The 144,179-nt window shown below is 40.9% G+C and overlaps 2 protein-coding genes across 5 annotated transcripts; one reads left to right on the forward strand and one right to left on the reverse strand.

Moving 5' to 3' along the window:
- Positions 1 to 36,694: 36,694 nt before the first annotated feature.
- LOC126473656 (26S proteasome non-ATPase regulatory subunit 11) lies at positions 36,695 to 38,254 on the reverse strand. Its single transcript, XM_050100882.1, has one exon. It carries the CDS (start codon positions 38,202 to 38,204, stop codon positions 36,939 to 36,941), a length of 1,266 nt encoding a protein of 421 aa, XP_049956839.1. The 5' UTR covers positions 38,205 to 38,254; the 3' UTR covers positions 36,695 to 36,938.
- A 316-nt stretch (positions 38,255 to 38,570) lies between these two features.
- Positions 38,571 to 100,341, forward strand: LOC126473657 (transformer-2 protein homolog alpha). 4 transcript variants are annotated; one of them, XM_050100883.1, is made up of 8 exons: positions 38,571 to 38,729; positions 39,671 to 39,822; positions 75,790 to 76,009; positions 91,863 to 91,991; positions 97,168 to 97,343; positions 97,618 to 97,665; positions 98,843 to 98,952; positions 99,748 to 100,341. In XM_050100883.1, exons 1-8 carry the CDS (start codon positions 38,715 to 38,717, stop codon positions 99,771 to 99,773), a joined length of 876 nt encoding a protein of 291 aa, XP_049956840.1. In that variant the 5' UTR covers positions 38,571 to 38,714; the 3' UTR covers positions 99,774 to 100,341. The 4 variants fall into 4 exon arrangements, with proteins under 4 accessions (XP_049956840.1, XP_049956842.1, XP_049956843.1 ...); XM_050100885.1 differs by lacking the exon at positions 99,748 to 100,341 and adding an exon at positions 99,090 to 99,549; XM_050100886.1 differs by lacking the exon at positions 97,618 to 97,665.
- The last annotated feature ends 43,838 nt before the right edge of the window (positions 100,342 to 144,179 follow it).

The raw sequence follows: 144,179 nt of genomic DNA on the forward strand, positions 1-144,179 counted from the left end.
CACTGGGGCAGCGATATTTCTTTTCTCTAGTCACAGATTTTATGCCAACACAATATAAATAAAAAGACACTCTGCTGCAAATGAATACTGATAGTTTAAAAACCATTACGAGTGGTGTAAAAAAAGTTTATTGATTTTATAATATATTCTTATTCTTAGAACAGAAGTACAGACAGAAATAATGACAAGAAGGTAGTTCTTAAAAAAAAACAGTTGGCTGTGAATTTACACAAAATGTCATGAAATTGAAGTAGCTATTTACCAAGCAAAACAATGTAATTGCAATTTCTTGTAAATATAATTGGAGACTGCTAACCAAAACATAACTTTATGACCCATCTCATTTTTTGAAAAACAGCCAGAGTATTTGACACGACCTATTGGCCAGCATGTTCAGCAACTGGGTGGTCCAGTTTGTCTTCTGGCCACAATTTGTCAGTGGCCATTCACATGAACAGACAGCCTGCTATTTGTCATGTATAAAGCAGCACGGTGGTTGCAGCTTAATTTGTAGATCACATGAACGCTTTCACGCATAGCCTTGCTGTTGAGCAAGCAGGAGACGCTTTTGACTGGACTGGAGTATATGTTGGTGGGAGGATTATGGAACAGATCTTACATATAGGTCTGTTGCAGGGGTATCAGCCATATGGCAAGAGATTGGGAGCAAGCTGGAGTAGTGACAGAGAAGGACATTGTGTAGGTTTTTTGGGTGGCTAAATACCACTGTGGGATGAGTGGGAAGGATAGTGGCTAAGATATTCCTCATTTCAGGACAGGACAAGAGGTAGATGAAACCCTTATGGAGAATGTGATTCAGTTGCTCCAGTCCTGGGCGATACTGAGTCACAAGGGGAGTTGTCCTTTGTGGCAGGTGGTGGGAATATAGGATGTGACTGGAGAGACAATGGATAGCGAGAATACTGAGTAGGTTTTGTGGGCAGCAGAATACCACTGTGGAAGGGGTGGGAATAATAATGGGTAGGTAATTTTTATTTCAGGGCACGATGAGAGGTAATTGATAAACTGGCAGAGAATTACACCAGTTAACAAAGACCAAAAAAGATTGATTAGTGAGAAAACCATGCAGTTGGCAATTTTTGTGCAGTAGTAGAAGAGAGTGTCATGAAGAACATTCTAAAAATGCAGACCAGTAGGGTGTGAACATGAGGCTGGGAGGTGGGGGCACAATTTTATGTCTTTCATCAGTATCTCAAAAACTGTGGATTCTAGCAGTTTCTCAGTACACAAATAAACTACATTTCCTATAAAAAATGTCCTATTAATTTTTTCTTTACGACTAATAATTTCCATGTTGCAGGGGAGGGAAAATCACATATTATTAAAAAAAGTCTGCATTTTGGATAATACATTCAGCTGTATGACTGGTTTCATGGAATTACAACCACATTTTCAGGTGATAATTCCTGCCTTGACTATATAGGATTTTGCATTCAAAATAGTGTTTTAATAGTGTGAAATTAATGTTTAATGTTAATGAAGTGGCTTAAGAACAAATATTAATTGTGTGCAGTAGAGCCATATTAAGGGATAATTGTGTTCTGGGGGGTGCAACAGGGTGGAGGGGAAGAAGACATTGGAGGGTAGAAGTGTGAGGGAAGGTAGGCTGCTAGATTGTGGTCATGCACTTTCCTCCTCCTTAGTTTTATTTATTTATTTATTTATTTACATGTCAAGATCTGTAGGACCAAATTGAGGAGCAAATCTCCAAGTCATGGAACATGTCAGTACATGAAATTACAACATAAAAGTAATAACAGATAAAAATAAAACGTTTGTGAACCCAAACAAAGTCAGTCCATAAGATTAATTAAACTCAATCAACAATAATCAGCTTAATTTTTCAAGGAACTCCTTGACAGAATAGGAGTGACCCATGAGGAAACTCTTCAGTTTTAATTTGAAAGCATGTGGATTTCTGCAAAGATTTTTTAATGTGAGTGGTAGCTTATTGAAAATGGATGCAGCAGTATACTGCACACCTTTCTGCACAAGAGTTAAGGAAGTCTGATTTTTATATATATATATATATATATATATATATATATATATATATATATATATATATATATATATATATATATATATATATATATATATATATATAAAAAAAAACAAAGATGATGTGACTTACCAAATGAAAGTGCTGGCAGGTCGACAGACACACAAACAAACACAAACATACACACAAAATTCTAGCTTTTGCAACCAACGGTTGCCTCGTCAGGAAAGAGGGAAGGAGAGGGAAAGATGAAAGGATTTGGGTTTTAAGGGAGAGGGTAAGGAGTCATTCCAGTCCCGGGAGCGGAAAGACTTACCTTAGGGGGAAAAAAGGACGGGTATACACTCGCACACACACATATCCATCCACCACATTGGTGGATGGATATGTGTGTGTGTGCGAGTGTATACCCGTCCTTTTTTCCCCCTAAGGTAAGTCTTTCCGCTCCCGGGACTGGAATGACTCCTTACCCTCTCCCTTAAAACCCAAATCCTTTCATCTTTCCCTCTCCTTCCCTCTTTCCTGACGAGGCAACCGTTGGTTGCAAAAGCTAGAATTTTGTGTGTATGTTTGTGTTTGTTTGTGTGTCTGTCGACCTGCCAGCACTTTCATTTGGTAAGTCACATCATCTTTGTTTTTAGATATATATTTCCTACGTGGAATGTTTCCCTCTATTATAACTATATATATATATGGATCTCATTTCAGGGCAGGATTTGAGGAAGTCGTATCCCTGCTGGAGAGCCACATTCAGAGTCTGATCCAGTCCCGGAAAGTATCCTGTCACAAGTGGGGCACTTTTGTGGTTCTTCTGTGGGAGGTTCTGGGTTTGAGGGGATGAGGAAGTGGCTCTGGTTATTTGTTTCTGTACCAGGTCGGGAGGGTAGTTGCAGGATGCGAAAGCTGTTTTCAGGTTGTTTGTGTAATGGTTCAGGGATTCCGGACTGGAGCAGATTCGTTTGCCACGAAGACCTAGGCTGTAGGGAAGGGACCATTTGATGTGGTATGGGTGGCAGCTGTCATAATGGAGGTACTGTTGCTTGTTGGTGGGTTTGATGTGGACAGACGTGTGAAGCTGGCCATTGGACAGATGGAGGTCAACGTCAAGGAAAGTGGCATGGGATTTGGAGTAAGACCAAGTGAATCTGATGGAACCAAAGGAGTTGAGGTCAGAGACGAAATTCTGGAGTTCTTCTTCACTGTGAGTCCAGATCATGAAGATGTCATCAATAAATCTGTACCAAACTTTGGGTTGGCAGGCCTGGGTAACCAAGAAGGCTTCCTCTAAGCGACCCATGAATAGGTTGGCGTACGAGGGGGGCATCCTGGTACCCATGGCTGTTCCCTTTAATTGTTGGTATGTCTGGCCTTCAAAAGTGAAGAGGTTGTGGGTCAGGATGAAGCTGGCTAAGGTAAGGAGGAAAGAGGTTTTAGGTAGGGTGGCAGGTGATCGGCGTGAAAGGAAGTCCTCCATCGCAGCGAGGCCCTGGATGTGCGGAATATTTGTGTATAAGGAAGTGGCATCAATGGTTACAAGGATGGTTTCTGGGGGTAACAGATTGGGTAAGGATTCCAGGCGTTCAAGAAAGTGGTTGGTGTCTTTGATGAAGGATGGGAGACTGCATGTAATGGGTTGAAGGTGTTGATCTACGTAGGCAGAGATACGTTCTGTGGGGGCTTGGGAACCAGCTACAATGGGGCGGCCGGGATGATTGGGTTTGTGAATTTTAGGAAGAAGGTAGAAGGTGGGGGTGCAGGGTGTCAGTGGGGTCAGGAGGTTGATGGAGTCAGGTGAAAGGTTTTGTAGGGGGCCTAAGGTTCTGAGGATTCCTTGAAGCTCCGCCTGGACATCAGGAATGGGATTACCTTGGCAAACTTTGTATGTGGTGTTGTCTGAAAGCTGACGCAGTCCCTCAGCCACATACTCCCGACGATCAAGTACCACGGTCGTGGAACCCTTGTCCGCCGGAAGAATGACGATGGATCGGTCAGCCTTCAGATCATGGATAGCCTGGGCTTCAGCAGTGGTGATGTTGGGAGTAGGATTACGGTTTTTTAAGAAGGATTGAGAGGCAAGGCTGGAAGTCAGAAATTCCTGGAAGGTTTGGAGAGGGTGATTTTGAGGAAGAGGAGGTGGGTCCCACTGTGACGGAGGACAGAACTGTTCCAGGCAGGGTTTAATTTGGATAGTGTCTTGGGGAGTTGGATCATTAGGAGTAGGATTATGATCATTTTTCTTTGTGGCAAAGTGATATTTCCAGCAGAGAGTACGAGTGTAGGACAGTAAATCTTTGACGGGGGCTGTTTGGTTGAACCTGGGAGTAGGGCTGAAGGTGAGGCCTTTGGATAGGACAAAGGTTTCGGATTGGGAGAGAGGTTTGGAGGAAAGGTTAACTACTGAATTAGGGTGTTGAGGTTCCAGATTGTGTTGATTAGAATTTTGAGGTTTTGAGGGGAGTGGAGCTAGAAGTGGGAGATTGAGTAGATGGGAGAGACTGGGTCTGTGTGCAATGAGAGGAGGTTGAGGTTTGCTGGAAAGGTTGTGAAGGGTGAGTGAGTTGCCTTCCCGGAGTTGGAAACCAGGAGATTGGATAGCTTTTTGAGGTGGAGGGTGGCATGCTGTTCTAATTTGCGGTTGGCCTGTAGGAGGATGCTCTGAACAGCCGGTGTGGATGTGGGAGACAAAAGATTGAGGACTTTTATTAAGGATAGGAGTTGATGGGTGTGCTCATTGGCTGAGTTGATGCGTAGGTGAAGGATTAGGTGGGTGAGGGCAATGGATTGTTCAGTTTGGAACTGCTATAGGGACTGATGGAAAGAAGGGTTGCAGCCAGAGATGGGAACTTTAAGTGTGAGGCCTTTGGGGGTAATGCCAAATGTCAGACAAGCCTGAGAAAATAAAATATGCGAGCGTAATCTGGCTAGGGCGTAGGCATGTTTGCAGAGGAAATGTAAATAAAACTTAATGGGGTCGTTGTGGGGGTGTTGTGAGGGTGACATGGTATTAGAAGGTGGAAAGTGTAACATGAGGCTGAAATGAAAATGAAAATAAAAATATATGGGGAGAGATAAAGGTGAACCAGAAAGTCACTGGAGATCTGGTGTGAAAAAAGGCGAAAAAGTGTTGGTTAAAGCTGGGCTATGTTGATCCTGTGGTGAACTTGGGTTGGTAGACAACGATGTGCACAAAGGTTAGGTGGTTGTGTTGCCGCCAAAACACTTTAAAGGGTGGAGAAATTCGGGAAAATTTCGAAAAAACTGCGTGTAAATGTATTAAAAGGAGTGGTTTTGTGGTGGCAGATTATGAAAATGAGGCTAACAATTGTCTGACGAAGAAATAATGACGTTAAAACCTGTGGGAAGCGGCTAAAAATTACCTTAGCCAGCTTCATCCTGACCCACAACTTCTTCACTTTTGAAGGCCAGACATACCAACAATTAAAGGGAACAGCCATGGGTACCAGGATGCCCCCCTCGTACGCCAACCTATTCATGGGTCGCTTAGAGGAAGCCTTCTTGGTTACCCAGGCCTGCCAACCCAAAGTTTGGTACAGATTTATTGATGACATCTTCATGATCTGGACTCACAGTGAAGAAGAACTCCAGAATTTCGTCTCTGACCTCAACTCCTTTGGTTCCATCAGATTCACTTGGTCTTACTCCAAATCCCATGCCACTTTCCTTGACGTTGACCTCCATCTGTCCAATGGCCAGCTTCACACGTCCATCCACATCAAACCCATCAACAAGCAACAGTACCTCCATTATGACAGCTGCCACCCATTCCACATCAAACGGTCCCTTCCCTACAGCCTAGGTCTTCGTGGCAAACGAATCTGCTCCAGTCCGGAATCCCTGAACCATTACACAAACAACCTGAAAACAGTTTTCGCATCCCGCAACTACCCTCCCGACCTGGTACAGAAACAAATAACCAGAGCCACTTCCTCATCTCCTCATACTCAGCATCTCCCACAGAAGAACCCCAAAAGTGCCCCACTTGTGACAGGATACTTTCCGGGACTGGATCAGACTCTGAATGTGGCTCTCCAGCAGGGATACGACTTCCTCAAATCCTGCCCTGAAATGAGATCCATCCTTCATGAAATCCTCTCCACTCCACCAAGTGTTTCTTTCCGCCGTCCACCTAACCTTTGTAACCTCTTAGTTCGTCCCTATGAAATCCTCAAACCACCTTCCCTACCCTCTGGCTCCTACCCTTGTAACCACCCTCGGTGTAAAACCTGTCCCATGCACCCTCCCTCCACCACCTACTCCAGTCCTGTAACACGGAAGGTGTACACGATCAAAGGCAGAGCCACGTGTGAAAGCACCCACGTGATTTACCAACTGACCTGCCTACACTGTGAAGCTTTCTATGTGGGAATGACCAGCAACAAACTGTCCATTCGCATGAATGGACACAGGCAGACAGTGTTTGTTGGTAATGAGGATCACCCTGTGGCTAAACATGCCTTGGTGCATGGCCAGCACATCTTGGCACAGTGTTTCACCGTCTGGGTTATCTGGATACTTCCCACTAACACCAACCTGTCAGAACTCGGGAGATGGGAACTTGCCCTTCAGTATATCCTCTCTTCTAATTATCCGCCAGGCCTCAATCTCTGCTAATATCAAAATACCCAGCGTGAACAGGGGTCAACAAGAAGTTTGTGAACTTACACCACTTGTTGCCTGAACTGCCAGTTTCTGAGCCAAAAATATCCTTTTTCAATGGGCAGAGTTACCCCAAAATATAATACCATATGATATAAGCGAATGAAAATAAGCAAAGTAGACTAATTTTCATGTCAAACAATCACTCACTTCAAATATCTTTCAAATAGTAAAAATGGCAGCTAAAGTCTTTGAAGAAGATCCTGATTGTGGGCTTTCCATGACAGTTTACTATCTATCTGAACACCTAGAAATTTGAACTGTTCAGTTTCACTGATCATATGCTCATTCTGTGAAATTAAAACATCAGGTTTTGTTGAATCATGTGTTAGAAACTGTAAAAACTGAGCCTTACTGTGATTTAGCATTAGTTTATTTTCTATAAGCCATGAACTTAGGTCATGAACCGCACTATTTGAAACCGAGACAATGTTGCACACAACATGCTTTACTAACATGCTAGTGTCATCAGCAAACACATATTTTAGAGTTACCCGTAATACTAGAGGGCATATCATTTATATAAATGAAGAACAAGAGTGGCCCCAACACTGATCCCTGGGGCATTTCCCAGTTGACCATACCCCACTCAGACCCCACATCACAGTCATTCTCAACATTGTGAATAATGACCTTTTGCTGTCTGTTGCTAAAGTAAGAGGTGAACCAATTGTGAGCTACTCCCTGTATTCCATAATGGTCCAACTTCTGGAGCAATATTTTGTAATCAACACAATCAAATGCCTTAGTTAAATCAAAAAATATGCCTAGTGTTTGAAACCTTTTGTTTCACCCATCCAGTACCTCACAGAGAAATGAGAATACAGCATTTTCTGTTGTTGAATGACTTGTACAGCCAAACTGTACATTTGATAGCAAATAGTGCAATATAAAATGATGAAGTATCTTTAAATATACAGCCTTTTCAATAACTTTAGCAAACACTGATGACATAGAAATTGGTCTAAAATTGTCTACATTATCCCTTTCTCCCTTTTTATAAAGTGGCTTTACTTTAATCTTTTAGGAAACTGACCATTCCTAAAGGAAAAATTACAAATATGGCTAAATACAGGGCTAACATGTGCAGCACAGTACTTTAATATTCTGCTTGGTACTCCATCATATCTATAAGAGTCCTTAGTCTTCATTGATTTAATTATTGACTCAATCTCCCTCTTGTCTGTATCACAGAGGAGTATTACAGACATCAATCTCAGAAAGGCATTTGCCAAGGAAGTTATATGATTCCCTGTATTCACTACAGTTTTATTTAATTCATCAGCAAAGCTCAGAAAATGAGTTTTAAAAACTGTACATATATCTGATTTATCTGTAACAGAAATACTTTTACTACAAACTGACTTTATATTGTTGATCCTGTGCTGCTGACCAGACACTTCCTTCACAACTGACCATATGGTTTTAATTTTACCCTGTGAATTAGTTATTCTATTTGCATAACACATACTCTTTGCATTCCTAATGACATTTTTAAGCACCTTCCTGTTTGTAAATGGGTACTGTAGCTTGGTTGTGGCTACTACTAGCTTTTTGATATAGTTGCTGCTTTGTTCTACATGATGTCCTTATCCCACTAGTCAGCCACCCGGGCTGCCTATTACTGCTAGTACCCAGTTTAGAATGTTCTAATGGAAAGCAACTCTCAAAGGGCATGAGAAAAGTGTTAAGGACAGAATTATATTTATCATCTATGTTATTAGTACTATAAACATCCTGCCACTCTTGTTCCTTGATAAGGTTTAAAAAAACACTCTATTGCTGTTGGATTAACTTTTCTACATAGTTTGTAATTATATGTGACATTCGTTTGAGTCTTCATTGGGACTCGTCTGCATCTGGAAGAGAACGCAAGCGATTACCCACCCAATCTACTCCACTGTGTCAGAAGAAGCAACTATAGGGTGCTTCATAAAGTTATACTGATCCTCTGCAGCACAGATTATCAATAACTGGTGACACAGAGTGCAGACATGCCTAGGGCTGTCTGTTTTTCACAAAGAGCATTAACATTACATGGAGTACAGATATGAGTTACTAACACAAGAAACACATGTGGACAGAATCTACCTAAATCTCTGTGGACTATTCTACACTGCTAAAGGGCAGACTGATTCTTAGTCATTTGGTATGGCGGCTGTAGCAGTCTTCCAGGGAAGATAACTTTCCCTACTTTGAGTGCTGCTTGCATTTCATTTTACAGATACACTATATCTCCCCAACATTTCCTGTGCAGTTCTTTTATGTGAACTGACACAAATAACTTCTCTGAGCTCATGTTTATATAGTAGAATTATTTTCAGTTTATTAAATGAATGCTGTTCTGTTATGTAAAAATGTTGAACAGATGTGGCTGTCAACTATCTACCACAATGAAGAGCCGGTCATGAGTGTAACACGCTGTCAATAAGTATTCTACAATGTTAGTTTCATCATCTCCATATCAGTGGCTGGAATAGTTTTCACAGCTTGAGTGGTATCAAATGCATTGCCCCACCCTTAGCTCTCCCAGCATCTGATTGCCCCTCCGCAACACAAGTAGGTCACCAAGTGGTTACTGAACTTAAGATATCTCAACCTAAGTCAATCGATGCATTAAAGTAGATTACTGTTCTAGACTTGAACACAATCAGTCCCATCCCATCAAACACATTCTCAAACACCTAGGAAGATATACTGTGAATGTGTGGTAAGTGGCTCCAATCAGTGCAGCCCACTCAACAAGTGCCAGTAATTTCTGAATGTAAGAGATTTATGCAGTCTATCAGTAACAGAATTAACAGTGAGAGAAGTGCAGTGTCTTTCTTGTCAATCATTAATTCACTACCAAGAGACTATGACACAATTATGTGGCATGACAAGACGCTGTCAATGATAAACAGTAACATGATGTCACATTTACCAATCCATTACCTTTCCTACCAACACTGCAAAGGTCACCGACAATATGACACTTACAAATTACACATTTCTCAGCCTCTGTTTATAGGAATGCATTTAACGTAAAAGCTCAGTTAACAGCTGTAAATAAGTAGTTATGTAATAAACTGAGCACATATAAACATATTCTGCCCGTATGAATTAGTATTATTAGTTTCTCATATCTGTTTTCCATGCAGTATTAAAGCAATTTGTGGAAAATAAGCATCCCCGGGCATGTCTAAGCACTGCATTTCCAGTGACTCGTAAGGCACACTGCGGAGGATCAGTAGTTGATTCTTGCGACATTGTGGGATAGATAGAATGGGGAATAATTTGTTCCTTCTTTACTTTGCAGACTCAGGACAGAGGGAAATGCATGACAACAATCCAGGGAGTTATTTTCTCCCACCTTCTACATTCCACTCCTCCCCCTCCATCCTGTTACACTCCCAGAACACAATTCATCAGTGAAGATGGCTCTACTACACTTAAATGTGGTACACACATTTAATATTTGTTGTTAATTCATTTCATTTAACATTAAATATTAATATTATACAATTAAACTACTATTTTTAAAAAATATGCAGCTTATGCATCCTCTGAAATGCAGAAATTCTTAGTCCTAGAGAAAAAATGAATAGGACCTTTTTTGTAGGAAATGTAATTTAATTTAGTACTGGGAAATATTTTTGCTACAAGCTTTGATTTTGAAGATATCCAAGAGAAACATAAAAAAGTGATCTTTAAATGCACTCTCCTCCCACCTCACCCCACCCCAACACTCACAACTTGATTTCAGTATATAATTCATGACACTCATAAATTTGTGACTACATGAATTTTTGTCCTTTATTGACTGTACTAAATGTGATTCAGTTGCTTCAGTCCATGGTGGTACTGAATCACGAGGGGAGTACTTCTTTGTGGCTGGAAGGTGGGAATGTGGGAGAAAAGGCATGGAAGCTCTGTTTCTGTACAAGATTGAGAGTATAATTTAAGTCTGTGAAGGCTTCAGTGAGACCATTGGCTTATTTGGTAAGAAAGGGCCAGATGAAGCGAATGGGAAGGAGGGTATTGAGGTGCTAGAGGAATGTGGATAGTGTGTCCTCAGCCTTGGTCCAGATCACAAAGATGCATCAATGAACATTTTTACATGTATTATGTACTTTTTATGTGTTTTTATCCTCCACTGTGGATCCTTGCTCTTTCCATCTGCACCAATACAGGAAAGTTTCCCTATCCTTAGGCCGAACCCAGTCCCACGTAATGCCCCTTGGTATTGTGTAGCTCACAGAATTCTCTCAAATGGCCTGACCATCAAATTACTCATCTCCAGGTGCAACCTGTCCATCCACAATGACCTCTATCTCTTCAAACTCTGTCAGTCCATAGTCCTCACCAATCTAGTCCTGAAAAAATACGTAAACCAGTCTCAAACCTCCTTGCAGTACCTCCTCTAAATCCATAAAATTCTCCTGGTTGTCAATCCCAAATTCTTGCATCCCATATCTCATACTGGAACTCTTGCCATCCAGGAACTAGAGCATCATGCACAATTCCAACTCAAAAAACTCTTCAACCTGTTCATCTCCTTCTCCCATGTTGGACTACCATGATCTAACAACTCTACCAGAGTCTCCAAACCTCCCTCATAACTCTTCACATCCACAATACCTCCCACCATCATAAAGAACCGAGAACCTAAACAGATCCAAAACATAGTCATGAACCCTTACTCCAATAGCCTTAGTCCCTTAGTAGTATAAATCCTTTCCACAGGCATTACCTTTTGCTCCTCTCCCAAATTCAGTCATGCTACAATTTTTAAAGACCTTCTCTCATTCTTCTGGTCCCTACAGTGGAAACATTTTTCTTCACCAACCCTACCAATCAGACTGAACTCAAAACCAATACTGTACACTGCCTGACTCAGTTCTCTCCTCTATCCAACTATGCTCCCTCCACCCAAATATTCCAAGTGCATCACTGAGGTATTCACAGACCAAAATTACCCTCCCAATTTTGTACAGAAACAGATCTCCCATGCCTTGCCTTTTCAGTCACCTCCACATATCCACCATCGAGCCACAAAGGAGCACTCCCATCATTACTCAGTATCATCCAAGACTGGAGCAACTAAATCACATTTTCTGTCAGGGTTTTGGGTACGTCTTGTCGCGCCCTGGAATAAGGAATACCCTAACCACTATCCTGCCCACCCCTCCTACAGTGGTATTCAGCCACTCCCAAATCCATGCCGTATCCTTGTCCATTCCTACTGTACTGGTTGGCGCATCCTTGCCTATCATTGGGCATTTAGTAATTGTTGGGCTGAGTGTCATGCGTCACTGGGAGGGCAGTGAGAGCAGCCCATGGTGGTTTTTATGTGGAAGGCCACAGAGTGATAACAACCAAGTGCAGGCTGTGTGTGGGGCAGAACATAACAGAATATTTGCATAACAAGTGGGGCAACAGCAGTCGGTGTTCTATAAATGACGTGGCAGTGATTACTGTGGTTAAGACTGTGGAGGTTTTAAGTCACTGCCTTCAGAGAGGAACAAGCTCTCCAAAGCACAGACATGAAGGTATGTTGCTTTTGACGGAATGTGATAGATGGGAGCAGCTTCTGGCTCTGTAGTACTTATAGGCCAAGTCAAGGGACTGTTATGTGGTAGGCTTTCTGGGTAATTCCATACTGAAGGGAATTTGCTGCTCTGAAATGACATTATTCATTGCTTGTTAAACTGAGTTTTGCTGCAAACTCATGGGCAGTGTAGTTGGTCTTTGCCTTGGGGCACCGTAAGCATTGCAGAACTCAGAAGTTATAGAAGTTATTGGTGATTCGTTGTCTATCAGATTAGTGTGTGTACTGTGATGTGAGTATAAAGTACACAGTTATGGTGATGTGGGAACTGGATTATAGTATCAAATAATTTTCACCTGACTGTCCAGTGCTAAGTGTGTTATTGAACCTCACATGGATTCTTCTGTATCTCACTGGGTAGCAGGAGCTGTATTGTATGGTATCTCTGTTTCAGATTAAACTTAGATATGGTAACTACCAGTTGTCTACATGGATAGTAAATAGAAAGCCCAAACAACTAATGGTGGTTAGATGAGTGGAAGTATACCACACTGGCGACAAAAGATGGAACCCCATGAGCCATTTCACTGATGTTTGTATGTTATGTAAATGTTTGTTTCGTATCTTTATGTCCTAAATTAAAGTGCTTTTAAATTTATTAATTACTGAATTTGGTGGTAATTTCAATTTTAGTGATGCTATTGTTGATTTCAGATTTCGGTAATGCTGTTACTGGTATTACGCGAAAATCTTCAAATAAGAGTGCAGGGGGTCCCTCTGTAGAAAATTATAAATAAAGGTGAGTAGACATGGAATCGTTGGGAGTATACCAAAGGTTCCCACCAAAGTCTGTGTTGGAAGAATTCTGAACTGGGCTCATCTTGGAGCCATAATGTCCTGTTAGTATTAGGGGGTTGTTATTATTGCTATGAAATGTGGGATAATTACAAGTTTGGAAATAAGTGCTAGAGAACACATATGGTGTTGCCTTCAAATTTATGTGGAAGTGAAGCATCATGAACTTTAATGTTTCTGTAATGGCTTGTTGCCTATAAACTGTTCCTCCTCTGTAACCTAATCATATCACGTTTTCTATGAAGGCTTTGTTATGAGGGATTTGGTAATATATCAGATAAATGTAATAATAATGTTTTGATAAATGAAACTTTGTACTCATTTTCTGAGTTCGATTCGAGTAGTTGAAGTTCCAAGGCACAAATGGTAGTAGGCCATAACATCCAGCAAATCAGCACACAGTGACAGAATTCTTAGTTTAATGATTAATTGTAGCTTTACTATTCACTTATTATTGTAATTTTGTGATGTTACAGAATGAAATCAACAACTATAAGGGACCTCACTTATCTAGGGAAAGCGGAGCTAATGTACAAATTGCAGAAATGAGGGGTCCAAATGCAAGAAAATGTCAGTGCATTATAGCAAAGATTGCACCAAAAATGGAATTACCAATGACTGTGATCCTAGAGGGTGTAGAACAGGTGAGTTTGGCTGTCGCTGCTGTTAATATTGTGCTTGCAGAAGTTAATCAGGCAAGGGAGTTGTTTACTGAGTTGATACCAACAGTTCGTAAATTATAAGCTAAATTAGTGTGTTATTCACACAGAGTGGATGATTTGGTAGACTTACCTGCTGAACAGAGAGAGGCATTTCAAAAGCAAATTGCTGAATTGTGGGAATGGAGTAATATGTCAGTATTGGAAGAGGGCGTGAGTGCCGCTAAGGAAACAAGTAAAAAATTATAATACGCATTGGAACCCCATGTAAGTATGTACACTAAATTACCCAATCCTTTAGTGCAGCTCTTAATAGGTTATGAGGTAATATTATGTGACACAGTAGCAGTGCTGCATTTGTTAGTAAAGATTGAGGATCAAATTGAGCGGAGTATCGCCGCAACGTGTGTTGGGGAGCTACCTTAACGTAACTAAGCATAACCTAGTGCAAGGAATTGCCTCCAAGAGTTTTACAGGAATTAACCTATTCTACATATGGTTGCAAAAGGAAGAAACAGGAAAGAGCTCTGATTATGTAGGTAGGATAAAGCAGAGTTTAAGACCTGAAGATCAGCAGATGGCAGTATTTTATATGTCCACAGTAATTTTAGTGATTTAAATAAAATAGTTAGCTACGTGCAAGGAATGATTATTTAACATGGAGGGACACAAAGCAAGAGACATTAATAACCACGGCTCACAATATTATAATACAATAAGAAATATGAATTGCTGTAGATGCAACAGAACGGGAAACATATCGCAAGATCATAATTTATGGAGGCAGGCAAGAACACCAACAGAGGAAGGGGGAAGCAGGGAAATCCAATATTGGGGATGTGGGGGACAAGGTCATATGAAACGAGAATGTCAACTACAGATATAAGGGGGAAAGGAGAAATGATGCCAGGAGAAGGTGGCTGCATTAACAAATCTAAATTGTGGTCCCTTATTTAGAGGTATACATTATGCAGACTGATGAGATGAAATTACCATTTATATGTTGTAGTGTCAATGAAGAACTGGTATGTGCCTTGTTAGATTCAGGTAGTCCAATAACAATAGTTAGTGAACAGTGGGCTTGAAGCATTAGTGGCCATTGTACATAGCCACTGTTAATTCAGGAAGGACAAGTAAGCAGAGCAGCCAACAGTACTTGGATAATAAAGGCTATTTGTGGGTCAAATTTAAAACTGGACCATATACCTAGAAGACGAAGGTCGAGATAACAGCCTGTTTGGCCACTCCACATGTTATTAGCTCAGACTTTATAGCTACAGAGGGTTTGAGCTTGGGTATTATTAAGAACTTCAACCAAAAGGTTGCTCCGCTAAATAATATAAGCTACGAGGCTTGTAAATTTATGTGGGAGGAACCATATCATCAGGTTTTTGAAAATATCATTTGAACAAGCATGGAATACAGCTCCAGTTTTGACAATACAAGATTTTGATAGCCAATTTATTCTTCAGGTAATGCGTCATTGATGCATCCATGCAGGGAGTGGGAGTAGTTTTGCTCAAGGAAAGTGCTGAAAGGAGGCAACCCATAGATTATGCATCAAGGGCACTGAATGAAAAAAAATCCATTTATGAAATTGTAGTGCTGACGGTACTGTATGGATTACTTCAAATACATCTAGAACACACACATTTTCACCTGGAGACAGACAACCAGGTGCTTAGTTGGATGCTGGCCAAACCCCGTAAAAGAAGGTATAAAGCAAATTGGGCAGTAACAATACCTAAATTTTCCTTTGATGTAGTAAATATGAGAGGAAGTAACAACATGATTGTGGATACTTTAAATAGTGTTTGATTCCCAGAACACCTAAGAGAAGCTGCAGATAATTCATTTGGATATTGAAAAATATTGGACACAGGATCAGGAATTGCTGGAAATTGTAAATTAGGTTAAGAGGGGAGAAACTAAGAAGCCATACCATGAGCCACCAGTGGGGGAGGGGGGGAATCAATGGGAGTACACAAAACTCATAGTAAAATCTAGGAAAAATTCATCTGAAAAAATATGGATACCGAATTAAGAAACCATATTGCAGCCCACTGGATTTGCTTGGAGAATACAAAATGGGATCATCTTACATACAGGCTAGTGGACAGGATATTACAAAAGATTTTTGTCGACTTTGTCAGACTTCTCTGGAGAACAAAGGAAGGGAATAAATATAACTTAGTTTGTATTGCGGCATATTCAAGAGTTACCTATTTTATCCTGAAGAAAGGAGCAAACTCATGCACAGTTATCCGTGGATTGAAGGACATTTTTGCAGTGTTTGGTCTGTTCACTACAGTGCTGATTGACTGATAATGCTTCGTCATTATGTCACATGCTTTTAAAAATTTTTGTATGGATTGGAGATTAAGCATATTACCACTACACCTTATTATATTAATCCTTAATATTGTTGTTGTTATGATCTTCAGTCCTGAGACTGGTTTGATGCAGCTCTCCATGCTACTCTATCCTGTGCAAGCTTCTTCATCTCCCAGTACCTACTGCAACCTACATCCTTCTGAATCTGCTTAGTGTACTCATCTCTTGGTCTCCCTCTACGATTCTTACCCTCCACACTGCCCTCCAATACTAAATTGGTGATCCCTTGATGCCTCAGAACATGTCCTACCAACCGATCCCTTCTTCTAGTCAAGTTGTGCCACAAACTCCTCTTCTCCCCAATCCTATTCACTATCTCCTCATTAGTTATGTGATCTACCCATCTAATCTTCAGCATTCTTCTGTAGCACCACATTTCGAAAGCTCTTCTTGTCCAAACTACACTCCTGGAAATGGAAAAAAGAACACATTGACACCGGTGTGTCAGACACACCATACTTGCTCCGGACACTGCGAGAGGGCTGTACAAGCAATGATCACACGCACGGCACAGCGGACACACCAGGAACCGCGGTGTTGGCCGTCGAATGGCGCTAGCTGCGCAGCATTTGTGCACCGCCGCCGTCAGTGTCAGCCAGTTTGCCGTGGCATACGGAGCTCCATCGCAGTCTTTAACACTGGTAGCATGCCGCGACAGCGTGGACGTGAACCGTATGTGCAGTTGACGGACTTTGAGCGAGGGCGTATAGTGGGCATGCGGGAGGCCGGGTGGACGTACCGCCGAATTGCTCAACACATGGGGCGTGAGGTCTCCACAGTACATCGATGTTGTCGCCAGTGGTCGGCGGAAGGTGCACGTGCCCGTCGACCTAGGACCGGACCGCAGCGACGCACGGATGCACGCCAAGACCGTAGGATCCTACGCAGTGCCGTCGGGGACCGCACCGCCACTTCCCAGCAAATTAGGGACACTGTTGCTCCTGGGATATCGGCGAGGACCATTCGCAACCGTCTCCATGAAGCTGGGCTACGGTCCCGCACACCGTTAGGCCGTCTTCCGCTCACGCCCCAACATCGTGCAGCCCGCCTCCAGTGGTGTCGCGACAGGCGTGAATGGAGGGACGAATGGAGACGTGTCGTCTTCAGCGATGAGAGTCGCTTCTGCCTTGGTGCCAATGATGGTCGTATGCGTGTTTGGCGCCGTGCAGGTGAGCGCCACAGTAAGGACTGCATACGACCGAGGCACACGGGGCCAACACCCGGCATCATGGTGTGGGGAGCGACCTCCTACACTGGCCGTACACCACTGGTGATCGTCGAGGGGACACTGAATAGTGCACGGTACATCCAAACCGTCATCGAACCCATCGTTCTACCATTCCTAGACCGGCAAGGGAACTTGCTGTTCCAACAGGACAATGCACGTCCGCATGTATCCCGTGCCACCCAACGTGCTCTAGAAGGTGTAAGTCAACTACCCTGGCCAGCAAGATCTCCGGATCTGTCCCCCATTGAGCATGTTTGGGACTGGATGAAGCGTCGTCTCACGCGGTCTGCACGTCCAGCACGAACGCTGGTCCAACTGAGGCGCCAGGTGGAAATGGCATGGCAAGCCGTTCCACAGGACTACATCCAGCATCTCTACGATCGTCTCCATGGGAGAATAGCAGCCTGCATTGCTGCGAAAGGTGGATATACACTGTACTAGTGCCGACATTGTGCATGCTCTGTTGCCTGTGTCTATGTGCCTGTGGTTCTGTCAGTGTGATCATGTGATGTATCTGACCCCAGGAATGTGTCAATAAAGTTTCCCCTTCCTGGGACAATGAATTCACGGTGTTCTTATTTCAATTTCCAGGAGTGTATTTATCATCCACATTTCACTTCCATGCATGGCTACACTCCATATAAATACTTTCAGAAACGACTTCCTGACAAATCTATTCTCGATGTTAACAAATTACTCTTCTTCCTGTGCAATCTGCACAGCTCCAAGGTTTTGATTTTTGCATTCCATATATGAAGGATTCTGTTTCTGAAGAAGACGAATCCTTCATATATGGAATTCATAAATCAAAACCTTAGAGCTGTGCAGATTGCATACCACAGGAAAGATCAGGACAAGTGAGACTGCTTGTTGTCTTGACTGATGCCAACATTTAATACCACTAAGCACGAGATGCCTGGGTATACTCCTGCGGAATTAATTTTAGGATTCAATGTGGTGACTCCATTGTGCAACCTGTAGTAATTAGATGATCTGTTGCTGGAGAAAATATTGGGTACGCAATTGGTTTCACAATGGAAGAACATTCAGCTAGTGCATGCAATTGAAACTAAAAGATATAATCAGGGCAGCAAGCAAAGCCATACAAGGTGGGGGCTTGGGTCATCAGAAAAAAAAAACCAACACACTGGAGCAAGTAAAGTTGGTGATAAGATATCAAAGAAAGAGTCTTGCCCTGTTTCAAGGAACCATTTCAGGTCATCGATCAGTTAGGTTCTATCAATTTGTTATTTGATGCCTGTGAGGGAAGGAACATGTGTGCTCATCTTTCCCAAGCGACGAGAGGGATCGACCATCGTGGAGAGAGAGTGGGGGAGCAGAAGGGAGGTGTATGTGTCAGTTGGCATATCTTTGCATATAGATAGGTTTGTGGCAATGAATGGGCTGTATGTCATGCATCACTGGGAGGACAGCGGCGGCAACCAGGAAGGTTGTTACATGGTGGACCAAGGAGCAATAACAAGCAAGTGTGGGCTGTATGTGAGGCAGGACATAAAAGAAAATGTGTGTAACAAGTGGGGCAATGGCAGTTGGTGTTCTGTAAATGAAATGGAAGTTTGCGGTGATTGCTGTGGTCAAGACTATGGAGATTTTAAGTTACTGCCTTCAGAGAGGAACAAACTCCATCAAGCACAGACAGGACAGTGTATTGCTTTTGATAGAATGTGGTAGATGGGAGCAGTTTCCTGTTCTGTAGTACTGATAGGCCGAGTCAAGGGGCTGTTATGTGGTAGGCTTTCTGAGTACTTCCATACTGAAGGGAATTAGCTTCTTTAAACTGACATAATTCATTGCTTGTTCAATTTGGTTTTGCCACAAACTCATGGGCAGTATAGTTGGCCTTTGCCTTGGAGTCCCCTAAGCAATATAGAACTCACATAATGGAACAAAAGTTATTGGTGATTGCGTGCCTATCAGATTAGTGTGTATACTGTGATGTGAGTATAAAGTCCGCAGTATGGTGATGTGGTGGTTGGATTAAAGTGCATTTTTAGCATCAAATATTTTTCATCTAACTGTGAAGTGCTAAGTGTGTTATCGGAACTCCCATGGATTTTTCACTACCTTGCTGGGCAGCAGGAGATGTGTTGTACAATATCTCTGTTTCAGATTAACCTTAGGTATGGTAACTACCAGTTATCTATCTGGATAGTAAACAGAAAGGCCTAAACAACTAATGGTGGTTAGATGAGTGGAAATGTAGCATGCTGGTGACAAAAGATGCAACTCCATGGGCCACTTTGGCCATGTTTGTAAGTTATGTCAATGTATGTTTTGTATCTTTATGTCCTGAGTTAAAGTGCTTTTATATTTATTAATAAGTGAATTAGATAGTGTGACGTTCACCTGCTTTATTTCTTCGTTGATAGTCCTCGGTGTCAATGTACTGCATTGTTATACTGGCTGAAAAATGGTGGTGGAAGTTCAACACTGCTACTGTAAATGATGTAGTCCACAGTTGCACAATAGCTTTTCACAGTTCTTTAATTTCACTGTTCACAATCTCCCAATATTACACAATTATATGGCCAGTTCACTATTGGTAAATGTTGATAAGCCTCATTAATATGTTGTAGGCATCATCAGCATACTACTACAATGGTTTGCTGTTGAACATCTATGAGCAGTAGAAACCTAACCGTACAGTTCACAGTTCTTGCAGTACAATGCAGTACATGTGAAAATATTTCTCAAATAAATTGAACAACATTGCCGTTAATTGTTCTAACACATGGCCTATTTGTGTTACACTTATTCCACTGTTAAGTTGATGCATTGTTGTCAATCTAACCAATTCATAATTCCTGTCTTAAAATTGGCCATGGACTCGGGACAAAAAATCGATCCTTTATATATCCTCACAATAATAGGCACTGAACCAATACATTGTTTATGTTTAAGTTACAGAAATTGCAATTAAAACATAACTTGTTCAATTAACTGAATACATCGAAAAATTCCTTCTTTTTAATATTTTCTTCTACCTCAAAGCTTAGGCTGAATTACTTGTGAAAATAATGAAATTAACAGATATAGTTATACAAATACTACTTTTGTCAAACCTGGTAATTATTTTGGAATTAATTAAGGGCTGGCTTTGCTAATATGTTTTTGAATAAAGCCCGATAAATACTTTACGAATCCTAGTAGTTCTTCTTCCAAATGTTTATAATAAGCAAAGAATTTATATTTGTCTATAAGCCAACAATAGAATCTAAGTCACAAAACAATTACTGATTTCGCCATATAATGACATGTAGTAAAAGACATTAACTAGAAATGGTCAAAATGAATTTGGAAATTAATTACAGACACAAAACTAAGTACAAAATTAGTTCTGGTACTATATTCCTTAAGACTGAGGGTCAACCTTTCTCTTCTATGGAAATGCAGATTATACTCATGCATGTTAATGGTAACTAGGCAAAAATGAAAATAAAATGAATTTAAGGAGGCAGATGGCAAAACAAGACATGAAGTAAAGAGATCCCAGTTCGCTTCATCACAATAGTAGTCTGGATTTTAGGAATGCTATTGTTGGATTCAGATTTTAGTAATGCTGTAACCGGTATTAATTGAAAATTTTCAAATAAGAGTGCATGGGGTCCCTCTGTAGAAAATTATAATATAGACATGCATGGACGTAGAATGACTGGGAGTACATGAAAAGTTCACACTAAAATCTGTGTTGGGAGAATTCTGGGCTGGGCTTATTTTGGAGCCGTATATGTCCTGTAAGTATTAGGGGGCTGTTATTACTGCAATGAAATGTGGGGTAACTTATGTGTTTGGAAATAAATGTTAGAGAATCCGTGTGGTGTTGCTCCTGAATTTAAGTGGAGTTGAAGCATCATTGACTTTAATGTTTCTGTAACAGCTTTTTGCCCATAAAATGTTCCTGCTGCAGAACCTAATTGTATTATATTTTCTATGAAGGCTTTGTTATGAGGGTTTCAGTAACATATTAGGTAAATGTAATATTAACGCTTTAATAAATGTCACCCTGTACTCATTTTCTGAATTTGATTTGAGTAGTTGAAGTTCAACAGTGCCCTATTCCAGCCCTGCTCCCAACCCCTTGCCTCATGGCTGATATCCCTGCAACATACCTAGCCGCAAGACCTATCCCAAGCATCCTCCCACCACCGACTACTGCATTTCAGTCACAGGCATCTCCTACCCCATCAAAGGCAGAGCTTCATGCAAAAGCATTCTTGTGACCTACAAACTACGTTTCAACCATTGTGCTACTTTATATATGGGCATGACAACTAACAAGCTGTCTGTCTGCGCAAAATATCTATGAGAAACTGTGGCCAAGAGACTACTGGACTAACCAGTTACTGAACACACTGCCAAATGTAATGTGTTTCTCTTCCATGACTACTTAACAGCATGTGCCAATCTGGATCCTTCCTACCAACACCAGCTTTTATAAATTGCACAGGCGAGAACTTTCCCTGCAATATATTCCACTTTACTGTAAACCCCTGGTCTCAACCTTCACTAGTCTCTGTCCAGTACTTCCCTATCCATTTCCCTGCTTCCACTACAGCACAACACAGCCTTTTATTCCACCAGCACATCCACTAATCTGTTTCCCCTTCTCTACTTGTCACCTTCCCCCTCCCCCCAAACCTTCCGACTGCACCTAACAGCCCTACCCTCTCCCCACCATGTCCCTGTACATTTCCACAAGCAGCACTACACCTTTCCCCACACCACACCACTATTGCCTTCTTCCCTGCTCCACGCCTTCTCATTAGTCCCACCACCCACACCGAATTGTTGGTCCCATCAGGAGCAGTTGTGACTCAGTCCAGCCACAATATCCAGAGATAGATTTGTCAGTTATTTGAGTGTGGCACAGTGGTAATGTAATGCTTTATGACCAACATTTAGTTAGTTGTTATAGTCTAGGTCATTAGAGTGGTTTGGTGGTGGTTGTTTGTATAAAGATTTCTGGATTCAACAAGAACTACGAGCTGTTTGAAATCTGTGAAATAATAATGCATTACAGTGAATTAAAGAGCAATGGAAAGATACTCATTATATCTAAGAGCAATGGTTTCCTAACTGAAAAGTCACACCAATATGAAACACAAAATTTCTGTCATGCATTAGAATAAATGAGAAAAAAATCCAAACAAACACTAAATGAGAGGGAAAATAGAGATAATGTGATAATTAGGCACAAACAAAAACTGTCAAAGATGGGCACAGTATCTTTAAGATATACTGAATATCAACTCAGATATGTATTTACATACACAGAAACAAGAGGAAAATATAACGGCAAGAGAAGAGGTAAGGGAAAAGGAAAAAGATCAGCAATACAAGAAATGAAGCTGGTGATATACTGATTGAAAAATAGTATTGCATTTGGTGGAGATGGCATGTCAGAACTTATAAATTGTGGTGGTCAACCCCTAACGCATGAAACCCGTGCACTAATAAATAATATATTGGAACATTAACAGAATTTCTGTCAGTGCTTGACGATGCATGACAACAATACTGAAGAGAAAACTCTTTCCTAGTATACTGGTAAATATTATTTATTTGCTCGTGAACTGTCTTTCAGATTCTTTGGAAATCATCATGTGGCAACTGACTATTGTAAATCCACCTGAAATGACATCTGCATCTGTGCTCTGAAAACCACTGTCAGATGCACAGCAGGGGGTTTGGTTGGTTGGTTGGTTGGTTGGGTTGGTTGGTTGGTTGGTTGGGGGGGGGAGGGGCCAAACTGCAAGGTCCATCGGTCCCATGTCCCCAGTAAAATAATTACACAAGGGAAAGAAGAAAAGAAAGGAGACATACAGCACAATAACAGGAGAAAGGAAGAAGGACAACTAACACCACAATTGACAAAACAGGAAAAGAAAACCACAGAGAGAAGCAAGAAGCAGTAGAAGGGATAAAAAGAGGAGAGCAGATGACCATGGCTGGCCGACCATGAGAATAAAAAGGAAAGGCCAGCCACTCTGTGACATATTAAAACATCCAGCCTAAAAACATTAGAGTGGAGAACACAAAGGGACAAAGGACATGCGCTAAAACTTATAGAGAATGATAAAACCCACCATCACGTATAAAACGTAAAACTAAATTTGCTGATGAGACGTCAGCTAAAATTAATGGCAATGCGGAGCCGACAAAGAACCACAGAGTCCCTGCGAGAGGCCCACATGGAGGTCTTCCACACATTTATAGTCTCCTTAATGGCACACAGTTTGTTGTGCGTACTGAAGTTATGCCATTCCGTCTCCCAAAGCCGCAAAACCTTGGGACGTAGTACTGAATGCAGGTCAGTTGCAGAGAAGCCAATCTCCATAAGCAGTTTCCGTGTAGCCTGTCTGCAAGTTCGTTGCCTGGGATTCTGAAGTGACCTGGGGTCCAGACAAACACCACTGAACGACTGGACCATTCCAGGGCATAGATGGACTCCTGGATAGTTGTTATCAAAGGATGACAAGGGTAGAACTGGTCGATAGCTTGTAGGCTTTCAAGGAGTCAGTACACAGAAGAAACGACTCCCCAGGGCATGAATGGATGTGCTCAAGAGCACAAGACATGGCCACCAGCTCGCAGTGAAAATACTGCAGCCATCGGGCAGCAACTGCTGTTCAGTATGTCCTCTATGGACATATGCGAAGGCGACATGATCATTAGCCATCAAGCCATCGGTGTAAACCACTTCATGGCCTCAGCACATGTCAAGAATCAAGAGGAAGTGGCAGCGGAGAGCCGCAGGGTTAACTGAGTCCTTAGGGCCATGTGAATGGTCCAGGCGAAGCCACAGCCTAGGTGTACACCGTGGAGGTGTATGTGAATGGACCTCAAGTATAGGTGTTAAAGGCAAGGACTCCACTTCAGAAAGAAGGGATTGGTCACGAATTGCAATTGGAAGCCCTGACCTGGGCCGCCAATGCAGGAGATGAACTGCTGTGGGCGGGAAAAGGAGCCAATAATTCAGATACACAGGAGAACTACTTATGCGTGCAATGTAACTGGCCAGTAGTTGTGCACGGCTAACCTGCAATGGAGGGATTCCGGTCTCCACAAGGACACTGGTCACCAGACTTGTCCTAAAAGCTCCCGTCACTAGGCGAATGCCACAGTGGTGCACTGGGTCGAGTAAATGCAATGCTGAGTGTGCCACCGAACCATAAATGAGACTCCCATAGTCAAGGCAAGATAGAACAAGGGCTCAGTAGATCCGCAGCAGCGTAGAGCGATATGCACCCCAGTTGGTGTTGCTCGGGCAGCGGAGGATATTGAGGTGCTGTCAGCACTTCCGCTTAAGCTGACGAAGGTGAGGAAGCCAAGTCAATCAGGTGTCGAAAACCAGTCCTAAGAATCGATATGTCTCCACTACAGTGAATGGATTGTCATTAATGTTAAGTTCTGGTTCTGGATGAGCGGTACAACGCCAAATGTATAACACACGACTTTGCACCAAAAACTGGAAACCATGGGCTAGAGCCCATGACTGCACCTTGTGGTATCGCTCAGCAACACCAGTACTGGTGGAGCAGTAGAAATGTAACAGTCGTCTGCATAAGAGAAGGTGAGATGGGTGGCCCTACAGCTGCTGCTAGACCATTAAAAATAGAGATACACTCAATACAGAGCCCTGCGGCACTGCATTCTTCTGGATATGGGGGTAACTATGGGAGGCACCAACTTGGACACAGAAAGTACGAAGCAACGGGAAATTTTGGGTAAAATTCAGGAGCGAGCCTCGGAGACTCCACTTAAATAAGGTGGCAAGGATACGATGTTGCCAGGTCGTGTCATACACTTTTCGTAAATCAAAAAAGATGGCAACCAGGTGCTGGCATCTGGAAAAGGCTGTTTGGATGGCAGACTCGAGGGAGTGGTAGAGTGACCCTGGCGGAAGGCGCCCTGACGTGGAGCCAGTAGGCCACGTGACTACAGGACCCAACCCAACTGCCAACACACCATATGCTCCAGCAGCTTACAAAGTACATTGGTGAGGCTGATGGACCAATAGCTATACACATGAAGTGGGATTTTACCGGGTTTGAGCACCGGAATGATGGTGCTCTCCCGCCATTGCAATGGAAAGACACCATTGCACCAAATTCAGTTCAAGATGAAGGAGATGTCGCTTGTAGTCAGATGAGAGATCTGGCCCAGGAGATGTGTCAGGGCAATATGCAAGGGCACTGAGGAGCTCCCACTCTGTAAATGGGGCGTTATAGGACTCACTGTAGCATGTAGTGAACAAGAGGACTTTCCCTTCCAGCCGCTGTTTGAGAATGCGAAAGGCTGGGGGGGGGGGGGGGGGGGGGGTAATTCTCCAATGCAGAGGCTCGAGCATAGTGATCAGCAAAGTGCTCGGCAATCGCATTTGCATTGGTAGACAACACGCCATTTATGTTAACACCGGGAACACCTATTGGGGTCTAGTACCCAAAAACATGTTTGATCTTTGCCCAGACTAGGGAAGATGAAGTATGGCATGCAATGGTCGAGACGTATCTCTCCCAACACTCCTGCTTCTGTCATTTGATAAGTTGGCAAACACGGGCACGGAGCCATTTAAAGGCTACGTGGTGCTCCAGGGAAGAGTGCTGCTAATGCTGCTGTAGAGCTCGCCAACACTCCTTAATTGCTTCAGCGACTTCCGGCGACCACCAAGGGACTGCCTTTCACTGGGAGCATGATAAAGAGCGAGGTATCAAGTTTTCTTCCACAGAAACAATTGTTGTTGTTACTTTCTCAAGCATCACATCGACGTTACCATGTGGGGGAGATTCAACGGTGACAGCAGAGGTGAAAGTTTCCCAGTCCGCCTTGTTTAAAGCCTATCTGGACAGGTGTCCGTGGGCCTGATGCTGGGGCAGCAAGAGGAAGATGGGGAAGTGGTCACTACCACACAGGTCGTTATGTGCTCTCTCCAGTGGATAGATGGGAGAAGTCCTTAGCTGCACATTGATAAATCAATGGCCGAGTAACTACCATGAGCCACACTGAAATGTGTGGCAGCCCCAGTATATAAGAGGCAGAGATCGAACTGAGAGAGTACAGTTTTGACATCTCTGCCTCGGCCAGTCACCATGGTGCCACCCCACAATGGGTTATGGGTGTTAAAATCTCCCAAAAGTAGGAAAGGTTTAGGGAGTTGATCACTCAGTGCAGCTAATACATTCAGGGGTACTGCACCATCTGGAGGAAGATATACATTGCAGACAGTTATTTCCTGCGCCGTCCTTATTCTGACAGCCACAGTTTCATTACAGACTGAATTTAGGATGTAAATGCAAACTCCACCTGATGCTCGATTATAGTCACTACGGTTCCTGTAATATCCCTTATAGCCATGGAGGGCAGGGGTCCGCATTGCCGGGAGCCAGATTTCCTGGAGGGCAATGCAGAAAGCAGATGTAAAGCTTAACAGATGCCATAGCTTAGCCCGGCAGTGGAAAAAACTGGCACAATTCCATTGGAGGATGACGTCATCGTGAGATTGGGAAGGCATGGAACAATCAATGAGGCAGTTTATGCCTCAGGGTCACCTGCTGCCACCAACTTATAGCCTGAGCAGTCCATATCCATTGTGTCTGAGTATCTGGTGAGAGCTAGTTCTGCAGAGGATGCCAGAATCTCCACCTCATCCTCAGATGCAGAGCTTGTAGGTAGCGGTGGTGTGGGTGCCACCACAATTCCCTTGGTCTTGGGGACCTTCGTTTTGGATTTCTCTCAGTGCTCCTTGGGTTTCCCTGGCTGGGAGTACCTTACCGATTCATTCCCCGGGGCTGACGATGAGCACTTTTGGGCTCTTCAGCCACCCAAGCATGTCATCTTTCCCACTAGCAGAAATCTGGGAAGGAAATGACCAAGGGACCCATTCCTAGCAAGAGGAGCTGAAGAAGACTTATGCTTCTCCAGCTCAGTAGTGGGGACTGACATCCCTGATGGTTGGGGGCTCCCCCGGAAAATAGGTGGTGCAGGAGCAACAGGGAGGGAAGTGCTCCCCACCATCAAGGGGGCAGGTGTAGTCTTTCGATTCTGAGAGGCGACAGGTATTCAAGGAACTGATGGGGCGACAACTGTTCTTGTAGTGGCGGTGTAAGAGGGTCATAGCCACAGTATGTAGGTGTTCAAATTTCCTCTTAGCCTCAGTGTAGGTCAATTAGTCCAGGATCTTATATTCCATGATTTTTCTCTCTTTCTGTAAGATCCTGCAGTCTGGCAAGCAAGGTGAATGATGCTCTCCACAGTCGTCTCACCTGGCAGGCAGGGCAAATGGAGTATTGGGATGTGATGGATGTTCACGATCTTGAGATGTGATGCTGGAAGTACACGGGGAAAACACATGGACAAACTTCCAGCACTTAAAGCACCGCATTGGGGGAGGGATATATGGCTTGACGTCACAGTGGTAGACCATCACTTTGACCTTCTCAGGCAATGTGTCACCCTCGAAGGCCAAGATGAAGGCACCGTTGGCAATCTGATTAGCCCTCGGACCCCTACGGACACGCTGGATGAAATGAACACCTCACCACTCTAAATTGGCATGCAGTTCATCGTCAGACTGCAAAAGAAAGTCCCTGTGGAATATAATACCCTGGACCATATTTCAGCTCTTATGGGGCGTGATGGTAACAGGAACACCTCCCCCCCCCCTCCCCACTTGTCACAAGTGAGTAATGCCCATGACTGGGCAGAGGATGCTGTTTTCACCAAGACTGATCCAGAGCGCATTTTGGACAAGCCCCCCCCCCGCCCCCGCCCCCCCAAACTTGTCCCTCAAATGCTCCATGAAAAACTGAGGCTTCATGGACATGAAATATTCCCCATGAACTCTCATACATACAAGGTACTGGGGCGAAGAATAAGCTTCACTGCCATCCTTAGCCTGGCATTCCGCCCATGGTGTGGCCAGGGAGGTAAACGATTTGGGGTTGTATTTCTTAGCATTGAAGTTAGACTTTGCCCGCTTAGATACTGCTGGTGGTGGATCACTAGCAAGAAATGATGTACTACGCTTCATGGCGTGTCATCCGCCCTGATGCCACCCACTCCAACCATGGGCTCTCCCCACAGGCACCACTCAGCTTCAGCAAGGGCCACCTGGCAGGATGGCTATTGCCAAAAGTCCCAACGCCCCAGGGAAATGGGCACCTACTCCATGGCAGAAGTGGGGAGTTAACGGCATAGGGATCAGCGGAGTGATCCCTGTGTTGACAGGGAACTACAACCAACAGGGTACATGGCGGCGCTCCATCACAACGGACTGGCTACTGTGCTGGATATGAGGTGCAAAGAAGTCCATGATCATCATCAGTGCAGAAAGTGACACTGCATAGTGCATGGTGGAAAACGCACCCAGGAAGGTGTCCTCACCCAAAAGATGGAGACTGAGCAGCATGATGCACCATGTAAGGTGCTCTTCCCCAATTGGCTCACTCTTCAAGAAAATTTAGAAAGATGGAGGTCAAACCCAACAGGGGACCATCACATATAGGCCAAAACGCGTGAGACTCCTTTTACTCGCCTCTAACGACAGGCAGGAATACCTCGGGCCTACTCTAACCCCCGGACCCGCAGGGTTCGTCCCATTGTTCCAGTTAATAGGGTTTCTTCCTGTTCCATTCACACATGGAGAGTGGGAAAAATGATTGATTGAATGCCTCTGTTTAGTGCTTATTCTAATCTTATCCTCACAATCCCTATGAGAGGGAGTTGTATAGATATTACTCATACTGGTACAGAAGGTACAAAGAATGATTATATGGTGGTTACAAAGAAAAATATTACATTTATATTTTGTGCAGAAACAGTTATACTTAACTAAAAATGAAACATAAAGATACTCTTTCAATAGATGAAAAATAAAATTTAATTTACAATTGTAATATATTATTTTATAACTAAAATTTAATTTAACAGAGGGAGATAAAGAAAATTGTGATTGGTCATTAAAACTAAGCTGGGATTCTGTGCCACTTGTTTGATGTAAATAAATTAAAATTAAACATGAAAAAAACCAGCTAACGTAGTTTAAAACTGTTGTTGTTGTAGCCTTCAGTCCGAACACTGGTTAAACATAGCTCTCCATGACACTCTTATCATGTGCAAGCCTCATAATCTCCAGATAACTGTTTCAACTTACATACTTATAAATCTGCTCACTGTATTCATCTCTTGGTCTCCGTCTATGATATTTTTCTCCCTGCCATACTCACACACTTACTTCCAATACTAAATTGCTTATCCATTAATGACTCAGAATGCTGTCTATCAACCAATTCCTTCTTCTAGTCTGGTTGTGCCCAAGCTCCTTTTCTCCCTAATTCTATGCTGTGCCTCCTCATTGGTTATGTAATCTACCCACCTAATCTTTGGCATTCTTCTAAACAATCAAAATCAGATAACTTTCAAATAACACACAAAATCATAAACTTAGATAAGCAGATTCTGCAGAATTCCTGGGGATATTTCTAGATAAAAATTTATCTCTCATATAATCCAAACAGTCTTGCATTCGCAATCACAATATGGTCTTATGCAAATGACATGTACACTAAGAAAGTTGTTTACCACAGCAATTTTGAATCTATTGTAAGATATGGAATAATCTTTTGAGGCAATGCAAGTAGTGAAAATAGAATAACATTGCTTAAAAAACTATTATTAGAAATATGTGTCATATTAAACTTAAGAGATTCATGCCAACCTTTATTCAAGGATCTGAAAATTTCAACTACTCCATGTCTTTACATTTATGAACTGTTTATCTTCACCTGTAACAATCCAGAATTATTTATAGAAAAAGCAGTTTCAAGACTTGTATGACACAAGAAACAAAAATAATTTCATGTTACCATCTCATAGGCTAAAACTACTCACAAACTCCTCAACTCATAGCAATGAAAATTTATAATAAATTAAAAGTGAAAAGCTGTCACATTGAGGAATTAGCTTCACTGAAGATAAAATTACATGCTGTCCTAGGACAAAAATATTATTCAGACACAGAATTTGTAAATAATGATTAATTTTTCTTTGTAGAGTAATGAAATAAATTTGTAACGACTTCTGTAAATTAAGATTTTTAAATAAATTTTGTGTGTCTTAGTTACATTATTTATACTGACATGTCCTGAATTTCAAATCAATGATTTATGTATGTACTTAATAAGACAAAAAATTCTGATTTATAGACTTGAAGTATTTCCCATTGGGATCATCTTTCACCCCCCCCCCCCCCCCATAATCTCCATCGTTTGGTTCATTTTTTGTTAAAAGATGTTCCACGAAGGTTGAATCTGTCTTTCTTAGTCTCCAAATTCTCTCATGTCCTGATAATTTAGCTACCACAGGTTTGTCTGACTGACCAATATTATACTACTGAACAATAAATTAGATATCTGTTATTGTTGTAAGACACTGGTCTGTTGCTGCAAGATTTTTAACTTTTTGGCAAATTTATCTGAAGCTTTGTCAACATATTAAATGGTGCACCATTTTTGTAACTACTGACATACACAAGCGATGCAATTTTAAAGATTTTGTTTTTCATAGAATATTATCAGTCAGGGCAGAACTAAAGTGATTACTGGAACTGATAAGTTTGATTGCCTGTAAGTTTCTATAAGAATGTAAATAATTTAGGAGTAAAGGCAACAACTCATCGAGTAGTAGAAGTGCTGAGTCATCGTCAGGCACATGTGTGCATGCCTGTTGACCACTCATTGCTTCTGCTGTGCAGTGAGCATTCTCTTTTACTTCTAAATTATTTACAAGATGGACTGCCTATAATTCAGTTCAAAAGACAGATTCACATAATTCAAACTGTAGAAACTATATAGACATCTCATTATTGAATACCGCCTGAAAGATGTTTACAAAGATTAAAAATAAAAAAGCAAATGTTTTTGAGAATATTAATATGGTTTTTAACAAAATAGTACCATTTCGGACCAGATGTTTGTCATTGGGCAAATAATGAAATCATTTTATGAATATGACAAATCTACACTTTCTGTTTGTTGATTTTAAACATATGTGCATATGGTTATGATACTGCAATTGTGGCAAGAAATATAAAAACCATTACAGAAACATGTGAAGTAATGGAAATAGAAGGCACAAAAACTGCACTATGTAAACCCACTGAACAGAATGAAACTTTTAATAGCCTCATGGATCTTCCTTGAGTCAAAATAACAAAAGCTGAAAACAGAAGTAATAAATTCTGCATTCAAAAGTGCATCAGTGGAAGAATTCAGTAACAGATACAAACAAACTCATGAATGGTGAGTACTGATATCAATGCTTTTGATAATGGAAAGCAATTTAAACTACTGTGAGTGCAGAGGGAAACAGGGACAAAAAAAAGTTTCCTATTAGATTTTTAAATGGGTATGCTGCAGAATTACCCATTTTACCATCTCATATTTATTAGCAAATGGAAACTGTCATGCAGGATGGAAAAAGTACAGGCGACATCTGTCTACAAAAATGGTAAAATAATGGCTGCACATATTAACAAACAAATATCTTCAACATTTGTTTCTTACTTTAACACTGACATTCCTCAATATAAACACATCTCCTCTGAAGGATCAACACTGGTTAAGAAAACAATTCCTATGAAACACAGTTTGGTTTTATTCATGTACGGTATCTTGCAAGTAGCACAGTCTGGTGAATAGGTAGACTCCCCTTCCTAGATGCCTGAAGGATGTCCTTACAGTAGCATGCCATCAGCTAACTGAAATATATGAACTTTCCTCTCAAATATGTGATTAGCTGTAGAATTTGTGACTTAATACAACACATTGCAGTATAGAGGACAGCAAATTTTCACCAGAAACAGATGCACCACCTGGTGTACCTCAAAAAAGTGTAAAAAGGTATTTAATGTTCTCAGAATATACAAACAATTTATCAGATATGGTCACCAGTACACTCATATTGTTTGCTGTTCTCTGGAAAAGAAAAAAAATGTAGGCTACTTGCTTAGTTAATTACCCAAAGCATCGAAACAGATCAAAAACATATTATCCCATCACAGAGATGTTCAGTGTGTTCCCTGGAACCTTCTCGGGTTAAATTCAGCTGAAACAGGCCTATATAACACATATACATTGCTAGAAATGTAAAGTGTTCCATTAAGTTTGAGATGTTCATCACATATTGAGTATCAAATAATTTATCTTTCATTTCATTTGGAACTGAAGTATATTATCAACACCCATATGATGGGTGACCCCACAGGCAGGAATACACTCTTGTAATCATTTTAGCATGGAAGCAAACAGCTTCAAATCATCATCGTCAGGAATTTCTTGTCAGGCCCGAACACCTGCTAGTATGTGTACTTACACCACATCCTAGACATGTTCCATGGGTTACAAACCAGAGGCCCTGGCAAAATAGTCAAGGACCCATACATTCTTCCACGTGTTTGTGGTGTGAGCTACATTGTGAGGTCTTGCATTATTCTACTGGAGTGCACCATTTGGTACCCTGGTCATAAAGAGGATAACAGGGCATAGTATTCTTGCCACATACTGGCAAGCACCCAGTTTCCCAGCAATGCTTACCAAACCAGTTCTGTTTTATTACCCAATACCTACCATTGTTTCAGGAGTGAGTGAGTTAGTTAGGTAGGTATCAAGATTCAGACGTTTCCTGTGTTCTTTTAAAAGAGTGTTTATGGACACATTGGCATTGATCTGGCTACTACATACATAATTGAGACTCTGCACTGAACATAAAAGAATGCCACTTAAATGTCCCAGCTGATTCTGGCTCTACAGTAAACAAGGCCTTGTTGAATGCGCTATGGTGTCAGTGGTAAGCAATGGGTGGCAATTCGACATCTCAACCCAGCATTCATTATACTGTTTCCAGTAGTTCATGATAACAATCTGCCTTAGTCTTTACCCACATTTCAGCTACTGTCATATGCCTAATCATCAGAGCCAACAGAACAATCCTACAATCTTCTCATGGTATAGTCCTGGAGGGATCTGTGCCTACTCTTCTTGTCATAGTGTTGTTCTGAGTCCATCTCCTCACCACCCATTCTACACTCATCAGTGTGACCTGTTGGTAATTTATTCCCATGTCTGCATACCGATGTTTCCACCTTTGAGCATACAATGTCGTGATATACACTTGAAAAATTCCAGTAATATTAGATGCTCCTAACATCCACATGTTCTCATGCCATTCTCATTAGGAATGGTCATGCCATTCATAATTAGGAATGGCATTTTTCCGGAGTGAAAATAAGATCACACCAGGATGAAAATTTAATCGCTGTATCCCAGAGAAATGGAAATAGCTAGAGTAGCAGTTGGTGGCATTCAGTCAGCATGTCCATGGTGTAACACTTTCCATTTCGTGAATGTAGTCACAGTAGGTAGGTCCTTCGCATCTAGGGGGAGAATGACATGCCTCCTTTTCCATTTTTGGCATCCACAGCTTATTATGCTGCTCATACAGTTACACATATTGCTGCTCATACAGTTACACATATTCACATTAGAATGAGAAACATTCTCAACAGTGTGTCCAATGTTACTCTTCAATGTATAAATTATGGTTATACTCACTCTGTTGCCTTTCCTAGATCCTCTTCCAAAGAAACTAAACCACATTTAACATCACTGAGCCCTGCACTTGCCTTAAACTACTAGTTTCCTGGTAATCATCTCCTAAAGAGTTCTGTACCCATTCTGACATTCACTTAGCATATCACTTACCTAGCAATAAATTCTTCATAACATTTCACTTTCTAAACATGCAGCTTACATCCTGTAGTGTCAGGCTACTTCTGAAGTTTTTGAGTTGAGTATACCACTTTGTCATCAAGTTTCAAAAGCAATGCACCTAGTGCACATGTCAAAACTGTGGTTTTCACATTTGCTGCAGCTCTTGGGTCTTTTCACCGATTTGGAAGGTTTGACTGTGATGCAGGCTTCTGTCTTGGCCTTGACATTACTACTACAAACTGGAACCGTTAATTCTGTAACTCTTAATGGCAATGAATACAGAATGATTTAATACTTCCACTAATGACAGCTACCACCAAACACCGGGGAAATAACCCAGTAGTATTCAAATATATCATTAGGAGTACAGTTAAAGAGCTTACTATGTAATTCAACACACAGGCATAACAGTGCTGCATGTGCAATCAGCAACAGGGAATGGGAATGAAAGACAAATTTGTCAAGAGGTTTCTGATAATTGTTGTAGTGCACCTATTAAGGAAGGTGCAGACAAGCCTGGTGCAGGTGAGGGAAGAGAGAGGTAAAAGGAGGGGTCTCAAATTAAGTTCTAGGAAACTACCTTCTACATTTCTCTTGTTAAGTATCTCAAACAATTACTACATACAATATTGAGCATCTCATTTAAGGTGCACATCATTCAGTATAGGAAACGTAGAACAAATTTAATTTTTGAGAAGTCTGATACATCTTACAATCCTTCACTGACCTTACGAAAGCCATTGTTTGCATGAACCACTCTTAATACTCTTAAGTTAGAATGAGGTAGAGTTACCAAGACTGTTTTGACGTCCTCCAGGTATTACAGAGAGAAAGTGGGGGTGGTTGTTACATCCAATACAGCAAAGTATTTCAGAGAATGAAGGACAATTTTGTGAAGTATCATTCTAGACCCAATCCTCGTTTCATATAGTAATTTATCCCTAAATATCAAGAATATTCAAGTAATACACAGGTACTCTGAGTTTGCAACAAACGAACAAATTATCCTGAGTGTTGGTACCTTACATAAATTAGAATGCTTGTTATTGAATAAACTTGGGCATAATGAACACTAGGTTCAGAATTTGTCCTAGTATGACAGATGCTTTGGGAAGTGGGGGTGGAGGGACTATCATCAGCTATCACAGTAACATGATAAAAAATTCACAATGACAATATTGTTCTGTGCTACTTCTAAGGACGCAAGAAAGACAATCTACCATAGTTCCTTTATAGCCTATTGTAATGTAGGGCATCATATTTTGGGGGTAGGCAAATAGCATTAGCAGAATAGTTCTACAAAAAATAATATCAAACACACACACCATCACCAAGCAGACAAGGAAATGCATGTTTTTCTTATCTTTACATTTATCAAATTCTATCACTCGGTATTTACATGCTTATGAGATGATAAAGCTATTTTTAGCGAATATGGAATGAATGTACACAGTGTGTGCGTTTCATCTCTCTGATGTTTTGAATGTATACTTTCTACGAGTCATGTATAATGTTGACTAGTAGTTAAGATTGTATTCAGATTCTGGATGTGGCTCTAAATCACAAAAAGTTGTATGTACGAAATAGTGAAAACATCAAATGGAAAGAGGATGTATTAATTATAACAAACAACACCGAGGAAATATATTTATGAAACTATGACAAAGTGCCAACACTAATTCATAGGCATTTAATTCTTAGCACATTTTTTCCAACAGAAAACATAATATATGATTATAAACTCCACCCTCAACTGCATTTAAGAAACAATAGTCTAAGGAAACATACCATACTACAAAAAACTTAATATACAAACTAGGGCTCAGGAGTATCTAGATCATCACCACTCTATAACCCCTCAGGGAATATCTTGGGATATTTATTGCTAAATACAATAAGAAAATATCATTAACACAAACTAAATGTAAAATCATGAACCAACAATGGAGCTAAATATTCTTCTGCGAGAGATCCTCAGTTCATCCCTACAAAGTGTCAATTTAAAAACTTGGTCCAAGACTGACAAACCACAATACAAGCACAAGGCGCTAATAAAGACTTGACACTTAAACAATACCATCCTGAGGCATCCTGAATATGGAAAATCTAGCATGGAAAATGTATTTAGTAACACCAGCAGGCTTTGTTCCTGCAACATGCTATATTCACAAATACTCTAAAAGAATGCCTTGAGGTGAATGTATGAAAAGCATTTTAAAAACATAACACTAATGATTTTACTATACTTCTCATGGAGTCACAATCACAAATTCTACCTATCAAAAAATTATTCTACCTGTAACCATAACACAGGACAGAAGCACAACAGAATTACTGGTATAAAGTGTAATTAATTTATGATGAGCTGGCAATTATGTCAATTTGCATTTTAATTTGATAACTTGGTGGAAAAAAAAACAAAGCTGGAATTATCTATACTACAATCAAAATGCCTGGCTACTGTAGGAAATATGTCACACAGTACCATATACCCCTGTCTGTATTTTTCACATTATTACTCGAAGAAAATAAGCACAAATATGAAGAGATACAAAAGTTATTTATTGGAAAATTCCCATAGGCAACTGAATTCATGTGATCTTAGAACAGTTAATTTGTTACACTGTAGCAAACAAAGAATGAACAAGACAATGAATGATGTGGTACAATAAAAAATGTAAATGTAACATGCTTAACCAAGAATTAAATTAACATAACTGCGTTCACAAAAACTGATTTTTATTTACATCTGAAGAACTTAATTTACATCTATAGCACATGGAAATTATGACAGTTTCTTTGCTTTCTGGTACAAAGTGTCCACCACCTTTCCCATGCTATGTATTGTTTCTAGAGCTGTTTCATATGTCTTATCCACTGGAGTGTCTTCAAACACAATAAGAACACCTTCACCTTGGTCCAAAATACCATGAAACTTTTTGTCAAGGATCATCTGCGACAATTTCTTCTCCACTTGTTGCATTGGGAGTTTAATAGACTGAGATATGTATTCCACTTGAACTCTGGAATATGGTTCAATAATACGGCAAAGATTTTGTTCTAACATATTGTCATACAATGTTCCTAAATGTGCACGCACAATCACATCATCTTCTAACTCTTTCTTATAGGTTTTAAGAGCATGTTGAAAATCAGCAAGTGACCTCTTGTGACTTGCTTGGGCCACAGACTTCATTGCCTCTATATCCTTGCCTGCATACTTCAACGCCAATTTACCACTTATAATTTGATGTACATCTTCAGGATTGTTCAGCATTATTTTCGAAAGTAACATATACTTGAGAGCTGTCAACGCTTTTGGGCATTCCACACTGTCGTAACCTTCAAATGCTTCATAGAAGTAAGAATATGCTGTCTTGAAGTCCTTTTCATCAGCAGCATGAAGAATCCCAGACTGCAAATCCAATGATGCTTGCAACTTTGGGGGGCAGTAAATAGCATTTGCCGTTGTTCTTGCTGATGTAAGTGCTGCTCGTGCTTTGGGAAGATTACTTAGAGCGTGGTATGTTTTACTTTCCAGAAGCTGGACTTCTACAAGCAAATTTTTATCATCCAGTTTCTTCAACTCCTTTAGCAGAGTAGATCCAAGAGATAAAGCTTCTGAAAACATGCCAGTGTCGAAGTACAGGGCTATGAGCCGAGCTTCCAGCGATTGCCTCAAGAACGTTCTTCTTTCTTCTTTTGCCCATTCTATACACTCTTTACACAATTGCACTTCTATTCCTATGCCAGCTTCTAAATCTAAGAAAAAGTCAACAAGTGATCTCACCAATTTTGCTGCCTTGGCTTTGCTTATATGGCTTAAAAAAGGCCTAGTTGCTTTGATTAGGTCAGCAAGCTCCTTAGCTTTACCTTCCTTCTTGTACAGCTCACCAAGTTGCAAGATGCCTTGCTCCTTAACTCGGATGGTATCTTCGTCATTCTCGGCAATTTCTTGATCCCGCACAATTTTATTCAGCAAATCAATACCTTCTTCTCTATTTGTGCTGGAAACAGCACGAGCCCTCTCGAATAACATTGCACCAGCCATTTTGGCTAGAACCGCTCTGTCATCAGAGAGTACATCGCATGAAAATCTTTGGCAAGGTTGTGTACATCATGGATAATGCCAGTACAATTTTCGTAAAGATTGCATTGTTCCTTGATGATAGCTTCACTAGAGAGTAATATTATCACTAAACGTTATGGAACCAGTACGTTTCTTAATCTTAGCATTATTTTTGTTAAAGCAAAACTGATTCTTTATTGAAAAATTTTATTTGTTATAATATTTATAATATTACAGAGACCTATGTGTGCCTTAAAAATTATCAAATAAATATAATTTAATTTTTGAATTAAGTATGAAATCGTTTTTTCTATAGGTACAACACTGGTTACATCCGGTGGCGATTGTCTTTGGTGAATACTGCCGTTGCTAGTCAACGGAAGGTGCAACTTTTTGGGATTGCGCGCTAGGCATTGAAAGGACGCCATTTTAGTAAATTGTGTTATATGTACGAAGCAAGAATTTTTTGGTACGAGTTAAATCTTCCAAGGCATGAGTGACAGGGAGGTGAGTTAGCTGGCTCATGTACTCAATTTGCGAGATATCTATTTTTGGTTGCATACATTTCAGCGTTGCCCGGCGTTAAGGTAAATCGTGAGTAGCATGCGATCAATATACATATTTGTAAGATAGTTCTGAATTTTGTTTTTGGCTGGTACTATTTACGTAGGTAGAACAATGCTTTAGAAGTAACATTTCGGTATTTGCAGTTACGTTGGAAGTCTTTTATTTAAATGCATTGTAAACTTTTCATTGAATCGGCAGATTCATTGAGTACTTATATTTGCAAGAAAATCAGAGCTGATAGTAATCTTGTTGTTGGATGTCGCAGTACAATTTGAAATCTACCACCGTCGTAATGAATGCAAATAGTTTTTTTGTTGAGGACCCCAATGTGCAGAACGCGCCATTTTCGTGATAGCTTCTCGGCATTGAGTAACTATAAACTGCTCCGCTGATAAAACTGTTTACAAAATTGAGAAATATAAATCTGATTATTTATTGCATTTTCACTCGTTCAACTTCTACAAACTTAGTGATTACTTTTTAAATATCACAGTTTACTGGTTTGTTGTTATAATTTTGTTCATCTAAAGCGTCAACGTGACTGTGAAAGAACTATGTACGTTATGGCTCTTTTAATGTATTCTTGCCTGGCACCATATAACAAGTACACAAGATGAAATGTGCGTTCAAGTATGTCTTGCCAAAATTTGTTCTCTTAGTGATGAATTACTAATCTGAATTGTATAATTTTTTTGAAAGTTGCCCAAGAATTTTTCAGTTTGTATGTGTGTTTGTATTTTGTTTTGTGTAAGTGAAGTGATTTATTTTGTGGCATTGTTTGTTCTAATGTTGATGGGTACAATATTGTATGTTAATGTAAGAATACTTCTTAAGCGTGAAACATTTACAACATTTTCATATTTTCGCAATTTTGTGTGCAGCATAGCCCAAGTCATAGCGGATCTAATCACAGCCCTCCGGCTAATGATAAGACCCCCACACCACCTAATTCTAGAGAACAATCAAGGAGCCGTTCTCGCTCATACAGCCAACACAGATCACATCATAAAGGAAAATCTTATTCTCGCTCAAGGTATGTTGGAGTATTGTATAGCTTCAATCTTGTTTCATGAAAGAAACTATTAGACAAAATACACATAGGAAAATTAAATATGGTGCCTTGGTTATTTAATTTGTAATGAACTTTTCACCATGTGGACAGTGTTGTGCATGCTCCCTGCAATGTACGTTAAATATTTAATTAACAATAAATGAATAATTTCAAAAGGATTTCACTTTGCCTAAAAAAAAAAAGCTTTTAATTTGATGTGATTTTTGAACTGGTAGCAGAGCCATTTACAGTTCATTGTTGTATTTTTACAGTTACAAAGAACAGGTGCTAAGTATATAGAGTGACAGTCCTGTGGAATTTAGAGTTTTATGAAATCATAGGGAATTGTTTTAAACTGAGCATGGGAATTTAATTTTATTGGGTTTTATAAATCAGTTTAAAATAGTTAATACTTCAAAACTTGCAAGTATTTAAATATTAATTCTAATATATTCAGTGACCAAAAACTGTGATTAAACGGTAGCTGAGAAGAGTTATTACTTTGGAATGCTGAACTCCCAACCTGTCACTGTAATTTCTCTGGGATTGTCACACCACCACCTCTCCTTGAAAGATTCCTGGCATGTCTACTATGTACTGCATAGAACATACGTAGTCTTCCTTTATTCAGCTCACTCGAACATATACATTTTTCAGTGTACGAATAAGGAACTGGCATCGTTGAGTTCTGGAAGAGTTGCACTATGTTTAGATTTTAATTTCACATACAGCAACAAATTAAGATGTATGGGAAAAATGCATTTTCTGGCAATATTACAGAATTTTCAACATGAAAGAAACTTTTTTATTGAAGGTAGATGAACACATTATGTGAAGGAAATCTTCTGAGTATATCACACTACCGTCTACTCCAAACTGGAATGTTGTAAGTTTTCTAATACAAGATCATTTTGTCCATGATGGTCCATTGGTGCATCAAGTACGTAAGCAGTTGCCCATGTGGTTTCACTACAGGAAACGGAATTTCCAGGCTAATAGATACACCGGTTATTAGTTTTTCTTATCTACTTATTTATTTCAGACATAACAAAATGAGATTAATGCTGTGAGAAAATAAAATGAACATCTGAGAATGTCAATGACACAATTCTCTAGTGTGCATAGCTAAATCTTTGCACTCCAGTCTTGAGAACCTGGGTCTGATAAATGGCATAAAAATGTTTCCATTTTGTTTGAAAGGTCATCCTCCTTTGTCATGACTCTTTCAGGAAGTGCACCATCTAAATTGTTTTTATTGTTAAACCTGTATAAAGCTCTGCAGTTTCTCTCCCGTATTTCTTCAGGCTACATCTCTCTTATGTGGGCAACACAAATTGCGCCATTTATATTAAAAATCTTGGTAAAACTTCGTCAGCAGAATTAACACAGTTCGGTGTATGCTATAGAGCTCATTTAAAAAAGTTCTCTTGTGAGAAAAACTACAGTTTTATTCATATGAAATTGGAGAATGTTCTTTGCACTTTGTGTGTAGTAGAGAAGTGATGTCTTGAAGTGTTTGTGTGACACCACATGCCATATTTAGTATACAGTGGTGGGAAGGATTTAAAGTGTGATTCCTGTCAAAAGCCTCTACTATAAATTTTATTTTGGCCACAATCAACTGGATGATAATGTCTGTAACCATTTCTGATCTTGCAGTTATTTGAGAAAGTAATAGCAGTTTAAATTGCTGTGAAACTAGCAGCAATGAAATTCTTAATGTTGATTGAAGAAAAAAAAATTGTCTTCTGGCATGCAAGAGGCCACAACAGCCAAAGGTACAGAGTACTGACATGCTTCAGATGGCACTTGGCAGCAAGTAAACAGGCTGTGTCATAACTGCTGTCCATTTCTCACTTGCCTACTTCTGCCAGTGGCAAACAATTTCAGATGAGGATAATTGTCTCTTAAAAACTTTTTTTTTTCTCCCCCTATTCAGGAGGTAGCAAAAGTGCCATGGAAGCCTATGCTTACATTGTCTGTGTTTGAATGCACCACATGCTCGTAACAAGAAGCTCCATGTTTTATCATTTAAACATACTGTTTGCTGCATGTAATCAGCATTATTGTATTAGTATTTTTCTCTCTTTGTGAGCCAAACATACACAGAGAAACACAAAAATACTCTTGTGGATTACCAGTTTTTCCATTTACCCCTGTAATAGTTAATCTAATTTCTGTTGAAGAGAAATTTGTAGGCTTATCTCACTCTGAGGTAGTATTTAATCAGTTTTTATGCACATCTACTTTGTATATTATCTCACCTTTTCTGGGTTTGTATGCTGATATTTTAACAAAAAAAGGAACATAATAAATCGCGTGAAACAGAGGAACTAGTTTCCAAAGATTTACACCTAATGTATCCATAATGAAGTGGTTGTGATACACAATGTGATCAAAGGTATCCGGATATCTGGCTGAAAATGACTTAGTTTGTGGCGCCCTCTATCAGTAACCCTGGAATTCAGTGTGGTGTTTGCCCACCCTTAGCCTTGATGACAGCGTCCACTCTCGCAGGCATACAATCAGGTGCTTGGAAGGGTTCTTGATGAATGGCAGCCCATTCTTCATGGAGTGCTGCACAGAGGAGAGGTATTGGTGTTGGTCAGTGAGGCATGGTAGGAAGTAGGCGTTTCAATACAGTCCAAAGGTGTTCTTTAGGGTTCAGGTTAGGACTCTGTGCAGGCCAGTCCATTACAGGGATGTTATTGTCGTGCAACGACTCCGCCACAGGCCGTGCATTATGAATAGGTTCTCGATCGTGTTGAAAGATGCAATCGCCATCCCTGAATTGCTCTTCAACAGTGGGAAGCAGGAAGGTGCTTAAAACATCAGTGTAGACCTGTGCTGTGGTAGTGCCATGCAAAACAAGGGGTGGAAGCCCCCTCCAGGAAAAACACACCATAACACCTCCGCCTATGAATTTTACTGTGGCACTACACACTGGCAGATGACGTTCACAGGGCAGTCATACCTACACCTTGCCATCGGATCGCCACATTGTGTTCTGTAATTTATCACTCCACACAACATTTTATTTCCACTTTTCAGTTGTGCAATGTTTACGCTCCTTACACCAAGGGAGTTGTCGTCTGGCATTTACCGGCGTGTGATGTATGGCTTATGAGCAGCTGCTCAACCATGAAATACAAGCTTTCTTACCTTCCGCTTAGCTGTTGTAGTACTTGCAGTGGATCCTGATGCAGTTTGGAATTCCTGTGTGATGGTCTCGATAGATGTCTGCCTATTACATGATAAGGCCCACTTCAGCTGTTGGTGTTCTGTCTGTCAACAGACGAGGTCGGTCTGTACGCTTTTGCGCTGTATCTGTCGCTTTAAATTTTCACATTACTAACACATCAAAAACAGTGGACCTAGGGATGTTCAGGAGTGTAGAAATCTCGCGTACAGACATACGACACAAGTGACACCCAATCACCTGACCACATGTTCAAGTCCGTGGGTTCCGCGGAGAGCCCCATTCTGCTCTCTCACGATGTCTTGACTACTGAGATTGCTGATATGGAGTACCTGGCTGTAGGTGGCAGCACAGTGCACCTAAAATGAGTCATACGCATTTGGGGGTGTTTTGACTGGTAAGACCTGATACTCTGACAAAGGATTTTACTGTAACCTGCCACTGCAGAATAATACTGTGGCCATAAAACATAAACAATACAAAAGAAACAAAATAAAAATTAAATTGCAAAAAATGCGCCATTTACAGTGAAGCACAGTGCATGCACAAGTATCTGCCAACAGCAAATCATTTCAAAGGCTTTAGGACGAAGACTGTGAAATTCTTCAATAACAATAAATTGCTTATGGTGAGTGTGATGTCACAACTGTACACAGTAGGTTTGTTTGAACAGTTGCCTGCGGGCTCATACTCATGCGCATGCACATTTCGGTCGCTTGTGAGCAGTACCTGGTCCCAATTTTGGCTACTTGAAGTGTTGCTGTTAGCTGTTATGAGCAGTACAGCAGTAGCAACAAGCAACCAGATGCTACCCGGAACAATTTTTCCGGCACGCCAAACACACCAGATTCACACATGAGCAAAGTCGGAGTTGTAGTGGGGAGGGGATTAGTTCCCATGTGATCAGTTTTTTTTACTTTTAGTGATTTTGCTGTTTCCTCTTCATTCACAGCTCTCAGGTCAAATGAAAACAAAATAGAAGTCTGTGGCTTGGAGCTATCAAGTGAATTAAAATAAATTCAACTAATTATGGAAGCCTCAAATATGTTGTTCGTTAGTTTTCTGATTTTATTTTATTTCTCTGTTTTTGGCAGTCAAGCATTAATCACCTTGCAGAACAATGAAGTTATTTTTGTCAATTTACCAAAGCAATTTTCCTCTTACTAGTCTTTTCTGCAGAGACAGCTAATTTATTTGAAACCTAGAGTTCCATTTTCCATGCCATTGGCTAGTTTAAACTGTTAGTTGAATTTCAAATGCATGTTTTCATCTTCCAGCACATACGACATTATGCTGTAATAACCAAACATGAGATACTACAGTACGGGTACTCAAAGTAAATTTGCATATTGAAATGTTGTTGTTTTTGTCTTCAGTCCTGAGACTGGTTTAATGCAGCTACTCTATCCTGTGCAGGCTTCTTCAACTCCCCGTACTTACAGCAACCTACATCCTTCTGAATCTGCATCGTGTATTCATCTCTTGGTCTCCCTCTGATTTTTACCCTCCATGCTGCCCTCCAATGCTAAATTTGTGGTCCCTTGATGCCTCAGAATGCGTCCTGCCAACTGGTCCCTTCTTCTTGTCAAGTTGTGCCACAAACTCCTCCCCAATCCTATTCAATACCTCCTCATTAGTTATGTGATCTTCAGCATTCTTCTGTAACCCCACATTTCGAAAGCTTCTAATCTCCTCTTGTCCAAACTACTTATCGTCCATGTTTCATTTCCATACATGGCTACACTCCATACAAATACTTTCAGAAACGCCTTCCTGACACTTAAATCAATACTCGATGTTAACAAATTTCTCTTCAGAAACACTTTCCTTGCCATTGCCAGTCTACATTTTGTATCGTCTCTACTTTGACCATCATCAGTTATTTTGCTTCCCAAATAGCAAAACTCCTTTACTACACTCCTGGAAATTGAAATAAGAACACCGTGAATTCATTGTCCCAGGAAGGGGAAACTTTATTGACACATTCCTGGGGTCAGATACATCACATGATCACACTGACAGAACCACAGGCACATAGACACAGGCAACAGAGCATGCACAATGTCGGCACTAGTACAGTGTATATCCACCTTTCGCAGCAATGCAGGCTGCTATTCTCCCATGGAGACGATCGTAGAGATGCTGGATGTAGTCCTGTGGAACGGCTTGCCATGTCATTTCCACCTGGCGCCTCAGTTGGACCAGCGTTCGTGCTGGACGTGCAGACCGCGTGAGACGACGCTTCATCCAGTCCCAAACATGCTCAATGGGGGGCAGATCCGGAGATCTTGCTGGCCAGGGTAGTTGACTTACACCTTCTAGAGCACGTTGGGTGGCACGGGATACAGGCGTACGTGCATTGTCCTGTTGGAACAGCAAGTTCCCTTGCCGGTCTAGGAATGGTAGAACGATGGGTTCGATGACGGTTTGGAAGTACCGTGCACTATTCAGTGTCCCCTCGACGATCACCAGTGGTGTACGGCCAGTGTAGGAGATCGCTCCCCACACCATGATGCCGGGTGTTGGCCCTGTGTGCCTCGGTCGTATGCAGTCCTGATTGTGGCGCTCACCTGCACGGCGCCAAACACGCATACGACCATCATTGGCACCAAGGTAGAAGCGACTCTCATCGCTGAAGACAACACGTCTCCATTCGTCCCTCCATTCACGCCTGTCGCGACACCACTGGAGGCGGGCTGCACGATGTTGGGGCGTGAGCGGAAGACTGCCTAACGGTGTGCGGGACCGTAGCCCAGCTTCATGGAGACGGTTGCGAATGGTCCTCGCCGATACCCCAGGAGCAACAGTGTCCCTAATTTGCTGGGAAGTGGCGGTGCGGTCCCCTACGGCACTGCGTAGGATCCTACGGTCTTGGCGTGCATCCGTGCGTCGCTGCGGTCCGGTCCCCGGTCGACGGGCACGTGCACCTTCCGCCGACCACTGGCGACAACATCGATGTACTGTGGAGACCTCACGCCCCACGTGTTGAGGAATTCGGCGGTACGTCCTCCCGGCCTCCCGCATGCCCACTATACGCCCTCGCTCAAAGTCCGTCAACTGCACATACGGTTCACGTCCACGCTGTCGCGGCATGCTACCAGTGTTAAAGACTGCGATGGAGCTCCGTATGCCACGGCAAACTGGCTGACACTGACGGCGGCGGTGCACAAATGCTGCGCAGCTAGCGCCATTCGACGGCCAACACCGCGGTTCCTGGTGTGTCCGCTGTGCCGTGCGTGTGATCATTGCTTGTACAGCCCTCTCGCAGTGTCCGGAGCAAGTATGGTGGGTCTGACACACCGGTGTCAATGTGTTCTTTTTTCAATTTCCAGGAGTGTATTTTAAGTGTCTCATTTCCTAATCTAATTCCCTCGGCATCACCCGACTTAATTCAACTACATTCCATTATCCTCGTTTTGCTTTTGTTGATGTTCATCTCATATCCTCCCTTCACGACACTGTCCATTCCTTTCAACTGCTCTTCCAACTCCTTGGCTGTCTCCAACAGAATTACAGTGTCATCGGCAAATCTCAAAGTTTTTATTTCTTCTCCATGGATTTTAATACCTACTTCGTTTTTTTTTCTCAATATACAGATTGAATAACATCGGAGAGAGGCTACAACCCTGTCTCGCTCCCTTTCCAACCACTGCTTCCCTTTCATACCGCTCGACTCTTATAACTGCCATCTGCTTCCTGTACAAATTGTAAATAGCCTTTTGCTCCCTGTATTTGACCCCTGCCACATTCAGAATTTGAGAGAGTATTCCAGTCAACATTGTCAAAAGCTTTCTCTAAGTCTACAAATGCTAGAAACGTAGGTTTGCGTTTCTATAATCTATTGTCTAAGGTAAGTCATAAGGTCAGTATTGCCTCACGTGTTCCAACAATTCTACGGAATCCGAACTGATCTTCCCCGAGGTCGGCTTCTACCAGTTTTCCATTCGTCTGTAAGGAATTCGTGTTAGTATTTTGCAGCCATGGCTTATTAAACTGATAGTGCGGTAACTTTCACATCTGTCAACGCCTGCTTTCTTTGGGTTTGTAATTATTATATTCTTCTTGAAGTCTGAGGGTATTACGCCTGTCTCGTACATCTTGCTCACCAGATGGTAGAGTTTTGTCAGGACTGGCTCTCCCAAGGCCGTCAGTAGTTCTAATGGGATGTTGTCTACCCCGGGGTGTTATTTCGACTCAGGTCTTTCAGTGCTCTGTCAAACTCCTCACGCAGTATCATATCTCCCATTTCATCTTCATCTACATCCTCTTCCATTTCCATAATATTGTCCTTAAGTACATCGCCCTTGTATAGACCCTCTATATACTCCATCCACCTTTCTGTTTTCCCTCCTTTGCTTAGGACTGGGTTTCCATCTGAGCTCTTGATATTCATACAAGTGGTTCTCTTTTCTCCAAAGGTCTCTTTAATTTTCCTGTAGGCAGTATCTATCATACCCCTAGTGAAGTAAGCCTCTACATCCTTACATTTGTCCTCTAGCCATCTCTGCTTAGCCATTTTGCATTTCCTGTCACTCATTTTTGAGACGTTTGTATTCCTTTTTGCCTGCTTCATTTACTGCATTTTTATATCTGTTCCTGGAGGTGTTGCCACAACTGTGGAGGCAGTCTGTCACTGAGTTGCTCATCACGGATGGTATGACATTGAACTCAACACAGAACTCAACATGCCTGTATTAGTCAAAATCTGAGTTACGTGGACACGAAAATACAAAAATTTGAAATATTACCTGAAAAACATGGATTTTCGAAGTGTAGTAGCACAAAAGGAACAAGTGGTATCCAAACCAAATTTCACACACTGCATAAGTACACCATAATGATACATATCTCAATTTTCAGCAGGTTATTGCAAGACATTTGTGTACAATGGAAATTGATAGATGTATTTGGTGACGTGGCCATTGTTCCACAACAAAATTTTGTAAAAACATATCGTAAACTGTTCTGCCTCTTCTTATCCTCTCCCGAAACTGTTTAATCACTAAGCAACAACATATAGACAGATTTACACAACCTATCATTAATGTTTACTGCACCATAGCTGCTAAAAACCAGTCGATTGTGCTTTGAACAGAAGTTCTCCCACACTACTGTACTCTATACATTGAGTGGCAAATTGTACTGTCTTCTGACACTGTGGTAGGAACTGGAACTGTCATAAGAATACGAGTGTTGTTTCTTAAGTAAGGGCCGTTCGCGCGTATAGTCCCGTAGTTCGCGCGGAAGCCGCAACAAGCCACTGCGCCACTTGCTGGCATCCTTCCTGTTCACACTGATGCAAGTTGCAGCTCTGTAGCTGACGTGTACGCATCGCTGTGCTACTTTATAATGTTTACGATTATTGAATCGCCCGCTGCGTGAGAGATACGGTCAGTGATACGTTTTTTGACTGCGAGAAGCCTATCAGCTGCAGAAATTCATCGTCAGTTAACAGAAGTTTATGGCTTGAATGCAATGAGTGAAGGTAAAGTGCGTCAATGGGTTAGAGAGTTTAAAAATGGCCGTCAAAACGTCCATGACGAAGAACGCTCAGGCCGGCCCTCTGTGATCACTGATGATTTGGTGGCTGCAGTTGAAACAAAGATTTGTGAGGACAGGAGATTCACAATTTCCACTCTTTCTTTCGAATTTCCACAAGTTTCAAGATCAGTTTTGTACAAAATTGTGTGTGAAAACCTAAACTTTAAGAAACTGTGTTCTCGGTGGGTACCCCTGACTCCTCACAGAGGACCGCAAAGGGAAGAGATTTGCCACTTCATTGGACTTTTTGATTCGTTATGAGGAAGAAGGGGATGACATGTTGAGTCAAATTGTCACTAGAGATCACTCCTGAAAGCAAGCGACAGTCAATGGAATGGCAACACACAACCTCGCCCGTCAAGGTCAAAGCCAAACAGACGCTGTCAAAGCGCAAGATTATGGCAACTGTGTTCTGGGACCGGCGCGGTGTTTTGCTAGTGGACTTTATGCCACGAGGAACGACAATCAACTCAAGATGCCTACTGTGCAACTCTAAAGAAGCTCCGCAGAGCAATTCAAAACAAAAGGCGCGGCATGCTGACAAAAGGAGTTTTGCTCCTGCACGATAACGCTAGGCCTCACACCTCTCAAGACTCGGGATTTGATTGATTCTTTTGGCTGGGAAGTTTTGGACCATGCACCATACAGCCCCGACCTTGCTCCTAGCGATTTTCACCTTTTCCGGTACCTGAAACATCATCTTGGCGGGCAGCGCTTCAATGACGATGATTAAGTGAAAGTGGCCGTGAACTCGAGGCTGTCGGAGCAGGCGTCCGAATTCTTTGAAGAGGGAATTAAAAACTTAGTTGTACGGTATGACAAGTGCTTAAATAAACAAGGCAACTATGTAGAAAAATAGGTAAAAGTGTGTAGAATCGGAAAATAAAAGTTTTTTTACTAAAGTATTTGTATCTTTTTTAAAAAATAAAAACGGCCCTTACTTAAAAAAACAACCCTCGTATGTTCAAAAGGAATCCAACACCTGTCTGCCAAACGTGGCCAATGAAACGATCTTGCTGGTCCTGCTGGTGCCATGAAGTTCAAAAATACATCACCTTCTGCTTCACAGCACTTTGCAACACATCCTAAGTACCATTTGTCATTATAAACAGCAATAACATAGCAACCTGGTTGTATGTTGCTGCTTTTGCTTCTGAATCCTGAGACACACATTGTGAAGACACATGTTGTGTATGAACATAGTTATAACCAGTCAGTCTGCTCATCTGCACATTGTCAGAGTCCGCTGGAGAGAAGTTATGATGGCTCCTTGTGCCTGCAACAGTTTTAATGTGTTCTAATCTGCTTTTTAGCAACTCTTCGACCGATTTCACCTCATCTTTCGAAACTTAGAATGATTGCCAGAGATATTTTTCTGTACCGAGGTAATTGAAGAGGTGTTAGAATGTGACCTTCTGTAGGGTGCTGCAGACTAGCTCATGATGCCATGCACTTAATAGTAGCACCAATACCATCACATACATTTTTACCTTGACTTGTTGTGAAAAAATTCCATTTTGTGTGAATCTAAAAATCATGGTAATGCATGCATATATTTTTGAGATTTTTACAGTTTTTGTGCTGAGTAGCTGCCCCATCACTGAAGTACTTCGCGAAATGTATGTGAGGCAGCTTGTTTTCCACACATGAGATGACAGTGCGAATGTGGGCATGAACTGCAATGGCATCATGAATTAAACAGTCATTAAATTCGCACAGGTTCATGACAGACACATCACCTGATTCACCTCTATAGTAACTTGCAAATGGCTGGAGAGTTGCTTGACTGTTGCCCCAATGATGTCCTTGGATGACATCTTGAACCATAAATGCATAAGTTTTAGGAAGTCTAGTATTACTATAATTTCATCTTATTTCAAGTAATCCTTACAAAACTGTAGATAAGCCGATTGTGCTGTTACTGTGAAGCTGTGTGTGGTCTGTTTGTTTTTTGACAACACATTTCAACAAAATCTTCCACTGTACTTTGCTTTGTTTCAAGACTTGTGCAATCCATGTGTGCCCATTGTTTATTATAAACAAGTTCATCGTCATCCATAAGGAGTTCACCATACAGTTTGTTATTAATGTGTTCTGCAAGATTGGCCTTACCAGGACACTTTTCACACCTGTGTATCATGTACTGGTAGGAACTGATGTCACACACTAGCAGCTTCATTGCACCTTTGTAATCCAGACCAGAATCTTTTATAGCAGCCAACATCAGCTTAGCATTTTGATGGGTCTCACATACACACACATTGTGTGTGCCCCTTGCAGTTACAGGCACAACCCACTTTGGCCAAAGATTGAAAAAAGATGATAAACCTACTTTGGTATTGGTATACTTTTCCTGGAATTCTACATATAGTTCTGATATCTTGCCTGCAACAGTCGTTTTAGCATCTGTACATGTACATTTCCCATTTTCACCGTTACATAGTCCTTTTTTTTCCAGGCATTAATTGGCTGTAGTCATTATTTTCATAAAACTCTGACACGAGCACTTTTATTTCGGAACTCAATTGCTTACCCTGAGCCTGCTGAAGTTGTGGGAGCACTCCTTGGGTTGCTTTTATTTTCCTAGCTTGCTTTACCATATATGTAGAAACATTCAATTCCTTTGCAGTGTAGTCAATCGACCAGCTGGAAGGTGCAGGGGTAAGAATAGCTAATTTTTTTTTTTTTTTTTTTTTTCCTTGTGGCATGTGGACATGGCACATTTTTCTTTCAAATCATGCACAATTTTGTCCAAATCAGAGCATTTCTGGCATGATTTCTGTTCCTGTGGAGCAGATAATTCTTCCTCTCCCACCATTAGTGTGTCAGCTATTTTGTGTTTTGATTCCATTTGAGCTTCTTGTAGTTTTCATCTACCATAGCTAGGCCTGTCTCTTTTTCCCAACTTTTGTGTGTCTTCGTGGGAGACAAACCAAGAGCAGTCACTGAAGTATTAAATTGCTCATCCGCATTGGTTGTAGGTGGCTGATACTCTTCATCACTGTCATGTAAATGATCAGAATATTCTTCCTTTTTTAGAAGTGTAACTCACCTGAAACGTAACTTTTGCCCTGGTTTCATGTTAAGTCCCATGCATTGATTCACTTTCAGTACTGATTTTATATCAGTTTCTCTGAGGCTACACTTCACTGTCTTCTTATGAATCCGAAATGGATCGAAACAACTTCTTTGTAGGAAAGAATACTTATCCAGAAACACTTTCATGTGATGATAACAAACACTAAAGTTTCCTGGAACTGTACTTCTTGTGCCCATAGGGTGTATCCTGTATCTCTATACTAACAAATCTTGGTCTGATTCATCCACAACAGTACTGAACAGTCTGAACTAGAATTTTAAGAACATGAGTAACCTGTAATTGTTGCTTGTTTCCTTTGTTGTTCCTGCCTAACAATGACTCACTCTGTCCCTGAAACCTACCATTGTTTAGCTTTCCGTTGCCTAATGGTTCCCAACAATTGCTGCAGCTTGATCGGAAACAATCTGTCTGCATCAACACTATTACTTGCTAAATCGTGTTAAAAGAAACGTAACCAAATACATCTCCAACATTTATTACCGATCGAGGTGGCACAGTGGTTAGCACACTGGACTCGCATTCGGAAGGACATCGGTTTAATCCTGCGTCCGGCCATCCTGATTTAGGTTTTCCGTGATTTCCCTAAATCTATTCAGGCAAATGCCGGGATGGTTCCTTTGAAAAGGGCATAGCCGACTTCCTTCCCTAATCCGATGAGACCGATGACCTCGAAGTTTCGTCTCCTCCCCCAACACAACCCAACCCTCCAACTTTTATTGTACAGAAATGTCTTGCAATAACAAGTTGAAATTTTGCCACATATTATGGTCTACTTATGCAGTGTTTGAAATTTGGCTTGGATATCACTTGTCCTTTTTGTACTACCACACTTCGAAAATCCATGTTTTTCAAGTAATTTTTCAAATTTTTGTATTTTCGTGTGCATGTAACTCTTGTTGTGTGACTGATATGGACAAGATGAGTTCTGTGTGTGTTTAGGCCACATTAAGCTTACCACAAAGTGCTGGGAAGTTCTTATCTGCGGTATAAAACCTTCACAATTCAAAAATTGACAGGTCTGAGAGAAAGTGAATTGTTACTTTAACACAAATGTACTTTTGTCAAGTGTTTAGTGTAGTTTCATGCGAGAAAGTCAGTTTTTAACCTGGAAATTGGGTTAAATTTTGTGTACTTTTTCCTTGTTTACATATGCATTCTGATTATGATGTATAATTTTGAATTTTTTTTTATTTTTTTTTTTTTAAATTTTTTTTTTATTTATTTATTTTTTTTTTTTGGGGGGGGGGGGGATGTGTGATTTGGTTGTCAGGTGACTTTATGAATTGCTGCCTAGGAGGAGAAAATTCTCGCTCTTACTTTGTAAGCCACTACTTTCAGCATTTCGAATGTTTTGTAGGTTAAGGCTGTGTAAACTTACTGCGTAATGAGCTAAATAAGGTGAGTTTGGCCGGTACAGAGTGGAAGTAGGGGTCAGCACTGACGGGAGGGGTAAAGTATCTCATGCAGGGCTAAAATCATATTTCTCATGCAGAACAGCTAATGTACACTGTCTACCAAAGACTATAAATTACGCTAAAGTCAGCACTGACACTTCTTAATTGAGTGGTGAAGCTAAACGTTGCATGTGGTCAGCAATGTCAATTGTGGATTACGTCAGCTTTTCCTCTCTTGTATCTTCACTCACAGCAATGGCCTTAACTCCACCACAGAGTGAGGTGGTGCAGTGGTTAGACACTGGACTCTCATTCGGGAGGACGACGGTTCAATCCGGCGTCCGGCCATCCTGATTTAGGTTTTCCGTGATTTCCCTAAATCACTCCAGGCAAATGCCGGGATGGTTCCTCTGAAAGGGCATGGCCGACTCCCTTCCCCATCCTTCCCTAATTCGATGAGACCGATGACCACGCTGTCTGGTCTCCTTCCCCACTCAACCAACCAACCTTAACTCCACCACCACCACCCACAATGCGAACCATGTGTGTTTTGTAGCACTTATAACTCCTTCAGTCAAATCAAATGTCAATAGGAAGAAAAGGGAAAAGTCAAATGAGATATAGAGTAAGATTGTAGAATCAAGGTAAACCTTACTAGGAAGAAATGTAAAATCTGGGAATTTCGAGCATTGATCTTAAGAGTTTTTCACAGGGTTTATGAATGTATGGCGTAAGAATCACAGCAAAGTAAAATCTAAATTCCACTGTATTTAGAGGGATCCAATATGCTTTAAGAATTTTTAATAATTTATTGATGCTATGTACATGTAAGTGCAGTAACTTTTTGCTAAATTATCTTCCTCGATTTTTTAGATTTGAATATTTTCTAAAGACAAACTTTCCATACATTTTCAAACATGAAACTGTTTATACTGTGTAGACTAAAAAGCCCAATTACCTGAGGATTTGTAGTTGTGCTACCTTCCCATCTTTATAAACACTGCTGCGGCTTCCTAAACAAAAATCTTCACTATCAAATTGGAAACAGTCATTGGACATTTCTTCCAAATAAGAGCATTGAAGCATTCGTTTGTGTTCTGCATTTTGCCATGCACACGTTTTTCTAGCAATTCTGGTTAGGCAAGTGGTAAAGTTGGTGTAATGGCCTTCACTACCTCAAGGAAAATTCATTTTATTGCTATAAGTGTCCCCACTTTCCTTGCTTTTCAAGAATCTGCACCATTGATTAGATCATAAATCACATTGAGGTGAGTTGCCTACCAGGTAATGAAACCAAATTGCCCATGCTGCTTTCCTCATATTATCCAAGTCCGAGGTTTTTTAACTCTACCACCATAATATACTTGTAGGCTGTAAATTCTATTTTTTCTTAGTTTGTGTGTTTTTTTGTTTTCTTGTTTTTTTCCATCCCAGTATCACCTGTGACAGCTGTTGTCCACTCATCCTCTTCTGAATATGGCCTAATCACTCAAATTTTTTAGTATTGCAGTCTTTTCCATAGACCAGACTTTCAGCTACAATCTTGAAAGTTCTAGTTTCCATCTCCTAAATATTTTATGTATCTTTCTCCATATTTTTGCAAAGACCTATAGAAAAAGTCTTGTACCAGCAGCTTTCATCCCACCTCTGGAGCCTATTTAATTCCTGCTTTGTGTGCTTCTGGCCATTCTGTTTCTTCGTTTAAATCATTATATTTCTTGTGCAAGGAACGTGCAGAATAATATGCAGACATTACCTGCAGTTAATACTTTTCCAGTGTTGACACTGACTGTTGATACCCAATACAATTTTCTTGAATAGCCCTGTGAACTACTATTTTCATGCTCTTTACTTATATCTGCTTTGAGGAGAGCAGTGCTCATTGCAGTAAAATTTAGTGGAGGGCCAGGCATGTTCATCATACCACATAGGTTTCCACCTTTTCTTCCAAGTTGTATACACCTTAATTCATGTGCAAAACTCATATGGCCTATTGCATACTGTTAGGTGTGGATGTCTTCAGTGGTGTCAGCATCACAGTTTTCGTACAAAGTGAATTATCTACAAACCAAACTTTCACTCTTTTCATAATCCCAAAATTCACATTTTCTCCATTGACAGTGTGTTTGCAGGCTTTTCTAAGTACATCTGCTACGAACTCCAGATCTTAAATTCGGAAATCTGTATTTCCTTCAGGATTTGCTTCTCCTGACACAATATCAGTCTAGAGTTCTACTTTAGATGCACTTGGAGACGAGCTAATGTTTGGATCTGAAGGCCTAACTCTAATCCCAACACCATTTTCTCTCCTTATGTTGGTGGTATGGGACTTACTATATTTTCTAAATACTTTACCAGGCCTTAACGTTGTAAGAAGGGATCTATATTGCACAAAGAATGCCACTAACTCAAATTTCACAAAATGGTACAAAACTTGTTTAAGAAGTGCCACAGCCTTTTATAAATCCTGCTCTGGTCACAAAATAGTATGTAAAGCTAAAAAAAAAAAGCGGGCTTCTAAAACTATTATTTTAAGGTTCACTGGCAAAATTGAGCAAAAAAAATGTTTCTATACTGGAAAAGCTAAAAGTGGGTATTGTGCATTACATTTTATGGTTTTTGTACCATTTGTAGTTTAATTTCAAATCAAAAGTATGGGATGATGATCCTGGTTATATGTACTTTCAGATAACCAAATAAAATATTTTGTGATTGACCAATATTATGAAAAGGAAAGTTGTTCCTCGCCACATAGTGGAGATGCTGAGTCGCAGATAGGCATAATAAAGATTGTTCTGCCTACCTGCAACTCAGCATCTCCCCTATGTGGTGGTGAGTAGCAATTTTCCTTTTCATAATATTGTTACATTCCATCCTGGATTTTTCATTGTTTGATTTTTGTCATTTATCATCATTCCTGGCAGTCTCCTCTTAATGTTCCCTTTCCTCATAATTTTTGAACCCTAGAAGAACTGCACCAATTATTTTGACGGGTGCTCTGCTTTAGCATACTTACTTCTTATGAACTGTTTCTTCTAACTTCTTATTTTATGACTTTTAATATATGTTTGTGAGGTTAATGTCTTCAAAGAATCAGGCATGTAGGACCCTGTTTAGGACCCTTCTTAAAAGTGCCTAGAAGCCATCTGTCACTTTGATGGGTATGTATGTATGAACTGAAATTATGCAGTTGGTGAAATGTAATAACTCATGGTCCTGAAGAACAAGGACAAATCGCTTTGCACCTCCTACTCCTGTGAGATCCTTTCATCACAAATTCCTTGCTGTGTTACATTCAAAGTGAAAATATCACTGTGTGTGAGCAAATGTTTCAGTGCAAGGCTACATGCTCTTATTTAATATGAGCACTAAACCAAACAAACTAAGAATAAAGGTTTAGCGTGCAGTTGATCCAAATTCTTTTATTTGATGAATGGGTTTCCTTGCATAGGCACAGATGAGCAGTGCCCTTAGGTGCTCTTCTTGCAGAGCAAGTTGTAATGCATCATATATGTCTGTTTCCGCAGGAAGAAATACTACATGTGACATTTTTTCTCGACCAAATACCTTTTGCAGAAAGTTCGAAACATAAAGTACAAGCATTGTAGGCAGAGGGAATAAATCTAGAAAGAATACTCGCAATCAGCAAAATCTGCTACAGGTTAGAATTTGCCAAGTACATAAACAGTGTGTGCACGATTATGGCACATTTTGCAATTTTTAAGAAATCAACAAAAAACTGTTAATTCCAGAGAATTATTGAGAAGTAATAATGTAATAGCAGATACATACTGCTCATGCATGCAGACTGTTGAAAAAACTTGGTTGTGTTGTCTAAAACTGTTATGAGCATAGTTTTTTTGAAAATAAGTATTAAAATCGAAAAACGGTGTACTGCAACGGATATACAGCATTATTCCACATTGCTCTGTACCCTGCTGTAATAAGGTTGCCGAGAATCCATAACTTGTAAGAAAGGAAATTCTAATGTGAAACAAATTAATATTCGTTGTTATCAGATTACTTCGGTCTTAAAAAGGTAATAGAACATGAGTGTTCTATCAAGCTTAGACACAGATGTGGTACATTAAACTCTGTTGTCACACTGCAGGTTTTTGTAAAAATGGCTGTATTTTGACTCCATATATTAAGCAGATGGCACGTTGAAAACTAACTCAGTGGATCCTGTATCCTTGAAGTCTTCCATCATGGTCAGTTTTGAAGGCGAAGGTCTAAGCAGTGACATGCTTCCATTCTAAAGGAAAACAACTTTAGAAACTTCTTTCTTTTCTCGATCTTAGCGAAGTTCTTGTCACTAAGTAGGAAACTGACTCGAACATAAAAGAATTTCTGTAACATACTCACAGATGGAAGTGAAACATGGACGATAAATAGTTTGGACAAGAAGAGAATAGAAGCTTTCGAAATGTGGTGCTACAGAAGAATGCTGAAGATTAGATGGGTACATCACATAACTAATGAGGAGGTATTGAATAAGATTGGGGAGAAGAGAAATTTGTGGCACAACTTGACTAGAAGGGATCGGTTGGTAGGACATGTTCTGAGGCATCAAGGGATCACCAGTTTAGTATTGGAGGGCAGCGTGGAGGGTAAAAATTGTAGAGGGAGACCAAGAGATGAATACACTAAGCAGATTCAGAAGGATGTAGGTTGCAGTAGTTACTGGGAGACGAAGAAGATTGCACAGGATAGAGTAGCATGGAGAACTGCATCAAACCAGTCTCAGGACTGAAGACGACGATAACAACAACAACAACAACTCGCAGATGATCAGATAGAAATAAGGTCTAAAACTCTTCGGCTATTGTTCTGCCTGACATAGTGGTCAGACCATAAAAATAGTTTGCGTTCCATACGTTCAAGCTTCACAAATTTAATCAGACAGGAAACTGTTTTGGCTCTGGGGAATTCATCCCACAAATTTACTGTTTTTCCAGTATCAACGTCATGAACTGTGAAAGTATGACAACAATGTCTCTGGCAGAATACTATGGAATGCGCCAATGTAGAACAAAGTAAAACCTTTTGTAGGTAAACACATACAACATGTATATTGTTGTTCTTTTTAGCCATTTTCGTATCCTTTTCATATGCTTTGTCTGCTTTTGCAAGACGCAACTGACTCTTAAAAGTTCGATATTGTGCATTTGTAAACAATTGATACATTCTGTAGAGGTTGAGATCAGGGTACAGACGTTCTTTGAGCTTTTGACGATTTATTCCTGTTGTAATGGTTCATCTGCTATGGGAAACTCGTCATTTGATACAGCATGTGGCCCATTGAAATGCTTTTCTGCACCGTCTTTGAGTTGTCATTCCACCTTTCAGTTTACGTTGAAGAGTGTGTATTCATTATTAGCTGATGCAGAATATGTCAAGCAATGTTTTTTGACACCCTTCTTTTGATTGGACTTCACGTGTTTGAAAGTAGCATATTTCTGCGAAGAAGTATTGTCTGTCTTACCTTCCTTTCGTCTGGCTGGCAGGCCCACTTCCATGGAGTTTATCAAGTAAATGGACTGCACATGCATCAGGGTATGACATTCTTCATACATCTTTAACTTAATTTCCATATTTGTGTTCTGAACACAGTTCTGTTTTGTACCAGGTGTAGTAGTACGAAACTGGAATTCAGTTGCAATAATTACACATTTGTTTGAAAGTGATAGACAATATTTTATTCGAAATAATCTCCATTGTTATTTACACATCTCTCCTACCTCTCCGGCAGGCCATGAATGCAAAAAAAACCTTCTTTTAAAGTGAACCAGTAGCAAGCCATTTTCGTACATTTTCATATGAATTGAAATGTTGTTCAGCGAGAGCGCGTTTCAATGATGCAAATAGACGATAATCGGATGGAGCCAAGTCTGGAGAATAAGCTGCATATTTCCCCTAAACACCTCAAGTATCATCTTTATCCAATAAGGCCTGCAATTTGTTGTCTGAACTTTTTCGGTGGTTTCCTGCACTTGTCATTTCTCATGTCTAAATCACCACTTTTGAATTTTTTTGAACCACTTGAAAGTGTTCCCCAAGAGCATGTTTGTCGAAAGCTTAAACAAGAGTTCGATGTGGTTCTACAGCAGTATTCTTCAAATGGTAACAGAAAACCAATGCTATCCGCAAATTGTAGTTCATAGGCACACAACTCGACATGTTTATGGATTTGAAACAGATACCATTATGTGGAACTTGGGTTACTGTGTGTTGACATTTGTCGTCAGCTGTTAACAGGAAAAAGATGGCGCTGCAACTGCAGTGTCACAGGTCCTACACTGGCAGCTAGCACCATCTATAGGAAAATTCCGGTTTGGTACTTCTACATGCGGTCATGATCATGAATCATGCAGTAAATATTGATACCAAATATTCAACTGAATTACAATATTCCACATTATCTTTTAATAATACAGCAGTCAGTATGTGCATTATATTTTTTCGTTGATGGTAACGACAGAACTGTAGACAATTTTATTCATGTTTAAATTTTTGCTGTAATATTTTCAGAAGATGCATATAGTGTATGGTGTTAAAGCCGTATAACCTGCAGGACACATACTGTAGTACAGGACACACATGCTGCTGTATAGACATAAGCATATCTATACAGTCCCATTCCATAAATCAGCCAACCCATTCAGGAATGCATTTCCTCTTGGTGTAGAACTTCACACAAAACTTGACCCTTCATTCTGCCCTCTTTTTAGAAAAATCAGATTTTTTCATGTGAGGGTGTTGAGAAAAATTACGAGAAAATAGTCTTAATTCTGAAAAAGAATAAATTTTTACATTTCTCATTTATGCGAAACTGTTGAAACTTACCAGTCACTCAAGTGCGACATTTTGCACTAGTGCAAGACAGTGTGAAATGTGAATCATTAATAAACATTTGTCAAGTATAAAAAAACAAAGTTTGAAATACCAAATAAACAGCAGTTATGATGGAATTAGCGATGCTTTTGAAAATGGACCAGTATCTCAACAAGTTCATTATCATCCTCCCAAAAGTTACGTCAATTGTGTGTAGTCCCTGTAGTAGTCTCGAGGTTCACTGTCACCATTTGCATGTTCCTAATCATCTACAGTTGTGGTAGAAACTTCATCCAAATCATCAAAATTGAGCCTATCTTCCTAGTCCCAGGGACATTCAAGGGTCATAAGTTCTTCATAAGTCATCACATTACATTGTCTATTTTCGAAATATGAGAGAGGGGCTCCATTACAACATTCAAACTAGCACAAGAACCTAGAAGAAAGCAGAGCCCCCCCCCCCCCCCCCCCCTGGATCTGGGGGTTAGAATAGCTCGGAGGTATTCCTGCCTGTCGTGAGAGGTGACTAAAAGGAGTCTCACACTTTTCGGCCCTAAAAGTTCAGGTCCCATTCTATGGTTTGACTTGTCACTTACAAAATTGTACAGAAGTGTGGGCCAAATGGGGAAGGATGCCTTATGTGCTGCACGAGTTATCCATAGTGCCCTTAGATTCGATCTCCTGAATCTTTTGTCATGGCTTTGCATCTCCACCTGCGATTAAACTATTTTGGTGAGGACACTTTCCAGGGTACGACATCTTCTGTTGTCTTGTGTCCTCTTTTGCCCCCATGACAATGTGCCCAATATTCAGCACAGTAGCCAGTCCTTTGTGGGGCTGTCATTTACCCATTTGCTGGTAGCTCCCTGACGATATGGGGGTTGCACTGCTGATGCCTGAGCTATAAGCTCCCCACATATGCCAAAGCAAAGAGTAGATGCTGGTCTTCCTGGGGCATGGGGACTCCCAGCAATGGCCATCATGCCAGTTGGCCTTTGTTGTGGCTGGGTGGCACTTTTGGAGTGGTGCCCCTGATTGGAGTGGGTGGCATCAGGGCAGATGACCCGCAATGAAGCAGACTGTCATCTCTTGCTGGTGACCATATGGCACCAGCAGTCTCTAAGAAGGACAAGGTCAAATACAATGCCAACAGGTATGACCTTAAATTGTTTCCTTCCCTCGCTACACCGTAGGAGGAATGTAGGGCTACAGAATGGAGAGAGCCATATTCGCTTCGGGTTTTTAGTCTGTAGCAGAACAGATGGGGACTCCTTTCTACCTACAAAGCCTCAGTTTTTTGTTGAACACCTTGATGATGAGTTTGGAGAAGTGAAAGTGCTGTCTAAGATGCTAAATGGTGCAGTCTCGATTCAGACAGCATCCCAAGCTCAATCCCGAGTGTTACTCGCTTGTGAGAAGCTGGGTGATATTCCTGTTTCCGTCACTCGCCATAAAAGCCTCAACAAGGTCCATCAGTTCGTATACCATGGTGATCTCCTCTTGCATTCTGACAAGCTCTGTGCCAATTTAGAATGACGGGGTGTTCATTTCATCTGGCACTTTTGCAGGGGACCCGAAGACAACAGGGTTGCTACCGGTGCCTTCATCTTGGCCTTTAAGGGTGATTCATTCTCTGGAAAGGTCAAGGTGATGGTTTACTGCTGTGATGTTGAACCATACGTCCCTCCCCCCCATGCGGTGCTTTAAATGTTGGAAGTTGGGGCACATATCTTCCCGCTTCCAGCGCCACATGTTGAGACTGCGGACGTCTACTACACCCAGATATTCTGTGTGCCTCCTCCCACTTGCATAAACTGTGGGGAGCACCACTCCCCCTATTCACCATACTGTCCAGTACTCCAAAAGGAGTGGAAAATGGAGTACAAGACCCTGGACCGGTTGACATTTCACAGAGACTAAATGTAAATTCGAAAGATTACACCCCATTCGGTTGACATCGACATATGCTGCAGCTATGTCACCATTGCTGTCCTAAGTGCCAGTGGTTCCTCACTCTGTACCAAAGCATCTACTTTGGAAGCAAGGCCCCCCAAACGCAGGGGACATGGGTCCCCTGCCCCCTGCTGTGGAAGCAACGACCTCCTCTGGATTTCTCTTCTGCGGAATGGGTCCCTTGGGACCCTCTCTCCCAAGGTGTCCACTAGTGCTATGGTGGACACTCGCCAGTGGCTAAAGGGGAGAAAAGCTGCTGGACGAAGAGCTTCATGGTCTTCTTCCGTTCCTGAAGCTGCTTCGGAGAAATCTTCCCAGCAAGCCCTTAAAGAGAAGCGAGAGAGCGAGCAAACTAAGAAATAGTCTGCTAAGGAACAGGACCCTCTGGTGGCCCCAACACCACTCCCTATCAATTCTGCATCTGAAAATGTGCTGGAGATCTTAGTGTCCCCTGTGGACATGGATCTCACTGAAGTCTCATCCATCATATAAATGGCTGCAAATACTCAGTGGCAGCAGGTGATCCTGAGGCATAACCTGCCTCCTTACGCACTTCATGCCTTCCCATCCTCACGATATCCTGAGTGGAATTGCGGCGTTTTTTTCCACCACCTGGCTGAGCTATGGCAACTCTTAAGGGGACCACACCCTGCCTATCTAACCCATGTTAATTTAGGCAAATATTTGACCCATCTCTGAAAAAAAAAACTATTTGATGCAGGACTGTAATATTTTTACTGTGTTACATGATACTACTAGTCAACTTACTAAAATCTACTTTATCTATTTTATAGTTTTTAAGAAATACTTTTTTAAATTTATTAACTAAGTTTTTTCCACAGAAAATATGTTTTGTGAACTTCCTAATTGGGGGGGGGGGGGGGGGGGAAATATTAATGAATGTAGTACCAGAGGTGACTTTTTGTTATGCAGAGTCTCTGAAAATTTCATTTATCTATCGTACTTTCTGATATAATGGGCATTTTAGTTTGTGGGAAATTGACTTTAAAGAAAAAGTATTGAAATTTGTTACTTACAGTTAATTAAAACTGTCCTCCTGCATATGATGGCCCTTCTTTGGCCTCTAGCAGGTCTTCCAGCTTTTTTTCACCTACCTGGATGTTTGTCTTGCTTTCTTGGCCATATTAGATGCAGACCTGTCTGCATCAGCTATCCTCATTTTATCCCAATGTTGCGACCCAGTGATCATATTTTCACCAGGATTAATTCCCAGCTTTTTCAGTACCGAACACTTCACAATATTACCACAACTGAATGTAATAACAGCATCATGAACTCCTAGTTTCACTTTATGCATGCCGACAAATACTGTTTTAGGAAGGCAGTTCCGAATTATGCTGTGAAATGTTCCATTTGGGTTCTGTGTCTGCCCATGCAGACATTTCCTTAGGTCAGGATGAGCCAAGTCTCTGAAAATAGGTTTAATTGCTGTAATAACAGCAGCAGGAAGAGAATGCTGGTGAGAATAAGATTCTCCAGTTGGCTGAGCCATATTGTATTTACACCACGAATTTTCTCCTGATAGACACAATCCATGACATGGCTTATCATCAGTAGAGGACTTATGGAAGAATATGGCCCAAACACAAACATCTCTGAAACTCCCTGGCAGATTAGAACTGTGTGCCCGACCAAGAGTTAATCTCGGGACCTTTGCCTTTCGCGGGCAAGTGCTCTACCATCTGAGATACCGAAGCAAGACTCACGCCCGGTACTCACAGCTTTACTTCTGCCAGTATCTCGTCTCCTACCTTCCAAACTTTACAGAAGCTCTTCTGTGAACCTTGCAGAACTAGCAATCCTGAAAGAAAGGGTACTGCGGAGACATGGCTTAGCCACAGCCTGGGGAATGTTTCCAGAATGAGATTTTCACTCTGCAGCGGAGTGTGCACACTCCGTTGCAGAGTGAAAATCTCATTCTACAAACATCTCTCTTCATTGCCTACAGATTTTTTTTATTTCTCCTAATTGCCTGCACATAGTATACCTGCAAGTGTTCTATTTGTTTTAGTTAACCAACCCTGTCTGGTCAACAATTTTCCATCTTCTAATTTTTTTCGTCTTCTATCAACAGTGTTCTCAGCCTTGTTCCCAAACGTTTTTGAACATGGCCTACACATTCTATTTTGCTAGTAATGGCATCTCCATATGGCTGAGAGTTCACCACATTGTTGTATGCCTTACTGTCACCATCGCCCAAATATTTGGTGTACCGTACACCTCTTAGTTTCTATGGAGTGATGAGATATTTGTTGTACTCCATGAACTTCCAAACCACCAATTGTTCCCCTAAAATTAGACACACAGTTGTGTTTTTTATGTTAATTGACTTTACATTATTTGCAATATTTAGACATTATCTCACATCTCACACTTTACTGGTGTCTACACTCGTGGCAGTCACTACTCCATTCAGAGAAGTATGTCCTCTTTTCTGCCAACTTCCTTGAAGTGCAACTGCAATATCCGAACATCCATCATTTTCTTCCACTGCTTCCCTAGCAGCCAGTTTCATTCTTTCTCCACTGACCTCACATAAAGCTTTCTCTAATATTGCAATCAGTTTTTCAAATTTATTTGGTAGTTGATGTAAGTTCATCACTGAACGAAATGTTCTCCTTGCAGCCATGCCCTTGCCAATGAATTGTAAGACATAAACCAATCTAGTATTGATTTCTTAAGGGCCACTTGCATCTGGTTTCGAAGAACTCATAAACGAAATCACAGCTGAGCATTTAGTGCAGATTAAATCCAAAGCACTTGCTAGGCCTTTTCTCCCACTGGCATTCACAAATTTTCACACTCTGTGATTCACCACACTGTCTACATTGCACAAATTTAGGAATTACGTCTGATAATATTCTCAAATTTATAATAATGTTACTGCACACCTTGTCACATACAGTAAATTCGTTTTAACTCTCCTGAAATAGTGAAAGCTTTTTTGATGATGCACTTGTTGAAGAATTACAATTAAAAACATCACTGCCAGGTGACATAACCTCTTGTACAGAAAGCTTTTAAACTTGTTTCCTCTAAATTGTCGTTTCTTGAAAATGCCTTTACGTTTTGTCATCTTCAATAAACACAACAAAACACATGTAAACAAGCACTCCAAACGTAAGTGTATAGCAACTACTCGCAATCATACTTGAACAAAACTAACCGCGTGTTTGAAAGCGTGTTGTTCACAAACAGCAGAAACAATTTTTTTTTTTTTTTCCCCAGCAAAATCCTTTTCAGAGTACTTAAATAAAACCTTGATCTATCAAAATATGATGAAAACCGAAAATAGATTTTTCAACCTGAACCATGGTGTGGTCCCCTTAAGCTTTAGACCTGCTCTGCACTGCCCTTCAGGAAACCTGGTTCCTGGAAATGCAGACCCCTGCCCTCCGCGGCTATAGGGGATATTACAAGAACCATACTATAATAGTATGTCGAGTGGAGTTTGTGTCTATGTCCTGAACTCAATATGCAGTCTTCTGTATCCCACCTGGTATGCGGTGCTTGGGTCTGCTGCTGTAAACTGAAGGGTAGGCCAAATGTAGGAAGTGAGTAGGAGCAGGAAAAGGTGAAATGCTTCGGTACTGCCTTTAACTTTACAGAACATTTAATAGAGAATATTAGTCAGTGACGTACGTAACTTTGTACTGAAGATGAGCACGTAGGTGTAGAGCTGTACATAAATCAAACATCAGCTAGAAGGTACAAAGGCAAAATCTGTTGTGGTTCACGCACTAAGAAATAGAAACAATGATGCTAGGTCGTCTACTTGGAATCAAATGCACTGAATCTGGAGCGAAGCTCGTGGAGCTGCACAGCACCGGCTAGAGGGTTCTGTCGTCGGTGTCGTAGTGCCAACCTAAGAACTTGCACCTACGCCGTGGCAGCGTAGCTATCGATACCACACAGTCATCCTGTGCCTCTTCAAACCCCTCTTGAAGCTGTGCTTGTCCCTCTGTTTGCAGTCCTGGCCTTCTCCCATGTATCCACTGGTGAGTAAATGTCATCTGGTAGTGACCATTTCCCCATCTCTGCCCCGGCATCAGGCCGAGACACGCCTGCCTGGATGGGCTTCAAACAAGGCAGGCGGGGAAACTTTCACCTCTGCTGTCACTGTTGAATCTCCCCCACATAGTAAAATCGATGTGGTGGTTGAGCAGGTAATTACAACGATCGTTTCTGCCGCGGGAAAACCCGATCCCTCATTCTTTATGGTGCCCCCGGCGAAAGACAGTCTCTTCGTGGTCGCTGCAAGTCACTGGGGCAATTAAGGAGTGGCAGCGAGCTCTACAGTGGCATAAGCGGCACCTTTCCCTGGACCACCTCATAGCCTTTAAACGGCTCCATGCCCACATTCGCCTGCTTATCAAGATGGAAACAGGAGTGTTGGGAGAGATAAGTCTCGGCCATTGGGTGCCGTACCTCCCTTTTCCAGGTCTGGGCAAAGATCAAATGAGTTTTTGGGTATCAGACCCCCAACAGGTGTTCCCCATGTCAACACAAATGGCGTGTTATCTACAGACGCAAACATGATTGCCGAGCACTTTGCTCAGCACTATGCTCGCGCCTCTGTGTCAGAGAATCACCCCCCAGCCTTTTGCACTCTCAAATGATTGATGGAAGGGAAAGTCCTCTTGTTCACTATGTGTCACAGTGAACCCTATAACACCCCATTCACAAAGTGGGAGCTCCTCAGTGCCCTTGCACATTGCCTCGACACAGCTCCTGGGCCAGATTGGATCCACAGTCAGGTGATTAAACATCTCTCGCCTGACTACAAGTGACATCTCCTCATCGTCTTCAAGTGCATGTGGTGTGATGGCCCTTTCTATTGCACTGGTGGGAGAGCACCATCATACCAGTGCTCAAACCTGGCAAAAACCCACTTGATGTGGATAGCTATCGACCCACCAGCCTCACGAACGTTCTTTGTGAGCTGCTGGAACATATGGTGTGTTGGCGTTCTCCGCTGTCACTTCTTCTTTATTTATGACGTGTTCCGGGGCTCTGAAGTGGTTTACACTGACCTTTCTTCTGTGTACTGACTCCTTAAGCAGCCTAAAAGCTATCGACCAGTGCTACCCTTGCCGTCCATCCAGGAGTCAATCTAGGCCCTGGATTGGTGGTGTTTGTGTGGATCCCAGGACATGTCGGCATCCCAGGCAACAAACTTGCCAACAGGCTGGCCAAACAGGCTACACAGAAACCACTTCTGGAGATGGGCTTCTCTGAACCTGACCTGCATTCTGACTTACGCCGTGGGCTTCGGGAGACGGAATGGCAGTCTCAATAATAACAACAAATTGCGTGCCATTAAGGTGACTGTGAACATGGGGCAGTCCTCTATGTGTACCTCTCGCATGGACACTCTGGTTCTCCGCTGGCTTTGCATTGGCCACACTTGAGCAACCCACAGCTACCTCCTGTGCTGTGATGACCCACTTCACTGTCGATGTGGCGGCAGGTTGACAGTGGCCTATATTCTGGTGCACTGCCCCACTTTGACTGCCCTGCGAGGAAATCTTTGTTACCAGGCTCGTTGTCGCTAATTTTATCCTACAATGCTTCATCGGCTGATTAGTTTTAAGTTTTATTCATGAGGGTGTGTGTTATCATTTGATCTAAGTTTTAGTGCATGAACTTTGTCCCTCTGTTTCCTCCACCCCAGTGCTTCTAGGGTGGAGGTTTTAATGTGCTACAGGGTGGCTGGCTTCTCTTTTTTTATTCTCATGGTCAGCCAGCCTTGGTAATCTGTTTTGTTGTTTTAATCTCTTCATCCCGTTTCTTTTGTTTCTCTGGTTTTCTGGTCCCCTTTTGTCCATTTACATGTTCGTTGCCCTTCATCGTTCTTGTGATTTTTCCTTTTATGCCATTGTGAGTTGTCAGTCAGTCTAGTTTGTTTTATTCTCACACTTGTGGCATTGTTTTATTTGGAACAAGGGACTGATGACCTCGTAGTTAGGTCCCTCTTTTAATCCAACCAATCTTAACAGTTCAAGCAGTCGTCTCTTTCTGTTCTAATTACTTTGCCAAGTCCAAGACTGCCCCTGAAAGTTACCAGGTGCTAATCACCTAATATTTTCATGTGTTCGATATGTATCATGTAATGCACTTATCCGTTGTTCAGATAGATCTGTTTTAGAAGCCAATTTATCAGGGTTACAGTTCTGTCTCTGCTGCTGTTCATCATTGAACCAAACACGGTATGACATTTCTGTAAAGCAGTTCCTAACTGTGGAACTATTTACAATAGTTCACCAGTCTCTCTTTCATAAATTCATTGTGACCTTCATACACTCATGCAAGTATAAGTAGACCAAGAAAGTGTGCAAATTCTTCGCTGTCAAGACCTATCAATTGGTTCTCGAAAGTAATGTTAGTTCCTTTGTTGGTCTACATCAAAATATTCTGGAAAAAGTTGAGCTTCATATATAATTCAGATACTGACTGCAAGGTATTTGCATTGCTTACGCTAGACTGTATTGGACCGGGAACTGTCTTTGAGTACGTTTTACAGTGGCTTCCTCCCATGTAATCTAACCAGATTTTTTTCCCCATGTTTCTCTTCCATTTCTGGGTTTGAAAACAGTGGGATTGCTGCTTTAGATATTTACTTTGGTGGTTTTGAAAACAGTGGGATTGCTGCTTTAGATATTTACTTTGGTGGTGGTGGTGGTGGTGGTGGTGGTGGTGGTGGTGGTGGTGGTGGTGTAAACAAATGGTGGATGAAGTATACTTTAAAATGTTGACTTGATGTCACTAACTTCAGAAGCAGTAGGTTTCAAATTCCCAACTTAATAATCAGAATGTTCAACTGATTTACTGCCTTCAGAAATAATAGCATCAATCAGTCGGTATTTCATTTAATTCTTTTTCTTTCAAAATTGATTGCATTTCAGGACTACTCAAACTTACATATACTCGTAATTCTGCAACACACTGTTGCAAAAACATGAACAACTGATGTGATGCAAAACACAACATCTGAGGCAAGACCCTCAAAAATGCATATAAAATAAGTGGAAAACGTTATTTTCATTGTTGCTGGTGTTTCCTATAACATTTGTTGCAACACAACAGCCGTCGTTCAGTCTTCGTAATAGTACATTCTAGGGAAAAAGTTGGATTGGGGTAAAATTGACGCCAGTAGTACTCTGTGCAAAAAAAAAAAGTGAATAAATTTTCATGTGTTGTTAATATAAGTCTGAAAAGAACATCATTGGATGCATTTGGTTCAGAGGGAAAGTCATTTTGAGAGAATATAAACAAGGTAGATAAGATTTCAAATGAGCTTACAGGTTAATTGGACCTCTGTGGTGCTAGGAAGATTAATTTTAATTTTGTTCCAAAGCATCTGAATGACGTCGGAGATCAATACTCCCACAAAAAATATTGCTTTTTCGTCATTTGCAGTTCTAGTCAAATAATTTAAGCAGTTATCATAATGTTTGAATAGTGTGTCACTGCCATGGTCAGTTCATGTAGTAGGAATTTGTTTTTTTACCAAAAGAATGAAAAGCTTTTGAATGACCGTTTACGCATTTTCCCTTGCAGGCTTTACAACTCATAAGATTGCGGAAGAAAATTTTTAAAATGTGCCAGTTTGAGTGCAGTTAGGCTCCAGTCATGTGTCTGAAAATGCAGCAAACAAGAAAAATAAAACATTTTCTTTGTATGATTAAGTTCCAGAAGCTGATGCAATGTCATAAGTTCAAGAAGAAAGTTGCAGCAGTCACAAGCAGCACAAAAACAATTGAAAAATTGTTTGTATCTGCAAATGAAGCCCATAACAGAGGCTTCAAATTAATAGTAATAATAAGTCATATAATTAACTTGGAAAAAGTGTTTATCCATAACTTGGAATACCAAATCATATGTTACTGGAAATAAAAATATGTTAAATAAATTAATAAAAACCAAAATTTTGATTAATGTTGTTTTTAAAAGTGAACGCAAATAAAATAATTTAAAAATGTTGGATTTGAAAATTGCAGAACTTTATGGTCTTTGGCGGGTGCTGTGCAGTTCTTTGAGCTGAAATTCTGCACATATTGTTCTTTTGTTGATTGGAACAAGAAAAGGGGGTAAGGGCTGAACTTCAAGAAAGTTGAAAATAATGGCAACTAGGCTGAAATCTGCACCTCTATGCTATTTGACTTTTTTTTTTTTTGTGTTTGGAAACCCTTGCTGGAAGTGGAACTGAATACAAAAAGTAAATTAATATTGTGGTGTCGTGAAAGATGAAAGCATAATAAAATTTTACTGAAAGATGACTCTCATTTGTTCAAAGAAGATAACAGGAGATGCCTGCTGGATACAGGATGCTGATTATTGGTGTCACTCCAGGGGCCCGCCACTCTGTAGTGGGTTCATGCTTGGCTACCACGGGGCCTCAGCCTTTGCAGCATCTTTACTTTTCCCTGCTGCAAGTCTATCCTATTGATATTATTTTTCCCCTCCCTTGGGGAACATGTCTGGAGTGTTACTTGGAATGTTCTGCACTGTCGAAGAACAGTATCACCTTTGTTTTTCACTCCCTTTTCCTTTGTTTCCTTTCTCCTCTCATTCCTCTGCTTCGGAGTTTGAGGTTCGTCTTTTTCTTCTTCCTCCCCTATGCTCCTGAAGGCCAGCCTACGTGTCTGACGCGTAACAGGTGACTGTGTAATACGTAATTCCCTAGCTCTGGGTCGACAGGTAGGGTTCGCACATACCCCCTGGTGCAGGGAAGGGTGATCGCCTGAGCTGCAACCTTCCCAATTTGCTGATTGGTCCCTCTGTCAGGTGTTAGGAAGGTGTGACCTGAGGTGTGAACAGTCACCTAAGGCGGGTGCACCACCTTGTGAAGGGAGCACCCAGTTGGAAGGAGCGTGCCATTGGAGACACTGACAATCACGGGGATTTTCTCGCACTGTCATCTTCCCATTCAACATCTACGAAATGTAAACCTAATGAGGTTAATGATTCAGAGACCCTTCCTGGTGCACAACGGTTCCTTGTGGTCTCATGTACTGGAGACGGTTAGTCCTTGCCACGGTAAATCTGTTTATTATTCAGAAAGATGGAGATGCAATTGCTGGCCCTGTAAAATTGTGCTCTCATTTACGGAATGGCACTTTGCGTTTGGAGACTACTTCTGATTCCCAAGCACAACAACTGCTTTCTGTTTTTCTTCTTCACAGCTACCCTGCTCATGTCGAGGCCCATAGAATTTTGAATTCTTCCCGTGGTGTAATTTACACCAGGCTGCTCGACAGTCTAACAGAGGCCGAAATCCAATCTTATGTCTCTCATCAGGGTGTTGGTGCCATCCACCATGTAATGAAAAAGGTAGATTTCTCCTTAGTACACAGACTTTCCTTTCAGACTCCTCGCACACCTATTCTCATTTGGACCTATCCTTTTGCACTGCCCCGCTTGCCCATTATCTTGAGTGGTCCATTCTTTCTGACACCTACTCAAGCAACCATTTCCCGTGTGCTATCTGTTTACTGACTCCTACCCCATCCATGTACACCTCCAAATGGCAGATTACTAAGGCTGACTGTCAGCGTTACTCCTCCCTGGCAACCTTCGAAAAACAAGATTTCCCCAGTTGTGATGACCAGATGGAATATCTCACAAATGTACCATTCCTCACACTTCCTATTTACCACATTGTGTCCCAGTGTCTTGGTGGACCGAGGCATGCTGTGATGCAATTCTCGCATGTAGACATGCTCTCTGCATTTTTAACATTCATCCTAAGTTGGCAAACTGCATTGATTGTGAACGGATGCTTGCAAAGTGTCGTTGCATTCTTCGGTATAGCAAAACAGCGAGTTGGCTCTCTGGGACCAAGATCCATTCCCCAATTTCCAGCCTGACAGTAGCAGACGATGTTATCGTGGACACTATTACTATCTCCAACACCTTGGGCCACCTTTTTGTGGACATTTTGATCTCTTCCCACCATCAACCTGTCTTCCTTCATTGGAAACGAGCAGAGGTTTGGCAATACCCTTCTCTTCTCTGAATCGTGAGTGCTATAATGCTGCCTTTACTATGAGGGTGCTGAATCATTCTCTGTTCATCCGTATCCTCCATCCCAGAGTCAGACGCCATTCACATTCAAGATGTTGCAGCACCTCTCTCTTGTGGGCAAGCCCTTTCTTTTTAACACGTACAACCACATCTAGGCAGAGGGCACATTTCCCGGACGCTGGTGTGAAGCCACTGTCATACCCATACCTAAGCCCGGTAAGGACAAAAACCTTCCTTCTAGCTACCGCCCCATCTCTCTTACCAGCTGCATTTGCAAGGTGATGTAACATGATTCCTGTCCGGTTGGTACAGTGGCTTGTGTCTTGCCATTTACTAACGAATGCGATGTGTGGATTTAGAGCGCGGTGTTCGCAGTTGACCATCTTATTACTTTGTCCTCCCATGGAATGAATGGTTTTCTGTGGAAATCCCAGACTGTGGCCGTGTTTTTAAATTTGGAGAAGGCCTACAACACCTGCTGGAGAACTGGTATCCTCCGTACTCTTTACACATGGGGCTTCCATGGCCGCCTGCCCTGTTTCCTTAAGGAATTTTTAAAAGACAGAGTTTTCAAGGTGTGTGTGGGTTCCCCCTTGTCGGAACACCATTATCCAGGAAAACGCTGTGCCTCAGGATTCCGTCCTCAGTGCCATCCTCTTTGCTATCGCCATTAACTCTATAATGGCCTATCTCCCATCGGGCACCTCAGGCTCCCTTTTTGTTGGCGATTTCACCATCTATTGCAGTTCTCCACAAACCTGTCTCACTGAGCGATGTCTTGATTGTCTTTACTCCTGGAGTATCGACAGTGGCTTTCGCTTTTCACTGGCAAAACTGTCTGTATGAATTTCTGCCGAATCGGGTGGTCTCTCCCTTCATCTTTACATCTTGGGCTTGTTGCCCTTCTGTTCATTGAAACTACGAAATTCCTGTGGCTCATGCTCAATAGGAGACACTCTTGGTCCTCCCAGGTGTCTTATGTGGCAGCCTGCTGTACGCAGTTCCTAAATGTCTTACGTGCCTTCAGTGGTACTTCCTGGGATGCCACTCGAACCACCCTCCTCCGTTGGTACCGGTCCCTTGTCTGTTCGAAACTCGACTACGGGTGCTTTTTTTACACGTCTGCACACCCATCTCCAACACTATCCACCATCATGGCATCCATTTGGCCACAGGTGCCTTTTACACTGGCCTGGTTGAGTGTCTGTATGCTGACGCTGCTGAACTACCACTGTCCTACTGTCATGATTTTCTCCTCGGCAGATATGCATGCTGTTTTTCTGCCGCGCGCGTGCGTGAATGTGGGGTCAGCCTTCCTGTGCTTCCTTTGATCCTCAGTATGGGTTGTGTCCCTCTTCTCTGTTACCTCTTGGAGTCTGCTTTCAGCACTTGTTGTAGCGGCTTAACTTCACACTACCTACAACTTTCCTGGTGGGTGTGAACCCTTCGCCACCTTGGCTTCGTGAAATGGCCCATGTTAACTTAAGTCTTCATTTGCTTTCTAAGGAAACTACTCCAGCCTTGCTCTGTAGCCTTCAGTTTCACGACCTTCACATGGAACTTTGTGGTAGTACCTTTTGTATACACTGATTGCTCTCTGACTGATTGTGGGCTCAGGTGTGCATTCGTCATTCGCACCCATGTCTTTCGATACCGGCTTCGGGCACACTGCTTAGTATTTACTGCTGAGGCCACGAAGTACATCTGGCGACACAGCCTTTTCAATTGGTCTCTGTTCATACTCACTCAGTGCCTTTCAAAGTCTGTGAGCTGTACACCACCCACCCCTTAGTGCAGCAGGTCCAGGAAAACTGTCACTTTCTCACTCTTGGTGGAGCCAGTGTCATGTTTCTGTGGGTTCCTGGTCATGTTGGTCTGCCAGGATATGAGGCTGCTGACACTGGTGCCAAGGCTGCAGTCCTCTTACCTGAGCCCATGAGTACCTGTATTCCCTTTGATCTCTGTGTTGCGGTGTGCCGGGAGGTGGTGTCCCGTTGGCATCGCCAATGGTCCTCCCTTCACAGGAATAAGCTCCAGGTTATTAAGCATCTCCCAGCTACTCCCGCCAGGAGGTGGTCATATTAAGTAGGCTGTGTATTGGGCACTGCCTTTTCAGCCATTGTCATTTGCTAAGTGGCGCTACCCCGCCACTTTGTGCACATTGTGCCCAAGTTTTAACTATCCGCCATTTCCTAATGGAATGCCCATTTTTTAACCATTTATGTTCCTGCTTGTGTTTGCTGTCTGATTTATCAGCCGTTTTAGCAAATGACACGTGAGCTGTAGACTGCTCTTTACTTTTTATCTACCAAAGCAATATGGCGAAGGCCATTTAATTTTCAGTTTTTGACCTCCATTTCTGTATGGTGTCCATCTTAGCTGTTTTTTCATGTGCCTGTTTCTAGCTGTCTTCTGTTATGTCAGTTGGGTCTGTCTTCATGTTCTATAGATTTGACTTGGGTGCGTGTGACCCCATTTGTATTTTGTGCCCTAAAGCAAAACAAAACCAAAACTGAAACCAGCAGAAGTAACTAAAACTAGGAAACAGGAGCAGGGGTGGGTAATTGTCAAAGGAAAAAGAGATGGTGACAATAAAACATTTTTTCCCAGCTAGAACAAGGCTGATAGAATGTTTAAAGTAGTCGCATGTATTTGCCTAAACCTGTTGATATCCTGTACAGATTGCTTGCAATTTGTAGAACAAAAATCACGACGATTTTGTTAGAACATAAAAAGGTAATGAAGTGAATGTATTTCTGATTATTAAGTTGATTATTGTTTTAGCAAAAGATACACCGTGCAGTAGACAAGCTTGCTGTTGATCATAATAGTCCAGAAATAGTTAATGTGACAATTTTAGTGCCAAATTTGATTGGATTAATGTCAGTGACCTGCCCCCAATCAAATAATTGCTTAATCTTTGTTGAGGAAAATGAGTTTGCAATTTGAGCGAACATGTTATGATACGATGTCATAGTCATCATACATGCCATCCACCCTCTCATCATTCTGGTGGCCATGCGTATACATGCAGCCAGAAAAACAGTATCTCTAAATTGAATAAATAATTAAATATACAGAAGACCCAGCTTAACTGATCGGGTCAACCAAAATACGATTTATCCAAAGCGACTGAAAACTACAAATAAAAAGCCTTTATTTGTGGAAACCATTGAGAGTGAGTTTGTGCAGGGCTGTGGGGACTGGAGAGGTGTCAATGCCTGCTGTTGAGTTGTTTCCCACTCACCAACACACTGGTCTGTACAAAGCTACACAGCCACCAGTAGTGCATTCAAGTTTTTTTTTTTTTTTTTTTTTTTTTTTTTCTGTCCATTTCATGTGTGTTTACGTGTTGTGCTACAGATTATGAAGTACACTATACTATAATTAGTGTGCTGTAATCCTGAAACAGTAATTTTAACTTTTATTGAGAACATAAGTGTAGCCTACAAAGAGACTTTAGAATTTGTTTGATCTACAAAACTTTCAAAAATACCTACCATTCAGAATATTGTAGTAAGTATTAGATTTCATTATTTCACTGAAAAAATTATCTCTGAAATGGCTTCCCTCCTTCCTTAGTTTAATGGGGTTGTGCAGTAGTTTAATTAGAGGCTCTCTTGAAACAATGGCCTGCTGTATGTTGAATGTTGCAACCCTGCAGACAAGCAGGAACACAATCAAAAGCAGTATTTTATATACCCTGAATTCAGTGTCGTTGCTTCACATTATTTGTTGGCAGAAGATGTGGAAAATATTTGTTAATTTTGTTGGGGAAATTGCAAAAGTTCTTAATATGCATGTGCCTCACCTTCTGTATTTTATGACAGCTGAAGTTTTCAATTTTGAAGAAAATTAACTTACCGATAAACTTGTTTCAGGAGTCACTCACGTCCCCGAAAAATGTCATATCGTGGTCGGTACAGGTCAAGAAGCAGATCACGTTCCCCAAGACGATACAGGTCTCGGTACTCGCATTCGAGATCACGTTCATACAGTCCACGGGGGAAATACTATGGTTACAGTGATAGGCGGAAAGAATTCTATCGCAGCCATTCTCGCAGTCCTATGTCATCTAGGAGAAGACATATTGGCAGCAGGGTAAGTACAAACAATTTTTAATTTGCTGTATTTGCTCTTTCAATTGGTCTGCGGATTTCAGATGGAAGAATACATAATGTCTAACTCCTGCATTCCATGCTCTACTTGCAACACTTGACATTGTTAAAGTGTATTTAATCCAGAATAGCTCAAGCAGGGTGCCAGAAATGTAATACTTTATCCGTGAATGTCTATGTAAAATTTTAAGCCTTAAGGTAGTCATTTACAAATGGAAATTAAAGTACTGTCGGTAAACTCATTTAAATGTAGAGAACTTTTCCCACATTTTTGAACTCTTAGTCCATTCCTTGCAATGGAAATAGGAATAGGTTATGGATGGGAGCAGATTAAAAAGCACCAAACTGTTTCGAGGGAAAGGGGGAAACAAAGTAATGAATATAAAGAAATAAAATATTTCCCTCCTTTTTTGTCTCAACCAGAAGTTCGTGGAGGTGACTCAGTGAAACATCATGCTATTTCAACAGATTCACCTGACTAGAAGCCCAAGAAATACTTTTATTAATTTGGAAGCCAGTTGAAAGCTTAACTCTACAGCCTCCCTTGCATAATTAAGATTGCGTTCTTAGCCTTGAGACATAAAGCATGGGAAACACAGACAAATTTGAATTTAAACAGTGTGCTTTTATATGCTCCTTCCCTTGTCTGGCTCAAAAAGTGACATACTTTAGCCATAACATTATGACCACGTGCGTAATAGCATCTTGGTCCATCTTTGTTCCAAAGTGTAGCAACATTTCTGTGCCACGTATAAGATATGCCCTTAGTAGGTTTCCAGAGGTATACCGCTTCCACCAGATGCGCGCAGGTCATGCACTTCCTTTAATAGCCCAGTCAGCAAAGAAAAAAAAAGTATTAGGGGGCAAAAACCATGTAGTCGTATAGTCGCAAATTTTTGCACATTGCTAGGATGTAGTGTCCTGAACAATGTACTAAATATTCTGACTGGGGGGGGATAGGTTGAAGGTCACTTTGCTTGTGGAAAATAAACATCCCTCAGGCATTTCTACATACTGTATCACCAGTGATTCACAATATGTGCTGTAGAGGGTGAGTGTAACTTCATGAAACACCCTGCAGGTGCTGGTGCTTCTTGTTGAGACAGTGGAATAGATGGAGAGGGCATATCACCTGCTCAATTATCAGTTTGCAGACTAATGAGGGAGGGAACTGTAAGAACACAACATGACAACCTACCTTCCCTCGCAGTTGTACCCCACACATCCCTGTCCCCCTCCCCGCGGCCTTGTTACGCCCCCAGAACGCGATTTTTCTCTTAATGACTACCGTGCTTAGATGTGGTACACACATTTAATATTTTTCTGACTGTTGTTGTTGTTGTTGTGCTCTTCAGTCCTGAGACTGGTTTGATGCAGCTCTCCATGCTACTCTATCCTGTGCAAGCTTTTTCATCTCCCAGTACCTACTGCAACCTACATCCTTCTGAATCTGCTTAGTGTATTCATCTCTTGGTATCCCTCCACGATTTTTACCCTCCACGCTGCCCTCCAATACTAAATTGGTGATCCCTTGATGCCTCAGAACATGTCCTACCAACCGATCCCTTCTTCTGGTCAAGTTGTGCCACAAACTTCTCTTCTCCCCAATCCTATTCAATACTTCCTTCATTTCTGACTGACTTCATTTAAATATAAACGTCAGTTAGGCCTGTATACTATTAAAATTTTCCATTGCCTGCCATGTAGAGACTGTTAGTCGTAGAGAAAAAATGGATAGGACATTTTTTTAATGCAATTTAATTTTGTACTGGGAAACATTTTTTTAGACGCTGGGATATAGATATTCGAGGAAAAGCATTGTGACCTTTAAACGTTGCCACCACCCCAGTTCTTACAACCCACTAGTCAGGATGTTTAGTATGTGTTTGTGATACTCGCCCCTAGGACCATGCAAACATTTGTGACTACATGATTTCTTTTCTCCTAATTTTGCTTCATTGGCAGGACAATAAATTACACGTATTTACTGGCTGCAAAATTGGCACTTAGTGTCCCAGAAAGCTGCATTGGGTTCAGATTGGGTGAATTTGGTAACAGATTGTTAATTCACCATCGTGCAACTCATTCCACGTTAGCACTAGTTTGGCTTTGTGACAATGTTGTGCCGGATGGTGAAATCACTTTGGGGGACGATATCAGCAACTGTTTAGCAGGTGGTATGCAAATATGTTCATCTAGTCCACTGCTATCATGGAGGCTTGCCTTATAATACTGCCACAGATCCTAGGTGAATGTTCACAATAATAAGACTGCCACACCATACTGCATCTGTTGCTTGAAGCATGTTTCAAGCAGCTGTTCACCTGGATGATGGTGTATCTGGACACGACCATACACCTGGTGTAACAATGTTTCATCCAACCAGTCTCAAGTTTCTATTGATTCACAGTCTAATCTAGATCCTTTCCTGTCCACTTCAATTATAATTGACAATTTTGCTGGTGCAGGATCCAAACATCTGGAGATTGCCCATAACATATCACCATGTTTAACAATGTATGGGGCATCCATAATTGGAGTTCGTTTCAAAATGACATAAAAAGAAAATCAGTGCTCAGAAAGACAGCAAATTGACACAAAGGTAAGCTTTATGAAAAAGGTAATGACAAGTTGACCAGTAGATGGCACTGTCAGAATGTACACACCAATAGACATGCAATTTGCATGGGAGACAGCAAACATCACTGTCTCCATGAAGGATCACATGCTGCTGATACAGCCCTTTTTTGAAAGAAGGGTGACTGTGTGCCAGCAGCCCTGTGGAAGCTCAGGACAAAAGGTATTAGTCCGATATCTAAGGGTCTGGAGAAAATGATTATAAAATTTGAAGAGACAAGTCCTTTCTAAGTGCAATGTGGCAGTGGGAGGAAAACGGTCGCCCAGACGTCTGTTGGTGTGGCCTCAGCATTCCAGGAGAGGTAGAGCGGTATTGTGCAGATGTGCAGTACGTGGGGAATTATCTGCGTGGGGAATTATCCAAACATGGAATGTACCTGGGAGCACAGTGCATAAAATCCTTTTCTGCATTGCAGTTCATACAAAATCGCCCATGTTCAGGAATTGCTTCTTGCTGACAAGCCCGCAAGACAGATGTTCACTCGAATTTCTTGCTTGCATAGAAGTGGATAACGAGTGTCCATGGAACATCCCATGGGCAGATAAATCCCATTTTCATCTTCAGGGGCCATGTTCGTATACAATTTGAGGAATGTGGACACTAGAAAGTCCACGCACACATCAGTTGATAAAATTTCGTTCTGCAAAGATAATTGTGTGACCTGGGTTGACAGAATTGTTCATTGTAGGGCTGCATTTTTTCCTAGACGTTGAGTCCTGCAGTACTGTACCTATACAGTCGCTGGTAAATGCCGTGAGAGTCTTGGACATTGTCGTTCCAACCATTCAGCAGCGTGAATGTGTGGGTAGGATCATTTTTATGCGAGATGACACTCCTATGCATGTGGCATAGCCAGGGAAACAGCTGCTGCAGAAGTATTTTGAAAATGCTGGGATTATTAGCTGTCATTTCCCAATAGCCTCGTCATCGAGATCACATGATCTTCACCCATGTGACTTGCTGTGGGATTGGAAAGATATTCTGTTCAGGGCTGCAGTTATGAAAGTAGCTTTGAGCAACATATTCTGAAGTGACCCCTGAGAGACACTGATATGTTGTGGATCATGCTGTGCTTGATTTCAATTTGTGACAGATTAAAACTACATGCTGGGGTGAGACTCGAACTTGAGACATTTTGCCTTTTGCGAGCAAGTATTCTGACACCTGAGCAACCAAACATGACTCTCAACCCATCCTGTCTGTGCCTCATCTCCTATATCCCAAACTTTGCAGAAGCTCTCCTGTGGAACTTGAGGACTAACAGTCCTGGGAAAAAGACACTGCCGAGACATGGCTTAGCCACAGCCTGGGGGATGTGCCCAGAATGAAATTTTCACTCTGCAGCAGAAAGTGCACCGATATGAAGTAAGGCTGTGAGGACAGGTCATGAGTTGTGGTTGGATAGCTCAATAGGTACACCACTAGCTTGTGAAAGGCAAGGTCCTGAGTTTTAATCTGTGAGGAAGTTTCATATGGCACAATGGCATATTCTGCTGTAGAATGAAAATTTAATTCCTTAATGTACCACAGGTTGTGGCATGAGCCACACACACACACACACACACACACACACACACACACACACACACACACACACTCACTCTTATTTATTTAAAAATTGGTATAATTATGAGAGACATATAAAAGTATGTTAGCTTTTGGAATTACTAGTCCTTCTTTGGTATTGGGGAGGATGGTTTGGAGAATGAAGAAAATGTCACTTGTTAAAAGGGACCAACCTGTTCGGGAAGCAAGAGATAAAAGGGAAGTGTCAAACAGTTGTTTGCCAATTTAAGTGCTATGTATCAACTGTGAAAGTGTAGATCCAGTAAGTTTTCTTTAGGAATGACTACCACTGAATTGTTGCTTGACACCCAGTACTGTCGATGAACATTTTCCACAGAATGACTCAACAAACCCGAGTGTTCGCTACATCATGTGGGCCATTTGGAACCTCTGGCTGGGTACTTGATTTCCTGAATTCTGAAGATGTATTTTTAAAATCATGGTGGAGATGAAGACAACATAACATGACAAAGAAATGCAACTAAGCTTCGGGGATGCATATTGACTTGGAGTTTGGCATTACACTTATTAGTGAAAAAAGTCTCATCTTGTGTTGGTTAGTACTGGAAAGTCGGTAGAAAGCAAGAAATTTTTTTATAGTAAATATCTTAGTAAGCAATGTTTGAGTCTACGCAAAAACAAATATTTCATCCTCTACTCAGTGAGAGAATTTAAATGGTAGTGTGATGAGCAATGACCTGTTGGATTACCACCTGTTCTGTTCCAGTGGTTTGTTTCAACAGGTGGTAAGCGGATGCTTCTCACTTGAATTCGATGCTGATATTTAGAATATGGTGAAGTACAAGCAGTCCAAGGCATTAAGTAAAACTAGGTGTGACTTCAAAGATTTGAGTAAATGTGATGCTTATATCTTTTATTTGTAATTAAATCTATTAACAGATTCTATCCCCCCCCCCCCCCCCCCCCCCCCCCCCATGAACCATGGACCTTGCCGTTGGTGGGGAGGCTTGCGTGCCTCAGCGATACAGATAGCCTTAGCCGTACCGTAGGTGCAACCACAACGGAGGGGTATCTGTTGAGAGGCCAGACAAACGTGTGGTTCCTGAAGAGGGGCAACAGTCTGGATGATTGACTGATCTGGCCTTGTAACAATAACCGAAACGGCCTTGCCGTGCCGGTACTGCGAACGGCTGAAAGCAAGGGGAAACTACAGCCGTAATTTTTATTCCGGAGGTAAAATAGTCCCCCATTCGGATCTCCGGGCGGGGACTACTCAAGAGGATGTCGTTATCAGGAGAAAGAAAACTGGCATTCTACGGATCGGAGCGTGGAATGTCAGATCCCTTAATCGGGCAGGTAGGTTAGAAAATTTAAAAAGGGAAATGGATAGGTTGAAGTTAGATATTGTGGGAATTAGTGAAGTTCGGTGGCAGGAGGAACAAGACTTCTGGTCAGGTGACTACAGGGTTATAAACACAAAATCAAATAGGGGTAATGCAGGAGTAGGTTTAATAATGAATAGGAAAATAGGAATGCGGGTAAGCTACTACAAACAGCATAGTGAACGCATTATTGTGGCAAAGATAGATACGAAGCCCACACCTACTACAGTAGTACAAGTTTATATGCCAACTAGCTCTGCAGATGACGAAGAAATTGAAGAAATGTATGATGAAATAAAAGAAATTATTCAGATTGTGAAGGGAGACGAAAATTTAATAGTCATGGGTGACTGGAATTCGAGTGTAGGAAAAGGGAGAGAAGGAAACATAGTAGGTGAATATGGATTGGGGGACAGAAATGAAAGAGGAAGCCGCCTGGTAGAATTTTGCACAGAGCACAACATAATCATAACTAACACTTGGTTTCAGAATCATGAAAGAAGGTTGTATACATGGAAGAACCCTGGAGATACTAAAAGGTATCAGATAGATTATATAATGGTAAGACAGAGATTTAGGAACAAGGTTTTAAATTGTAAGACATTTCCAGGGGCAGATGTGGACTCTGACCACAATCTATTGGTTATGACCTGTAGATTAAAACTGAAGAAACTGCAAAAAGGTGGGAATTTAAGGAGATGGTACCTGGATAAACTGAAAGAACCAGAGGTTGTACAGAGATTCAGGGAGAGCATAAGGGAGCAATTGACAGGAATGGGGGAAATACAGTAGAAGAAGAATGGGTAGCTTTGAGGGACGAAGTAGTGAAGGCAGCAGAGGATCAAGTAGGTAAAAAGACGAGGGCTAGTAGAAATCCTTGGGTAACAGAAGAAATATTGAATTTAATTGATGAAAGGAGAAAATATAAAAATGCAGTAAGTGAAACAGGCAAAAAGGAATACAAACGTCTCAAAAATGAGATCGACAGGAAGTGCAAAATGGCTAAGCAGGGATGGCTAGAGGACAAATGTAAGGATGTAGAGGCCTATCTCACTAGGGGTAAGATAGATACCGCCTACAGGAAAATTAAAGAGACCTTTGGAGAGAAGAGAACCACTTGTATGAATATCAAGAGCTCAGATGGAAACCCAGTTCTAAGCAAAGAAGGGAAAGCAGAAAGGTGGAAGGAGTATATAGAGGGTCTATACAAGGGCGATGTACTTGAGGACAATATTATGGAAATGGAAGAGGATGTAGATGAAGATGAAATGGGAGATATGATACTGCGTGAAGAGTTTGACAGAGCACTGAAAGACCTGAGTCGAAACAAAGCCCCCGGAGTAGACAATATTCCATTGGAACTACTGACGGCCGTGGGAGAGCCAGTCCTGACAAAACTCTACCATCTGGTGAGGAAGATGTATGAAACAGGCGAAATACCCTCAGACTTCAAGAAGAATATAATAATTCCAATCCCAAAGAAAGCAGGTGTTGACAGATGTGAAAATTACCGAACTATCAGTTTAATAAGTCACAGCTGCAAAATACTACCACAAATTATTTACAGACGAATGGAAAAACTGGTAGAAGCCAACCTCGGGGAAGATCAGTTTGGATTCCGTAGAAACACTGGAACACGTGAGGCAATACTGACCTTACGACTTATCTTAGAAGAAAGATTAAGGAAAGGCAAACCTACGTTTCTAGCATTTGTAGACTTAGAGAAAGCTTTTGACAATGTTGACTGGAATACTCTCTTTCAAATTCTAAAGGTGGCAGGGGTAAAATACAGGGAGCGAAAGGCTATTTACAATTTGTACAGAAACCAGATGGCAGTTATAAGAGTCGAGGGACATGAAAGGGAAGCAGTGGTTGGGAAGGGAGTAAGACAGGGTTGTAGCCTCTCCCCGATGATGTTCAATCTGTATATTGAGCAAGCAGTAAAGGAAACAAAAGAAAAATTCGGAGTAGGTATTAAAATTCATGGAGAAGAAATAAAAACTTTCAGGTTCGCCGATGACATTGTAATTCTGTCAGAGACAGCAAAGAACTTGGAAGAGCAGTTGAATGGAATGGACAGTGTCTTGAAAGGAGGATATAAGATGAACATCAACAAAAGCAAAACAAGGATAATGGAATGTAGTCTAATTAAGTCGGGTGATGCTGAGGGAATTAGATTAGGAAATGAGACACTTAAAGTAGTAAAGGAGTTTTGCTATTTGGGGAGCAAAATAACTGATGATGGTCGAAGTAGAGAGGATATAAAATGTAGGCTGGCAATGGCAAGGAAAGCGTTTCTGAAGAAGAGAAATTTGTTAACATCCAGTATAGATTTAAGTGTCAGGAAGTCATTTCTGAAAGTATTTGTATGGAGTGTAGCCATGTATGGAAGTGAAACATGGACGATAAATAGTTTGGACAAGAAGAGAATAGAAGCTTTCGAAATGTGGTGCTACAGAAGAATGCTGAAGATTAGATGGGTAGATCACATAACTAATGAGGAAGTATTGAATAGGATTGGGGAGAAGAGAAGTTTGTGGCACAACTTGACCAGAAGAAGGGATCGGTTGGTAGGACATGTTCTGAGGCATCAAGGGATCACCAATTTAGTATTGGAGGGCAGCGTGGAGGGTAAAAATCGTAGAGGGAGACCAAGAGATGAATACACTAAGCAGATTCAGAAGGATGTAGGTTGCAGTAGGTACTGGGAGATGAAAAAGCTTGCACAGGATAGAGTAGCATGGAGAGCTGCATCAAACCAGTCTCAGGACTGAAGACCACAACAACAACAACAACAGATTCTATGACACGACACTGAGAGTTCATGAGTTTGTTAACCAGCAAGCACTGTGTAATACTTCCAATGTATCATATACATGGTTTCAGAATAATTCCTTCAATTTTATAGTACATATATATATATAATATGATGACTCCCTGTCATGGTGCGGTCAGTATGAAATTTAGTGAAACTTTACGTTGCAAGTAGATTTGGGAGTCAGTAAAGTTAGTGACTAATTTTTTGCGTAACATTAAGGTAGTAATTGCATCATATGTTCCAATATTGGTATCCTATGCAGATTTCCGGTTAAACCTCATATCTGGATCATATGTTCTTACCAATTTAAATTATAATGGAAAATCCAGGATGGAATGTAACAATATTTGATAAGTCTAGATGCTGAGTCACGATAGGCATAACAAAAAGATTCACACAATTATAGCTTTTGGCCATTAAGGCCTTTGTCAGCAAAACACACACACACACACACACACACACACACACACACACACACACACACAGTCTGCAATCTGAATGTGGTTTCATTTGTCTGAGACTGTAGACGTGAGTGCAAGTTGTGTGTGTGTGTGTGTGTGTGTGTGTGTGTGTTTGTTTTGCTGACAATGGCCTTAATGTCCGAAAGCTATAATTGTGTAAATCATTTTGTTGTGCCTACCACGGTTCAGCATCTCCGCTATATGGTGAGTAGCAACTTACCTTCTCTAATATTGTTACAATTTAAATTATAGCTATTTAAGTTTCAGTTGATTTGTATTGTGTATTTAATTTTGGCTTTTACACCTGCAATGTGTAGTTTCATAAATTGATGTGACAATTTTGACGTGATTAATAAGTGTAGGACTGTGTAATTCTGATAAAGAAAACATTAATGCATTCAACTTATCTTTCATAACACATGAGAATGAGCAGATTAAGTCCCATAAATTGTTTTGCTCGTTTGCAAGTATTCTGATAATTGTGCTCTAGGAATGTGAAACATACTGGCCGTTGCCCATGTATTTTATTGTTGTTGAAACTTCGGATGTTGTGTGTTCTCTTGGGATACTGTTTTTGCATGATATATTAATTTCAGCAAACCCTTGGAAGTATTCGTCTCACCATGGCTTCATAGTGCTTGGAGTCATTGTCTTTTAGCCTTGCTCAAGCTCGCTCGGTGGACATGATCTATAAACACAAAATCAGAAATAAGTTTGAGCTGTACAAAGCTCAATAAATATACAAATTTCAGGTTCTTTGTGATCATTACACTGTGTTGCTGAAGGGGAGGAATGAGTGCTGTAGTCCACATTGTGACAGTACAAACTATTGTTTGTAGTGACTGTTCCAGGCTACATTGGTCAAAAATAATTTATGGTCAGTGATCACTATATTTTTGCAGATTAATTTTATCAACTCCACAACTTCATTGTGTGCAATGTTTTGTAAAGGACTGTGTGCTGTTGAGATGCCTACAGTACATTGCCTTCTGTATTTTTACTCAGTGCTATTGCATTGTGACTTAAAAATAATGTTGGGCTGTCTGATGTTCAGTTAAATTGTAGGAAACACAGATTAGATTAGATTCAGTTTTCGTTCCATAGACCCAAAAATAAGATGATTCTTGTGGGTGTGGAACTTGGCAGAAAGTATAACATAAACCATTTGAATATAATTCTTACTATGGTCATTTGTCAGGAGATTGTCAAAATGGGTGAACACATTGTGGTAAACTAGAACAGCTAATATTTACAGAATAAACACAGTCAGAACAAAACAGTGTTATGCACTATTAATAAATTTATCATACACAAAATACCTAATTGCGACTGTTTTGACAAAAGTGCTGTCAAAACTGAAATCTTAAGACATTTTTAGTTAAGCTGGCATAACAGTCTCTGTTAAGATACTCATCTATAAAGTAGGAGTTGCGTATCAGTCTTTCAAACTCTGTTCAAACCATGCTTTATCTGAAACAGTTTTTAATGGCTGCTGGCAATTCATTGAAAATGTGTGTTCCTGAATATTGGACCGCTTTTTGGACCAAGGTAAGTGATTTTAGGTCTTTATATAGATTGTTCTTGTTCCTAGTATTGCTACTATGTATTGAGCTATTGGTCGGAAATAGATATATATTACTTGCAACAAATTTGATTAAGGAATAATGTAATGAGAAGCAGTGTTTAGAATACAAAGTTCCTTTAACATGATTCTATGTGATGTTCTCAAGTTTTCACCACAAATGATTCTTATCACACGCTTTTGCACCCTAAAAACTTTTGCTCGGTTTGACGAGTTACCCCAGAATATGATTCTTTATGACATAATAGAATGAAAGTGAGCAAAGTATGCAATTTTTTTATATTTATCTCTCCTACATCTGACTTCATTGTCACTGCAAATACAGATTTGTTTGGGCGCTTAAGCAATTCTGTGGTATCCCCTTCCCAACTTCATTTATTATTGCGTTTCATGGTGTATACGAACCAGCAGACCCGGGAAAAACCTGGGAATTTTTCATTGTTTTGGTTTTCAGTTTGATTTTCGTAATTTTGGCTAGTGAGAACCAATATTCTAACAAAGGATATTACTGTATGCCGGTACTGCAGAATAATACTGCAGCAATGACATGAACGAGAGAAAAAAAGGAAAATAATACTTACGTTACAAAGGAAATGCTCCATATACAACAACAAAACACAATGCTCATACAAGCGTCTGCCAACAGCAAAATGTGTCAAAGGCTTTAGGAAGACTATGCAATGCTTCAGAACAACAAATTGCCTCAGATGAGCGTGATGTCAGGACGGTTTACATTAGATTCCTTTGAGCAGTGGCGAGTGGGCTCATGCGCATGTGCAGTTGGGTTGCGTATGAGTAGTACCTTCTCCTGCTTCTGGTTATGGAAGTGTAGTTGTTAGCTGTATAAGTAGTAGCATCAAGCAGCCAGATGCTACACGGAAAAATTTTACTGGCATGCCCAAGCTGCCAGATTCACTTATGCGCAACAGGCCAGATCGGGGGGGTGGAATAGGGGAGGGGGCAATTTTTGGTGGGGGGGGGGGGGGGGGTGCAAATTCATATTCTTGAGGAAAAAACCTTGTTTCATGAAGTGACTAGCATCCAGCGTACTTTGGTATATCGATTATTCATATGATTTTGAAACATCCCTGTTGGTTTTTGAACATTTTTGAACACATCCTGAGTTGATTTTTGAATGCGTGCATAGTGTACATGATATGTCTGCCAGGGGAATCCCCGTCGCATCTAGAAGTTGTTTGTGTGGTTGACTGGGTTTGCAAATGATCAGCGTTGTTATAGTTACTAGTGAAAGCCATAGATTCAGACTACCAGAGTGGAAATAACGACTAACAGGAATAACAGGCTAGAAAGATTACTTGTTATCTTCTCTGTGTACCCAAGAAAATGAAATTTTGATATAAAGTTTTTGGCCAGACCGCTACACTAGTAAGGGCCAGTTGTACAGTACCTGGCCAGCTGGCCTCAAGTTTTATTCTGGGATTAGTGCGGAAAACACGTTGTGCGAGTACCTAATAACGCCCAACCGGAGAATAAACGCGGGATAACTAAACTGGTGATTGTAGCAGAGTTAGTGAAGTTAACCGGAGAATAAGTTTTGATACGGGCATGAATAGTTACGGAATTACTGATGACAAGATTGTTTCTTAGAACGAGGAAAGAGAAGGTGAGCAGCTGGAGCGTATGAATGAAATATGAAACTATTACCTAACATAAAGCTTTTTGCTTGTAGTAGGCCTAATAGGCATTTGATAGTGGTTCTTCGTGAATTGTATTCTGTCCAGTCGTAAAAATGACCATTTGCTCCAAAACAGTCTCGTTTATTTGTTTATAGGGAGCAGGGGGGGGGGGGTGGTATTACAATTGCTGCAATATTAGACAGGCCTATTTCGTTTTATCTAGCAGACAGTGACAAAATACACGTAATCAGCTCCAGAAACACCACCCGTCTTGGGTACTATTTGTATTAACAGCTTTTCCATATTAGACAACGACATTTCGTTTTTTCATGCAGCAAAAGTTTTGACGAACTTCGATGAGGTAATAGATACTTTCGCAGAAAAGAAAGAACGCTAGGACGTAATGACTATAGAAATGTGAACTGTGTCTTACTTGTTTCTTATCTTTACTGGTTTTATGTATCCTATATTTAATTTTGTCACACAAAACAGCAAGTTATTAGCTAATAGGCAATAAAGAGTGCAAATTTTCTGAAGAGTTCTTGTTGTCCAGGTTATAGATAATCCCATCCAGTATTAATTGCGAGGGGGCAGGCTGTTAAACCAGCAGACTGGGAACTGGTTAGGCACCACAGCACATTTTAATTTCCATTATCCTGAATATAGTTTGATGGCATCCATTACAAAATATACACTTTTGAAATCAACAGAACAAAATACAGTGAATTGTGATAGAAGAATGCTGTGTGAAGCGGCGTGACATTGCACTTTGGCACACTGAAGCCCAATAACACGTCTTACATTTACTCAGGGACATACGTTTTATCTATCAGACTCTGCAGAAATATATGCACTACAAAATGAACATTTTGTGAAAAGTCGATTTAATTTTTTGAGTCCTACTCAAACGCTGGAGGAAGGGGGGGAGGAGGGGCACCACTATCCAGTATTGCTCCGGTTTGGAAATATCATAGATCCGTTACAGAGGACTCTTCAGTTGTAGTGGGGAGGAGGGTAGTCTCCATGTGACCCGTGTTTACGTTTAGTGATTTTTGCAGTTTCCTTTTCGTTCATTGCTCTCACGTCAAATGAAAACAAAACGAATTTCTGTGGCCGGGAGCTATCAGTGAATTAAAATATTCACATAATTATGCAAGGCTAAAATAAGTTATTAGTTTCATATTTTCTTTTATTTCCATCTTTATAACAGTCAAGTATTAGTTGCCTCGCAGAACAATGAAGTTATTTTTGCTGGTTTGCTAAAGAAATTTGGTTTGTATTACTCTTTTCAGCTGAGGCAATCCATTTATTTGAAACAAAGTTTTTAATTCCACACTACTGGCTGCTTCTAACTGTTCGCTGCATTTCAAGTGCACGTTTTCATCTTCTAGCACGTATGGCATAATGCCATAATAAAGAATCAAACACGAGATAATATAGTACTGGTACTCCAAGAAAATTTACATCCGAATGTGCACTTTAAGCCCAATTATGCATTTTAGTATGGTCCATGAAATTTCAATGCTCTTGAAGTATCCTCTGATGTATCGTTTCTTTTATGATGTAATGCAAGATCCTTCAATGTTTTACACGTACAATCATACATGTTACCTGTGTCATCGTAACTGCGCAAGTGCAGTGGGCCTTTTATCTGGCACTCTCGGGCAACTGATGAAACGAAGTTATTTTTAACAGGTCGCTCGGAAATATTGAGAGTGGTGGTTCGAAAAGTGTTACTTTGAAAGTAAATTTCGTTATACACCAGATGAACTATGTGCGAGAATGTACGATGAATTTCTTAAATCACGAGTGTTTGACTCTCATTTAAAAATCAACTCTGTGAGGGATGATCATTTGAAGAATTTCTATCCCAGGTGATCAGACATTTATGTCGTTAGTAAAAATTTTAGTGGCACATTTGTTTGATGTGTCTTTAAGTGTAACACGCGCAAAAAGATCAGCATTATATATGAAAGCTTAAATTCTCTTGCAGCCGATTAATCTTGGAGACCAATATTACATGCGAAAGCTTTGCTTTTCTTGTAGCAACACTACGTACTTTAAACTATTGGCTGACTACATCACGTTTCCTATGCTCTGGAAATATCACGTGACATGAGCTATGACCGGCTTAGGAAAGCACACGGCAATCTAGATTTCAGTGCTTCGGAAAGTAACATGCGTTGTTTGGTGGAATTCGAATTATACTTTCGTAATACGAAAATATGCAGCGTACATATTGCCGTACATCACAGATCTTTTGATGGCTTGATAAGTTTTACAGTTCCGAGGAAGAGTATACCGTCACTTACCATGGGAAAAGTGTATTTTCACCCGGGAGAAAGTTTATTTTTGTCTGGGAAATCCACGAAAAATCCAGGAATTTTTTCCCTCTTCTGCGTATACACCCTGCGTTTGTAATCCCAGAAATGTAACACTGTCAACCTCTTTGATAGACATGCTTTCATATGTTACACACATTCTGGAAGGAAATCTCTCACAGGTTCTACACTGCATACAGTGTGTCTTCTCAAAGTTTAATGACAGTGAATTAGCTTTAACCATTTATTGTGAGTGTAAATTTGATTAGCAGCTATTTCTAAATCTGTACTTAGCTTTCTACTTACTGCAATGTTTGTATCATGTGGCAGTGTAACATACGAGAGGTCATTAATGTACACAAGAAAAAGCAATCGACCCAAGATGGAACCTTGAGGAACAACACATGTAAATAATTTCCAATCATATTAAGACTGACTGCCTACTGCACAGGTATTTTGCAGTGGCACCCTTTATTTCCTGTTAGATAAGGCTCAAACCATTTTGCAACATTGCCAGTGACACCATAATATTCTAATTTACTTAAGAGAATGCTGTCAATGATTTTTACAGTTCACAGAAAATGCCAGTACCCTGTAATTTATTATCCAATTAATTAAATGCATTCTCACCATAAGTGTAAATAGCTTTCTCTATATCAGAACCCTTAAAAAATTCCAAGCTGTGACTTGCTAAATATATTACTTGCAGTCAGATGCTTAAGGAGACACTTGTACACAAGCTTTTAGTATCTCTTTATCCCCTGTCTTGTAAAGGATTTTATGATGGATGCTACCACTTTGGGAGATGGGTCGTTTCCATTTTACTGAAATTACATTTAAAGACTGGTCTCAGATACTCCATTGCACTGTTCACCGAACTTAATAACCCTAAGCTGTCAGTAACAGAAATGAAGTACTTGTTTAAGAGGTTTGGAATACCACATCCACTTTTTACCAAAGGTTTTTGTAAATAACTATTAAGTTTTGCCTTAGATTTTCAAGAACCTCCTCAGAAAAGTAGCATGTTACTTCATTTTCATCTCCAGTGTGGTGGCACTCTTTGAGTTGAGTGAATGTAGATTAGATTAAAAGGGTGTGTTTCGAAAAGGGCTTACTACAAAACACCATAACAATATTAAGAGAATGTTTGACTCCAGAGATTTCATGTCAGTGTGCACAACAATGTTGCTCTTCTTCAAAGTGCTTTTGTTGACTTCAAGTGAAAATTGCTGCTTAATGTTAATTTTTCAATTGTTCTTTCATTTTAATTAATTTTAAATGAGAAAAATAAATATTCAATAATGTTATAGTAAGCCAATGTGATTCTTGTCTTTGTGGTGTCAAATACTTTGGGATTCAAGTTTGTTTACTCTACCAGTAATTAAGATTTATTTCTATAGAAATACTTCACATCAGGTACCTGCAATCACTGGTATAAGAATTACATTATTTGTATTTTCTTTGACACAGGAAAACCCGCAACCTAGCCGGTGCCTGGGAATATTTGGCTTGAGCATCTACACCACAGAGCAGCAGCTGCATCACATCATGTCAAAGTATGGGCCTGTGGAAAGGGTTCAGGTTGTTATTGATGCAAAGGTGTGTGCTTGTGCGCGTGCACTTTTGTGGACGCAAGTTGGATTTCATATTAAACTTAGAAAGTTACTTTTATTTGGTTTAATTATTTCAAATTAGAATCTAAAGATTCATTTTCAACAATATTATGAAAAGGATAGATTGTTTCTCACCTTAAAGTTGACAAATTGAATTGCAGACAGGCACAACAGAGACACTTAGACATTAAGTTCTCACCTAAACATTGAGCTCTCTCCCAAAACCATGACCAGAAAGGAAAACACACATACAAGCAAGCACACATCACGCTCTAGACTGCTCTCTCCACTCAAAACGCAGTTGTTGCTCATTGAGTGGAAGCAGCAGTCCAATCGGGACAGGAAGGGGGAGGGATAGCAGGGTACGACGGGGGGGGGGGGGGGGTTAGCACCATCTTGTGGAGTGTGTAGGGTGTAGGTGACGGGATGAGGCTGCCAAGTGCAGTGTTAGGTGGCTGTGAGGAAGGGATTAATGGGGGAGTGCAAAAAGAGAGGAACAGAATGTGAAAATACTGGAGGGTATGTTGGCAGAGAATAGTGCACAACGGGGGTTAGGGGGGATGTGAATTGGGAGGAGGCATAAGACGGGGACAGAAACCGTTGGGTGGAGGTTGTGGAGGCAGTAGGTTAATGTAGGTTAAGGCCAGGATGTTTTTGGCAGTGGAGAATGTATTGTCAGGCTAACTCCCATCAGCACAGATCAGAAAACTGGTGGTGGAGGGGAGGATCCAGAAGGCCTGGGTTCTGAAGCAGCCATTAAAATCGTGTTAGTTCAGCTGCATGTTGTGCTACTGAGTGGTCCATGTCATTCTTGGTGACAGTTTGGCAGTGGCCATCCATTCTGGTGGACGGTTGGTAGTCAGACCAGCATAAAAACTGTTCAAAGATTGCAGCGGAGCTGGTATATGACATGGCTGCTTTCACAAATGGCCCAGTCTCTGAAGGGGTAGGGTAAGCCCATGACAGGACTGGAGTAGAGAGTAGTGGGTGGGTGGATTGTGCAAGTCTTGCACCTGAGTCTTCCATAGGGACATAACTGTGGCAAGTGGTTCTGGTTAGGGGAGGCATAGGGATGGACAAAGATGTTGTGGAAGTTTGTTGGGTGGCAGAAGACCACTTTTGGAGGGATTGGCAGGATCTTAGGTAGGATATTCCTCGTTTCAGGGGATAATGATTGCTATTCAAAGCCCTGATGAAGCATGTAGTTAAATTGGTATTTGGTGAAAATGTGGCACTCCATTGTAGCTAGTTCTTGGGGTTGTCAAAGGATTGAGGGTGTGGGGATACGACATACCTTGCCTCACCCAATCCATAGAACCATCCAATTGTGATCCTCCTGCTTTCCCCCTCACCCCGCCTCTCCCACCTAACCAACCCCTGGTCACCTTTCAGCAATTCCTTATCACCAACTTGGCCTCACCAACGTTCCCAGGGTCCCATCCTAAGAACACCAACTTTACAGTATAGTCAGCCATACATAGATCATGACCTACCCGATCATCCTCCGTGTGCACAAAGGTTCCACCACTGTTGTTACGAATCACAGTTGCTACCTGGTGGAAGCCTCTGCCAGTTGTCTGACTCCTCTACCAATAAACTGTGCCACAGTGGTCCCATCCCAGTAGTCCAACATGACCACCAATCCACGCTTAAAGCCTTAGATCTTTTTCAGAAAGTCTCCCACGAATCCAGTTTCCTCCTTGCCCCTATGAGACCAGCACACCCATCTCCTATGTACTCCCCAAAATCTGCAACACCAACAATACTGGATGCCCCATTGTAGCTGGTTATTGTACTCCCACTGAAAGAACTGACAAACACCTGTAGCCAGTTGTGTGAAACCCAACCTCCCACATCTGAGACCGGTCACTCCCTTCAGACTCCCCACAATCCCTACTTCTTTACCTCCTATATCCCAGATTGCATTGTTGATGCCACTTTCCTTAACACAAACATCCCTCATTTCCATAGTCTTGTTGCTATTGAACATGTCCTCCAGAGTGCATACCCACCACCTCATTTGACATACACCTTACTGACTTTATCCTCACACACTACTACTTCTCCTTTGAAGGGAAGATACATAAACAAATCTGCAGTACAGCCCTGAGCACCCATCTGGCACCCTGCTATGCCAACCTGTTTATGGGCAGTGTAGAGAACACCTTCCTAGCCTCCGAAAAACCCAAATCCCTGGTCTGGCTCATGTTAATTGTTGATACCTCTGTGATATGGAGTCATGGCCAAGACACCCTATCCTCATTCATCACAAACTGATCACCTTGGTTCCCATCCACTTCATCTGGTCGTCTTGAACCCAGTGTGTCACCTTCTTGCACATTGACCAACTCCTGTCTGATAGCACCATCCTAATTTCTGTCCACATTAAATCTATCGGAAATAGCATTTAGGCAGTTACCATCGCTTCCCTGCCAAAAAAGTCTCTCCACACAGCCTTCCCCACCCCACAGGATGGTGTACTCAGTGACAATGACTCCCTTGCCCATTGTTTTGGAGGTTTCACAAAGGCCTCCGATGACTGGTGCCATCCATCTAGGCTTAGTCCACAGACAGATTACATGTACTTTATTCCTACACACTCCTGTCTTCCCACCACCTTCAAGAGCCAGCTGTTGAGGAGTTCACCTTTCATCACCCAATATCATTGCAGACTGGTAAAGTTAAACCACGTGTTTCTTAGTCAGGGTTTTGAATGCGTTATTGTGCCATGAAATGTAGGACATCCTACTTGGTCCAACCGATCGATACTATGTATTCCAGTCCTGTTGCAGGCTTATCTTTCGCCGTCAAGAGGCTGGGCCACCCGTGAAAGCAGCCATGTCGTATACCAGCTCTGCTGCAATCATTTGCACAGGTTTTTACGTTGGTGTGAATGCCAACCAGCTGTCCACCAAGGAATGGCTACTGCCAAACTGTGGTCAAGAGCAAAGTAGACAAATGCAGCTGAACATAATGTGCTGCTTCAGAATCCATGCCATCTGGATCCTCACCTCCACGACCAGCTTTTCTGAAATGCTTGTATGGGAGTTATCCTTGGAATACATTCTATCTATATCCAGATCCTGCTCCAGCTACTGCCGGGTCTGGGTGCTGACAAGTCCTCTCCATTTGGCTCGGTCCTCCCTCCACTTTTCTTCTTCCACTTGCTGCCAGGTCACACCTCTCCTTTCCACAGATATTCTCACTCCCTTTTCCCATCATGTTCTGGGGTGCTCTCTAGGTCTCTTTCCATGCATCTTTAGTTCTTCCATAATTTTGGGAAGTCTCTGCCCTTGCATCCTCTTAACATGCCCATATCATCTTAATCTCTGTTTCAATTTCTTCCCTCATACTTTCTTGTTTAAGGTCCTTTCTAACCTCTACATTCCTTACTATGTCCATTCTTGTTTTTCCCTTAACTGCTCTGAGAAATTTCATTTCCCTTGCTTGCAGTGTGCTATAGTCCCTTTCTGTCATTGTCCATGTTCCTCCAACATAGGTGACAATAGGGAAGTAATAATTCTTATACATAAGGAGTTTTGCTTTTTCTGAAACTTCCTTATTCCAAATCAGGTGTTTTATTGTTTGGTAGAAATTGCCTCCCTTCTGTAACCTATTAATTTTGTTGTTTGTTCTTCCATCCCTACATATTTCACTCCCTAAATAAGTGAAACTTACCACTTTGAGAGGTTCTCCATTCAAGATAATATTTCTGTTTGTCCCTTTCTCTCTTTCAAATACCATTACTTCACTCTTATCTTTATTTTTAATCCAAACCTTTTCATTATTTCCTTCCATGCATCAAGTTGTAACTGTACATCTACCTCTTTATCACCCCATGTTACCATATCATCTGCAAAAATCATATTTTTGTCTTTTTCTTTTACTATATCTTTAACTGCCCTTTTCATTCCCTCCATCACAACATTAAAAAAGTGCAGGAGATTGAATACTTCCTTGCTTAAGTCCTTGTCTTGTTTCGAAGTATTCAGAGTTCCCCAATGGTGTTCTAATTGTACAATTGTGTCCTCTGTAAATTGTCTTTATTACATTAATGTATCCATCTTCTGTATCTATCTTCTTTTCTTCCCAGAGTCTTTCCCTGTTAACTGAGTCATATGCCTTTTCTATGTCTATAAAAACCATTATCACTCTTTTGTTATACTCCCAACTTTTTTCCATCAGTTGACGGGTAGAAAATATCAGGTCGATCGTGCTTCTTCCTTTCCTAAAACCATGCTGTTCTTCACTCAGCTCCTTTTCTATCTTTTCACTTATTCGATTTACTAAAATTCTTTCAAAAATCTTGACGTATGACTCATAAGGGTTATTCCTCTGTAGTTTTTACAAACTCTTTTATTGCCTTTTTTGAAGATGGGAACAATTCTCCACTTCCAAAATCGTTCCGGACTGAATAACCCATTCTCTGGTACCAAAATCATTCTGGCTGTAACCAATTGTCCTCACACCCTCCACAGAACAGTTACTGCCCCTATCCTATCACCTTCCAATTCACATCCCCTCACTGATTGTGCACTGCTGTCTACCAGTGCACCTACTGGTCTTTTACCCTTCTCGGCTTCTCTCGATTTATACTCCCCCCTTCCTCTCCTACAGCCCACCAGTGCTGCACCGGACAGTCTTATCCTGCCACCTAGTCCCTTCACACTCCTCCAGGCAGTGCTGACGTCCCCCCCCCCCCCCCTCAATGCCACTATCCCTACCATGTCACTGGCCAAATCTGGATTGTTGTTTCCACTTGATGGTCACATTTGCAATCTGGTTTGCTTGTGTGAATGTGTGTGTGCGCTTTCTGAAGAAGGCTTTTGCTGGAAACTCGTTGTGGAACAGTCTCTTCATTGTGCCTGTCTCACTTTAACATAGCAATCTATCCACTTCATAATATTGTTATTACAACCTGAACTTTTTATGGTAAGGATCACATTCATAATTTTAACATAAAAGTTTTCTAATATAATACTGCTGTATGAATCAACTCAAGCATTTTTGTGTGCAACTTTGAAAGTCTGTATAATGTTAAGATTTGGGATGTGATACATTGACAATAACTACTGGCAGTCATTGTTTGAGACATCAGCCATGTTCTTTTACTATTGGTGTTGTGAAAATTTCAATTTAACGATTTATTATTTTCGTTTTAGACTGGTAGGTCCCGTGGGTTCTCATTTGTGTACTTTGAAAGTGCTGAGGATGCAAAGGTGGCTAAAGAACAATGTACAGGAATGGAAATTGATGGAAGGCGAATTAGAGTAGACTTTTCAATCACACAGAGAGCCCATACACCTACACCAGGGATTTACATGGGCAAACCTACATAGTGAGTAAATATTTTTACTTCAGTAGATAATGCTAAATTGTCATTTGTGTCTTGACTGAACTATAATGTGTGTATGACAATTAAATTTTGTGCTACACAACTTAAGATAAGGACTTCTTAAGAACTAAAGGGATTTGGAAATGTAAAAATTTGCTACTACATATTAGTCAATAAAATATTTTACTGCAATAGATATTAATTTTAGTTTGAATTAAACTTATATTTAATTAAACTCCAATATTGCACTATTCCATCAGTTTAATGTTTGTTTCAGTTTGACTGATGGCAGGGGCCAGTGGGGTGGTAGACAGAAAGGCGACAAGTGAGTGTCTTTTTTTATTTTTTGTCTTAATATACTTGTCTGTTTGAGGTGTGGTGAAATGAACCACTATACCAGAAGTAGTTGTGTTTTAAAGAAACTGTCTCATTTCTGTGTATCACTCCACTCAGTGTTAAGTCCGTTGCTCAGCATATTAAAAACAACCCCCCCTACACACACACACACACACACACACACACACACACACACACACACACACACACACACACACACACACACGAAATTTATTTAGTGCTTGTAAGTATAATGGGACTGCTGAATATAAATTTCATACATATTCATATTTTGTGGTAATATTAAAATATGTGTTAGTTACAAAATACAGCAGCTCACAGTAATTTAAAGCAAGTGACTTTTATTTGGAAGATACTAGTCAAAAAGGCTCTTTCTTTGAAACTGTCACGGTTGTGTTGGCATATATTCCTGAATATGACAGCTGTAGCATTCTGCCTTTTCCTTATGCTTCAATGAACACTGTATCTGTTGTGCCATTTTTGTGGGAGGAAATTTTAGCCAGTGTTGGTATCCCCCCCCCCCCCCCCCCCTTGTGATTAGTAAATTAGTAAGTAAAAATTATCATCATCATTATTAAGAAAGCTGATGATTTAGAAGACATCCACATTGCTTGACAAAGCTGTTATACTTTGCCTGGTTGGTTTGGGAGTAATGAAGTCAAATTGAGTGCCCTTTTGCAGCCATATAATTACAGCGAAATCTGTCTTAAAAGTAGATAAGCACTATCTCCATTGTCTATATTTACTTGCCTGTGTTACGTGGTTTAGCAGTGACCAGTTTTAGAAACTGGTATTTATTTCAGTGTGATGGTATTTATTGTTACATACCAGAAGCTGTGCTTATCTCTTTAAAAAAAATTAATCTAGGGAAACAAACAGAGTTGGCTGACTCTGTATCAAAATAATCAATTCCCCAGTTGATTGTTCCACCAGCTGTTATTATATTTTTATCTTGGCACCTATATTGTTTCTGGTAGTGCTTTATTGAGCTGCTTGTTTGGGCTTTCATTAAATGGGCTTTAAAATTTTTGTCCTTTTATGAAGGTAAAGAATGAGGTATCCATCAAATGTAGCTATATTATGTTGCCTGCCTTATTTAAGCATCAATCTTTTTAATGTGCTAATCAGTAATGTTATATTTACAGTGATTATTATGGTGGTTACCGAGGTGGTGGGGGCTACAGAGGTAGATCACCATCCCCGTATTATCGCAGACGTCGATACGAGCGCTCTCGTTCCCGTTCATATTCTCCACGTAAGTACTGAAAGTCAATATTTGAGTAATAAAGATTTAAAATTTTTCTGTATCAATAAAGTAGTTGTTGAATTGTGAAGATTTTATCATTTCTTTCCGTGTGTTTATTGACATAACATTTTGTACGGTTATTACAGGTCGATATTAAGCGCCTAAGAAGGAGATTGGGGCTACTCATGGATAATCTGCTATTCATAACATTGTTCCCATATATCGGCTGGCAATAATATGTTAGTCTCCTTTGAGGGAGAGTTTCATTTCTGATGTAGTTATTTAGTAGCCAGCCACTTGTGTCAGCTTCTGTTAAGTGCTGTAGGACGATTTAAATTTCACCGTTTAAAGTTTTTAGACGGGAACACTGTTTTTAAGTTTTCAGTAACATTTGTTGCCATAGTTTGAGAAGCGTATTACAATTCATTGGCAACAGAAGTTTTGTGTTCAGTTTATGTGCCTTGATGTAATTGACAAGTTCATTTTTATGACATTCTCATAATAGATATGTTGTATTTTAATCTTAGTTTTTTCATCCGTTTTTTTTGTTGCTGCATATAAGTTTTAAATAGCTAATAAAGTCAGCATTAATTTATGTAATTATCACTTCAAAAGACTTCCATTGGATTCATTCTCAAGAAAATATCTTTTTTCATTAAACTTTTTGGCACAGAATCAATGTTTTTGTTGTGTTGATCTTTGAATGTAAAATCAGTTTCCCTTTTACCATGCCTGTATCAATAGAATAAATATCAGTTTGAATTTGTATTACATTCTAACATGTTTGTTTTTATTTTTTGTAAGGTTGTGAAGCAAGAGGTGTAGGCTGAAAATTGGGTTTGAAGTATCTTCTGGGGAAGAATACTGAAATGAAAAACCAAGTTTGAATATTGAAGAATGAAAAGAATGTCAGAAATATCATAGAGAGTCCGAAGTGTTTCAAGCAACTTCAGTTGCAAGAAATTTCCAGCTTTTCTTTTAGAATCGCAAGAGTCATTGAATTTTCAAGTTAGTTGTTCGAAGAAAAAGAAAAACTGAAGCATGAAGCGTGAAGGGAGTGACAGGTTGCGAAAATGGAAAACATGAAACCGAAGACAAGAAAAGACTGTAAGTTCTGGGGTGGTTGAAGGGCATATTAGTAGGATGTGACACACAGTACTGTGGGACAGCATTTTGAAAACTGAAATGCTCCAAAATCTACTATAATTGTACATAAAGTTGTCAGTGACATTACACTGTGGACTTGTAACATACACATCAAACAAATGGTTAGGTGGTTGACAATAATTCAATATGTGTAACCCTATAATAAATGAATGTGAATTGAGATGTTAAATGTCATAGGCACAATACACAGCACCAGGTGTTGGTCTGCAATAAACCATTATACTTAGAGTTGAGATAGCCTACATTTCCTTACAGTACAAAGACACTGAAACCACACTAACTTCCACGTTATTCCTTTGTGAACTGATGCATGAAAGTGCAAATTATTTTGGTACGTACGTCACTGAATATATTGATGGGGTGGGGTATTTGCAAGCCTCTGAAAATTCCCTCCATTTTTTGAGAAGGTTTAACAGCTGTGAAATTCAGGTGACTTGTAAGCACGTGGGAATTGGATTTCTCACTGTCACTTGACAATAGAATTGTTATTACAATTGGAGTCCAGTTTTTCAGGCTAGTTTGGACCATATTGTATCTGAAAATTTTTATACTGGTCACATCAAAATTAATCAGTGGATTAGTTTAGGTCATAAATTTAAAATATTTAAATGTTTTGGTGCAAGATGTTAGTTGTAAAGTGTGTACATACTGACATTAAAACCCAGAATTCATGTTCCATTAGCTTTATTGTACCTGCAGCTTTTCTTCAGCTTTAATTCACAGCAATAAATTCTTGGACAGATGTGCTGCAATTACTTCCTTGTTTTGATACATTAGCAAACTACTAAGTTATGGGTAGGCCATAATATTGTTAAAATAGCTCAAATAAAAAAGTTAATTTGACAGTTTATGCACTTTTACTTGGAGGACACTGTGATTTCACCTAGTAAATTGACATTAAGTATTTAAATGCTCATCCCAGCAATCTGTTGTAAGAAACCAATTAATTTTTAGGAAGAAAACTTGCTGAAGTGGTAAAATCAACACTTTTACTTCTACCTAAAGTTAAATTTTGCCTCTTTTGAGATGCATGAAGTCTGGGTTTTGTGGTTATTTGGATGCAAATCAATCTAATCCTTTTCATTCTCAAACTTACTGGTGCCGTGTTATCAAGCGTGTGGATCTTCTCATATTACAGTGGCAAGTTTATAGTTCCTGAATGACACTAATTGCCAACAGTTGCTGCATAATACGGCTTTCAGTTTGTGTCTTCTGAAGTTTTCATTTAGAGTATGCCGATCTTTCATTGTCACTACCTAAAGAACTGGGGTATGATATAAAATCACACAAAATGAAAATCCAGTTTTAGTGTTTACATCAACATGTAATGTACCTTATAACCAGGATAACATTGGCAATTCTGTCTCTGAGGAACTTAAGCCATTGCAAGGAAGAAAAATACAAAAACAGTAACGTCATACTGGCTATCAGTGATGGAATTTACAGAGGCTAGGTCAAATACACAGTAATACCAGTTACAGGATGTGATGGATTTAGCAAAGAAAGGGACATTTTCTGTGTGTTTAGTATTTGAAAATAATGTTTGAACTTACAAAAACAAACATACAGTTCGCTAGAAAATTACCAGTGTTTAAGAGAGAGTATTTTACATCGTCATCCATTTCCCCATATGAAAGAGGCATAGTTCACGAAGATATTTATCTTCAGGCCCAAGAAATGAAAACAATATTTTCATGAATGTTACAGCTGAAATTGCCATTTATATCAGAATGATTTTCATCCTAGGAATTTCTTTATTGAATCCGAATGCCCGGCTGTAATAATGTTTATTCTAGTTATAATGAAACTGGTTTGCACGTGTGTTTAAAATTATCAATACTTTCTAACCAAGTGCTAATTGTTGCTTTCAGAAGTATTTGTGGATCCCATGTATTTATTTCTTCATTATTTTGTATGCAATTAAGAATATTGGATGTTCCTCAGTATTACAAAAAAAAAAAAAAAATCTGAAAGATGAGTGTTTGTGAATTGGAAGTTAAAGACTGATGATTATCCTGCAATGTACTTAAATATTGGATTACATGATTGCTACATTTTGTATTCAGTATAATGATGTAGTACACACTCTGCTTATATAATCAACCTAAAACGCTTGCTTGAAAAGATGCATCATTAGTAAAATAAGAACACAGAAAATTGTGAAATAATGTTGTTGATGCATGCTTTTAATAGTATCTTCTCAGTGTGTAATAATAGCTCCTTTGTTACACAAGTTCTTTTGTGGTATTGACCACATCTCGCATGTGTAAGTAGTTTAACATCTAATCAGCATAGTGGATATTGTTAACTAATTATAAATTAAAACAATTATATGAGTACTGCATTCACTGGTATTACTACTCCAGGAAACTTATTCGACATTATTAATTGAAATTTCGCAACAGATATGACTGCACATTTCATTTTCTTTAGATTCTACAAAATCAGAAAGCAGCTCCTTGGAATAGGTGAGTTGAGTACTAGTGTGAATTACTCTACTATTTACTGTTTATATCATTCCTTTATTTTTCTTAGTTGCTGGTCCAAATGGACCAGATGGTAACATGATTGCATCATTATTTTTTGTAACTCTCCCCCCCCCCCTCCCCCTCTCTGAAAAATGAGAACTTATTTAATGAATAAAATTAATTCCATTTAGTTGCATTATGGGCTTTGCTTTCTAGTATGTTAAAAATTAGAAAAATAAAAGTTTTATATGGGATGTTTGCTTCTCCAATGAAAATCACTTGCTATCATTTTTAAAGGCGCAAGTCAGTTTTTAAGATAGTTTGATCATGCAACTGTCAGTACTTCTGTTGCAGAGGAGGCATTAATTACTGTTGGATGGCAGCCAAAAAGTTTTAATGCTGACTGTTAACAATAGCTGTGCTCGCTCTCTCTCTCTCTCTCTCTCTCTCTCTCTCTCTCTCTCTGCGTGCGTGCGTGTGTGTGTGTGTGTGTGTGTGTGTGTGTGTGTGTGGGGAGGGGGGTTAAGCCCATAGGGTGAACAAGAATCCTGCTGACAAACTTGAGGTGGCAGAATGGGCAAAACAAAAAAGTATGGTAAACTTGGACACTAAAATGTGACCTTAAGAGCTATTAGCACCAGTTACTCTTTGCTACTGGGAAACATCTCTTCTACTGAACGAGCTCATAGTTCTTAAGATATGCTTTTTAGATACCATATCTACTGGGTATTTTTTGTTTTGCTCCATACTGTCTCTGAAAGTTCTAGTTCACCATGTATATACCAAATTAACTTCCATTTTTCTGTAGTTGATTGCCGAGTAAAGCTATAGTTAAGAACGTGATTTTCCAGCAGAATTATAACAAAGCTATAGTTAAGAACGTGATTTTCCAGCAGAATTATAACTGGAAAAAAGTGGAAAAACAGAACTACATAATTGAAGTGAGGATGGTTACATAGTGCTGGAATTTCTGCATCTGTTGGGCATGTGTGCGCATTTCTGCAAGGTCACAAGCAAGAGAATGGAGTCTGATGTGTACTGGTCTTCATGCATTCCAGCTGTCAAGAGTGGTCAAATGATTACATTATATGTGATTGTTATTTCAGTCGGATGTTTGTCAACACAGTGTTTATTATGTGGACAGTGAGCTGTTAATTTTGGAAGTGCAAAAATATACCAGATATTTATAAGGTGCTCACACCATAAAAACTGAAAAGGAGAGGTCCCCAGCTGTGGGATGGTCTTTTTGAAACCGAATGAGTGGTGATAATAGTTTAAGACTGCAGGTATTACACCCTGCAGCCATTCACCTAGTGGGCTCTCATTTGCAAGTAATTGGCAAAGAAAATTTTGAATGATGCTCAATAACTTTGTCAAATTACACGGTCTGGTTGCATGGTGTAAGAGCTTGTGGGTTCAAATGTTGTCAGGTGCAGTAAATTAGTTTGATCTTAAACCTTTATCAAAAATGTCAGTCATTATTTTTTCAGTTAATTGATTTAAATGTGTGTTTTTTTCTTTTTTTATGTGTCACTTCATTTTAATAACTGTATAAACCTTTCATTTTTTCTTGATGTCATTCTTCTACTAATTTAAATTTTTGTTAATATTAATTTGTGTTTCTATTATAATATTCAGTTACTTCAAAATTCCGATATGTCAGTTAAAGTGAGAAAAATGTTTCTCTTTACCAGATGTGCAATTTTTTTTGCATGGTAGTTGTCAAACGTGTAAAACATAACCTAAATACTAATTTCATTGTGGACAAAACGCAGAGGAAGATAAATGAAAAAATGGTTTTAAGTTAATGAAATTCAAACCAAATGATAAATAGATATGATTGTGGATGAAAAAACAGGGTGATAAATTAAAATGAAGTTAATACACAAAATTAATGAGAAATACATTAACAAAGTTTAAGTGGAAAAAGAATGATAGGCAGGAAAATGAGAGCAAATGAAATTGATATGATAAAATGATTTGACAAACCAATCGAAATAAAACTAAATTTAAGTCCATTAATTGAGTAAGAATAATGAGTCATTTTGATAAGGAATTAGTAATTTTAAAAAAAATAATATTGCTCCTGATGAGTTTGAACCCACAGCCTCCTGCATGTGAAGCTATTATCCTATCCATTTCAGCACACAATCAAACTATTTGATGCAACTTTAATGTTATTGAGTGTCACACAAAATTCCAAAATTTTTCCGTCAATTACTTGCAAATAACTGCCCAAAGAGGGTGAATGGCTGCAGTGTGCAATACACGAGATGTTAATCTGTGTAACTGTATAGATTGTTTCAAAAAGTCCATCCCACTGCTGGGAACCCCCCTCCTTGTGAGTGTAAAGACAGTCATGTCTAGCAATTGGCATAGCACTTACTGCATGTAGTGGGGCGAAAAATTAAATAGGAAGAAAGACAAAGTATGAAGAATATGGAGTATTATTTCTTACTTATATATTTAAAACCAAGTTGTTCATATTCCAATTAGGACAAACACTTAAAGATTTGATCTTTAAAACCTGCTTGTGAAGACAAGTGATCCATGAGATGAACAGAAAAGGTCTGTCCAATGTTCTGACGAATTTTTTTATTTGTGTTGCTTACATTTCCAACTATATCAACAAATTCAGCTTACATTATTTACGTACATCAAAATCAGCCATTTACTTCCTAAAATGCCAGATATGAATTGAACAAAATGCTTGTAATAATCTAGTTCATCTGTAGTTAAAATTTTTATATGGTAGTTCTCTCTGGTTTTCATGAACTTTAAAACATATGTTGACTTGTCACATAGTGTAGGTTGAATACCAGTTTCCTCTGCTGTCTTTGATATAGTCAAGCTAGTAATAAACACAGGGTGAAATCTGAATTGCTATCCAACAAAAGTCTGTTATTGTTCTTGGAAAGTTCTTTCCACACTGTGTACACAGGTCATCTGATTGCAAATGTCTGCCATTTTTTGCTGCAGTGTGGGGCCAGCAGACTTGCTAACTCTTGCAATGTTGTTTCACGCTTGAATTTCATTGGAAAAACCACGTGGCCAAAGCCTAGCTGGTGATTTTGCTAGTAAAATTCCATGTAGGTGAAGCATTTATTTCTGGAGCAAAGTGGTGGAAACTGAATAAAATTTTAAGTTACTTGGAAAAACTTGTTGCATGTGCCATAATAATAAATTCAGAAGATCTCAAACTGTGGAAGGTGCATGCCCATGTATCAGTGTGTTGTCATGGATAGGTGTTTGCATGAGATATCCATGTCAATTCAGGAATGTATTCATAAAATGTATTAAAAGATTCTGTATTGCTCAGAGAACTTCTTATGTAACAAAAGCTGGTTGCTGGAAACAGTAAAACACACACACACACACACACACACACACACACACACACACACAAATTTTTGTGTGGCCGCTATTGTGAATGATGCTGCAATGAGTTCAGAATGTAACGAAAACCCATTTGCTTAGTAATTATAAATTGAGGAATACCTATGGTTTATTAATGGCCATGGCAATTGATAAGATAGGCTGTTGTTCAAAATTTCCAATTAAAATTGAATTGTTCGGAAGTTCCCTAATATTTATGATTGACAGGCTTGGTGTTGTGACTTGCATGAATATATTTAAATATGCACTTTCGTGTTTAAAAAAATGCCAGAGAGGAAACAGTTCCTTACTAAATTTGCAGGCTCATACAGACATGAGGTTCCTTGTGCACACTCCTGCATATTCAGTATATTTGTCATGCATTTATTTATGCTTAACATGCTAAATTGCCATGTTACTTCATAGTGTTTTCCCCTGTGCTGTGATAGTGAATAGTGGTGGCAAGACAGTCAGTGGCTGAAATGGAAGGTAAGATTAAATTTTGAAACAAGGTCTCATGAGGAGCTAATTGACACAGTTTAATGTTCTTTTGTAATGAAGTAGTTTTTTGTCGTGCCCCACTTATATGAATTGGTCTTATTCTTGTCTGCGCAAATTGCGTTGGTAATTGGATGCAGATATTTTGTGAACTGTGCCTGTCACCTCACTTTTCTTTCCGTAGTACATTATCCTCCCTAAATGTGAAAAGTCATTCATTTTTTTGTACATTGATATTCTGTACTGAAAAGTTTTGATTTTGGAAGTTGTGATCATTTATAAGGCACAGTAAGAGAAAAGAGAACTGATTATTTGGTGCTGATCAGTAACCTCTTATTTTAAAGCACAATACGTATGAAAGTGTGTGTGCTGTATACATTTTCAGTAGTTACGTAAAGTGTATACAGGCAGTGCCAAAAGCACATTCTTGTATTTCTGTAGTGTTTTGGTATACAGTACACTTCTGGAGTAGTATGTAGAAACATTTATTGTTGTTATATTGAATGGTACACAGGGAGAAACAAAATTTGGCTTCTGTGCTTTTTCAATGACCCATAACTTTTTTACTGCAATAGAAAATTTTTTTTCCTCCAATAGAAAATGTTTTTTCCTTGTATTCTCTATGAAGCTAATAAGAATGTGGTTTGACTGGGAATTGCTGTAACTTCCACTGATGAAATGTTACTTACAGCTAAGGAGGGGGGGGGGGGGGGGGGTGAAAGACAAGACAGTGGACATTTTGGGTTAGTATTGTAACAGTGGTCCTACAGTGATGGTAGTCATTGTGCCTGCAAAATTTTGTGTGATTTTAAGATTGTCTTGCAGTGGGAAGGAATTTTGTGCCAAAGTGCAACAGAGCTTCAGTTTGCCATTGGGGATTTGGCATCTAGTTTTAATTTTTCCTCCTATCTACGTAATTCTGTAGCTCTCAATTCGTTCGAGCAATCAATCATTCATGATAGGAAACACAGTCATAGCTCAGTCACTAAAAAGATTCAGAAATTTTACTTGTTAGAATGAAATGAGGCGATGATTCTTCTTCTCTGCAGGCTTGTGCTTTGCGGCAGTCTGCTAATCTGTACAAATAAAATGCCTTGTAATTTTGGGAGTGTTGTATAATCAGTCGGGAAACCTCAGATCAAGCGGATATTTGGCTTTGAAGAAGTTTAACCATCCGAAGAAGTAATGTAGCTCTTGGATTACTAAATGCAGGTTCGTATCCAGTCTTTCGGAAGTTCCCTTCTGATTAACAACTACGCAATATATTGATGAATATCATTAATTCTCAATTGTCAAATACACACCTTTCGTATATAATCTCCAAAAACAAAGATGATGTGACTTACCAAATCAAAGTGCTGGCAGGTCGACAGACACACAAACATACACACAAAATTCAAGCTTTCGCAACAAACTGTTGCCTCAGCAGGAAAGAGGGAAGGAGAGGGAAAGACGAAAGGATGTGGGTTTTAAGGGAGAGGGTAAGGAGTCATTCCAATCCCGGGAGCGGAAAACCACAACGGAGGGGTATCTGTTCAGAGGCCAGACAAACGTGTGGTTTCTGAAGAGGGGCAGCAGCCTTTTCAGTAGTTGCAGGGGCAACAGCCTGGATGATTGACTAATCTGGCCTTGTAACACGAACCAAAACGGCCTTGCTGTGCTGGTACTGCGAACGGCTGAAAGCAAGGGGAAACTACGGCCGTAATTTTTCCTGAGGGCATGCAGCTTTACTGTATGGTTAAATGATGATGGTGTCCTCTTGGGTAAAATGTTCCGGAGGTAATAGTCCCCCATTCGGATCTCTGGGCGGGGACTACTCAAGAGGATGTCATTATCAGGAGAAAGAAAACTGGCATTCTATGGATCGGAGCGTGAAATGTCAGATCCTTTCATCGGGCAGGTAGGTTAGAAAATTTAGAAAGGGAAGTGGATAGGTTAAAGTTAGATATAGTGGGAATTAGTGAAGTTCGGTTGCAGCTACGGATCGGAGCGTGAAATGTCAGATCCCTTAATCGGGCAGGTAGGTTAGAAAATTTAGAAAGGGAAATGGATAGGTTAAAGTTAGATATAGTGGGAATTAGTGAAGTTCGGTTGCAGGAGGAACAAGACTTCTGGTCAAGTGACTACAGGGTTATAAACACAAAATCAAATAGGGGTAATGCAGGAGTAGGTTTAATAATGAATAGGAAAATAGGAATGTGGGTAAGCTGCTACAAACAGCATAGTGAACACATTATTGTGGCCAAGATAGACACGAAGCCCATGCCTACTACAGTAGTACAAGTTTATATGCCAACTAGCTCTGCAGATGATGAAGAAAGTGATGAAATGTATGATGAGATAAAAGAAATTATTCAGGTAGTGAAGGGAGATGAAAATTTAATAGTCATGGGTGACTGGAATTCGAGAGTAGGAAAAGAGAGAGAAGGAAATATAGTGGGTGAATATGGATTGGGGGAGAGAAATGAAAGAGGAAGCCGTCTGGTAGAATTTTGCACAGAGCATAACTTAATCATAGCTAACACTTGGTTCAAGAATCATAAAAGAAGGTTGTATACATGGAAGAACCCTGGAGATACTGACAGTTTTCAGATAGATTATATAATGGTGAGACAGAGATTTAGGAACCAGGTTTTAAATTGTAAGATATTTCCAGGGGCAGATGTGGACTCTGACCACAATCTATTGGTTATGAACTGTAAATTAAAACTGAAGAAACTGCAAAAAGGTGGGAATTTAAGGAGATGGGACCTGGATAAACTGACTAAACCAGAGGGAGCATAAGGGAACAGTTGACAGAAATGGGGGAAAGAAATACAGTAGAAGAAGAATGGGTAGCTCTGAGGAATGAAGTAGTGAAGGCAGCAGAGGATCAAGTAGGTAAAAAGACGAGGGCTAGTAGAAATCCTTGGGTAACAGAAGAAATTTAATTGATGAAAGGAGAAAATACAAAAATGCAGTAAATGAAGCAGGGAAACGGGAATACAAACGTCTCAAAAATGAAATCGACAGGAAGTGCAAAATGGCTAAGCAGGGATGGCTAGAGGACAAATGTAAGGATGTAGAGGCTTATCTCACTAGGGGTAAGATAGATACTGCCTACAGGAAAATTAAAGAGACCTTTGGAGAAAAGAGAGCCACTTGTATGAATATCAAGAGCTCAGGCGGAAACCCAGTTCTAAGCAAAGAAGGGAAAGCAGAAAGGTGGAAGGAGTATATAGAGGGTCTATACAAGGGCGATGTACTTGAGGACAATATTCTGGAAATGGAAGAGGATGTAGATGAAGATGAAATGGGAGATACGATACTGCGTGAGGAGTTTGACAGAGCACTGAAAGACCTGAGTCGAAACAAGGCCCCGGGAGTAGACAACATTCCATTGGAACTACTGACTGCCTTGGGAGAGCCAGTCCTGACAAAACTCTACCATCTGGTGAGCAAGATGTAAGAGACAGGCGAAATACCCTAAGACTTCAAGAAGAATATAATAATTCCAATCCCAAAGAAAGCAGGTGTTGACAGATGTGAAAATTACCAAACTATCAGTTCAATAAGTCACAGCTGCAAAATACTAACGCGAATTCTTCACAGCCGAATGGAAAAACTAGTAGAAGCCGACCTCGCAGAAGATCAGTTTGGATTCCGTAGAAATGTTGGAACACGTTAGGCGATACAGACCCTACGACTCATCTTCGAAGCTAGATTAAGGAAGGGCAAACCTATGTTTCTAGCATTTGTAGACTTAGAGAAAGCTTATGACAATGTTGACTGGGATACTCTCTTTCAAATTCTGAAGGTGGCAGGGGTAAAATACAGGGAGCGAAAGGCTATTTACAATTTGTTCAGAAACGAGATGACAGTTATAAGAGTCGAGGGGCACGAAAGGGAAGCAGTGGTTGGGAAGGGAGTGAGGCAGGGTTGTAGCCTCTCCCCGATGTTATTCAATCTGTATATTGAGCAAGCAGTGAAGGAAACAAAAGAAAAATTTGGAGTAGTTATTAAAATCCATGGAGAAGAAATAAAAACTTCGAGGTTCGCCGATGACATTGTAATTGTATCAGAGACAGCTAAGGACTTGGAAGAGCAGTTGAACGGAATGGATAGTGTCTTGAAAGAAGAATATAAGAACCACATCAACAAAAGCAAAACGAGGATATTGGAATGAAGTCGAATTAAGTCTGGTGATGCTGAGGGAATTTGATTAGGAAATGAGACACTTAAAGTAGTAAAGGAGTTTTGCTGTTTGGGGAGCAAAATAACTGATGATGGTCGAAGTAGAGAGGATATAAAATGTAGACTTGCAATGGCAAGGAAAGTGTTTCTGAAGAAGAGAAATTTGTTAACATCAAGTATAGATTTAAGTGTCAGGAAGTCATTTCTGAAAGTATTTGTATGGAGTGTAGCCATGTATGGAAGTGAAACATGGACGATAAATAGTTTGGACAAGAAGAGAATAGAAGCTTTCGAAATGTGGTGCTACAGAAGAATGCTGAAGATTAGATGGGTACATCACATAACTAATGAGGAGGTATTGAATAGGATTGGGGAGAAGAGGAGTTTGTGGCACAACTTGACTAGAAGAAGGGATCGGTTGGTAGGACATGTACTGAGGCATCAAGGGATCACCAATTTAGTATTGGAGGGTAAAAATCGTAGAGGGAGACCAAGAGATGAATACACAAAGCAGATTCAGAAGGATGTAGGTTGCGGTAGGTACTGGGAGGTGAAGGAGCTCGTACAGGATAGAGTAGCATGGAGAGCTGCATCAAACCAGTCTCAGAACTGAAGACCACAACAACATGTTGTTTACATAGACCGGGCAAGCGACTTCATTAAAAGGATCTTGTAAGAAGTCAAATTTTGAAATGTAACTATATGATGTTAAAATATTTGCAGTGCCAGTCTTTTAAATGCTAAACTGTCTTGAATTTTAATACATTTCCGATTTGAAAATGTGTAGCTCAGTGTAATAAATACAATCTCAACACACTGTTGTGCAAAAGTTGTTACCGTTTGACAGCTAGAGCAACATCAGCAGTCGAAGTGGTGAGAAAGCAGTCACATGTGTTGCGAAGATAGTGTTGGTTTTTCATTGTTTTGCACTTAATTAACAAAATATGTTATATTTTTGCATTCCACACATTAGTAAATTACCAAGAGACATGAATTATCATGAAATATATTTTAAAATGGCTGAATCACAGTTATTCGAGTACATAAGCTACAAATTATTAATGAAGAAATACTTTTGAATATGTTTATATTTGCAGCTTACTCTGCTGAAAACAAGTGAATATAAAAATGTATTTCTTGCATCAGAAGCATACATTTCTGTTGCCTGTTTCCTTGACACTTACTGAAAAATTTCATCGAGTCTTAAGATTTGCCGATTCTTAAACTTCACTAGACCTAATATATGAATATTTTTGTAAATGTAATTACTTTTGCTTCAAAAGCAAATGTATTGAAGATTCTTGCTGTTTGTGGCTCAGATTTAGCAATAATTGTGGAACTGTGTGGGTTGTTTTCCCCTTAAGCTACAGGTGTGGTTGCTCATTTGATACATTTAATCATGTAGGTATTATAGGAATATAAGTTTCCTCTGTTCCACATTCACTGATTTGGCTGAAAGTGTAGCGATCAAAACTTTGCTTTGTTGGATCACCATACGAAGTAGGAATTAAAATCTGTGGAGAAAAAATAAAAACTTTGAGGTTTGCTGATGACAATCGTAATTCTGTCGGAGACAGGAAAGGGCATGGGATACAGAAAAGGACCTGGAAGAGCAGTTAAACGGAATGGACAGTGTGTTGGAAGGAGAGGGGGGGGGGTCAGCTAACTGACCACACATGACAATTACCTCCGAGAGGCTAGAGTGAGAAGATCACTAGTGGTATGAGCATGTCAGTGACTCCCATCAAAAACTCTGAGTTGAAAATGCAGGTGTCATTTGGAGCAGCTTTATTTGATAAAATTCTGTGGGAAACTGAACAAAACTACAACATTGAATCTTTAGTGCCATATGAGAATCATTGTGTGCAGCAAGGCAGCGGCTTCTTTGCAGCCCTTGAGTTATACCAAAAGTCTAAGATGGTCACAAGGACACTAATATGATTGTTATGCTGGGAGACTGAGCTGAACTGATGGAAAATTTGGTGAAAGTGCTTCTGATGCTGATGGACACGGTTTTATGCAGGGATGTTCTGCCGTATGAAGGATAGTCCATTACATCTGCCCGGAGATCAATTGTGTTTGCCAATGCTTGCTCTAACACATTGCTCACCATTGGCAAAGTTCAATCTGGCAAAACTACTACAACAGCCCCACAGCTCTGATGTCGATATCAGTATCTTTTCTGTTTCCTGAATAAAGAGAGACCTCAAAGGGAAAATGTTAGACAAGATTCCAGCAGTTAGGGCAACTTTGATGTCTTTTGACAGCCTTACACGGAAATTCCGGGGAGCCTATGAAGTGTAAAAAATACTGGTGGCGATTTGATGATGCGGGAGGGTCATATTCAAAGACTTCTAGTTCACTGTAAAAAAGTTTTTAATTTTTATTCTGATACCAGTCTTGAAGCTTTGAACTCACTGTTTTCTGTTGTGGTGGAATACGCTTTGTTAAATAAACTGAAGAAAAGATCCTTATGGATGTACTGTTGTAACAAGAACACAATACCCTCACTGTAAAAAAAAAAAAAAAAAAAAAAAAAAAAAAAAAAAAAAAAAACTGTGTATACCTCACTTTTAAGAAAGGGAAACAGTGTTTCTGTTGACACAGCATTTTTAATTTGGAATGTGTGAGAAATACAAAGCCTTCAAATTCTAACATTTGTGATGCGTATGTTATTATGTGGTACTTCAGTATGAATGTCTTTTTTACTGTTGATCATATTTTTACAAAAAAAGTTTTTCTGCGTCCAGTTCATCTAATGAAGCTCTGTATAGTAAATGCTCAATTTACCTACATTTTGTTTTCACACAGACCAGAAAACTTGGCCTACAATAATAATGGGTAGATTCGTTCCAGCTTTGTAAAAAGTTTTGTGTGTGATTACAATAAAGTGAGTATGCCAAGTATTTCAATCCTATTCTCTCCTTCCATGTGGTGAAATACTGTTGTCAGAGCTTATGCTCTTACAAAGACATCAGTGGTAGTGAGTATTTAAATATTTAAATGGCATAACTGCTATATCAATTTTTGTGTGGTGCGTAGCAGCTCATGCCTATTGATAATTTATCCTGATGGAGCTGCATAAATTAAGGCCAAGCAAGGTGATACTTTAATAATTCTGAGAAAACTAATATCAAAGTTTACACGTTATAATTAATTCTGGGCAAATGTCTGTCTAGCTCTTCTTCATTACCCTTCCCTTTGACATGATTTTCTTTCCCTCCTGTTCCTGTTCTGTCGTTGCAACATATTTCACAACTTGTAGATTTTGTGGTGAATGGATAGAAGCTTTTGAAGATAATTGCGTTTTGCTACTTTTATAGGATTTGATATGGTTTTTCAGAAATATTAGAAGACATCTGCCCAATGGGTGCACTGAAAAAGTATTTAAAAACTAAACTAAAAGGATCTTTCTCATCCAGTTGAAACCATGTTAATTTTGTATTTCTCGTATCTTTGGTACTAGGTACTTGTCTTAAGAGCCTTCAAAGTTGAAGGAACCCTGCTATCAAATACTAGCTTGATTCTATAGGACACAAACTCTTTGCCATAGATCTAGAACTGGTGTCCTCACTTGCTCTCATTACTTGGCAGTGGGTTGAATGTCCATCGTGGGCACACCAAAATCCATCTCAGAAACGGTATTCAAAATTCAACCGACTAGCATCAAAACAAGAGACAAAATGAACTCTTGAATCTTACAAGAAAAACTATCAGTGACGCTGCATTGCCTGTCCTTGGAAATTGCCCCAACACCAGTAGCACTACCTGTGGCAGAAATCACCCAATATCGTGGGATATATGCTGTACTCACGCCAGGTCCGCACCACTGAGGTGCAAAATCTCCATATGGAGAAGAAATGCTCTGCATGACAATTCAGACATTTTCATCCTCCCAATGGATAAGGGGGACATAAGTCCTACTAACAATCACAGAATGCAGAAAAAGAATGTGCAATCTACCAGAGGATGCAACTGAGAGATGATGATGGATCCAACAAATGAAATGCAAATTCTCTTAAGTACTCTTACAGAAGAGACAGTGAAGAAACTATGGCCTTATGCTGCTGCACGACATAGGCTCTACAGGCTTCCAAAGGCAAACAGAGGGTACACCACTGCAACCAATAATTTGTACAATAGAAGCACTAGTGTACCAGCTTGCGAACGACTTGACATTGCTTTAGAGTCCATTGGTTGGTAAAAGTGAGCACCACATCAAGAACTCAGCTCAGTTTGTGTAATGTCTACAGGAACAGGGATTGATGTGCTCAGATCCCTCATGGTCAGTTTCAGCATTGTCATTATTCATCAGGGTTCCACTTATAGAATTGTGCAGAACACATTAAAAAGAAATTTGTGCTCTTGTTCACCAAACTTTCCAGTTTGTGCTCAGGTCCACATATTTTCAACTTGACGGACATTATTGTGAACATTGGCCTTACAGGAAAGATGATAAAGTTTTCTTGCAACACATGAACTCTATCCATAACGAAATTAATTTAATCATGGAGGAGGAACAAAATGGTGAGCTGCTATTCTTTGATGTTCAGGTACAGAGGAATCTTGTGGAACACTGCAACACAGTATCTATCAAAAGGAAATCCATGTGTACCAGTACCACTACCTTCACACTGCCAGGTGTCAACACCTGTCACCAGGGGAGAGTGCTAAACACACTGGTCCACAGAGCTCGTGTGATCAACAACAAAGCAAGCCTAAACTTGAACTGTACTACCTCAGGGACATGTTCCACAAAAACGGCTATAGCGACCGCCAAATTTGACATGCCTTCAAGCATATCACAGCCAACACCTAATGAAGACCAACCAAAAAAGAGCCTACATTCCATATGTGGAGAACATTACTGGAAAAAATCAGTAGGATTGCAAGACAGAATATCTAATGTGTATACTGCCTACTAGCAAAGATGAAATACTTTCAGGAACAATAAGAGATGATCTGTGGCTTTAGTGATCTGAAGTGTGTTGCAAACTATGTGAGTGTGGTAAAGCATATGTTGGACAAGCAATTCACACAATTGGAGAACAGTGCATGGAACACAAATGGCACACCAACCTCCAGCAGACCACAAAATCAGCAACATTATCGTGAAACCAACCACAAAATGAAATACTGAAAGACACAACTTTTGCAAAACACGTCCCACTATTAGGACCATGTCTACAAGTAGTATATCGAAATCCAACTGCATGAGATAAGGGACAATGGATTTAAACTTGGTCAAATGTAGGGTCTGGCACTGAAAATTCTCTACGCACAGCAGAAACGAAACACACAGCACAGCAAAGGTGGAGTGCAGGCAGAGACCCATCACTCAAATTCTGAGCTTGAGCTACCACAGCCAGCGCATCGTGCAGTCCGTACATGAGGTCAGTGGAGGGTGGAGATGACCAGTGTATATGTATCAGTCACAGATCTAGGGTGTAAATAGAAGTAACCTGATGATGGCATGTTACAAATGTGTTCCACAACACACAAGCAATCAGGCTCATCTTTGCTACAACTCTTTTTGCCAGTGTTCTGGGACAAAAACCTCCTTTGACAAGTTTTCTTTCCTCTTGCAATAACGAAATCATTGTCAAACTCCATAAATGAATGTCCTGGTACAAAGAAATGATCAACCCACTCAAGTAGGGTACTGGTTACAACATAATACCAAAACCTAATGATTACAGCACCCTTATTTTGTCTTCAGTTATTGCTAAATATGAAATTGCATTTGACAATAGCTAGCAAGTTCTCAGCATATTTTAGTAAACAGATTTTATGGCAACCTCAACCAGCTCGACCTTTGTGCCACATGAACATGATGACAGTAGAAGTTTTGAAATTATGGATGCGAAAATGTGTAGCTGCTCCTTTCCTCAGTTGAACATCCTTATGAACTTCAACAATGTTAACATTACATTGCCATGTGTTATCAGGTTGTCCAGTTGGACACTTTTCAGTGAGAGGTTTTTTGAACTTCATATGTAAAAGGAATCTCTTACGGATTCAGCATTGGTAGTTGTACTAAGTTCTTTATACACGTCAATGAGTTTCGTAATATTTAGATTTGAAGAAAGAAATTTTATGGTTGGATGCCTTACCCTGGTTCAGCGACTTGTGTAATAACAAAACTGTTATTTTACTAAATTGATTCTTTTCTGTGGTAGTTTGTTACTTGAATCTTTATTCCCTCCAACCCTTAGGTGAAACACCAGTATTAATATTTCCCTTTTTTTGATGCCTTGTTGATCTTATTGTAATGCTCATCAAATGTTAAGTGAAAAAATTCTTTGTAATCTCTTTTTGCCACATACGTTGTACTCTGCACTTAACACTGATGTGGCAAGGCAAGAGATAGTGATGTGCATGTACAGTGTGATGGTAGTATTGCATACATAAGGTATAAAAGGTCAGTGCGCTGGTGGGCTGTCATCTGTACTCAGATGATTCACTTGAAAAGGTTTACATGTGCTCATAGGACTTTAAACTCGGAATGGTGGTTGTAGCTAGAGGAATGGTCGTTGTAGCTAGAGGAATGGTCATTCCATTTCAGAAATAATCACAGAATTCAATATTCTGAGAGCCACAGCATCAAGAGTTTCCAGAATACCAAATTTCAGGCATTACCTTTCATCATGGCAACAACACACTGACCAATGGCCTCCACTTAACAACCAAGAAATGTGGCATTTGCTTAGAGGTATCAGTGCTAAAAGGCCAACAACACTGCATGAAATAACCACAGAAATCAATGTGGGACATACAACGAATGTATTTGTTAGGATAGTGTGGTGAAATTTGGCATTAATAGTCTATGGCAGCAGACAACTGATGGGAGTTCCTTTGCTAACCACATCTCCTGGACTCGTGACCATATCACTTGGATCCTAGATGACTGGGAAACCATGTACTAGAGTAGATGGTGGTGTGGTGCAGACCCCACCAAGCTGTGGACCCAAGTTGTCAACAAGGATCTGGGTGGTGATTTCTTCAGTGCTGTGGGCTGTGTTTTCACGGAATGGATTCATTTCTCTGGGCCAACAAAACTGATAGACTAGAAATGGTGATGTTGTCTACTTGGAAACCATTTGCAGACATTCATGTTCCCATGAGAGTGAGTCATGTAACTGGGTCGCGATTGATTTGAAGAACATTCTGGACAATTTGACCAGATGAGAGAACTCTGATCACATGGCGGAGATATTAGTTCATGCACAAAATTCCTGCACTGGCAACACTTCTGCAATTATGAATGGCTGTAGAGATAGCATGGCTCAACATTTCTGCAGGGGACTTCCTATGAATTGAGTCCATTGCATGTCGAGTTGTTGGGCAAAAGAAGGTTCAACACGATATGAGGAGTAATCCAGTGACTTCTGTCAACTTACTGCAATTTTCTTTTACCTTGGTATTGGTTTTAATACTCTTTTTGGGTCTGTTAATGTGACTGAAGAATATACAAAAAGTTAGTAAATAATGATTGCCCAATTTCCAGTAATCATCAAAAATCTCTTGCAGCTTCATTTGATGTACTTTCATGGTGCTCTTGAATCTACATTCACGGGGGTAATTCTTCATTGTATTACCTGCTTGAAACTTTCCTGTCAGTATACTCTTTCATATTATTTCTATTACACGTGTTTTTGGGTGCTTCCTCAGGTGTTCTTTTAAACTTTCCCTAATCTCTCTCGTCATGGAACAGTGATCTATTTTTGATTTGGAAGAATATATGTGTCATGTGATGCAGTGTCATTGATGATCTATTCATTGTCAGTTGTCAAAGACTGCAATAAAACAAAACGGGTACATTAAGTTCACTCTCCTTACATTGTCATTATTGTGTTATGTCCTACGTAATTTGATACTTAAGACTCCTAGTTCTTACTGTCATCCAAAACTGGGGAAGCCAAGCTAACAGTCTTCTGTACTTCTTGGTTTTTTTAACTACCTTGTCGCCAGGTATGTATATTTTATCATTGTCACTGTCTGGAAATTGACAAGTTTAAGTTAGATTGCATATTACCATATTTATTAAAAAAGTTAAATTTGCATGTCCACTTACAGAATATCAGTTCATCAGATGGATTCATTCATGGCTTCCATTTCGAACTATGTAATGCCCATTTAAATAACTCTTTTAATATTAAACAATGGAAACTCAGGTTGGAATATCAACAACATAAGGAAAAAAAATTGCTGCTCACCATGAAGATCGGAGGTTGAGTTGGAGACAGGCACAACAAAAAGCCAATTACACATTTACCTTTCAGAAAAGGAAATGTGTGTACATATATCCATACATTCACTTGCACAAGCAAGTGCAGCTCACATGCACATGGCTGCCATCTCCAGCAACAAGGACCGGAATGAAACTTGCGTAGGATACAACCAGCAATATAGAGGGAACAGGGGTGGGATAGTGGCATATAGGTGCGGGAAGAGAGAAGTGTTTTCCAGTGGAATGATGGAATAGGAGGCACATGACAAGACTGCCACGAGACACAGCATGGGTGGGGGAGTGGAAAAGAAGAGGAGCAGGGAAGGGGAAAAGCCAAGTGGGTACACTGGCAGAGGGCAGCACACTAAGAGGGCAAGGGGCCAAGAACGGGGAGGATGAGATAGAACATAGGAGAGACAAACTGCTGGCAGCGGTGGCCAAGTGGTTCTAGGCGCTTCAGTCCGGAACCGTGCGACTGCTATGGTCGCAGGTTTGAGTCCTGCCTCGGGCATGGATGTGTGTGATGTCCTTATGTTAGTTAGGTTTAAGTAGTTCTAAGTTCCAGGGGACTGATGACCTAAGATGTTAAGTCCCATAGTGCTCAGTGCCATCTCTTAGACTGTTGGCTGGAGAGTTTGGGGACAGTGGGTTGAGTCTGTGATGATTTGGGAGCAAAGAACGTGTTGTAAGGGTAACTCACATTTGTGCAGTTTAGAGAAGCTGGATTTGAAGCAGAGGGGAGGGGTCCAGATGATCTGGGTTGTGGAGCAGCTGTTGATATCAAGGTAGCCCCAGATCTATGATGATTCTGAAGTGGGGCAAAAACGTGACAGTGCCCCCCTCCACTCGCCTACCTACTCAAGTGTTTGAGACAGGACGTCAAAAATCTAAAAAAATCTGTTTTTCAAAAATGTTTGTTTTTATCGCCTTTTTCTGAAGAGCTTGATATGTTGTTGTTGTGGTCTTCAGTCCAGAGACTGGTTTGATGCAGCTCTCCATGCTACTCTATCCTGTGCAAGCTTCTTAATCTCCCAGTGCCTACTGCAACCTACATCCTTCTGAATCTGTTTAGTGTATTCATCTCTTGGTCTCCTTCTATGAGTTTTACCCTCCACGCTGCCCTCCAATACTACACTCCTGGAAATTGAAATAAGAACACCGTGAATTCATTGTCCCAGGAAGGGGAAACTTTATTGACACATTCCTGGGGTCAGATACATCACATGATCACACTGACAGAACCACAGGCACATAGACACAGGCAACAGAGCATGCACAATGTCGCCACTAGTACAGTGTATATCCACCTTTCGCAGCAATGCAGGCTGCTATTCTCCCATGGAGACGATCGTAGAGATGCTGGATGTAGTCCTGTGGAACGGCTTGCCATGCCATTTCCACCTGGCGCCTCAGTTGGACCAGCGTTCGTGCTGGACGTGCAGACCGCGTGAGACGACGCTTCATCCAGTCCCAAACATGCTCAATGGGGGACAGATCCGGAGATCTTGCTGGACAGGGTAGTTGACTTACACCTTCTAGAGCATGTTGGGTGGCACGGGATACATGCGGACGTGCATTGTCCTGTTGGAACAGCAAGTTCCCTTGCCGGTCTAGGAATGGTAGAACGATGGGTTCGATGACGGTTTGGATGTACCGTGCACTATTCAGTGTCCCCTCGACGATCACCAGTGGTGTACGGCCAGTGTAGGAGATCGCTCCCCACACCATGATGCCGGGTGTTGGCCCTGTGTGCCTCGGTCGTATGCAGTCCTGATTGTGGCGCTCACCTGCATGGCGCCAAACACGCATACGACCATCATTGGCACCAAGGCAGAAGCGACTCTCATCGCTGAAGACGACACGTCTCCATTCGTCCCTCCATTCACGCCTGTCGCGACACCACTGAAGGCGGGCTGCACGATGTTGGGGCGTGAGCAGAAGACGGCCTAACAGTGTGTAGGACCGTAGCCCAGCTTCATGGAGACGGTTGCGAATGGTCCTCGCCGATACCCCAGGAGCAACAGTGTCCCTCATTTGCTGGGAAGTGGCGGTGCGGTCCCCTACGGCACTGCGTAGGATCCTACAGTCTTGGCGTGCATCCGTGCGTCGCTGCGGTCCGGTCCCAGGTCGACGGGCACGTGCACCTTCCGCCGACCACTGGCGACAACATCGATGTACTGTGGAGACCTCACGCCCCACGTGTTGAGCAATTCGGCGGTACGTCCACCCGGCCTCCCGCATGCCCACTATACGCCCTCGCTCAAAGTCCGTCAACTGCACATACGGTTCACGTCCACGCTGTCGCGGCATGCTACTAGTGTTAAAGACTGCGATGGAGCTCCGTATGCCACGGCAAACTGGCTGACACTGACGGCGTCGGTGCACAAATGCTGCGCAGGTAGCGCCATTCGACGGCCAACACCGCGGTTCCTGGTGTGTCCGCTGTGCCGTGCGTGTGATCATTGCTTGTACAGCCCTCTCGCAGTGTCCGGAGCAAGTATGGTGGGTCTGACACACCGGTGTCAATGTGTTCTTTTTTCCATTTCCAGGAGTGTAAATTGGTGTTCCTTTGATGCCTCAGAATATGCCCTACAAACTGATCCCTTGTTCTAGTCAAGTTGTGCCACAAATTTATCTTCTCTCCAATTCTATTCAATACCACCCCATTAGTTATGTGATCTACCCATCTAATCTTCAGCATTATTTTGTAGTATCACATTTCGAAAGCTTCTATTCTCGTCTTGTCCAAACTATTTATCGTCCACGTTTAACTCCAAAAAATATCTACACTCCATACAAATACTTTCAGAAACGACTACCTGACACTTAAATCTATATTCGATGTTAACAAATTTCTCTTCTTCAGAAACACTTGCCTTGCCATTGCCAGTCTACATTTCATATCCTCTCTATTTCGACTATCGTCAGTTATTTTGCTTCCCAAAATCCTTCATATAACTTGACATGTGTGTCCGAGGGAAAGTAACCCATTTTATTTGGTCTTAAATATGGGCAAGTGCAGGCCATGCCTCTTCACACAGCATTCTTCTACTGCATACCCCTGTATTTCGCTCTGGATTTCAGACCTGTATATTTAGTAACAGAATCCATCAAACCTTTATTCAGGACAGTGGAAATGAAAATGTCCTGTGGTGCCTGTCCTGCACCCAGCCGGCCAGTTTGACATCTCTATCAGGGTTGGTGGCAAGGGGGAGGGGCTATAGCCTCCCCTCCCCCCCCCCCCACCCAATTTGAGTATCAGGCTGGATATAATGGCTTCAGAAATCAGCGAATATATTACTCCAACAGATTGTCTTTTTTATATAATTATGTAGCAATATAGGTTGTAAAGAATTCCAAACCCACTTTAACAAAAGAATTAGAGTGGCAAATAGTTTACTACCTAAACCAATAAATATCATTTCACTTAAAATAGGTGTCTTATTATTTATTAATACACATTTTTTACCCTTAACTGCAAAACTGTTACCAAAAACTACTTTGAATATGATTCATGAAGTGCCAATATGCCTATTAGGCGTACTATGAGTAAAAAGTTCTACGTTAGGAAATAGGTGCACAGTTCATTGATAAGCTTCAGTTTCTCACGCATGACATCAAAAAGTAATAGTAGTAGTAAAGAAATTTTTACATAAATTTGGAATCGTAATATTCTTCCATATAGTTTGTCTGATGTCCCCGTTTCTTCTCCTTCTTCGTTCTAACAATCAATCTTGTCATCATTAATTCTGTAACTGTTCCTGCCATTGTCAAAACTTATTCTTCTATCGACTTCACTAACCCCTGCGTTTATTCTTCAGTTAGGCGTCATTACGTGTTTGCAAAACGCTTTCTCACAATAGAACTTAGTGGCTGCTAACTGGGGACTGTACAACTGCATCTCAGTAGTGTAGCGATCTGGCAAAAATTATCTGTCAATTTCATTTTCTTGGATATGCCGAAACGATAATATGTAATCTTTCTTACCTGTTATTCTTGATAGTCTCTTATTTCCACTTTGGTAGTCTGAAACTACGGATTTCATTGATAATTGTAGTGACGCTTATCATTCGCACACCCAGCACAAACAGCGATTGGCATTCACCAGATTGGGTTTGTTCGGCTCAGCTCTTATAGCTCCATTCCCTTTTGTGTACAGGAAAGCTTTTTACTGCTGGATGCGACGGGGATTCCCTTAGCAAAGACATCATTTACGCATGCGCACACTCGAAAATCAACTTATGATCCGTTCAGAATCGACTTAGAATGTGTTAAATGTTCAAAATCGTATGATGCTACGTAGTTTTTTCCTTCAAAAATATGAATTTGGCGCCTGCAGAAATTGCCGCAGGATGTTCCACTTTGCTCTTGGCGGTGGCCATTCATCTTGGTGGACAGCTGGTTGGTGGCCATACCAATATAAGAAACTACAATGACTGCACCAGAGCTGGAATATAACGCTTCTTTTACAGGTGGCTCAGCCTCTGATGGGGCAGGATAAGCCTGTGCAGTGGCGCCGTCTTAAGGGGTGGGGGGAGGTACTTTGTGTCCCCCCAATAGTTAAAAGTAAGGGCCTCCCCAATATTCAAATATGCATTTCTCCCTGCTCTCTTCCCCCCTTCCACATCCTTTACTGGGAAATTTGTTAAAGCTTGCACATACATTTTTGTTATGTAGGAAAAAATACCGATTTTACGAGCTGTGGCGCATCACTTTCTGCTACTCCTCCAACCTCTGCATACGACGAACAGTCTTGACAGGGTTTGTCCCCTGCATCTGTACTATTCGCACACTTTTACTGTACGGAGGTATGCGGGGAACGGAAGCTCACCATGAGCTCGCAGTGCTTTGGCTGCTAGGCCGAGCTCCACTTACTCCCACAGCAGCCTGCTGGCAGCTTGTTAAAGAAACTAATGAGCAATAGTATACCGAATTTGATGGCGATTGCTAGAAGGACTAGGTAACGTTAAAGACTCTTCATTCATTTTTGTAAATTCTATTGACAATCACTAGGTACAACACCACACAAATCAGCAACGGCTCCAGGGATTTTGCCGCCCAGCGCGGACATGTCAAGCCCCCCCCCTGTCGGCCTCGGTGGCCGTGCGGTTCTAGGCGCTGCAGTCCGGAACCGCGGGACTGCTACGGCGCAGGTTCGAATCCTGCCTCGGACATGGATGTGTGTGATGTCCTTAGGTTAGTTAGGTTTAAGTAGTTCTAGGGGACTGATGACCTAAGATGTTAAGTCCCATAGTGCTCAGAGCCATTTGGACCCCCACCCCCACTCCTTTTTCGACATAGTCAACTTTTCCCTCAATGTATTTCATACATGACGCCTTATTTTCACATATCACACTCATTCGTCTCTTTATTGTGAATATGTCTTTAAGATCAAAGGAGCAATCAGTGATACGTTTACAGTGCAATACATTTTAAGCCATCTTTGTTGGAGGAAACGTTTCTTTGGTAAATCGGAGCACACTGTTTCTCTACCATAGATAAGTTTCAGTAAGACCCTTGATTTTATGAATAATTTATATTTCCAATTTATTCTCACATTCCTTCATTTACGCAAGATGGATTTGCTGCCCTGGGCAATGGGACGGTTCTCCCCTCCCTAGAGCCGGCCCTGACAATAATCAACTATTGTTACATGGCTACTTCTTGTTAGGTGCACAGTATTGTTACGCAGGCCGCAGCTAATGTTGGCAGCGAACGTAAATATTCCGGAGCTGGGCATCACCAGTGGTCAGTTAGTCTCACTGTGACTCGGTTCAGTTGTTAATCTTTCGTCCCTTACTGCCCACTTTAAAATGGACAAGTTTATAATTAGGAAGAAATGTGGTAAGTGTTAGCGATGGTGAAGCTAGACCCAGTGTTAGTGGTGCTGTGTGTGACAACAAAGACACAGACAGTGACGGAACTGTGGTGGTGACAAAAAACACTGTTCCCGAAAAAAAAAAAAAACGCTGTTATCAGCCTTCTTGGAAACAGCAATTTTCATGGATCGATTACAATAAGGTAAAAGATGTTATTTTTTGCAAAATTTGCAGACAAATGTTTGAAGAGAATCGTTTTCAGTTATCTCACAAAATGGAAAAAACTTTCATGGAAACTGGTTTCTCTAACTGGAAGAAGGCGTAGAAAAGTTGAAAGCACATGAAGCATCTGGCTGCCACAGAGAAGCTGTACTGAAATTCAAATCCTTAAAATCGAATGTCAATGCATTTAGCAAGATTTCCATAGAAAAACTGACACAAATGAAAGAAAACAGAGCTTGTTTACTAAAAATCATATCTTCCCTCCGTTATTTAGCAGTGCAGGGGCTTGCAATACGGGGGGCATTCTGATGAAACAAGTAACTTCGACAATTTATTACGCCTTTGATGTGAAGATAACCAGCTACTTTTAATATGGCTACAGCGCGAAACTTACAAATGGACATCCCATAATGTGCAAAACGAAATTTTGGCCAGTTTAAGTCATACACTTCTTAGAAAATTATTGCAAATGAGGCTTTACACCTGTTGGCTTCCAAGGACATCGTCGTCATAAGTTTTTCCTACTAGATATCAGCACTGAGGCGTAGCGCCGTATTACGATCCTGCCTTGGAGGCGGTTAAGTGGGAGATGTGTCTCAGAGCTAGATGGTGACCCGAGACTGGATGCGCACTTAGTTTATGTATCAGCCGATAGAGGACAGTATTCGATAGGGGACTGATTGTTTCGATTGTGCCCAGTAGAGAGCACTAAAGTAATAGAATGTTTTTCATAAAGTGTTATGATGTCTTTTTGTGAATGTAAAATGTTATAAATGTGTTTTAGCAGTATGAATGATGCGTGAGTGGATTAATTTTAATATGAAGATAATTGTTTAACGAGTTATGTAGTGGGATTTGGTGTGGAACATTTCGAAGAAGTATGGATATGAACAAAGGGGATTTCTGTAGAATAGATTTGTAAAGTAAGTTTATGGTAAAGGAAAGTTAAGTCAGGTATAAATAACAATAGTAAATAATTTTATGCATAAAAAAAACTTCAGCATATTAGATAATTACGTAGATAAAAAATGCAGTCGTGAGGTTTACTGTTTTGCGATTGGTTATTGATGAAAAGCGCGGACTGACGCGGGAAAGTGTTGTTTTGCTATTGGCTGTTGAGTAAACTGACCAATGGTAAAGCGCCTTTCTCCGCTGGAAAAGAAGACTTAGAGTATTCTAGAAGAGTCGAAGCCTAGCCATGAAAGAGATAGGACGTGTGCAGTAGTAGTTCCGATGGAAATGATAAGTTGCCGGATCTAGAAGTGTTTCGTACATCAAAAGTGTTGGAAAGTGACGGCATAATTATTCCGATGTGTGTGTGTGTGTGTGTGTGTGTGTGTGTGTGTGTGTGTGTGTGTGTGTGTGTGTGTGTAGAAATTTCGGAATTTTTAAGTGAATTTTGTGACGAGAAAAGACATAAATTCCGCGTGGCGTATTGAGCAGGTCGGTGGCTAAATACTGTGACTGCACTTGGTACGGACAGACTTAATATTTGCTGAGCATTCTCAATCAAAAACAATCAGTATTTTTGTAGCTATTACGTTTTCGGGAAATGCGACACCATAAACTTGCTAACGTGAGTGAAAGGGATTATGAATGACTGTGTTGAGACTAGCACGGGCTTGGCAGTGATACTTGTTCACCTAAGTTTCAGAATATATTAATTGAGAACAAAATTTCCAACCTTTCATTTCGTGTTTCTCCTGAAATGTAGATTAGTGACTTCAATCGCAGCCTGGTTCACGTCGAAGTACAGTAGGTTTCACTCGGCTTTCCTACTGATGTTCTGCTGAGACAATGTAGGTGCAGGTCTGTCGTAAAGAGACAGAAAGAACTGCACCGCCACAGCACCTGCAAGATTCAACTTACATTCCTTGCCCACAACATTTTTATCTACTTCAGCCATATATTTGTGCACTTTAATTATCATTTTCAAAAAGTACACTTATCCCTGTCGGTACCACAATTGCTTTAAATCCAGACTATCAAGCTATTCTCAAGGCAAATCCCTTCTACCAATTAACAAGTTCTAGTAGTATTTTTATCCCAAACATATCTGTAATTATGCATTCTCAGAAACCAGACACAGGGTGGAGATGTCTTTTTGTTTTGTTTTACTGCCTGTTCAGAAGAGAACAGTAGAGATCAGAGAAAGAGTATCAGGAAATAAAGAAAGAAGCAAAAAGAGTGGTGTCTGAGGAAAGAAGAAAGTAGATGGAACAGTGGACCAGAATGATGGAGGAGAATAGTGAAAGTTCAAAAAATGTGGGATGACTAAAAGAAAGAGGAGGAACAATAAAACAGATTGTGCTCAAATGGTGAACAAAAGTGGACACGATTTAGAGAATGAGGAGGAACTCAAGAATATGTGGAAGGAGTATTTTGAAGTACTCCTGAACCCGAATGGAGACCTGGATGATGAGGAATGCTGAGGAGGAACAGCAAATAGAAAAAGACCTTACATGGGAGAATTGGAAGAGGCATTGGGCAAGATGAAGGGAGGGAAGTCACCGGGTCAGGATGAGCTAAGTGTAGAGATGGTGAGAGCAGCAGGAGAGTTGGAGATACAATGGTTATATCGAGGAATGAAATTTGTGTGGCGACAGAAGGTGATCCCAAAGACTGCAAGAAGGGAATAATAATTCCAATTCTTAAGAAGGGAAATAGAAAAGAGTGCAAGAACTATTGGGGGGATAACATTGATGAGTCATTGTGCAAAGATTTTTGAGAAAATTTTGAAACATGAATCCGGAAAAAATGAGAAAAGAGCAACATGACTTTAGAACAAGAAGGTCCACAGCGGATCTAATTTTTGCTGTAAGACAGCTGCAGGAACAGCACTATGAATATGGAATAGATCTACTAATGACCTTCCTGGACATTGAAAAAGTGTATGTAGAAGCAAAGTGTGGAAAGCCCCGGAGAACAGAGGAGTAGCAAAACAGATTATTTGGAGGATAAGGGAAATGTGCCATGGAAGTGTTAGCTGTGTGAAAGTGGGAGGAGAGAGATCAGCTTGGATTGAACAGAAGAGTGGCTTGAGGCAGGGAAGTGCACTTTCACCATTACTCTTCATTGTAGTTATGGATGATATGATGAGTACAGTAGCACAAGTAATTGGTGAAAAAAAGATGAAAGCTATGTTGTTTGCAGATGATCTGATGATTTGGGGGAATAAGGAGGAGGAAGTACAAGAGCAGTTGGACATATGGGAATGAACAGTACAAGAATATGGGATGAAATTTAGTATAAGTAAGAGTGAGATGATTATCACAACAAGAAAGAAGGAGAGAGGAACAACTGGAATAACAATTACTGGGGAACGATTGAGGAGAGTGGTGTGTTTCAAGTATCTAGGAAGCCTGATACAGGAAGATGGGGGGGGGGGGGGGGGGAAACAGAGAAATAAATGAGTGGGGGGGAAAACAGAGAAATAAATGAGTGGGGCAGAAAAGCAGAAGCATTTTGCGAGAGTGTCAGAAGCCTGATATGGAGCAAGGATGTACCCCAAATCAGTAAAAAGGTTATATACTGGTCATACTATGTCCCGATCCTGACATATGCATCAGAAACCTGGGTTATGAAAGGAAGAGAGAATAGCAAACTACAAGCTAGTGAGATGAAATTCTTGAAACAGTATTGGAGTGACAAAGATGGACAGGTTAAGAAATGATAGTATCAGCGAGTTAATGAAGGTGGAACCATTACAGGAGGAGATAGAGAAATCAAGGCTGAGATAGTATGGACATGTTAAGATACTGGAGGAGAAGATGATACACATGAGGGTACACAAGATGAAACTGGAAGGAAAGAGACCAAAAGGAATACCAAGAGACAGATGGGTGAAAGGAGTAGAGGAATGCATCCAGAAGAAAGGAGAAGACTGGACCAAGATGAAGACTGAGAGATGGTGGCAAGACAGAAGACGATGGAGAGGTCTATGTTCCATACATACCCAGCCAGAGGCTGGAAACTGTCCAATATGGTGATGACTGCCCTCCTGAATTGTGTTGATATACAAATGAATTTGCATTAAGCAAGGTAGTGCTCTGTCTATTCTATGTACGACTTGATAACTGGTGGCAGCAGCTGTAAGAATATACAGAGAAGCTTTGACTGCCTTGCCACCAAATCTTTTGAGGGCCATGAAGTGAAGTGAAGTGAAGTGGACAGGATTACCAATGCTATTATAGAGAGACTGGTTTCCCAGATCAGTCATTAAAAAAACTGTTTTTGTGTTAGGTTGAACAGCCAGTCACTAACATAATATTTAATAGATGTACTGAGGACATTTAATTCAAATCCAGCAAACTCTAAACTGGCCAAAGCTCAATGTTGCTGTATACACTGAGGCAGCTCAGCAGTTACCAGCAGAAACACTTGCAGGAACAACAATTTAAAAATTGAACTTTGGGCATATTTGCTTGTTTATCATAGTTTTTACTTAATCCTTGTACTACTTTTTGTCTAAATTCACTAGTAGGTATGGCTAAAGAGTGTCATTTGTGACATGGTGATAGAGGAGGCATTGGCTGCATACCACAGCTGAAAGCTCGGTGGGAGCTGTTAACATGTTTCTTACAGCTGCTGAAAGTGAACTGACAGCGTGGTTTCCCAGTGGAAATGTACCACAGAGCTTGCCAATTAATTGTGTTGCTAATGTGGGCCACAGAGAACCCTGACCTTGCACCAAGCAATTACGTAATGATGGTGTTGGGTTGTGAGCAGATTCAGAGCTATCTTACAAGAGGTGGTCCCCAGGGGCGAGACTGACTTGTTGAAATATCTATATGATGGTGGAGATTAAGGTGCGAGGTATCACACCCTGCAGCCACCAAGTGGGCACTTGTTTGCAAGTAGTTGATGGAAAAAGAATTTTGAGTGCATCTTTACAGTTTTAAAATTGTTATTTGGAGCAGCTGTGTAGCAAAGCAGTTAAGTTTTGTTCTTGATATGCTGAACATTATGGGTTTGAGTTGCATAATGTATTTTGAAACTTTTATTGTTAAGCATTTATCAAAATACTTCGCTCACTTTTTAATTCAGTTAATTGGTTTAAATGTATTTATTTTTTATTTCTAATCATTTGGCACATTTTGATCATTGTATTAAATTTTTAGTTGTCATTTACTTCCTTCATTCTTTTTAATTTGGAATCTTTGCTCATGTGATATTTTTGTTTCAGTTACATGATAAATCACACATAAATCTCAAGGTTTTAAACTCAACTAAATGCTTAGCAATTACAGTTATGAATAACTTAAATTGGAATGATCACATAGATAATGTTCTGCAGAAAACAAACCGAGGACTGTGGTTTATTGGCAGAACACTTAGAAAAAGTAGCAGGTCTCCTAAAGAGACTGCTTATGCTATGCTTATCTGTCTGCTTCTGGAGTGCTGCTGTACAGTATGGGTTCTGTATCGGATAGGATTGACAGAGGACATCAAAAAAGTTCAAAGAGCTGCATCTCATTTTGTATTATCATGACGTAGGGGAGAGAGTGGCACAGATATGATACATGAATTGGGGTGGCAGTCATTAAAACAAATGGATTTTTCCCTGCAGCAGGGTCTTCTCATGAAATTTCAGTCACCAACTTTCTCCTCAAAGTGTGAAAATATTTTGTTGGCAACCACCCACATAGGGAGGAATGATCGTAATAATAAAATAAAAGAAATCAGAGCTCACACGAAAAGATTTAAATCCCCTGTGTGCTCTTTGAGAGTGGAACTGTAGAGAAGTAGCTTAAAGAAGGTACAATGAACCCTGTGCGAGGCACTTAATTGCAGAGTAATAATATAGATGTAGATGTTTACAATTTGCAGCATCATTCTGAGGACTGACTAAGAGTCTTTGTGTGGAGCTGAATGGAGGATCGGTACTGTGGGAGTCACCATCTTGTGAGTAGAGTGCATGTGTTGCACATTGGGAATTTATTCCTGAAGTAACAGTCCATTATTCTTTGAGAATTGAATTATTCTTTTGTTTATTATGTTTGACATTTTACCTTGAATCTTGTAATTGTGATTAGAAAAGTAAATAATTATAGCCTCCTGAAGTTTATTATTTCATCTGTATGTGCATTAAGATGAAGCAGGATTGCTGTAAATTGGTGACCCCACAAACAGATGGGAACATATAAACAGATATGCAGAGTCAAACAATATCATCAGGGCAAGAGACCATATGGCAGTGCATGGAAAAAAAGTTAACAGACCTTCATGATAACATCCAGAGACAAATAAAGGAACCGAGCGAGGTGGCGCAGTGGTTAGCACACTGGACTCGCATTCAGGAGGACGACGGTTCAATCCCATCTCCAGCCATCCTGATTTAGGTTTTCCGTGATTTCCCTAAATCGTTTCAGGCAAATGCCGGGATGGTTCCTTTGAAAGGGCATGGCCGATTTCCTTCCCAATCCTTCCCTAACCCGAGCTTGCGCTCCGTCTCTAATGACCTCGTTGTCGACGGGACGTTAAACACTAACCACCACCATCACCACAAATAAAGGACAATGGAGAATAAAAATACTTTTAGCGATGGGCCCACATATCACAGCTGGTGGCATATGTGGAACAACAGACAAGCCACAAATTAAAGTGTGCATACCACAGTTCCTGCCAGACAAACCAGAGCTATGGTATGTGACGCTTAAGTTAGCGCTCAAGCAAAATGAGGTAGTGGATGAACGCACAAAGTTTTCCGTGGCAGTGAACATGTTAGGTGGCAGAGCTGCTGCAATTGGCACTGATATCATACTTGGGTCCCCGAACAGATCATCAAAATATTTATTCAAAAATGTATTAATCAGCAGAATGTGTAAACCAGTAAATCAACATATGCAGCAGTTGCTGAAAAGTGAACAAATTGGAGACAAGATGCTTTCTGAATATTGGCAACATCTGCAGGGTATTGTTGGTGAAACAGATCTACTAGATATGGCACTAGGCACATGTGTTTGGTGTAGATGCTCAAGGTAGCAGTTGCAAATTGCAATAACAAGATATCCAAGCATTACCAACAGTGCCAACAAAGTTTACACAATGCTAGACAATACATGAGCAACATATGTAGCTAGTTGTGTGCAACAAGATAGCATCAGTTCAGAAAGGTCTGACAAAATAACTGCAAGAGCTAACAGGGCAATTTACTACATTGCAAAGGCAAATGTTGCAGTTACTAGAGAGTAAGAGGAATTCATCTGGGCAAAAGGCAACAAACAACAATATTACTGAAGTTAGCCACAAGAGCGGATGTTTTGGTGTCACCAACAGTTTGGTGATAGTGACAAAATGCACAGCAAAATGTGCATACCCAAATGGCAGTAGTAGCCGGCAGTAGGTGCAGCAGGCTGCGCTGTATGACACAAGTGCCTTTAGGGAGGAGGTGAGTACACCGAGAGACAAAGTATGTTGAGTAATTTGATCAGCTTACCTACTCCATCACAGAGATTGTATGTTAAGGAGATGAGATCAGGTTTACTATTATTTAATTGACTCAGGATCAGATGTTAGTTCGCTGTCATTCAGGGACAGACTGCTACTGGTACTGCATCTTAGTGAATGCATCTATCAGCAGTAAATAAGTAAGCAGTAAATTTTTAAGGAGTTTTTAATTTAGAGGTAAATTTGGGGTTTTGACATAGATGCAGGTGGAATACGATGCTGGCAGACCTATTGGATGCCATATCAGGTGCAAATTTCTTGTGTTGCACGAAGTCTGAAATAAATATTAGCAAGACATAGGTTAAAAAAGAAAAAAGAAAAGTAGTCATGGCTATGCTTGGATGACACACACCTCACCATTGGCTGCATGGACAGTGGGGTCACATAGGGCAAGAAAGACAGCACAGTGTTGAATGCACAGCATCCTGCACCACATTTGTACCTCGCCCAGTCTTGCGGTATCACAACTGCAAAGATTAGCCCTGGGTCATTTTGTAATGACCAACACTGAATTTTAGGGTTTGCTTAAAGCAGGTGTTCTACATCGATCTGATAGCCAATGAGCATCGCTGTTGCCCGTAGTGAAAAGACGGTATGTGAAGGCCCTGTGGTGATTTCCAGACACTAAATGCCCATACATCTCGAATCATTACCAAGTGTTCAACATCATGTATTTCAACAATGAGGTGGCAGGAGCAACAGTATTTAGTGTCATCAGGTGCAAAAAGCCATACCACTGGATACCAGTAGCAAACGAAGACTTGCCAAAGACAGATATTGTAGCAACGTTCGTGTTATATGAGTACATTCGGATGCCACTTGGCCTCACCAATGTGATGTAGACATGGCAGCAGTTTATAGATGAGGCACTAAAAGAGTTGCAGTGTTGTTTTTCTTACCTGGATGACATCTTGGTGTTCTTAGAGTTGAAGGAATTGTCTGAAGAGCACTTAAGGGCCATTTTTGAGTGTGTTAACAAATCTGACATAGTGATTAATGAAATAAAATGCATGTTCTGATAACAGAAAGTGACATTTCTAGGGCATACAGTGTCGGCATACAGAATATGCCCCATTTAGAGAAAGATATCTTTAATTGAAGAAATACTGTGACCAACTAATTATTGACAAATTAGAAGAATTTTAGAGGCAGAATATTTCTAATAGCAACTCCTACCAAATTGGCTGAGGTCCAGGCACTGTTGACAGCAGCACTAGTGGAAAGAAGCAAGTGGCTGAAGGCCCCTACAGTGGACTACAGAAATTCCGAAAGTGTTTGATCAGGTGAAGATAGATTTACAAAAGGCAGTTCTGTTGGCACACACAGTACCACATGCACCATTGTCTATACTGGTCAGCACTATCCAGCAAGCAGTAGGGGCAGTGTTCAATCAATACATAAAAAGTGTTGGCAACATTGGGCTCCCCCCCCCCCCCCCCCTGCCCCCCAATGCAAACTCGGGGCACTGCAGATGAAGTGCAGCACATTTGGGAGGGAGTTCATGGCAACTTCTGAAGCGCAAAATATTTTGCCAGGGCTTTCACAGTTTATCCTGTCCACAAACCGATAGCATTTGCGTTCAATAAATTGAAGGACAACCGTTCCCCATGATAATTCTGCCTGTTGGAATTTATTAGCCAGTTCACATCAGATTTGCGTCATATAAAAGGAACTAAAAATGTTGTTGCTGGTTTTTGGCCCAGAGTAGAAATGAGTTCTCAGATCACTGATTATGAAGAATTGGCACCAGCATAGGCCACGGACCAACAGCAATGACAGTTGTGGCTGGATGATACTAATGTACTGCAGCTTTGGCAAGTACAGCTGGCAGGGGTAAAGGTCAGCATTTGTTTCAATGTATGACAAGGTAGAACTAGACCTTTTGTTCTTGAGGAATTACTGAAGACTAGCCCTCCCAAGTGCAAAAGCCAGCCTTATCTTATAACAGACTGCTGTGTGGGGCTAAATGTTAAGAGGTGTTGCTGCATGTGCGCAAAGGTGTGCTTAACATGGAAGATGTAAGATAGGTCCACACATTCACAAACCAGTAGGAGAGTTCTCGCAGACTATGAAATAAATGTGTGCATCCATTTGTACATCGTAGACCACTGACTCCTTCAGAGGGGTACAATTATTTATTGACAGTTATTCATAATGAGCCGAAGTGCTGATACTTGCAGGTATATTGGCAGAAACAGTGGCACTAGCATTCTTACCTCCATTGATCACATGGTTCAGGTGTCCTTTTTGTGTGACCACAGGCAAAGGCCACCAGTTTGAACTGACATTATTTTTGGAACTAAACAAACCATGCAGATTCAGACATCACTGCAAGACTGCCTATGATCCAGCAAGTAATGGCATTGTAAAGCAGTTGTGTAGGACTTTAAAGGCTGCCTTGGTGTGTCACAAGGAGAACTGGACTTTGGCATTGCCATTGGTGTTTTTGAGCCTTGGGACTGTGAGTAAAACAAAGTTAGAAGCTTCCACAGCATAGTTAATTTATGGGGAAGCACTACAATTGCCAGCAGAGTTTTTTTGCTGCACCACTGGAAGTAATAATGGGCAACATGCCATACATCCTGCAGCAGGTGCGCGAACTTGTGGCCTAGCTCCTCCTGACACAGGGTTCTTGGCATGGCATAGGCAAGCCATTCATACACAAAGAACTAGGTTCTTGCTACCATATATGAAAGGTTCTGTATGACCACCATTGCAACCACTGTATCCTAATGTAAGTAAATAATTAAGAAGAGGCAAACAGACAATACAAATAGAAAGCAACAGAAAACTGTCCCATTATATAGAGTGAAACCAGCACACATGCTGTTGCCAGATCACAAACAGAGCAAGGAAAAACAAAAAGAGATGGCACCCATATAGTCCCAAGGACAAGAAGAGGTGATGACACAAGATGACAGTCCACCATCTCTTGCACGTGAGGCATGCCAGAGGGAGAAGGCACTGATTCCAGTGAGATATTCTGGAGTGGGCTGACAAATAACCTACAAATTCCGATACATCCCCAGAACTCCGCTTTGCTGAAAGGAGGGGGCAGGCAGCTGTGTGTGTGTGTCGCCATCATGTTAGTGAAGTGCAAATAGTGCATGTCCGCAGTTTATTGCTTTGAAGTGACAGTTCCATTATTCTTTGAGAGTTGGATTACTCTTTTGTTTATTGAGTTTGACATTTTACCTTTATCTTGTAATTGTGATTAGAAAAATAAATTATTATAGCCTTCTGAAGCTTATCATCTCATCTGTATGTGGAATAAGACTAAACACGATCACTACAATTTTATAGTTTATCGGTTCTGTAATGAGTTGTGAATGGAAATTACGGCTAGGTCAAATGTGCACTATACACCAGAAACAGCCACAAAGGTGGCAGAGTACGTGAGAAATACGCCTTCTTTAGATTAAAAGTAACACTGATACCTTCAGTTGGAAAAGTAATATCAGGTGAAGCAGTTAATGTAGCAAATTGGGGAGCAATGATCAAGTATTTGTTGTTAACATACTGGAACATCTGCAACACAAAAGTCCCTGAATTCTCATTTTTAAATGAAAGGAACTGAGATTTTGTTGAAACCCAAGGCAGAAAGTAGGAAACTTCACCACAGCACATGGAATGAATATTGGAAAGATACTCCCCAGGAAAAGGCAGTATTGAGTCCAAAACAAATCTGACTGTGAATTAATATGGACAAAGGTAACTAGGATAGGTGGACTGAGGCTGGAAATTGAATGTTTCTACTGTCACTGGACTTGAATATGATCCACTTTGGTGTAACACATGGACTGCTGCAAGCTTATTGATGCATGTTTCATCACCAAGTTGGTGGGCAGCACATGACATCAGGTGTGAGTCAGGTTATGCTGTGGCCACTGCTGGCCTCATGGCAGCCAATGTGTTAATGGAAACATACAGAATTGCTGTGACACACTGGTTTAATGGTAACACATGAAAGTGTTCTCAAATGACTACGACAATCCATTACAACAGAGAATGCAGGGCAGTTGATAGAAAGCACATAATGGCAATCTGTGAATGTGTAAGAATGGGTATGCTTGGAGCCTACAATAAGTTCATCAGGCAGATCCTGGCAAAATATCTATCAAAAAGAAACACTGAAATTCTGATAGTGGGTGAAATCAATAAATGAATTCAAATCTTTCATAAAATCTGTCATGGATGGGTCAGTATTGAAAATGGAGACTGCATGTGTAAAACGAAAATACATTTTGCATTTAAAAATGTGTTCACACATTAAGATACCATTGATTGACTATGCGGGAGCATACAGGCATGAGGTGGAGAGAGAGAGAGAGAGAGAGAGAGAGAGAGAGAGAGAGAGAGAGAGAGAGAGAGAGAGAGAGTCAGGTGGTTATACGATGGGCAGAGGGGGGGGGGGGGGGGGGTTGAGAGAGCAGAGAGCAGAGAAGGAGGGAAGTAAAAAGACCATGGGTGATGACGGTGGAATAGATGGCTCTGTAGTGCTGGGGTGGGAAGAAGGAAGGGGATAGGTGGGTGAAGGACAATGACTAATAAAGGATGAGGCCAGGAGGGTTGCGAGAACATAGAACAAATTACAGGGAGAGTTCCCACTAGTGCAGTTCGAAAAATCTGGTGGTGTTAGGAAGGATCCAGATGGCTCAGGCTCTGAAGCAGTCATTAAAATTAAGAATATTGTATTGGACAGTGTGCTCATCAACTGGGAGGCTCTAGCTGTTTGTTGGCCACAGTTTGTCCATTGCTGGCAATGGGCACTTCCATGGCACCATCCTATGCCAACCTATTAATGAGCCATGTCGAGGAATCCTTTCCAACCACTCCGAATCCAAAACACCAAGCCCCTCACCTGGTTCAGATCCGCTGATGACATCTTGGTGAAGGTGAAGACACCCTATTGACATTCTCCAGAACCTCAACAACTTCTCCCCCATTTGCTTCAACTGGTCCTACTAAACCAAACAAGTCATCTTCCCTCCACCTCAAAGATTGCTACATCAGTACCTCCATATCAAACCTCCTAACCAGCAGCAATACCTCCACTTTGACAGCAGCCACACATTCCACACCAACAAGTCACTTCCATACAGCCTAGCCACCCATATCTGTTGCATCTGTGTTGATAAGCAGTCCACCTCAAAATATACCAAGGGTTTTACTGAGGCCTTCAGAGATTGTAATTACCCTTCCAACCTTGTACAGAAACAGATATCCTGTGCCTTATCTCTGTCACCCCCTAACTCTCAAAGCCGCACCATCTGGCCACAGAGGAACAGTCCCCTTGTGACTCAGTACCACCTGGGACTGGAGCAACTGAATCACATTCTCCACCAGGGTTTCAAATACCTCTCGTCGTGCCCTGAAATGAAGAATATCCTAACCACAGTGGTATTCTGCCACCCATCAAACCTACACAATATCCTCATCCATTCCTAAGCAACCCTGCTCCCAACCCCTTGCCTCATGGTTCATATCCCTGTAACAGACCTAGGTGCAAGACCTGTCCCATACATTGTCCCACCACCTACTCAAATCTGGTCACAAGCATCACATATTCCATCAAAGGCAGAGTTAACCTGTGAGACCAGTCATGTGATCTACAAGCTAAGCTGCACCTACTATGCTGCTACCCATGTAGGCGTGACAACCATCAAGCTGTCTATCCACATGAATGACCACCGACAAACAGTGGCCAAGAAACAGCTGGACCTCCCAGTTGCTGAGCATGCTGCCCAACACAATGTTCATTTTAATGGCTACTTCAGAGCCTGTACTATTTGGATCCTTCCTACCAACACCAGCTTTTCTGGACTGTGCAGGTAGGAACTCTCCCTGCAAATATCCTATGTTGTATAAGCCTCATGGACTCGAACTTTGTTAGTCATTGTCTTTCACCCACCTATCCCCTTCCCAGTTCCAACTCCAGCACTACACAGTCCTCTGTTCCACCAATGCCACACACCAGCTTTTTACTTCTCTCATTTTCTGCCCACCCCCTCCCCTATAACATCCATCTAACCTCTCAACTGTACCTAGCTCTCCTCCCTCTGTCCACCTCATCCCTATATGCTCCCACAAGCAGCAATTAACCACCCCCCACCCCTACTCTGCTATCCTTCCCCCCTCCCTGCCCCAGCCTCCTCTTACCACCACCATGGAAATTGCTTGTCCCATCAAGCGCAGCTGCTCACAGTCTGGCTTTGGCAGCCAGAGACAGTGGTCATGGATGTGAGAGTTGCCATTTGTGTGTGTGTGTGTGTGTGTGTGTGTGTGTGTGTGTGTGTGTGTGTGTGTTTGTTATCTGCTTCATATTTTACAGAAGTACCCACTAGGTTAGCTATCATAGGAGCACTTGACTGTGTATAATATTACGTACTACAATCTGCAATTTACTAGCATACATTTACGTAAATGCTTAAAAAAGAGAATACATAAAAGTAGACTCTTTTATCGTCATGACCTAAATAAAAGCGCCACATAACCTATGACGAATATATAATGTCTGCTTCTTTCAATAGTGCAATTTTATCTTTGAACTCTGTTATGATGTGTATTATATATTGATGGAGTAGTGTTTTCTTGTGTAGATCTTTTTCTGACTGGGCCTGCACTAGTTTGTGGCAACTATCGATTGTCCACCAAGCCTCTACAATGATGAATCCCAACATCTTTGAGCTTCAGCCTGTATTGTGTTATTGTGATGTAAACTTATGCTCTCATGTATACAGTTTATTCAGACAATGAAGTACACATTGTCTTCTGTAGTTGGGTTTCTTATCTTATCTTTGATGAGCATAGGAATAAATACCCACTTTGACAACACAGGATTCTCTTTCGTTCATGACTAATTATTTTTGTGTGCTACAGGCATTCAGTGTCAGCCTATGTACACAATGGGCTGCTTATCATGGAACACATCAGACTGCACACTCCCTGCCTAAGCATCAGAAGTCATTTGTGAAACACAGACACAATCAGTAGTGCAAGTACCAGTTTCATGTGCTTGTGTACATTCTTTAGGTGTCAGCCCATATGTCCATAATCTAATCCTGACTGTACAGCCATGGCAGGAACACCATACAATGGTGCCATTGTACACTGCAGCATATGCTGACTGCCAAGCTCTGTTTACCAATTCTGATCAAGGTCTACATCATTCGAAGCAAGAATTCACCTTGCAACCTCTCACTTCCATACATACACCACCTTGGTTGGTTTGCGCACCCCTAACAGGCAGTGGACACTCATTATGCCAGAGTGCCACAGTGTTACATTTATCTGATTGATCAGTTTATTACAAACTTTCCATCTCACCTTCCGACAACCACAGTCATCCCATTCACACTGGTTGATTTCCCTTCTGTGCCTGGCGCACCATATAGCACATATGGTCAATACTTCACTAGCACCCCCCAACCCCCGGGAATATTGGATGACACACTGCACTGACCTCCTTCCATGCATGAGGGTGTTCTCAATCAAGATATATTGCCCCTGCTTTGGACATACCATCACAATGAACCACATCACCACCCCTCTTCCATGGTACACTGAGCCAACCGACTTCTATTCAGCATGCCCCAGTGGACAGATTCCTCCAAAAGGAAAAGATATTGTTCACCCTCGTGGATAACATTCTTGACATACAGGGCATCCTAAATGACGGCACTCAATTCACATGCTTGGTCAGCCACCTCCATGACCATACCAACCTCTTTAACAACCTGATTTGGAGCCCTCCTGCACAATCCTAATGTGCTACTGTGAAGTCAATTATCACCAAACACCTATTTCATCCACCCTACCCCCTCCCACAGAAGCAATATGTCATACCATCCATGATGAGCAACTCAGTGACAGACTGCCTCCACAGCTGTGGCATCACCTCCAGGAACAGGTCGGCCCTGAGGTCATGCCAGATAGTACCCTATCTACATTACAGCTTGTTAAGCTGTTAAGGTGAATATGGATTGGGGGTAGGAAATGAAAGAGGAAGCCACCTGGTAGAATTTTGCACAAAGCACAACTTAATCATAGCTAACACTTGGTTCAAGAATCATAAAAGAAGGTTGTATACATGGAAGACTCGTGGAGATATTAGAAGGTATCAGATGGGTTATATTAAGACAGAGACTTAGGAACCAGGTTTTAAATTGTAAGACATTTCCAGGGGCAGATGTGGACTCTGACCACAATCTGTTGGTTATGAACTGTAGATTAAAACTGAAGAAACTGCAAAAAGGTGGGAATTTAAGGAGATGGGACCTGGATAAACTGACTAAACCAGAGGTTGTACAGAGTTTCAGGGAGAGCATAAGGGAACAATTGACAGGAATGGGGGAAAGAAATACAGTATAAGAAGAATGGGTAGCTTTGAGGGATGAAGTAGTGAAGGCAGCAGAGGATCAAGTAGGTAGAAAGAAGAGGGCTAGTAGAAATCCTTGTGTAACAGAAGAAATATTGAATTTAATTGATGAAAGGAGAAAATACAAAAATGCAGTAAATGAAGCAGGCAAAAAGGAATACAAGCGTCTCAAAAATGAGGTCAACAGGAAGTGCAAAATGGCTAAGCAGGCATGGCCAGAGGACAAATGTAAGGATGTAGAGGCTTATCTCACTAGGAGTAAGATAGGTACTGCCTACAGGAAAATTAGAGAGACCTTTTGGAGAAAAGAGAACCACTTGTATGAATATCAAGAGTTCAGGTGGAAACCCAGTCCTAAGCAAAGGAGAGAAAACAGAAACGTGGATGGAGGAGTATATAGAGGGACTATACAAGGGTGATGTACTTGAGGGCAATATTATGAAAATGGAAGAGGATGTAGATGAAGATGAAATGGGAGATATGATACTGCGTGAAGAGTTTGACAGAGCACTGAAAGACCTAAGTCGAAACAAGGCACCGGGAGTAGACAACATTCCATTAGAACTACTGACAATCTTGGGAGAGCCAGTCCTGACAAAACTCTACCATCTGGTGAGCAAAATGTATGAGAAGGGCGAAATGCCTTCAGACTTCAAGAGAAACATAATAATTCCAACCCCAAATAAAGCAGGCGTTGACAAATGTGAAAATTACCGAACTATAAGTTTAATAAGTCACGGCTGCAAAATACTAATGCGAATTCTTTACAGACGAATGGAAAAACTGGTAGACGCCAATCTTGGGGAAGATCAGTTTGGATTCCAAAGAAAAATGGGAACACATGAGGCAATACTGACCCTACGACTTGTCTTAGACAATAGATTAAGGAAATGCAAACCTACGTGTCTAGCATTTGTAGACTTGGAGAAAGCTTTTGACAATGTTGACTGGAATACTCTCTTTCAAATTCTGAAGGTGGCAGGGGTAAAATACAGGGAGCGAAAGGCTATTTACAATTTGTACAGAAACTGGATGGCAGTTATAAAAGTTGAGGGGCACGAAAGGGAAGCAGTGGTTGGGAAGGGAGTGAGACAGGGTTGTAGCCTCTCCCCGATGTTATTCAATCTGTATATTGAGCAAGCAGTAAAGGAAACAAAAGAAAAATTCGGAGTAGGTATTAAAATCCATGGAGAAGAAATAAAAACTTTAAGGTTTGCCGATGACACTGTAATTCTGTCGGAGACAGCAAAGGACTTGGAAAAGCAATTGAAAGGAATGGACAGTGTCGTGAAAGGAGGATATGAGATGAACATCAACAAAATCAAAACAAGGATAATGGAATGTAGTCGAATTGAGTCGGGTGATGCTGAGGGAATTAGATTAGGAAATGAGACACTTAAAGTAGTAAAGGAGTTTTGCTATTTGGGGAGCAAAATAACTGATGATGGTCGATTTAGAGAGGATATAAAATGTAGACTGGCAATGGCAAGGAAAGCGTTTCTGAAGAAGAGAAATTTGTTAACATTGAGTATTGATTTAAGTGTCAGGAAGTCGTTTCTGAAAGTATTTGTATGGAGTGTAGCCATGTATGGAAGTGAAACATGGACGATAAATAGTTTGGTCAAGAGGAGATTAGAAGCTTTTGAAATGTGGTGCTACAGAAGAATGCTGAAGATTAGATGGATAGATCACATAACTAATGAGGAGGTATTGAATAGGATTGGGGAGAAGAGGAGTTTGTGGCACAACTTGACTATAAGAAGGGATCGGTTGGTAGGAAATGTTCTGAGGCATCAAGGGATCACCAATTTAGTATTGGAGGGCAGTGTGGAGGGTAAAAATAGTAGAGGGAGACCAAGAGATGAATACACTAAGCAGATTCAGAAGGATGTAGGCTGCAGTACGTACTGGGAGATGAAGCAGCTTGCACAGGATACAGTAGCATGGAGAGCTGCATCAAACCAGTCTCAGGACTGAAGACAACAACAACAGCGGCACCAACAACAACAACAACAACAACAACAAGCTGCCACATGATCTACAGCTTCAGCTACTTTCACACTCAGCGGACCTATTAGAAATACATCCTTGGTGAATCAGCTACTTCCAACTGCAAGCCCTTCAGCAGATGAGAAGGTTGGTAGCAGTGTTTACATCCCCCCTTCATCTCTGATGTGTTCTGTTGGCAGAGGTTGCATGAGAACTCACACGATGCAGCAAAATACCCCACTGGCACCTGGTGACCAGTCTCTAGCACTACCTGCCTGCCCTGTTTCTCCCTCTACAAAATGCCATCTGCTGACCCCTGACTTGATCACAAGGCAGATTTCCAGCATAGCACAACAGATGGCATTTGTGAGTGACATACACTTTATTTCCCACCCTGTCTACCCAGTCTGTTCGTTTCATACAACTTTTGGTGACACAGCAAGAAACTATTGGCCTCCCTTTGGGCGGGGCATCCAAACTCTGCACATGGGCTAGTCTAGGTGCCACAGCTCCCGGCAATGCTGCAGGGTGCCATTACGCGCAACGGTCATTGAATGTGATGGACTCTTCTAGTGGAATGCTTTGTCATAGATTGTGTTAACACCCATTATTTCCTCATAGACATCTCGGTAGATTCCAGTGTCACTTCCCCATCTTGTGCCCTCACGTGTATTCTACCAGTGAAAATTTCCCTTCATGCCACCAACAGTTCTCATATCAAAGTTCATGGCGCTATTGAACTTTGGCTCCAACTTACACCAGATTTGCAGTTTCCCTGGACTTTTCATGTAGCCAATGTGGACAGCCCATCCTCGGGATTGGCTTTCATAAGAACTTCGACCTCTCTCTGGTCCTACATCAGCGTCATTGTTACACCACATGCTGGGTATATGTATTGTAGGCTCTCTCTTGTTTGCCAAAAAGTGATCCACTACTAGTCTCTCTCTTTGAGTGCTCCTTGTTGACTGCTCACCTCACAAATTCCCTAGCCAAGCTTACTACCCAGCACTGCGAGATCTATGCCCTACGGACACACAACTCAGAGCTTCAACAACTGATCGACAAAGTGTTGGACAAATTAGCACATGCTCACCATACTATCAGCAGCCTCATCAATTTTCAGCTGACGCACATCACGGAAGTCCATCAAGATCTCTTCGTCCACAAGCTAAGTTCAGTGACATTCCTCTTACTATCATATTGTCTGATTGTGCCACTTTCACATGGGATGACTTGCGTGTGTGTACTTTGCGTGCACAAGCAATATTCCAGGCACCATCACAAATGGTACTTTCGTTAGGATGATGACGACACATACCATCACGAATGGTACCTGCCGTAGGATGATGACAGCACAGGTCCTCCCTTGTGTTGCAAGGCATGCTGCCTCACACCCAAGAAACTGCGCCACCCAAAAAACTTATTACCATACTCTTAAGAGGCTCCCATGTGCTGTGGCAATTCCTGAT

This window comes from Schistocerca serialis, chromosome 4, assembly GCF_023864345.2.
Source record: "Schistocerca serialis cubense isolate TAMUIC-IGC-003099 chromosome 4, iqSchSeri2.2, whole genome shotgun sequence".
Classification (NCBI taxonomy): domain Eukaryota; kingdom Metazoa; phylum Arthropoda; class Insecta; order Orthoptera; family Acrididae; genus Schistocerca; species Schistocerca serialis.

Coding starts and splice junctions, on each gene's coding strand:
- LOC126473657 (XM_050100883.1), top strand. Junction 39,823..75,789: donor AAATCTTATTCTCGCTCAAG/GTATGTTGGAGT, acceptor AACTTGTTTCAG/GAGTCACTCACGTCCCCGAA. Junction 98,953..99,747: donor TTCCCGTTCATATTCTCCAC/GTAAGTACTGAA, acceptor ATTTTTTGTAAG/GTTGTGAAGCAAGAGGTGTA.
- LOC126473656 (XM_050100882.1), bottom strand. CDS start 38,204: ATGGCTGGTGCAATGTTATTCGAGAGGGCTCGTGCTGTTTCCAGCACA.